Source organism: Salmo trutta, chromosome 37, assembly GCF_901001165.1.
Source record: "Salmo trutta chromosome 37, fSalTru1.1, whole genome shotgun sequence".
Classification (NCBI taxonomy): domain Eukaryota; kingdom Metazoa; phylum Chordata; class Actinopteri; order Salmoniformes; family Salmonidae; genus Salmo; species Salmo trutta.
This window is the reverse complement of record NC_042993.1, coordinates 4,827,011-4,971,189: the sequence shown is the minus strand read 5'-3', so window position 1 is coordinate 4,971,189 and position 144,179 is coordinate 4,827,011. Positions and strand designations below refer to the sequence as shown.

Genomic DNA, 144,179 nt, shown 5'->3' with positions numbered 1-144,179 from the left:
AGCTGTCAGTGTTGTAACCCCTAGGAGAGGTGTCAGTGTTGTAACCACTAGGAGAGGTGTCAGTATTGTAACCCCTAGGAGAGGCGTCAGTATTGTAACCCCTAGGAGAGGTGTCAGTATTGTAACCCCTAGGAGAGGTGTCAGTATTGTAACCCCTAGGAGAGGTGTCAGTATTGTAACCCCTAGGAGAGGTGTCAGTATTGTAACCCCTAGGAGAGCTGGCAGTATTATAACCCCTAGGAGAGGGGTCAGTATTGTAACCCCTAGTAGAGGTGTCAGTGTTGTTACCCCTAGGAGAGGTGTCAGTATTATAACTCCTAGGAGAGGTGGCACTGTTGTAACCTCTAGGAGAGGTGTCAGTATTGTAACCCCTAGGAGAGGTGTCAGTATTGTAACCCCTAGGAGAGGTGTCAGTATTATAACTCCTAGGAGAGATGTCAGTATTGTAACCCCTAGGAGAGGTGTCAGTGAGGTAACCCCTAGGAGAAGTGTCAGTATTGTAACCCCTAGGAGAGGTGTCAGTTTTGTAACCCCTAGGAGAGGTGTCAGTATTATAACCCCTAGGAGAGGTGTCAGTGTTGTAACCCCTAGGAGAGGTGTCAGTGTTGTAACCCCTAGGAGAGGCGTCAGTGTTGTAACCCCTAGGAGAGGTGTCAGTGTTGTAACCCCTAGGAGAGGTGTCAGTATTATAACCCCTAGGAGAGGTGTCAGTATTGTAACCCCTAGTAGAGGTGTCAGTTTTGTAACCAAATTAAGAAAATTTAAAAAAAATTATACAAAATTAAATAAAAAACAAAGTAACTCCGCCAGAGTGTCTCTTTTTGGTCACTTTTGGCGGTCCCAAGCCCGGATAAAGGAGGAGGGTTAGAATTGTGACATAAAAAAAAAGAATCGACAGAGGAAAGTTCATTTGTAGTTCTAAACATATTTAGGGTGTTTTTAACTCACTTTTTGTCTCTCCCACGATTTTATTCCTCTCTCCTCCAGCGTCCATCACAACTACATGCACATGGACAATTATGCAAATTAGGTGATGACGTCATTTAGCAACTTCTAGTGATTTTTAGGGCAGCCAATAGCTACTTTCCTTACTGAGGAGTTGGTAACACTGAGTGGAGGTAGTAGTGGTGGTGGTAGTGGTAGTAGAGGAGGTAGTGATGGTGGTGGTAGTGGAGGTAGTAGTGGTGGTGGTAGTGGAGGTAGTAGTGGTGGTGGTAGTGGAGGTAGTAGTGGTGGTGATAGTGGAGGTAGTAGTGGTGGTGGTAGTGATGGTGGTAGTGGAGGTAGTAGTGGTGGTGGTAGTGGTGGTGGTGGTAGTAGTGGTGGTGGTAGTGATGGTGGTGGTAGTGGAGGTAGTAGTGGTGGTGGTAGTGGTGGTGTTGGTAGTGGTGATGGTAGTGATGGTGGTTGTGGAGGTAGTAGTGGTGGTGGTAGTGGTGGTGGTGGTCGTAGTGGTGGTGGTAGTGATGGTGGTGGTAGTGGAGGTAGTAGTGGTGGTGGTAGTGGTGGTGGTGGTAGTAGTGGTGGTGGTAGTGATGGTGGTGGTAGTGGAGGTAGTAGTGGTGATGGTAGTGATGGTGGTGGTAGTGGAGGTTGTAGTGGTGGTGGTAGTGATGGTGGTGGTAGAGGAGGTAGTAGTGGTGGTGGTAGTGATGGTGGTGGTAGAGGAGGTAGTAGTGGTGGTGGTAGTGATGGTGGTGGTAGAGGAGGTGGTGATGGTGGTGGTAGTGGAGGTGGTTATGGTGGCGGTAGTGGAGGAAGTATTAGAAATAGTAGTGATGGGGGTGTTAGTGGTGGTGATGGTGGTGGTAGTAGTGGTGATGGTGGTTGTGGTTGTAGTGGTGGTAGTGGTGGTGGTAGTGGTGGTGGTAGTAGTGGGGGTGGTAGTGGTGGTAGTAGACTTGTTGTGGTAGTGGTGGTGGTTGTAGTAGTGGTGGTGGTGGTAGTAGTAGTGGTACTGGTGGTGGTGGTAGTGGTGGGGGTAGTGGAGGTAGTAGTGGTGGTGGTAGTGATGGTGGTAGTAGTGGAGGTAGTGATGGTGGTAGTAGAGGAGGTGGTGATGGTGGTGGTAGTGGAGGTGGTGATGGTGGTGGTAGTAGTGGTGATGGTGGGGATGGTGGTAGTGAGGGTGGTAGTAGTGGTGGTAGTAGTGGTGGTGGGGGTGGTGGTAGTAGTGGGGTTGGTGGTAGTGGTGATGGTGGGATGGTGGTAGTGGTGGTGGTAGTAGTGGTGGTAGTAGTAGTGGTGGTGATAGTAGTGGTGGTTGTGGTGGTGGTAGTCGTAGTGATGGTGGTGGTAGTAGTGGTAGTGGTGGTTAGCTCAGGCCTAGTTTGTCATAGGCTAAGGGATGATTTCGTGTGTGAGAGACAGGCGGTACCCTATCAATACCAGTACTTGTCACATGTGTCCCCACCAAATGACACCCTATTCCCTATATTTTGTACTACTACAGAAGGGCCCTCGTCAAAAGTAATACAGTGCATTATATAGGGAAGAGGTAATAGGCTGCCATTTAGGACACGTCCATGGTGGAACTACTAGGGCTATCAGTGATCATTGAATCAGGATTGAGTGAAGAAGCTAGAATGGGATGTTATTGAGGTGAGAATGATATGAAGTGCAATGGGTATAACAAATATCATGACAGGAATCCAACGGATATTAGTTATTATTTCATGTGCAATAAGTCATTAACCATCAACTACAGATTGATGATATCACAATAGTGCGCTAAGACAATCTCCTTTTACCAGATGATTGGATGATCACATTTGGACTTCAGTGCTCACTCACACTTATCACCACTGCTGGACACTCCTTTTACAAACAAAGCATGTGTGTTTAGTGAGTCTGTCAAATCAGAGGAACAAGGGATGACCAGGGATGTTCTCTTGATAAGTGTGTGAATTGGACCGTTTTCCTATCCTGCTAAGCATTCAAAATGTAACGAGTACTTTTGGGTGTCAGGTAAAATGTACGGAGTAAAAAGTACCTTATTTTCTTTAGGAATGTAGTGAAGTAAAACTAAAAGTAGTCAAAAATATAAATAGTAAACTACAGATACCCCAAAAACCTACTTAAGTAGTACTTTAAAGTATTTTTACTTAAGTACTTTCCTCCACTGCTTATCACAGCACACAGTAACAGAACACTATAATAGAGTTTTAAAGGTAATTCACGCTTGAGTCGGAATGCGCAGCATTAATTATGAATGCGATTTGAGAACGTTGGGGAAAATGTTTTTAAAGACACATCGTCAGCTAGCTATATAGTGCTCTGCCCTATAGCATGCCTTGGACTGAATCCCGGCCTTTCAATCTATAACCTTACTGGCCTGTGTTAATTTTCTCCTTGAGTGCTGTTAAGACAATGGTCTGGTCTAGCGGTGCACTGTCTGTTCACAGAGCCTAATTGGCCACAGCTTTGTTTGTACTGCAGTTGTTGAGAATTCATTTGGTGCATCGTGTATCCTCTCTCTCCCTGTGTGCTGACAATCTGCAGGGCTGCAGACAGTTCCACGCTCTAATCTCCTTAGAAGTACTCAGCAGAATGCAGCTAGCTAGCGCCCTAGTGCATATTCAGCTAGGGCTGTGCTGCTGTGTGGAAAGCAAGCTAGCTAGCTCACAGCCTGCCTGCTGCCAGTTTTTTAACCGCTTTGTTCCAACCTCGGGGAAACTCCAGTGGTTAGGTGACTGTAGGCAGAACTCTCATGTGGAAACATTAAACAGAGTTTAAAAAAACAGTTTCATCCTTAAATATTTGTGCTCTTCTCCTTCCTTGTTAGTGTTTCATCTTCCTTTCCAAAATTACTCTTGGACTACTTTAGAAGTGCATACATAAAATACTCATTAATCTAACACAGATGATGTTCTTTTATGTACAGATGTAGGATCATCATTTGACCTATGTCCTATATTTTTTAAACAAAATAATCCTGCAGCAACAGAACATTTTAACGATTAGTCCATAATGTTGCTTGATTGGTGCTAAGGCTATTAGCTGGACATAAGTAGGTGCAATACTGTTAATATAGAAAGTGCAATACTGTTAATATAACTGTGAGTTAGTGTGGGTTTTCAGTGAATTTATGTAAATCATAAAGCTCATCTGCATTTCCTGTGGTGCAGGAACATTCTCAGCAACAAAAGAGTGATCAAATTAAGATCCTACACCTGTACAACACTCTGATGTTTGTGACATGGTATGCGTGACCTAAGGCAATAGCTTCTTTATCTACAGTGTATACTGAATATCTCTAATGAAAGTAGTGGCTAATATGATAAGGATGTGACCGGTCATTTGATAGCAACATGCATAGCAACCAGACCCTGAAGACAAGCAAAACAAAACTGTCAAATGTATTGTATATTTTCTTCTGTAATTAGTCAGTGATGTTCATATTGTAGGAATAGCATAGGTGTCTCCACTGACATCACAATGTCAACAAATGTGTTTTTCACATATCACAGTGTTAGTGTAAATTACTTGAATTTCACAGATCACAGTGTTAGTGTAAATTACTTGAATTTCACAGATCACAGTGTTAGTGTAAATTACTTGAATTCAAGGAAAGTAGAGGAGAAGATTCTGTCCTTTCAGCAGCAGTAGTTGACCCATCCAACTTTTATGGTGGATTTTCTTGATTTTAGTTTTAAGAGAGTACCATCTGGGATGTGATTTACCCGAATCCAGGCCAAAGCCAGGCCGGGCCCGGCAGTCTAAAAGAAGCCCTGTAATTACTACAAACTGGTTAGCCACCGTCTACCACAGCTCCTCGCAGGACCACCATTTACTGGAAATCCAGCCCCAAGCCCCAAGCAACCCCAGCCCCAGCCCCGGCACCACAGCTTCTGCCCCAGCCCCAGTCCCAACCTTAGCCCTAGTAACAGGTCCACAGCTTCAGCCTCAGCTCCAGCCCCAGCTACAGCTCCCCAGCCCCAGCTACAGCTCCCCAGCCCCAGCCCCAGCTACAGCTCACCAGCCCCAGCTACAGCTCCCCAGCCCCAGCTACAGCTCCCCAGCCCCAGCCCCAGCTACAGCTCCCCAGCCTTAGCCCCAGCCCCAGCTACAGCTCCCCAGCCTTAGACCCAGCCCCAGCTACAGCTCCCCTGCCCCAGCTACAGCTCCCCAGCCCCAGCTACAGCTCCCCAGCCTTAGCCCCAGCCCCAGCCGTAGCCCCAGCCCCAGCTACAGCTCCCCAGCCTTAGACCCAGCCCCAGCTACAGCTCCCCAGCCCCAGCTCCCCAGCCCCAGCTACTGTACAGCTCCCCAGCCCCAGCTACAGGTCCCCAGCCCCAGCTACAGGTCCCCAGCCCCAGCTACAGGTCCCCAGCCCCAGCTACAGGTCCCCAGCCTTAGCCCCAGCTACAGGTCCCCAGCCCCAGCTACAGGTCCCCAGCCTTTGCCCCAGCCCCAGCTACAGGTCCCCAGCCCCAGGTCCCCAGCCCCAGCTACAGGTCCCCAGCCCCAGCTACAGGTCCCCAGCCTTAGCCCCAGCCCCAGCTACAGCTCCCCAGCCCCAGCTACAGGTCCCCAGCCTTAGCCCCAGCCCCAGCTACAGCTCCCCAGCCCCAGCTACAGGTCCCCAGCTACAGCTCCCCAGCCCCAGCTACAGCTACAGGTCCCCAGCCTTAGCCCCAGCCCCAGCTACAGCTCCCCGGCCCCAGCTACAGGTCCCCAGCTACAGCTCCCCAGCTACAGCTCCCTAGCCCTAGCTACAGCTCCCCAGCCCCAGGTTCCCAGCCCCAGCTCCCCAGCCCCAACTACAGCTCCCAGCCTTAGCCCCAGCTACAGCCCCACAGCTTCTGCCCCAGCCCCATGCAGTCCCGGCCCAGCACCAAGCCCCAGCCCAGGTTTCTTTGGTAGGCCAGACCCCTGGTGACGGCAAGGCAAGGCAAGGCAAGGCTCCAACCGTGGGTTTAACATGACCTGTAGGAGAGCCTATTGACACACTGCCTGGCCTGCTAGAATGCTAGGATAGTATCTCCTCTTCCTCCTCCTGATCCCATGGAAAAAAACATGAGCCACGCCACTGCAAGATACTGGATTCAGACATCATTGTCAGACAAAGGAAAGTGAACGACCGTTTCCAATACATATTTGCAGTAGATTCAATTACCAATAATTAGTTTCCCTCTGTCTCTGTCTTTCACAGATGGCAATGCTGTCGTGTAGGAGAGGTAGATTGTATTAGCAACAGGGAGAGATTTGACAGTGTGCACACTGACTGCTCACGCTTGATTTATCCTCCTGGATCCCAAATTCAAAACATAACCCTTCAGACTGCCAGCATATAAACCGGGAGTGGAAATTAAGGCCATGCTTAAAAAAAATCATGGGAAACCATCACTCAAGTAAACAAGAAATCTGTAAACAAGGAGAGATATAATTCCAGTTTATTATAACAACATTTAGTCACTGTCACAATCTTCGTCGTCTGAGGAGGAAGAATCATCGGACCAAAATGCAGCGGACAAAGTGCTCATCTTCGTATTTATTAAAGAACCACACTTAAACACAAACACGTAAACCAGTCCCGTAAGGTGCACTGACTATACAAGGAAACAACTTCCCACAAAACCCATGAAGAAAAACCCCTACTTAAATATGATCTCTAATCAGAGGCAACGAGGATCAGCTGCCTCCAATTAGAGATCAACCCAAACATACACAACACAGAAATAGAAGAACTAGAAAGGGAAACATAGAAATAGATAACATAGATCAAACCCAAAATCCCAAAACACACAAAACAAACACCCCCCCTGCCACGCCCTGACCATACTATAATAACAAAATAACCTCTTTACTGGTCAGGAGGTGACAGTCACATTATAATCGAGAATACTGTATAATAGGCAGTTCATCGGTATCAAGGATTTATATCTGTATGGCTATCTAACATTTTAAGAAGATTCAACTTTTAATTTCATACAGTTTTAAATGAAACATCACATTTGAGACCAAATTCATTCACCCATCATTTGATCTCAAAACCAAATGAAATGCCAGTACTGTGTATGATACAGTCAAGGGACTTCCCAGCGTAGACTATGTCCGACAAGGCCTCAGTAACAGCAGACAGAACTAACCTAAAGAGGCCATCTGTTGACCTGAGCCTAGCTACTCAGCTCATGTATAAACAAACCTGTCTTGTGCTCTGATGGAGTCCACACCAGACCTGGGTTCAAATAGCATGTATTTTCTTTCAAATACTTTGAGCGTTTGATTGAGGCTGCCTGATGTGCCAGCCAGGTGGGCGGGGTTCACAGTTTTGGGACTATTCCATTTGTTCCTTTGCACCATCCATTGAAGCTCAATTTAAATAATGCACAAGCTAAAAGAGAGACAGTGGAAACTTAGGTAGCGGCAGACAGACAGTGACCTTCAGTACAGTATAGATACCCAGGTAGCAGCAGACAGACAGTGACCTACAGTACAGTATAGATACCCAGGTAGCAGCAGACAGACAGTGACCTACAGTACAGTATAGATACCCAGGTAGCAGCAGACAGTGACCTACAGTACAGTATAGATACCCAGGTAGCAGCAGACAGACAGTGACCTACAGTACAGTATAGATACCCAGGTAGCAGCAGACAGACAGTGACCTACAGTACAGTATAGATACCCAGGGAGCAGCAGACAGACAGTGACCTACAGTACAGTATAGATACCCAGGTAGCAGCAGACAGACAGTGACCTTCAGTACAGTATAGATACCCAGGGAACAGCAGACCTCTAATCCTAACAGATGGGTCATGATGAGCCCCATACGTCTAGCTAATAGCTTCCCTCTGACGTCAACCTAACCTACAGTACCTCAGCCTGCTGCCTTTCCCCACTCCCCAGCACGTCACCTGGAAGGTTTCCATCCATCTCCAAAACAGAACCTGGGGAACCATCAACCATCTGATCCTGGGGCCCCCTATATCCCAGGTTTGGCAATGTTTGGATAGGTCAGGTCAGGTTGGGGGGAGGTGGGCATGTTGCAGAGGCACCTGGGTAGAGACGGAGGCACTGGAGCGTGGCATATTGTCAGCCTGGGTGGCGTGGTCAGGGGCGGCGCAGGGTCAGGTGTGTGCCATGCCATGCCAGCCTAAACCATGGCCCTCAGATGAAGGACCTCTTGGATAGAAAATGGAACCCCTGAGGAGTGTCTGTTCATTTTGTTTTGATGTTGCTTTACCTTGAGCAAAACTCAAATATGATGAACGCATCTTGAATGCTCAGGGAGACATGATCTCTGAAGGGATTATCATGATCACTTTTAGAGTTACAAAATAAACACATTTTCCACTGAAGTTTAGATAAATATAGTTTAAATCTATATCCTAGTCAATCATACCCTATGACAGCAATGGGGTTCACAAATCACCATTTTGTCCAGAACTGGGAGAATCTTGATATTCACCTCTCATCCTCAACAGACCAGGTTTTGGCCCAAAGGCACCCTATTCCCTATACAGTGCATTCTGAAAGTTTTCAGAACCCTTGACTTTTTCCACATTTGGTTACATTACAGCCTTATTCTAAAATGCATTAAATTGTTTTTTCCCCCCTCATCAATCTAGACTCAATACCCGATAATGACAAAGCAAAAATATGGTTTTAGAAATGTTTGCTAATGTATAAAAAAACAACAAGGGAAATATCACATTTACATAAGTATTCAGACCCTTTACTCAGTACTTTGTAGAAGCACCTTTGACAGTGATTACAGCCTCGAGTCTTCTTGGGTATGACACTACAAGCTTGGCACATCTGTATTTGGGGAGTTTCTCCGATTCTTCACGGTAGATCCTCTCAAGCTCTGTCAGGTTGGATGGGGAGTGTCACAGGCCGGCTCATAGCCTGTGGCAAAAATGAGAGGACATCGACAACTGGTATAGGCCAATTCAAAACGTTCTTTATTATAAAACAAAACTATTAACTATAAACAAAGAAAAAGGAATGAGGTGTGGAAATGTCATAATGTAAGGTGTATGTAAGGTGCATGGATGCGTGAATATGTATGTGTAAACATGACTGAGTGGAAACTAAATACATCTACAAAGGAACAAACAAAACCGGATCATACCTGGAGGAGCAGGGAGAAAGAGAGAGCAAGCTCAGCGAGGAGCCAGAAGCTCAGCGAGGAGCCAGAAGCTCAGCGAGGAGCCAGAAGCTCAGCGAGGAGCCAGAAGCTCAGCGAGGAGCCAGAAGCTCAGCGAGGAGCCAGAAGCTCAGCGAGGAGCCAGAAAAGCTCAGCGAGGAGCCTGACCAGCCAGACCAGAGAGAGGTTAGTGGAGCAGTTGGTTAAATACCCTGAGCCCAGGTGGCTCCAATCACCCCAGCTGCAATCACTAATGACCCTCCTCTGCCTGCAGGGGGAACGACCCCTGCACTACAGAGGAGGAGCCGTGACACCCCCCTCCTTAAAATGAGGGTCCCACCCTCAATTCAAATTATGACCCAACATAATAAACACATAATCCAAATTCTTAAAAACAAACAAAAAAAACAGATACCAGTCCCGGCTCCTAGTAGTAGCCCTGTGTCCCCTAGCTGACTGTCCGTCCTCAACTCAGCAGCCCTGGTACCTGGGAAGCAAATTAAGAGAAAAGAAGGCGCAGACAGCCCGCAGGGTTCAGAGAGAAAATACAAACTAGGTTAAAGGAGCACGAGACAGAGCATCAGCAATAATATTATCCTTACCCCTAATGCGTCTAATATCCAGGTTGAATGGTTGCAAGAACAAAGCCCAACGCATCAGGCGCTGGTTGGGATTTTGCAAGGACTTCAGAAAAGTAAGTGGGTTGTGGTCCGTGAACACAGTTAAAGGGGTTAAACCAGAACCGACAGACCTCGAAGTGCTGTAAAGCCCAAATGAGACCTAAAGCCTCCTTTTCAATTACAGAATAATTTTTCTGATACTTCTTAAATTTCCGGGAAAAGAAACTGACTGGACATTCAATATTGTCATAATTTTCCTGGAGAAGCACAGCCCCAGCACCGATTTGACTGGCGTCTACCTGCAATTTGAAAGGTTTCTCAAAATTTGGTGCTACCAACACGGGTGACAAACACAAAAGAGCCTTAACTGCAACAAATGCCTCTTGACACTGGGTGGACCAGAGAAATTCAGCCTTGGCCTTCAGCAGATTGGTCAGGGGGGACACTACTACCGAAAAGTTTTTACAAAAAGCACGGTAGTACCCCGCCATTCCCAGGAAGCGCATCAGTTCTTTCTTTGTGGAGGGCTGTGGGAACTGCTTCACAGCCTGAACCTTGGCTTCCACGGGACAGACAACACTCTGACCAACAACCTTGCCTAGGTATGTGACTGTGGCTTTGGCAAACTCACACTTGGCCAAATTGATAGTCAACCTGGCCCACACCAGTCTTTCGAACAAGGCTTGCACTCTACAGACATGCTTCTCCCAGGAGTCTGAGTAGACGACCACGTCGTCCAATTGAAGTCTCTTCTCCTGAGATACACGATAAAATCACTATTTGATAGGCTTAGCATCTCCGATGTCTATGTCATGCTCAATTAAGTGGGTTTTCGATAGAGTGTCAGAAAACAAAACAGAGTAGCTTCTAATAAGAGCTACCAAATCATCACATTTCTCAGAGTCTAAATGATCTACCAAAACCCCAAGGTTTTGCAAAGTCTGGGAGTTTTTCAACCGACCTTGTAAGACCTCATCCGAAACACTAACTACCTCCTCTTCTCCCCCCTCCACAAAGTTAAAGCCACAAGATTCAGTGACTGGAGCAGCAGTCAACGCTGACCTCACTGCTGGAGTGCCTTCCACTTTGCTTAGATCACGGGAGTGATAACATTTTAACAGGTTCACATGGCATAATTTAGAGGACTTCCTATGACAAACGGTTTCAATAAGATAGTTCAAATCTGACACTTTGCGCAACACAGTGAAAGGACCACAATATTTTGCCTGAAAAGGTGAACTTACAAGAGGCAAAAGAGCAAGTACACAATCACCGGGACTAAACTCACGTAGCTCAGCCTGTCCGTCATATTTCTGTTTCATTTTCTGTTGAGAACATTTTAGTTTTTCTTTCGCCAGTTCACCAGCCCTATACAACTTGAACCTAAAAACATTTACATAGTCAATAAGGTTCTGAGGTGGTTCCTCAGGCAAACAACCATCCTGCAGCACTGCTAAAGGCCCACGCACCTTATGACCAAACACTAAGTCATTTGGGCTAAACCCTGTGCTTTCCTGCACAACATCACGAGCAGCTAGTAACAACCAAGGTAACCCCTCCTCCCAATCTGCAGACAGTTCTGTACAGTATGCACGAAGCAAGGATTTTAAAGTTTGATGAAAACGTTCCAAAGCTCCCTGACTCTGAACATGGTACGCAGTAGACTTATTGTGTTTAACTTTAAGCTGTTTGAGAACCTGAGCAAATAAATGGGAGGTAAAGTTAAATCCCTGATCTGACTGGATGATTTTTGGAATCCCAAATGTTGAAATAAATTGAGTTAACGCTTTAACTACTGATTTTGAAATTATGGTACGCAAGGGAAAAGCTGCTGGATATCTAGTTGCTTGACACATAACAGTTAATAAGTAGCTATGACCTGACTTGGACCGTGGTAAAGGCCCAACACAATCGATAATAAGATGCTCAAAAGGTTGCCCTACGGCTGGTATTGGATACAAAGGCGCTGGCTTTACAACCTGGTTTGGCTTGCTTGTCCGCTGACACGTATCACAAGTTTTAATAAACTGAGATACATCCCGCTTTAAACGTGTCCAGAAAAAATATCGGAGTATACGATCATAAGTTTTACGAACACCCATATGACCTGCCACATCACCATGTGAAGTTTGCAACACTTTATTTCGCAAAGTAGTAGGTTCAACTATTTGAAAGACTGGTTCACCTAGACCCTGATCATAGTGTGGAACCCATTTCCTAACCAACAGTCCATCAAGAAGAAAGTAACACTGAGCACTATTCCTCACCACTGAATCAGGAACAACTTTCTCAAACAGATCATCCAAAGTAGTATCAGCCTTTTGCTCAGCTATCAATGAATCTCTAGAACTAGTCAACTGTTCTGTCTGGAGTTTGACTGGCAACTCAAGACTTTCTGGCTTACTCTCAACCTTATTACGAGAGGCAGCACGGGTAACAGCACAAACTGGAAATATCTCAGGAGATACACAGTTGTGATCTGGAGTTACCCTTGCTGGGGACACTGAAGGTTGCTTCGTAAAGATGTTTACTTTTCCATCTGCCCACACCTTACTACCTGCCATATCATTCCCCAAAATCATGTGGACTCCCTCTACTGGCAACTGGGGTCTAACCCCAACATCTACATCACCCTCTACCAGACCACATTTTAAGGTAACTTCATGTAAAGGAGAAGAGAATGGAACTAAACCCATACCACGTACCATTACACATCTGCCAGTATCAGACTCCTTAGAGAATGGCAAAACAGATTCCAGAATAAAATAATCTAATGCTCCAGTGTCTCTTAAGATCTTGATCGAAACATTTTGGTTGCCATCTTTCAGGGACACTACACCATCTGAAATAAAGGCTGAAAAACCACAGTGGGAAAACTGAGAATCAAAATCAACTAGTGGCTGAAAAAAACTCACCCTGGTGGTCAGAGGCTGAAACAGGAGTTGCCATCACAGCAGGTTTAACTTGACCTGACTTCTTTGATTTAAGTAGAGGACAATCTTTCTTCCAATGTCCTTCAACTAAACAGTAGCGACAGGTATTAGCATTAACTGGTGCTTTAAGTCCTCTAGACCCAAACTTCTGTTGAGGCCTTTGGAAAGAAGCTCCAAAAAAATTTGACCTACTATTCCTGGAAGTAAAGTTATTTTTATGGTACATGTCACTGTTTGACTCAAAATGGCTTTTATGTGTTAGCCTGTACTCATCTGCAAGGACTGCTGCATCACTTGGAGACTTAACTTTATGTTCATTCATGTATGTAGCAACCTGGTCAGACACAGAATTTTTGAACTGTTCTAACACAATCAAATTAGACAGATCCTCAAAAGTACTAACTTCAGAAGCTGTACACCAACAATTAAATGCAGAAGTCAAATCACGAACAAACTCAGAATAAGTTTGTGAATCTAGCTTTTTCCTGTAACAAAAATGTTGACGATATGCCTCCGGCACAAGTTCGTAAACTTTCAGAACTGCTGATTTAACTTTAGCATACACTTTACTGTCAGCTACACTCAGTGCTGCAAAAGCCTCACGTGCTTTACCTGTAAGTACACATTGCAACAACATAGTCATGTCCAAATCAGACCAAGCTCTAGCTTCCACAATACGCTCAAATAAAGTAAAGTATGTATCTGGATCTAACTCATCAAATTTAGGCAACAAACAAAGATTCCGTGAAACAACAAACTGTTGTAGTCCTTCTGGCCTATTAGCATGTCGCAATCACTCTATCTCCAACTGCATTCCCAAAAGCTCCTGCTGCTGCTCAAAAGTTAATGAAGTACTAGACTGAAAACTTGTACCTTCACTACTAGCAGATTGACCTGAAAAAAACACCAATTTCCATAAGACCCTGCTTTACTTTAGCTTTAATAGTCTCTTTAATTTTCTTATCAACAATCTCAATCTGATAATGTTCAGCAATTTCAATTAACTGCTCCTTAGTACACAACTCTAAGGCTACCTCTGAAGGAGCTTGAACAAAACCACTCAGAATGGAAGACATTTTCCTCAACCAATACAACTATTACAAATGCTATAAAAAAAAAAACACAACTCACCTGCTGTCAGTCTGGGTTCAAGAACAAGAGCCACACCCCACTATCCTCCAAAACAACTAACTAACTGTCCCTGGTCTTCGTGCAGTCACATGTGGTGGGGTTTTATGCACACAAAACCAGCGGAGTGGAAAAGACAACCAGAAACTGGCGGCCCCCCCATAACCACGGAGGTGCTCCCGAGCCGATGTAGGGGAAAGGAAAAGGGAAGCTCTACCCACGTTCACTGCCACCTAAAACAAAAACACCACGAGCCTCCTATTGACACTCGCTGATAAGCCTGAACATGAGAGGACTCCCACTTGAACAAAAACCCAGAAAAACCCAGAGTGAATTGCTAACCAAATTTAACTACCAAACTAACTGAACCAAAAGAACACATCTCCAACAATTTTGGCCAAACCAAAACATCCCTCTCAAACAAAAACTTGGCAATCTGAACTAAACTAACCCAACTATAACTACAACTAACCTTAACTTATAGATGAGCCCCCACTTGTCACAACTTATGGATGAGCCCCCACTTGTCACAACTTATGGATGAGCCCCCACTTGTCACAACTTATGGATGAGCCCCCACTTGTCACAGGCCGACTCATAGCCTGTGGCAAAAATGAGAGGACATCGACAACTGGTATAGGCCAATTCAAAACGTTCTTTATTATAAAACAAAACTATTAACTATAAACAGAAAAAGGAATGAGGTGGATGCGTGAATATGTATGTGTAAACATGACTGAGTGGAAACTAAATACATCTACAAAGGAACAAACAAAACCGGATCATACCTGGAGGAGCAGGGAGAAAGAGAGAGCAAGCTCAGTGAGCCAGAAAAGCTCAGCGAGCCAGAAAAGAAAAGCTCAGCGAGCCAGAAAAGCTCAGCGAGGAGCCAGACCAGACAGCCCAGACCAGAGAGAGGTTAGTGGAGCAGTTGGTTAAATACCCTGAGCCCAGGTGGCTCCAATCACCCCAGCTGCAATCACTATCGACCCTCCTCTGCCTGCAGGGGGAACCACCCCTGCACTGCAGAGGAGGAGCCGTGACAGGAGCGTCACTGCACAGCTATTTTTCAGTCTCTCAGTCTTTCAGATGTTCGATCGGGTTCAAGTCCGGGCTCTGGCTGGGCCACTCAAGTACATTGAGAGACTTGTTCTGAAATCACTCCTGCGTTGTCTTGGCTGTGTGCGTAGGGTCGTTGTCCTGTTGGAAGGTGAACCTTCGCACCAGTCTGAGGTCCTGAGCGTTCTGGAGAAGGCTTTCATCAAGGATCTCTCTGTACTTTGCTTCGTTCATCTTCCCCTCAATCATGACTGGTCTCCCAGTCCCTGCCGCTGAAAAATATCCCCACAGCACGCTTCACTGTAGGGATAGTGGCAGGTTTCCTCCAGACGTGACGCCTGGCATCAGACCAAAGAGTTCAAGGAAGTTGTAGAAACATCTCAAGGATGATCAATGGAAACAGGATGCATCTGATCTCAATTTTGAGTCTTATAGCAAAGGGTCTGAATACTTATGTAAATAAAGTATTTCTGTTTTTTATTTTGAATAGATTTGCAAAAATGTCTTAAAACCTGTTTTCGCTTTGTCATTATGGGGTATTGTGTGTAGATTGAGGAGGGATAAAAAAAAATCAATTTGAGAATAAGGCTGTAACGTAACAACATGGAAAAAGGGAATGGGTCTGAATACTTTCCGAATGCGCTGTATAGTGCACTACTTTTGACCAGAGTCCTATGGGCCCTGGTTCTATGGGTCCTGGTCATATGGGTCCTATGCGCCCTGGTCCTATAGGGCCTGGTCCTATGGGCCCTGATACTATGGGTCCTGGTCCTATGGGCCCTGGTCCTGGTTCTATGGGTCCTGGTTCTATGGGTCCTGGTCCTATGGGCCCTGGTACCATTGGTCCTGGTACCATGGGTCCTGGTCCTATGGGCACTGATAGTATGGGTCCTGGTCCTATGTGCCCTGGCCCTGGTCCTATGGGTCCTGGTCCTATGGGCCCTGATCTTATGGGTCCTGGTCCTATGGGCCCTGGTCTTATGGGTCCTGGTCCTATGTGCCCTGGCCCTGGTTATATGGGCACTGGTCCTATGGGCCCTGGTCAACAGTAGTGCACTATATACAGTTGAAGTCGGAAGTTTACATACACTTAGGTTGGAGTCTCGTTTTCAACCACTCCACAAATTTCTTGTTAACAAACTATACTTTTGGCAAGTAATTTAGGACATCTACCTTGTGCATGACACAAGTAATTTTTCAAACAATTGTTTACAGACAGATTATTTCACTTATAATTCATTGTATCACTATTCCAGTGGGTAAGAAGTTAACATACACTAAATTGACTTTAGAAGCTTCTGATAGGCTAATTAACATAATTTGAGTCAATTGGAGGTGTACCTGTGGATGTATTTCAAGGCCTACCTTCAAACTCAGTGGGAAAATGGGAAAATCAAAAGAAATCAGCCAAGAAATTGTAGACCACAAGTCTGGTTCATCCTTGGGAGCAATTTCCAAACACCTGAAGGTACCATGTTCATCTGTACAAACAATAGTACGCAAGTATAAACACCATGGGACCACGCAGCCGTCATACCGCTTAGGAAGGAGACGTGTTCTGTCTCCTAGAGATAAACGTACTTTGGTGCAAAAAGTTCAAATCAATCCCAGAACAACAGCAAAGGACCTTGTGAAGATGCTGGAGGAAACAGGTCCAAAAGTATCTATATCCACAGTAAAACAAGTCCTATATAGAAATAACCTGAAAGGTCGCTCAGCAAGGAAGAAGCCACTGCTCCAAACCGCCATAAAAAAGCCAGACTACGGTTTACAACTGCACATGTGGACAAAGATCGTACTTTTTGGAGAAATGTGCTCTGGTCTGATGAAACAAATATAGAACTGTTTGGTAATAATGAACATCATTATGTTTGGAGGAAAAAGGGGGAGGCTTGCAAGCCGAAGAACACCATCCCAACCATGAAGCAGCATCATGTTGTGGGGGTGCTTTGCAGGAGGGACTAGTGCACTTCCCAAAATAGATGGCTTCATGAGGAAGGAAAATTATGTGGATTTATTGAAGCAACGTCTCAAGACATCAGTCAGGAAGTTAAAGCTTGGTCGCAAATGGGTCTTCCAAATAGACAATGACCCCAAGCATACTTCCAAAGCTGTGGCAAAATGGCTTAAGACAACAAGTCAAGGTATTGGAGTGGCCATCACAAAGCCCTGACCTCAATCCTATAAAAAATTTGTGGGCAGAACTGAAAAAGCGTGTGCGAGCAAAGAGGCCTACAAACCTGACTCAGTTCACCAGCTCTGTCAGGAGGAATGGGCCAAAATTCACCCAACTTATTGTGGGAAGCTTGTGGAAGGCTACCCAAAACGTTTGACCCAAGATAAAGTGTATGTAAACTTCAGACCCACTGGGAATGTGATGAAAGAAATAAAAGCTGAAATAAATCATTCTCTCTACTATTATTCTGACATTTCACATTCTTAAAATAAAGTGCTGATCCTAACTGACCTAAGACAGGGAATTTTTACTAGGATTAAATGTCAGGAATTGTGAAAAACTGAGTTTAAATGTATTTGGCTAAGGTGTATGTAAACTTCCAACTTCAACTGTAGGAAGTAGGGTGACGTTTGAGACAGACTCATATTGTGATTCAGGGACACAGTGAGGCGGGAAGGCAGGGAAGCAGTGAGGCAGGGAGGCAGTGAGGCAGCGAGGCAGCGAGGCAGCCCTTATGGCTGCTACAGCCAGGATAACAATCAGTGCTCCTCTTCCCCTTCACTTTTGTTTGACTCCTCCGTTTGCACGCAAACCTGAAGCTCACGCCTCCCTGTTCAAGATGGGCAGGCCTGATAAGGCACCGACACAGTGGGCCTATCAGATCTGCCCTGCTCTGCACTGCACTGAGGTAATAATGTGGATAAACCATAGGGCAGATATGAGCTCCACCATCAGATGCCAATGCGTCATAAATAAGATTTTGTTCTCTGCCTGACTTCTCTGGATAAATTAAATAAATAAATAAAATCAGGGTACGTTCCTTGACGATTCAGGAGGTCGATATACAGTGAACAAATTGGACAAATAGGAAGAAAGTCTTACTCGACACTGTTTAGGCCTATTAACCACCATATGTTGTCCATACCAATACACTGTCCATACCAATACACTGTCCACACTAATACACTGTACACACCAATACACTGTCCATACCAATACACTGTCTATACCAATACACTGTCCATACCAATACACTGTCCATACCAATACAATGTCTATACCAATACACTGTCTATACCAATACACTGTCCACACCAATACACTGTCCACACCAATACACTGTGCACACCAATACACTGCCCATACCAATATACTGTCCATACCAATACACTGTCTATACCAATACACTGTCCATACCAATACACATGTCAATACTCTGTCAGGACCAACAACAATAACGGGGAAAGTCTATGGAAGATTTAGGGTGCGTCCCACATGACACCAGATTCCAATAATAGTGGATTACTTTTGACTAAAGTATTGCCCTGTAAAGGGAATAGGGTGCCATTTTGACTCAGATTTCTATGGACAGTGAGCCAAGCTGGTCAGGGCTGTCATTCGCTGATAGCAGTGGTGAGAAAGGTCATGTTCCTGATAGACATCTAACCTGAGGCAGTAGCTGATTGAGGTTGGGATGTAGCTCTAATTGGTCCACTGAAGGACAGACACTATGCTCTTAAGGACATTGTATCAACAATGAGCGCGTCCCAAATGGTACCCCATTCCATTTATAGTGCACTACTGTTGACCAGAGTAGGGCACTATAGAGGGACTAGGGTGGCTTTGGAAACGTAACTGACGTTTGACCAGGATGACTCATATCTGTTTGTGATTGGTAGCGCTAGAGTGAGATGTGTGCCATTCTGTCAGTGTTAAGCTCTTTAATCTGATTGTATTGACACTTAGTGAATGACAATACTGAATGACAATACTGAATGACAATACTGAATGACAATACTGAAGGACAATACTGAATGACAATACTGAGAGCGAGCACATCCGGAGCGGCTAAAATAAAGAAATAAAAAACAATTACATTTACGTGGGTCAATGCAACAGACGTTTTCATTTGAATTATATTATCTTATCCTTTAAAGGTTGCGGAGATAATGGAGATAAAACAATGTTTCCTGGTACATAAACACCACTTTCAGTAAAGGGGATCTAACATCTACTGTGGGTAGACTTTAAAGCATCATTGCTATTCTGGGGAGTAGTTTTTCACGATGGAATGTCTGGTGTAGCCTGGCTATAATCATTGAAACGCTGTTCACATTTCACAGCCCATAAACTGTACATGTATTCACTGCCTGTTTCCATGTTCTGCCTGCTGCTCCCTGACCTTCTACTGTCGAGACACACACACACACACACACACACACACACACACACACACACACACACACACACACACACACACACACACACACACACACACACACACACACACACACACACACACACACACACACGTCTGACACATCTGAATTCTCTCTCATACGTGGTAAGGAACTCAATGTTGATTTACTCCAGGAATGGTTCAGGAATTTTAATCAGGGTTGTTGTGGTGTGAGACTAGTACTGTGAGTAGGCTATCTTGACTATAGGGACTTGGTTCCCAGCAGTCACAGGTGCGGTGGGTCCAGTGTGGCTGCCGCCGGCGACCCCGGTCTGCCGCTCCGCTCTGGGGAGAGAGCACAGGTGGCTGGGAGCTGTGCCGGAGCGTAGGGCAGCGCTGTTGCATGTGGCAACGGGCCAACCGTTCACAGAGCATATGCCAGGCCAGGGCCTAGGAGGAGAGACACACCGCACCGGCACTCTGTGCCAGGCACAAACAAACTAGGGATGGAGAGAGAGAGAGAGAGAGAGAGAGAGAGAGAGAGAGAGAGAGAGAGAGAGAGAGAGAGAGGTTTTTCATATGTAAAAATAGCCACACAAACACAGGTCCTTTGGAAGGGAGCATATGCTGCTAGTTGTTTTAGTATTTGTTGTTGATTTTGCTTGGCAGGATATTCCATGTACAGTATGTGTGTGTGTGACCAAATTGAATGACCAAATAATTGGATATATTTGGATCTCAATCTGATTAAGATAGTGTTATACGTTTGAATAAGTGTCTTATCTGCTGAGAGTTCCAAAACAAATTAATTCAAAGATCCTGTGAGACCTCAATTATATTAAAAAAGTCAAAAAGTAATGTTATTCCAGAAGACCAAGGTTCCTTAACTGGGCTTATACAACATGGACCCAAGTCTCTAGATGACTGTGTATTTCAACCCAGAAAGTAGAGTGATCGCCAGCTTGTGTTAATATCATATTTCATCAGTTATGTAAATGATATCCTGCTGTTAGAGAAGTGGAACAGGGCTGTGTTCAGGTTCCACCCCAAAATGCATGGAAATGAGCTAGCTGCAGGGCAGTGGATGACCTCCGCCTCGCCTCGCCCGTCGATGATGGGAGCTCTGCTCCCCCGTGCCTCCTTCTACAACACTCTCTACTCTTGCCTGACAGAGCACTGCCGAGGGGGAGACATAGCTACACTGCCTCTGTTCTGTTTGGATACAAAAGACGGATTTGGCCAAGTTGTTTATCTGGAAACCTGTAAAAGAATTCCTCTTAGTGAACTTAGCACTCCTCTCATTGTGCATCAGCCCTTCAAAGCCAAGCCGCTCAAGTCCATCTGCTGTAAGTGTTTCTATCTATTTTTACAACATGGCTGCTGAGGTTTAAATAGTTCAAACCCTCCAAAATGTTTATTCAATGAGGGAGAGTGTAATAAATGTGTATTCAATGAGGGAGAGCGTAATAAATGTTTATCCAATGAGGGAGAGTGTAAAAAAGATTTATTCAATGAGGGAGAGTGTAATACATGTTTATTCAATGAGGGTGAGTATAATACATGTTTATTCAATGAGGGAGAGTGTAATAAATATTTATTCAGTGAGGGAGAGTATAATACATGTTTATTCAATGAGGGAGAGTGTAATACATGTTTATTCAATGAAGGAGAGTGTAATAAATATTTATTCAATGAGGGAGAGTGTAATAAATGTTTATTCAATGAGAGAGAGTATAATACATGTTTATTCAATAAGGGAGAGTGTAATATATGTTAATTCAATGAGGGAGAGTGTAATAAATATTTATTCAATGAGGGAGAGTCTAATAAATGTTTATTCAATGAGAGAGAGTATAATACATGTTTATTCAATAAGGGAGAGTGTAATATATGTTAATTCAATGAGGGAGAGTGTAATAAATATTTATTCAATGAGGGAGAGTGTAATAAATGTTTATTCAACAAGGGAGAGTGTAATAAATGTTTATTCAACGAGGGAGAGTGTAATAAATGCAAGTCAATAAACAAACTGGAGATGCATTGTTGTATGACTGGCGTTGAGGGGTTTGGTTTGGAGTGGGTGGGTGGGGTTGTCAGAATCCACCCCGGTGTTGTATTTTTCCAGTTTCACGCTTTTTCTCTCCATTGTATCTCACTGAGCCTGTGATGAGGCTGTGGTAGACACCACCCAAGTCCCAAAAGGTACCCTACTCCCTATTTAGTGCACTACTTTTGACCAGATCTAGTAAAAAGTAGAACACCATAGGCGATAGGGTGCAATTTGGGACACATCCACTGACAGCTCCTCTCTGAGGAAACCTAGTTGTCCAGGTGAGACACATCCACTGACAGCTCCTATCTGAGGAAACCTAGTTGTCCAGGTGAGACGCATCCACTGTCAGCTCCTATCTGAGGAAACCTAGTTGTCCAGGTGAGACACATCCACTGACAGCTCTTCTCTGAGGAAACCTAGTTGTCCAGGTGAGACACATCCACTGTCAGCTCTTCTCTGAGGAAACCTAGTTGTCCAGGTGAGACACATCCACTGACAGCTCCTGTCTGAGGAAACCTAGTTGTCCAGGTGAGACACATCCACTGACAGCTCTTCTCTGAGGAAACCTAGTTGTCCAGGTGAGACACATCCACTGTCAGCTCTTCTCTGAGGAAACCTAGTTGTCCAGGTGAGACACATCCACTGTCAGCTCTTCTCTGAGGAAACGTAGTTGTCCAGGTGAGACACATCCACTGACAGCTCCTGTCTGAGGAAACCTAGTTGTCCAGGTGAGACACATCCACTGATAGCTCCTGTCTGAGGAAACCTAGTTGTCCAGGTGAGACACATCCACTGATAGCTCCTGTCTGAGGAAACCTAGTTGTCCAGGTGAGACACATCCACTGACAGCTCCTCTCTGAGGAAACCTAGTTGTCCAGGTGAGACACATCCACTGTCAGCTCTTCTCTGAGGAAACCTAGTTGTCCAGGTGAGACACATCCACTGTCAGCTCCTGTCTGAGGAAACCTAGTTGTCCAGGTGAGACACATCCACTGACAGCTCTTCTCTGAGGAAACCTAGTTGTCCAGGTGAGACACATCCACTGACAGCTCCTCTCTGAAGGAAACCTAGTTGTCCAGGTGTGACACATCCACTGACAGCTCTTCTCTGAGGAAACCTAGTTGTCCAGGTGAGACACATCCACTGACAGCTCCTATCTGAGGAAACCTAGTTGTCCAGGTGAGACACATCCACTGTCAGCTCCTCTCTGAGGAAACCTAGTTGTCCAGGTGAGACACATCCACTGACAGCTCTTCTCTGAGGAAACCTAGTTGTCCAGGTGAGACACATCCACTGTCAGCTCTTCTCTGAGGAAACCTAGTTGTCCAGGTGAGACACATCCACTGTCAGCTCCTGTCTGAGGAAACCTAGTTGTCCAGGTGAGACACATCTACTGACAGCTCTTCTCTGAGGAAACCTAGTTGTCCAGGTGAGACACATCCACTGACAGCTCTTCTCTGAGGAAACCTAGTTGTCCAGGTGAGACACATCCACTGTCAGCTCTTCTCTGAGGAAACCTAGTTGTCCAGGTGAGACACATCCACTGACAGCTGCTGTCTGAGGAAACCTAGTTGTCCAGGTGAGACACATCCACTGACAGCTCTTCTCTGAGGAAACCTAGTTGTCCAGGTGAGACACATCCACTGACAGCTCCTCTCTGAGGAAACCTAGTTGTCCAGGTGAGACACATCCACTGACAGCTCCTCTCTGAGGAAACCTAGTTGTCCAGGTGAGACACATCCACTGACAGCTCCTGTCTGAGGAAACCTAGTTGTCCAGGTGAGACACATCCACTGACAGCTCTTCTCTGAGGAAACCTAGTTGTCCAGGTGAGACACATCCACTGTCAGCTCTTCTCTGAGGAAACCTAGTTGTCCAGGTGAGACACATCTACTGACAGCTCCTGTCTGAGGAAACCTAGTTGTCCAGGTGAGACACATCCACTGACAGCTCTTCTCTGAGGAAACCTAGTTGTCCAGGTGAGACACATCCACTGACAGCTCCTCTCTGAGGAAACCTAGTTGTCCAGGTGAGACACATCCACTGTCAGCTCTTCTCTGAGGAAACCTAGTTGTCCAGGTGAGACACATCCACTGACAGCTCCTCTCTGAGGAAACCTAGTTGTCCAGGTGAGACACATCCACTGACAGCTCCTCTCTGAGGAAACCTAGTATCCAGATAAGAGTGAGACACATTCATTATGACAGATCTCTCTAAAGGAGTGTGGCATATTTAGCATTTCAAATGTCTGTCTAATCAACACATCAGTGCTGTCTTGTTAGTTATAAATAATGTCTATGGCTTGAAACACAGTGCCTCTAGCTGACGACCAGCTGACTGGTTCCTTGCAAACAGGCTGGTTTGGCTTTAACTACAAATGCATGAAGTATATCAAAAGATTACAATTCAAGTACGATACAAAAGGATGCATCATGTGATTTCCTAATTAATCTTTAACTGTTTATCCTTCCGGCTAGTTGAAGTAAACACCACAAAAACAAGCACGATAAAGCTACACTAATTTAATCTCAGATTTATAGTCCAACAACTTTAGTTTAGTATAGTTTTTTCTCTTGCTAAACATTAGCCTTGTGGATATTGTCCATTGATGTTCCTAATGCCATAAGACAAACTACAAGGTCAATGAAAGGGAGACCGTTCTAATCACTTTAACGTCACTAGGGTAGGTGGCAGCTTTCGGAATTTTGGATGAAAAGCATGCCCAAATTAAACTGCCTGCTACTCAGGCCCAAAAGCTAGGATATGCATATAATTGGTAGAGTTGGATGGAAAACACTCTAAAGTTTCCAAAACTGTTAAAATAATGTCTGTGAGTATAACAGAACTGATATGGCAGGCGAAAAGCTGAGGAAAATCCATCCAGGAAGTACTATTATTTTGAAAGGCTGTTTTTCCATTGAAAGCCTATCCACCATATAAAGACTTAGGACCCAGTTCACGATCTCTATGGCTTCTTCTACATGTGGCCAGTCTTTAGGCATTGTTTCAGGCTTTTACTCTGAAAAATGAGGGAGATACAGCACTTTCAATGAGTGGACAGTGGAAATTTCCAGACATGAGTCCAGTGCGTGATCGGGAGTGCGTCTTTCTTGTTTCTCCTTTTCTATTGACGAAGCTTTTGTTCGGTTGAAATATTATTGATTATTTATGACAAAAACAGAGGATTGATTTTAAACATCGTTTGACATGTTTCTACGAACTTTAATTGGACTTTTTTGACTTTTCGTCTGGATGTTGAGAGCGCGCTTTGTGCCTTTGGATTACTGAACTAAACGCACCAACAAAATTGAGGTTTTTGGACATAAAGAGGGACTTTATTGAACAAAACAAACATTTATTGTATAACATGGAGTCCTGGGAGTGCCACCAGATGAAGATCATCAAAGGTTAGTGATTCATTTAATCGCTATTTCTGACTTTTGTGAGTCTGGAAAATGTCTGTATGGTTTCTTGTGGCTAGGCGCTGTCCTAACATAATTGCATGGTGTGCTTTCGCCGTAAAGCCTTTTTGAAATCGGACACTATGGGTGGATTAACAACAAGTTTATCTTTAAAATGGTGTATAATACTTGCATGTTTGAGGAATTTTAATGATGGGATTTCTGTTGTTTGAATTTGCCGCCCTGCAATTTCACTGGCTGTTGTCGAGGTGGGACGCTAGCGTCCCAATGATACCAGAGAGGTTTTAACTCCTCTACAAGGTCAATGACAGGGAGACAGTTCTAATCACTTTAACTCCTCTACAAGGTCAATGAGAGGGAGACAGTTCTAATCACTTTAACTCCTCTACAAGGTCAATGAGAGGGAGACAGTTCTAATCACTTTAACTCCTCTACAAGGTCAATGAGAGGGAGACAGTTCTATTCACTTTAACTCCTCTACAAGGTCAATGACAGGAAGACAGTTCTAATCACTTTAACTCCTCTACAAGGTCAATGAGAGGGAGACAGTTCTAATCACTTTAACTCCTCTACAAGGTCAATGACAGGGAGACAGTTCTAATCACTTTAACTCCTCTACAAGGTCAATGACAGGGAGACAGTTCTAATCACTTTAACTCCTCTACAAGGTCAATGACAGGGAGACAGTTCTAATCACTTTAACTCCTCTACAAGGTCAATGAGAGGGAGACAGTTCTAATCACTTTAACTCCTCTACAAGGTCAATGACAGGGAGACAGTTCTAATCACTTTAACTCCTCTACAAGGTCAATGAGAGGGAGACAGTTCTAATCACTTTAACTCCTCTACAAGGTCAATGACAGGGAGACAGTTCTAATCACTTTTACTCCTCTACAAGGTCAATGACAGGGAGACAGTTCTAATCACTTTAACTCCTCTACAAGGTCAATGAGAGGGAGACAGTTCTAATCACTTTAACTCCTCTACAAGGTCAATGAGAGGGAGACAGTTCTAATCACTTTAACTCCTCTACAAGGTCAATGAGAGGGAGACAGTTCTAATCACTTTAACTCCCCTACAAGGTCAATGACAGGGAGACAGTTCTAATCACTTTAACGCCTCTACAAGGTCAATGACAGGGAGACAGTTCTAATCACTTTAACTCCTCTACAAGGTCAATGACAGGAAGACAGTTCTAATCACTTTAACTCCTCTACAAGGTCAATGACAGGGAGACAGTTCTAATCACTGTTCCCTTCTCCATGTTGATGAATCAGATCACACTTCAACGACAACACAAAGGACGTGGTGTTCTTGTTTGGAATAGAAATCCCTGGAAAATGGCTTCCGGACGTCTTTTCCAACGAGCATGTGTCCCAGTCATCGAAGTCTCATTAGAGAGAGACTATGGCGTAGTTAGAGGCCCTGAAAGGAATGGAAGAGTCAGGATTTTCACTAAATGTAATCTCCCATCAGGCTCAACTGTTCCCCCTCACTCTGACTGATAGATACACATCGACGACAAGAGATAAGATTACAAATGGCGGCAGGCAGAGAGAGAAACAATGTGCCTGCCTATACGGTCGCACATCTTACAATGAAGTGGTAAAATGTGAATCATCTTTGTTTTAAAGTGGAACAAGGAAAACGTCTTCTGGTTGCATCAGCACAGTTTGACTGAGACTACGTACTGTCGAATGAGATGTCTTCCTCCATGATGATGACTGGTTCATTTTGCAATGCCCTGAGAATGTCATCAGGGCCTGCTGAATCATATTTGCTGAGGCAAAGACCTATTCATCATCATTGCTGAGAATTGATGTCAGTGTTTTTCATTTGGAGTGCTCACGAGAAGGCATTTATATGTCCTTGTTGACTGGAAGGGTTGTGAGGAAGGAGAAAACTCTCTCTCTGTCCAGAGGGAAATGTCAATGCAACACACAGTGCAAAAGGTCAACCAATATCAGCGACAGCCACACTGTTTCCACCTCTTCACACTTAACTACCTTCAGCTCCGTTATTATAACATATGTCTTTATTAAGCAATAAGGCATGGGGGGGTGTGGTATATGGCCCATATACCACGGCTAAGGGCTATTCTTAGACACGACGCATCGCTGAGTGCCAGGATACAGCCATTAGCCATTGTATATTGGCAATATACCACAAACCCCAGAGGTGCCTTATTGCTATTATAAACAGGTTACTAAGTAAATAGAGCAGTAAAATAAATGTTTTGTCATACCCGTGTTATACGGTCTGATATACCATGGCTGTCAGCCAATCAGCATTCAGGGCTGGAACTAGCCAGTTTACAATACAGTAAATATATTGAGTAAGACAGTACCGTGCAGTATCGAAGAGCCCTCACTGCTGCTCGATCATCCTATTTTTCCAACTTAATTGAGGAAAATAAGAACAATCCGAAATTTCTTTTTGATACTGTCGCAAAGCTAACTAAAAACCAGCATTCGCAAATGGAGGATGGCTTTCACTTCAGCAGTAATACTGAAGTGAACTTCTTTGAGGAAAAGATCATGATCATTAGAAAGCAAATTACGGACTCCTCTTTAAATCTGCGTATTCCTCCAAAGCTCCATTGTCCTGAGTCTGCACAACTCTGCCAGGACCTAGGATCAAGGGAGATACTAAAGTGTTTTAGTACTATATCTCTTGACACAATGATGAAAATAATCATGGCCTCTAAACCCTCAAGCTGCATACTGGACCCTATTCCAACTAAACTACTGAAAGAGCTGCTTCCTGTGCTTGGCCCTCCTATGTTGAACATAATAAACGGCTCTCTATCCACCGGATGTGTACCAAGCTCACTAAAAGTGGCAGTAATAAAGCCTCTCTTGAAAAAGCCGAATCTTGACCCAGAAATTATTAAAAACTATCGGCCTATATCGAATCTTCCATTCCTCTCAACATTTTTTGAAAAAGCTGTTGCGCAGCAACTCACTGCCTTCCTGAAGACAAACAATGTATACGAAACGCTTCAGTCTGGTTTTAGACTCCATCATAGCACTGAGACTGCACTTGTGAAGGTGGTAAATTACCTTTTAATGACGTCAGACCGAGGCTCTGCATCTGTCCTCGTGCTCCTAGATCTTAGTGCTGCTTTTGATACCATCGATCACCACATTCTTTTGGAGAGATTGGAAACCCAAATTGGTCTACATGGACAAGTTCTGGCCTGGTTTAGATCTTATCTGTCGGAAAGATATCAGTTTGTCTCTGTGAATGGTTTGTCCTCTGACAAATCAATTGTACATTTCGGTGTTCCTCAAGGTTCCGTTTTAGGACCACTATTGTTTTCACTATATATTTTAACTCTTGGGGATGTCATTCGAAAACATAATGGTGAGACTTGAGTGGGTTGAGTCACTGATGTGGTCTTCCTGTCTGGGTTGGCGCCCCCCCCCCTTGGGTTGTGCCGTGGCGGAGATCTTTGTGGGCTATACTCGGCCTTGTCTTAGGACGGTAAGTTGGTGGTTGGAGACATCCCTCTAGTGGTGTGGGGGCTGTGCTTTGGCAAAGTGGGTGGGGTTATATCCTGCCTGTTTGGCCCTGTGCGGGGGTATCATCGGATGGGGCCACAGTGTCTTCTGATCCCTCCTGTCTCAGCCTCCAGTATTTATGCTGCAGTAGTTTATGTGTCGGGGGGCTAGGGTCAGTCTGTTACATCTGGAGTATTTCTCTTGTCTTATCCGGTGTCCTGTGTGAATTTAAATATGCTCTCTCTAATTGTCTCTTTCTCTCTTTCTTTCTTTCTCTCGGAGGACCTGAGCCCTAGGACCATGCCTCAGGACTACCTGGCATGATGACTCCTTGCTGCTGCTCCAGTTTCAACTGTTCTGCCTGCGGCTATGGAACCCTGACCTGTTCACCGGACGTGCTTGTTGCACCCTCGACAACTACTATGATTATTATTATTTGACCATGCTGGTCATTTATGAACATTTTAACATCTTGACCATGTTCTGTTATAATATCCACCCGGCACAGCCAGAAGAGGACTGGCCACCCCTCATAGCCTGGTTCCTCTCTAGGTTTCTTCCTAGGTTTTTGGCCTTTCTAGGGAGTTTTTCCTAGGGAGTTTTTCCTAGCCACCGTGCTTCTTTCACATGCATTGCTTGCTGTTTGGGGTTTTAGGCTGGGTTCCTGTACAGCACTTTGAGATATCAGCTGATGTACGAAGGGCTATATAAATACATTTGATTTGATATGATTTAATACAAATAAAACACAAAATACAGGCTTATGAGAGACTTTCCAACAGCTGCCTCCAAAAGGCATTTTTTGATTGAAACAACCTCAGTAAAATCACAACAGAGAGAGAGAGAGAATAGAGCATAGCTAGTGATGACAGCTTCTTGTTGGTGTGAAGGGGAGAGGGGGGGAACCAATGGCTGTGCAGTAGCCTCAGAACACTGAACTGGAATCCCAAATGGCACCCTTTCCATGCATCGTGCACTACTATGGGCACTGGTCAAAAGTAGAGCACTATGTGGGGAATAGGGTGCCACCCAGCAGGTAGTTTGCTACACCGAACCGCCTGGATGGGAAATGACCAGAACCTGGAGGATAATGATGCCTCACAGCCAGAGAAGTATCTGCCAAATATGTGACAACCGTTTAGAAATATTCATACCAGTAATTTCAACAATTTCTTTCACATAGCCCATAAAACTGGGAAAATGTAGTAATCACACAAGATTATTTGCTTAATGAATGATGACAACCCACCCCCCGCTGGTTTACCCTAGCCGCCCCCTCCTATCCTGAGCCTCTGCCCTCTACACGACACTCAAGCCCCAAGTGGCTTATTGAAATTCCAAAACTAAAACACACACTCACACACAGTCTCCTGAGTTTGCCGCACATCGTTACACGAGCACAACAGGGCCCTCCCTCCAGCGAGAGCGGAGCGAAACGCTGCCAGCTCTGGCATGTATACGGAGCCAGGCTCACACAGGGGAATGGACCCAGGGCCAGAAAAACTTGGCAAGGAATGGCTAGGAGTACCACCTGTGTGGAACGCTTCTGGAACATTCTACTGCTCAGAGACAAGAGGAGGATCAGCTGTGGAGAGGGAGAGAGGAGACAAGAGGAGGATCAGCTGTGGAGAGAGAGAGGAGACAAGAGGAGGATCAGCTGTGGAGAGAGAGATGAGACAAGAGGAGGATCAGCTGTGGAGAGAGAGAGGAGACAAGAGGAGGATCAGCTGTGGAGAGAGAGAGGAGACAAGCAGAGGATCAGCTGTGGAGAGAGAGGAGACAAGAGGAGGATCAGCTGTGGAGAGAGAGAGGAGACAAGAGGAGGATCAGCTGTGGAGAGAGATGAGACAAGAGAAGGTTCAGCTGTGGAGAGAGAGATGAGACAAGAGGAGGATCAGCTGTGGAGAGAGAGATGAGACAAGAGGAGGATCAGCTGTGGAGAGAGAGGAGACAAGAGGAGGATCAGCTGTGGAGAGAGAGATGAGACAAGAGGAGGATCAGCTGTGGAGAGAGAGAGAGGAGACAAGAGGAGGATCAGCTGTGGAGAGAGAGAGGAGACAAGAGGAGGATCAGCTGTGGAGAGAGAGAGGAGACAAGAGGAGGATCAGCTGTGGAGAGAGTGAGGAGACAAGAGGAGGATCAGCTGTGGAGAGAGAGAGGAGACAAGAGGAGGATCAGCTGTGGAGAGAGAGAGAGGAGACAAGAGGAGGTTCAGCTGTGGAGAGGGAGAGGAGACAAGAGGAGGATCAGCTGTGGAGAGAGAGAGGAGACAAGCGGAGGATCAGCTGTGGAGAGAGATGAGACAAGAGGAGGATCAGCTGTGGAGAGAGAGATGAGACAAGAGGAGGATCAGCTGTGGAGAGAGAGAGGAGACAAGAGGAGGATCAGCTGTGGAGAGAGAGAGGAGACAATAGGAGGATCAGCTGTGGAGAGAGATGAGACAATAGGAGGATCAGCTGTGGAGAGAGAGAGGAGACAAGAGGAGGATCAGCTGTGGAGAGGGAGTGAGGAGACAAGAGGAGGATCAGCTGTGGAGAGAGAGAGGAGACAAGAGGAGGATCAGCTGTGGAGAGAGAGAGGAGACAAGAGGAGGATCAGCTGTGGAGAGAGAGAGGAGACAAGAGGAGGATCAGCTGTGGAGAGAGAGAGGAGATAAGAGGAGGATCAGCTGTGGAGAGAGAGAGGAGACAAGAGGAGGATCAGCTGTGGAGAGGGAGAGGAGACAAGAGGAGGATCAGCTGTGGAGAGAGAGAGGAGACAATAGGAGGATCAGCTGTGGAGAGAGAGAGGAGACAAGAGGAGGATCAGCTGTGGAGAGAGAGAGGAGATAAGAGGAGGATCAGCTGTGGAGAGAGAGAGGAGACAAGAGGAGGTTCAGCTGTGGAGAGGGAGAGGAGACAAGAGGTGGATCAGCTGTGGAGAGAGGTGAGACAAGTGGAGGTTCAGCTGTGGAGAGAGAGAGGAGACAAGAGGAGGTTCAGCTGTGGAGGGCGATCTCTGCCTCTAACCCTCTCTCTCTCTCTCTAGTCCTCTCTCTCTAACCCTCTCTCTTTCTCCTCCTCTAACCCTCTCTCCTCCTCTAACCCTCTTTCTCCTACTCTAACCCTCTCTCTGTCTCCTCCTCTAACCCTCTCTCTCTAACCCTCTCTTTTTCTCCTCCTCTAACCCCCTCTCTCTCTAGCCCTTTCTCTTCCTCTGCTCCTTCCCTGCTCCACTAGACTATTACAGCCTTAATTTGGACTCTCACATTGGGATTTGAATAGATCAAAACAAGACAATATTCCTCAGGTTAGTTGTTATGTAAACTTATTTTGGTGAAGAAGAGGATTGACGTTGCGGATTCTGTTGTTGCCACAGTGTTCTATTTGAAATACACTCAGCTTTGAACTTTTCATTTTGTCTGTCGCAGTCAGGAAGTAAATTACAATGGGAGAGAGAAGGATTCACAATGGAAGGTAAAAGGCTTACTTCAGAGTAATAGGGATGGAGAAATTACATTTAACACCAGTGTAGAGACAGAGAAGTTATTACCCTAGCGGTTATTTGATTTGCTGTGAGTGGACCTCTCAGACCTCTCAGTCTCTATTTTGTTAGGTCAGGGTGTGACTTGGGTGGGCATATCTATGTTTCTATTTCTTTGTTGGCCTAGTATGGTTCCCAGTCAGAGGCAGCTGTTTATCGTTGTCTCTGATTGGGGATCATACTTAGACAGCCCTTTTTCCCACCTGTGATTGTGGGATCTTGTTTGTGTGTAGTTGCTTTCTGCACTGCATATAGCTTTACGTTCATTTTTGTATTTTGTTGGTTTTTCCGGTGTCATTTTTATTAAAAGTAAAATGTACGCCTACCACGCTGCACCTTGGTCCAGTTCTCAGACGATCGTAACACTCGTACTATCCCTATGATCAGCTGGCTCCAGTTCATTACATAAAAACAACCTAGAATTACACAGTGACTTTCCATCCACTCCTCCATGGAGCTCTTCTGAGCTTAACTTATTTACCGGTCTCTCCTTTTGATTGCAATCTATTAAGAATTACCTGCCTCCCAGCTCAGTCAGAACAATTACATTGCTCTGCAGTCTGTATTGGAAATCGATAGCTGCCTGGGTTCAATCAAGCCCAGGTGATAGTCCTCTTTAACCCAGAGACGCCAGAGGAGATGTCTATTGAAGGTGACGCCGATTGTCACTCGGACTCAATCCGGCCCCCTGTCGTGAGACGGAGAGGGAACGATCTGCCCGGCAGAATGATTCCTCCACCTGAGTCGCTCCTCAGATCGATGGGAATGGTGTTGTGATTCTCCCGACTCCTCCCTAATTGCTACAGAAGGTGAATGAGGGAGACATTGATTCTGCATGTCTGCCTGGTGTGTTAAGACATCAACAACCCTGCTGTGGCTACTCCATTACCAAGGCGTTTGAACACACAATAACTAATGTTAGCTCATCATGACTGAGAACTGCATGATATTGTAAGGTCAGACAAGGCAAGACTAGTTATCCATACAGTAGAACAATGAACTTAGTATATTCTGTGTTGTAATCTACTCCTCTGGGATGGCACATGATAAAGTCCTGCGTCCCAAATGGTATCCTATTCCCTGTATATTTCACTATAGTTCACCACTTTTGACCAGAGCCCTGTAGGCCCTGGTTGAAATTAATGCAATACATAGGGAATAGGTTGCCATTTGGGACACAGACATTGAAGTTCCTTGATTGACACAAGTTGTACTTGAGAAAAGTCATTGTATGGCAACATGCAGCTGGACTCCAGATCCTAAACAAACTGGACAGGAGTATAATCCCCTGAATTAAAAACAGATATATTTATAGACTGGTAAATCAATCCAACTCAACATCACAGTGAAGTAGAACAGCTAACATGACAGCACTCAGCATGAGAGGAGAAGGAGAAGGAGAAGGAGAAGGAGAAGGAGAAGGAGAATGAGAAGGAGAAGGAGAAGGAGAAGGAGAAGGAGAGGGAGAAGGAGAAGGAGAAGGAGAAGGAGAGGGAGAAGGAGAAGGAGAGGGAGAAGGAGAGGGAGAAGGAGAAGGAGGAGGAGAATGAGAAGGAGAAGGAGAAGGAGAGGGAGAAGGAGAGGGGAGAAGGAGAGGAGGAGAGGGAGAGGGAGAAGGAGAGGGAGAAGGAGAGGGAGAGGGAGAAGGAAAGGGGAGAAGGAGAGGGAGAAGGAGAAGGAGAGGGGAGAAGGAGAAGGAGAGGGAGAAGGAAGAAGGAGAAGGAGAGGGAGAAGGAGAAGGAGAGGGAGAAGGAGAGGGAGAAGGAGAAGGAGAAGGAGAATGAGAAGGAGAAGGAGAAGGAGAGGGAGAAGGAGAGGGAGAAGGAGAGGGAGAGGGAGAAGGAGAGGGAGAAGGAGAGGGAGAAGGAGAAGGAGAGGGAGAAGGAGAGGGAGAAGGAGAAGGAGAAGGAGAGGGAGAAGGAGAGCAGCAACTTAGGTATCTAAACCAAGGGGGCCTTCCAGCTAAATGTTCACAGAGGATATTCAAATGCCTCTCCACAGCTTTCTAGTTTCAGGATCAGATTGGGTTTCTTTCTCACCGTGAGGGAAGGGGATTAAGCTGTCAGCACCACAACAACAAGCAATTACTAACAGCCTTTCAAAAGTGAATTCTGGCACTGATGACAACTCTCTGTGCCGTAGCAGTCATTGGTGGTGACAGTTCACACAAAGAGGCGCGCATGCACCACACCTGAAGTCAAGCGTGAGGGTCTCGCCTGTAAACACAATGCCATCCGTCTTCACACAGACCTCTGGGAATACTTGGCATTTAAAAAGTGGCTGTGTATATCAGGACAGGTTAATGTGCCCGCTTTTCTTTCTTAAATGCTACATGTTATTATGGAGCCTGTCTGGATGCTATTAAAACGCAGCAGTGGCAGAGGAGCAGTAATAAACTACCTCATGAATGTGGCTGATGTGTCTAGGTGTTCTTGTCAAGGAGATGGGAAGAACTAGTCTGAAAATAAAGTAGTCTGGACTACAGACTTATTTTTCGTTTAAACAATTGAGGTTGATGCATATTTGAATGCGTTTGATTTTAGTGCAGGCAGCTTGTTGAAAGGGGAAAGCATTACTGAACTCTGGCCATGGCAAATTCATTTCAGTTGACAAAAGCTTCACATCAGTGGTGAAGGAATGGGGAGGCATGCAGTTGACTTAAATAGTTGTTTTTTTCCCCAGTTCCCAGTGCCATAGTCTACTAGTGGACCGTCTGAAGGAAAATAATAAGACAAATACCTTTCTTAAAGGCCAAGTGCAGTCAGTTTTTCCTGTGTTTTATATCATATTGTACAACAGATGATGAAACTACTAACACCGTAAAAGTGATAAAATGTGTGTGATAAAATGTGATCAGTGTTATTTCCTGGTAGTTGCTGGTTGAAAATACAATCTACACAGGACCTTCTAATCAGCAGGCTCGCATGGGCGGGAGTTTTGACTTTCCATGGTGACATCACAATGCACTAAATTGGTTAATAGACCAATAACAAAGGAAGTGTTAAACTAGTTTTCACTCAGACCACTCACAACAGTTCTAGCAAAATTCTAGCTTGAGAAATAGTTTTTTGCTACAAATCAATTTTTGCCCATTTTAATGGAAATCTATTACAGTAAGGTACTTAATTGTTATTCAGAATGAATTTGATATTGATATATAAATGGCTGCATTGGCCCTTTAACAATTGTGATCACCATGGACTTTGCAGAGAAACAATGATGTTAAATCAAAAATCTTTCTCCAACTTAAGTCTTTTCACTCTTACCAAAAACAGATCACAGAGGACTAGCCTAACAAGAAAATGTTTCTCACGTAAAATAAAATGACAGAAACATTGTCAGTGAAATCAAAAGAGGAATGTCATTGATGTCTGCGGGCACAATGACATCACCAGGCCCCAGATTTATGTTAACACCAGAAGTCCTTCCCCCGTAGTAGAGGTTCGCTCTTCATGGCTCAGGTTCTGAATGGATGATAAATTCTATTGAGGGGCAGCTGAGCTGTCTCCCGCTATTGTGGCCTTTGTCAAAAACCATTACGCAGAACTGCAAACAGGTTTTCTATGTGGTGTTACGGTCAGTATCAAATAACCAGCATAGTATAATGCCAGATCAAAACTTTTAGAAACACAGGATTGGATTTAGGCTCTTTATTGTGGTGTCCAGTGCTTTCCTTGAATGTTTACAGGGAAAATAAGAATGGAAAAAGGGGCAAATCAAAACAACAAATGACACACTGTATTTGTTCCAGTAAAAATTGGGATGAAATGCAATGTCAAAGCTGAAGCTCCAGCCTGTAGCCTTTTTTTATTCATAATCATTTGGATGGAGAAAATCAATATGTTTCTTCAAAGAACTCAAATATAGAAATTGAGCCCATCAAAAACTAGTCTGGGAACTCGATTGATTCTAATCAGCGTTCACTTTACAAAGCGAGGGCGAGAGGTCAATAAAGAATTATCTCAAATATGCTATGTAAATATGAGAGAGAGAGAGAGAGAGAGAGAGAGAGAGAGAGAGAATATGCTATGTAAATATGAGAGAGAGAGAGAGAGAGAGAGAGAGAGAGAGAGAGAGTATGCTATGTAAATATGAGAGAGAGAGAGAGAGAGAGAGAGAGAGAGAGAGAGAGAGAGAGAGAGAGAGAGAGAGAGAGTATGCTATGTAAATATGAGCGAGAGAGAGAGAGAGAGAGAGAGAGAGAGAGAGAGAGAGAGAGAGAGAGAGAGTATGCTATGTAAATATGAGCGAGAGAGAGAGAGAGAGAGAGAGAGTATGCTATGTAAATATGAGCGAGAGAGAGAGAGAGAGAGAGAGAGAGAGAGAGAGAGTATGCTATGTAAATATGAGCGAGAGAGAGAGAGAGAGAGAGAGAGAGTATGCTATGTAAATATGAGCGAGAGAGAGAGAGAGAGAGAGAGAGAGAGTATGCTATGTAAATATGAGCGAGAGAGAGAGAGAGAGAGAGAGAGAGAGAGAGAGACAGAGAGAGAGAGAGAGAGAGAGAGAGAGAGAGAGAGAATCCTTACTTTTCACTTGTTAGAAACTGGAAATTGCAGTCAGGCTCCTGGCAGATTCACTCAATCTATGGGAATGATTTGGACCAATAGGTTGAATTACAATGTGCAGAAAAATGTGTTCTCAAATGACACTTACATTTGATTCATATAATGGCAACCAAATCATCCACATCAAAAAGACCAGGCTAAGAAAACCCACCATGCTCCGCCAACTGTTACAATATTTCACAACTTCATGACCTTTTATCTACCATAAAGGTCACAATTATGTCTATTATCATCAAGAGCCACTCCAGACAGGCTAGTTTACAGCCAGTTTGGGTCCCACTCTGAATAGATATGAAAAGTCCTATGTAAGAGAACAGGTCACATCATCAACATGTGTTCACTATACACATCTGCTCTGAAATTAAAGCTTTTCAACCTTTTCAAGTGGGTATTTTTCAGAACAACATTTACTGTGCATAGATAAAAAATGAGAAGCACTGACCTTTTCAAAATGGTCAAGAAAGAAGAGCCTGTCCATTAAACAAGTCTCTCTTTCAGACTCATGGCTGGGTCAGGAAGAGAAGAGTGCCTGCGGCCTCAACATGTGTTTGTGTATGCACATCCGTGCGTTGTGTGTGTGTGTGCATGCACATCCGTGTGTTTGTGTGTGTTAGTGTGTGTTCGTCTGTGGAGATCCATCATTCGACCCACTTCGCTCCGCCTCAGTCCTGTGTATCTGATGTGTGTTATCTGTCCTGGGCAGATCCTGCAGCTCCACCAGGCTGTGTGATGGAGCAGGACGAGCCATTAGTCATAAAACACTGAGGCAGCCCATTATCCACACTTTGATCCACAGCACACTGCCTGTAAATACACACTGGCCTGTCAGACAGACACCTGGCCAGAGGAAAGGAGGAGAGACGACAGCCAGAGCACAGAGCAAGGCTGTGTCCCAAATTACACCCTATTCCCCACATAGTGCACAAAGGTAGTGGGCTATTTGGGAATAGGGTGCCATTTGGGACACAGACTAGGTTTCTGGATGGACTCTACCATGCTCTGGTACGTCCACCACTTCCACGGTTCCCCCGTCACGTCACTATAACTGACTGCATTGATGGAGGCAGATTTGGGCAAGAATTTGTCTCGGAGGACAGGGAGGAGATTGTATGTATTGGCCCATTAGACGTTGATAATGAGAGATCCAGTTGGTTACTGCATCTAGAGGACTCATCTTTATCCCATACTCTCATGTTATGGACACACACACACACACACACACACACACACACACACACACACACACACACACACACACACACACACTCACCTACTCACACACGCTTGCAAGTAGTGGTGCCATATATATTGACCTTGTCAGCTATTTGTAGTTGAAAGTGACACATCTTAAGGCATCTTGCTGAAAGTCATTTCTCATCAATAGAAAAGTCAAGATTACTTTCCACCTTACACAGTTATAACTATCAGATAAATTACTTTTGACATAATCTCACTAATACACTAATAATGGGGTGGCAGGGTAGCCTAGTGGTTATAGCGTTGGACTAGTAACCGAAAGGTTGCAAGATCGAATCCCCGAGCTGACAAGGTAAAAATCTGTCGTTCTGCCCCTGAACGAGGCAGTTAACCCACTGTTCCTAGGCCGTCATTGAAAATAAGAATTTGTTCTTAACTGACTTGCCTAGTTGAAAAAAATGTATATCTGATATAAACCACAATGTCATATTCTAAATTTAACCATTGCACTGTGCACAGAGACCCAGCATCTTGTCTCTACAATCTAACCTCGTAATAACACAAGAGATGTTTCTAAAATCTAGCCTTGTAATAACACAAGAGATGTTTCTACAATCTAGCCTTGTAATAACACAAGAGATGTCTCTACAATCTAACCTTGTAATAACACAAGAGATGTCTCTACAATCTAACCTTGTAATAACACAAGAGATGTCTCTACAATCTAACCTTGTAATAACACACGCGATGTTTCTAAAATCTAGCCTTGTAATAACACAAGAGATGTTTCTAAAATCTAGCCTTGTAATAACACAAGAGATGTTTCTAAAATCTAACCTCGTAATAACACAAGAGATGTTTCTAAAATCTAGCCTTGTAATAACACAAGAGATGTTTCTAAAATCTAACCTCGTAATAACACAAGAGATGTCTCTACAATCTAGCCTTGTAATAACACAAGAGATGTTTCTAAAATCTAGCCTTGTAATAACACAAGAGATGTTTCTAAAATCTAACCTCGTAATATCACAAGAGATGTTTCTAAAATCTAACCTTGTAATAACACAAGAGATGTTTCTAAAATCTAACCTCGTAATAACACAAGAGATGTCTACATTCTAGCCTTGTAATAACACATGAGATGTCTACATTCTAGCCTTGTAATAACACATGAGTTGTTCAATGTTTTTCCTCCAAACAAACAGCAATAAAAATGCTCTATGGGTCAACTTCATTATAATAATCCTAAAACTGTCTCTCACCTAAATGGATGTCTACTCCCCGATGCCCAGGGGAGTCACTGCCTGCCTCTCTCTGAAACAAACACACACATTAACAACCCAGCCTCTCCTGATGAATTTGGTCCACTAAAGTTGTACGCAATATATCCCACTGAATAGAACCACCATAAGGGTTTATGTGATTGGGCTGTGCTGGAAAGGACAAGGAGATATTAAAAAGCATACGTTGACATTCTGCACTAACCACTTGATTTCCAGCTAGGGATGATTGTTTATCCGCAATAACAGTTACAGTCGTTGTAAATGAAATGGGATGGAATCACACTCCACACGTTTGCTTCTAGTGAAACATCAATCAACACAAAATACAATTCCAATGTACGTACAAGGTAAATGTATTTGCTGTGTAAGCTATAGTGGTATATTCTATTCTCTCCTTCTGACACCTTTCCATAAAATGGACGCCTGACTAGCAAGAGACGGTGAGTTTTCTGTGAGTCTGTCAGTCTCAGGTGGTCATTTGTAGCCATCAGTCCTGCTGACAGAAGGCCTACAGCAGGGTTCCCCAACTGGCAGCCCAAGGGCCAAATTTGGTTTTATTTGCCCCCCCCCAAGTCTAAAAAAACCCCCATATATATATATATATATGTAATTTTCATTATTGGACATAAAAGGCTGTAAAAACACCAGGAAATCAGCTCCAAGCAATTTTCATTTTGTAAATCTGTTCCCAAGTACTCCCACGCATAATAGAGAGATACGTGATCGTATACAAATGTAAGCAAGATTTTAAATGATTATGTTTTATACAAATATTATATCTGTTTGGGCTTCTTGCAGTCAATTTGCAGTCTACAAATGAATGGAGTTGATGATCCCTGGCCTACAGTATGAGGTAGAGATGACCTCGCCCTGCTAAACACGTGACCACATTTTCACTGTGGCCTGCTGCTGACACATACAAACTGTTTTCTTATTCTTTTTACTTGAATTGCTGTGTCTGTATACCAAGCAAGCAGAACTAGCTACTACGTTACCATTATCCAGAGAGGATATGTATCGTAAAACCACACATTCACAACCTTTTTTAATTGATCACTTATTCTTAGTAATACAAGGCCTGTGTTAGGTGTTAAAAGAGTCAAAAAGGGAATTGCTTCAATTTCAGTTTTATTTATTAAAATGTCATTTTTAGTGGTGTTCAAGATGTATTTTTTTGTTTGTTTTTTTATGTCTTGCAATTATTAGAAAACAATGATATGATGGTTCAACCCTGAGCTTATAATGAACTCTTCATGGACAGCCCACATTGGCTATATTTGGATCCAGTCTGCCTATATTCATTGTCTAACACGGAACATGGACTGTACCATCAAACAGAAGGAGGTGTGAATAAAAAGGCTATATACTGAAATATATTTGTTGTTGTTGTTTTTATGATTTAAATTCAGGGGCCATTTCTCCGGCAGCTCCTGGAATTCATGGGATGCACTCGGTCTAGTTCTTATTCAGCCTGAGCTCCTCGTCTGAGCAGCGTATCGACTGAACCGACAGGAAAAGAGAGAGAGAGAGGGGAAGAGAAAGGAAATAGAGAGAGAGAGGGAGCGGGCTGCTGAAAAATTCATGCCTATGCCAGCTCACTCCATTCTCAGCTCAGCAGGGGCCTGGCTTTGATACTTCACACTCAGAGAAAAAATGCAAATGATTTTTCCTCCATAACATGGAGAGAACATATCCTGTAAATTATCAAATCTCTGGCCAAGCAATTAATAATATAGCCAAAATAGATTCCAATCTGGGGGGTTCAGATTCTAGAACAATGTTTTTTATTTAAAGTTTGGACAACGTTGTTCCCACAATCTATTTTTAAGATAAAGGTGCTAGATTTATGTTTCAATAAATTGTTGAAATTGAATATCTCAAGGTCAACAAAATCTGTAAAAATAGATTATTCCAACATTGTAACAGAAACTAAATTAATTCCCAATCTAAAAACTAAAACAATACATATCTTAATAACTGTAGTAATTATTTTGGTAAAAAATCTATCAAAATCAAAATGATCATCTACCAATGTGAGACCAGAGGCAGAGCCTGAGTCCAATACGCCAATCATTCATGAATGAAAAGTAAGGAGAGGAAAGATGGCTTGTGTTAGAGTGCTAGAGGAGGAAATATAGGCTTTGACAGCTAGCACAGTAGGGGGCCCTGCGCCGCAGTAAGACTACAGATCTATTTTTTCACTCAGACGCTATTTCAAGAATGCTGATGAGATATTCTCCTATGTTTAGAGCTCAGTCCCTCACCAAAGGAAAAGGTTGATTCAACTCTTCAATTCCAACGGCCAAAATGAGCAGCGACGTATAAACACCGGTTTCTATATTGTTATTATTATAGTGTTGTGATATAAAACTGGGTCCATTCGATGGACAATCCAGATCTGTTTTTTTAGAAGTGATGTCAGTGGGTTAGGTTAGTGGTGGGAGGGGTGGAGTTTGGCTGGGGTGTTTCTGTGTGTTTGTGTTTGTGTGTGTGTGTGTGTGTGTGTGTGTGTGTGTGTGTGTGTGTGTGTGTGTGTGTGTGTGTGTGTGTGTGTGTGTGTGTGTGTGTGTAGGGTGGTTGGAGGTTGTGGAGGGTTCGTGGTTTGTGGCTGGTAGGGGTGGAGTATGGCATATGTGTGTTTGTGTGTGTATGTGTGCGTGGGCATATGTGCCTGTGTACGTGTGCACATGCATGCACTGGAGTGTGTGTGCGTATGTGTGTGTGTGTGTATAGGGGGGTTGTGGAGGCTGGGTTGGGGTGAGTTAGGGGAGCTCTGCTCGTAATAATGTCTTCTCCACAGCAGGACGCCCCAACGGCCAATTACAGCACAGCATCTGGGCTGGCAGACAAGTGACCGTCGTCGCAGGCGGAGGATCTGTGCTTTGTTCCGTGGCAGCGGGGCGGCATTTAGGGGAACAGATATGGATTCTGAATGCACAGCAGGTTTGGGCAACGAGAGGAGAAGGGGGCGAGAGGTGATGCAGGCGGTGTCACTACACATTCATACACAACAGACACATTCTAATATGGTACTGTACACATCCATACACAACAGACACATTCTTATATGGTACTGTACACATCCATACACAACAGACACATTCTAATATGGTACTGTACACATCCATACACAACAGACACATTCTAATATGGTACTGTACACATCCATACACAACAGACACATTCTAATATGGTACTGTACACATCCATACACAACAGACACATTCTAATATGGTACTGTACACATCCATACACAACAGACACATTCTAATATGGTACTGTACACATCCATACACAACAGACACATTCTATTATGGTACTGTACACATCTATACACAACAGACACATTCTAATATGGTACTGTACACATCCATACACAACAGACACATTCTAATATGTTACTGTACACATCCATACACAACAGAAACTCATTCTAATATGTTACTGTACACATCCATACACAACAGACACATTCTAATATGGTACTGTACACATCCATACACAACAGACACATTCTAATATGGTACTGTACACATCCATACACAACAGACACATTCTAATATGGTACTGTACACATCCATACAGAACAGACACTCATTCTAATATGTTACTGTACACATCCATACACAACAGACACATTCGAATATGGTACTGTACACATCCATACACAACAGACACATTCTAATATGGTACTGTACACATCCATACACAACAGACACAGTCTAATATGTTACTGTACACATCCATACACAACAGACACATTCTAATATGGTTCTGTACACATCCATACACAACAGACACATTCTAATATGCTACTGTACACATCCATACAGAACAGACACTCATTCTAATATGTTACTGTACACATCCATACACAACAGACACATTCGAATATGGTACTGTACACATCCATACACAACAGACACATTCTAATATGGTACTGTACACATCCATACACAATAGACACAGTCTAATATGCTACTGTACACATCCATACACAACAGACACATTCTAATATGTTACTGTACACATCCATACACAACAGACACATTCTAATATGGTACTGTACACATCTATACACAACAGACAAATTCTAATATGGTACTATACACATCCATACACAACAGACACATTCTAATATGGTACTGTACACATCCATACACAACAGACACATTCTAATATGTTACTGTACACAAACAGCCATAATTGTAAGGCTAAAACAGTCTAATGAGGGGTGTGGTTAGCGTAGCTGTATGACGTGGTGGGTTGATAGAAACAGAAACAGCACACCAGGAACTAACAAACCAACTGCACAAGCAGCTTCACTAGTTCCACATTTTCTGTTTGAGACAAAATGAGCCCCCCAGGACTGAAAAGAGACAGATGAAGACATATTATAATTAAGCAATAAGGCCTGAGGAGGTGTGGCACCCCGAGGTGCCTTATTGCTATTATGAACTGTTTACCAAAGTAATTAGAGCAGTAAAAATACTTTTTTTGTCATACCTGTGGTATACGGTCATATATACCACGGCTGTCAGCCAATCAGCATTCAGGGCTCGAACCACCCAGTTTATAACTGGGTCTAACACAATCATACCGCTCAGTAAAAGTCTCCACAAACAATCCATAAGGCTAGAGTACAAGGAGTCCATAAAGCAGAGCTTCAACGGGACTCTTCTCTATCTTTCTCTCACACCAAGGTATGGAGTAGCTTGAGGACATTTATCTTCGATGCCTTCTACATCTGCATTGCTTGCTGTTTGGGGTTTTAGGCTGGGTTTCTGTATAAGCACTTGTGACATTTGCTGATGTAAAAAGGGATTCATAAATATATTTGATTGATTGATGATATGTATCTAATCTTAGGGGCCAGTAAACCAAACTCTACATTAAACACTGCAATCTGTTTATAAAAGCTAATGATTTATGACTGCTTTTTAAAACGCTGTTTGACGTCAATTGGAAGACTGTTATTTGGGTACACACACACACACACACACGCACGCACACACGCACACACACACACACACACACACACACACACACACACACACACACACACACACACACACACACACACACACACACACACACACACACACACACACACACACACACACTTCCCCCCTGTGTTTGGGGCCAAATAATAATTTGCTGCAGACCCACAATTTGCTGGCAAGCTCTTCATAGACTTGTTTGCTCTTGGAGTAGTGAATGATAACACTGAGGGACAGGGTTGTGTAGGTGGCTATATGGCTGCCAGCTGACTAATTCAGGTAAGTTGAATTATCACATTAAGGTAAAAATACAAACCCACGTATAAGATATTCATGTTATATTGTTTCCTTATATTGTTTCCGATGCAGAATTTTTAAAACTATGAAACCATGTAGATTTTTTTTATGTTTCTTTTTTTGTGTTGAAATAGAGTTTCTTGAGATCAGGTCAAGGTAGCTACAGTTGAAGTCAGAAGTTTACATATACCTGTAATGGCCGTCAAAGGGAGTAGACCAAGGCACAGCGGGTTGAGTGCTCATTTTAACGTTTATTTTAATAAATTTGAACACGTAACAAAAACAAGAAAACGAATGACAGCTAAACAGTTTTGCAGGCTAACCCTAGCAGTGCAAAAACAACTTCCCACAAAACCCATTACAAAAAACACCCCTCTATATAGGACCTTCAATCAGAGGCAACGAAGAACAGCTGCCTCCAATTCAAGGTCAAACCAATAACCCTAAACATAGAACTAGAAAGACTAGACCAGAACATAGAAATATACTAACATAGAACATAACCAAAAAACCCGGAACACTCTAAACAAATACCCCCTGCCACGTCCTGACCAAACTATAATAACAAATAACCCCTTTACTGGTCAGGACGTGACAACACCTTAGCCAAATACATTTAAACTCCGTTTTTCACAATCCTGACATGTAATCCTAGTAAAAAATGTCCTGTCTTAGGTCAGTTAGGATCACCACTTCATTTTAAGAATGTGAAATGTCAGAATAATAGAGAGAATGATTGATTTTAGCTTTTATTTCTTTCATCACATTCCCAGTGGGTCAGAAGTTTACACACTCTCAATTAGTATTTGGTAGCATTGCCTTGAAATGGTTTAACTAGGGTCAAACGTTTCAAGTAGCCTTCCACAAGCTTCCCACAATAAGTTGGGTGAATTTTGGCCCATTTCTCCTGACAGAGCTGGTGTAACTGAGTCAGGTTTGTAGGCATCCTTGCTCGCACATGCTTTTTCAGTTCTGCCCACAAATATTCTATAAGATTGTGGTCAGGGCTTTGTGATGGCCACTCCAATACCTTGACTTTGTTGTCCTTAAACCATTTTGCCACAACTTTGGATGTATGCTTGGGGTCATCGTCCATTTGGAAGACCCATTTTCGACCAAGCTTTAACTTCCTGACTGATGTCGTGAGATGTTGCTTCAATATATCCACATAATTGTCTTACCTCATGATGCCATCTATTTTGTGAAGTGCACCAGTCCCTCCTGCAGCAAAGCACCCCCACAACATGATGCTGCCACCCCTATGCTTCACGGTTGGGATGGTGTTCTTCAGCTTGCAAGCTTTCCCCTTTTTCCTCCAAACATAACGATGGTCATTATGGCCAAACAGTTCTATTTTTGTTTCATCAGACCAGAGGACATTTCTTCAAAAAGTATGATCTTTGTCCCCATGTGCAGTTGCAAACCATAGTCTGTCTTTTTTATGGCAGTTTTGGAGCAGTGACTTCTTCCTTGCTGAGCGGCCTTTCGGGTTATGTCGATATAGGACTTGTTTTACTGTGGATATAGATAATTTTATACCTGTTTCCTCCAGCAACATCACAAGGTCCTTCACTGTTCTTCTGGGATTGATTTGCACTTTCTCACCAAAGTACGTTCATTTCTAGGAAACAGAACGCGTCTCCTTCCTGAGCGGTATGACGGCTGCGTGGTCTCATGGTGTTTATACTTGCGTACTAGTGTTTGTACAGATGAATGTGGTACCTTCAAGCATTTGGAAATTGCTCCCAATGATGAACCAGACTTGTGGAGGTCTACAATTGTTTGGCTGATTTCTTTTGATTTTCCCATGATGTCAAGCAAAGAGGCACTGAGTTTGAAGGTAGGTCTTGAAATACATCCACAAGTACACCTCCAATTGACTCAAATGAGGTCAAATAGCCTATCAGAAGCTTCTAAAGCCATGACATAATTTGCTGGATTTTTCCAAGCTGTTTAAAGGCAGAGTCAACTTAGTGTATGTAAACTTCTGACCCACTGGAATTGTGATACAGTGAATTATAAGTGAAATAATCTGTCTGTAAACAATTGATGGAAAAATGACTTGTGTCATGCACAAAGTAGATGTCCTAACTGACTTGCCAAAACTATAGTTTGTTATCAAGAAATTTGTGGAGTTTTTGAAAAATGAGTTTTAATAACTCCAACCTAAGTGTATGTAAACTTCCCACTTCAACTGTATATTCTTCTATAGTCCTTCATCCTATAATCGTCTGTTCCATACACTTGAAATTGACTGAAATGATTGTAAAATGTGTGCATATATTTTTATTTTACACAGGGGTGAGAGGATTTGCCAGGTCTCTGAGAATGGTTTTGAACATCCAGTTTGGTCTAAAGATATTGAGTTAATTAATTCCCTTGGTGTTGACTGCTTTTTCAGTCCTTCAATGCTTCTTCCTAATGGCTTACTTGTTCTGTTTGAGAACCGGACGTGGAGGAAGGAAGAGGAAATAAAAGTGATTCCAGACCCATCCTTTCTCTCCATCCTCCTCTCTTCTAAATCAGCCGCTCCAGAGACCATAAAAGACCTTCTCACGATAAAAAATCTAATTCTGCTAGTTTCATTTTCTTTTCCAATCATTCTCCAAAAACATAATTGTTGCCCTTAAAATACATTGCTGTTCCATGATTATAATTTCCATGGTTGAGAAGTGCAAGAGGAGCACGTACATGTACTCTGTGACGCCCCTTCCATCTGTTGATGCAAATCACACGTCACTAAAATGCAAGTTCATTGCCTCACATACAAGTATAGCCTTATACCAACACATGTAAAGTAAGATCTAATGTCAACAATGCACGCATCATGAAACATTTCACTGTTTAATTGTGGAGAAGGATAATACATATTTTACATATAGTTATATAGTGAGTGATGGATGTACTGAATAGCTAAACAATTATATTGTCAATAATTAATAACCAATAATGATCAAAACTGAAGATCTAGGGAAACAGGGAAAATGTCTGTACTATAGCGTTGCTATTGCTATAGTTTCAGTATGATTACATAAAACACTGTTATTTATCCTGGGCCTTGTACATTACATCTTATAACTAGAACCTATTCTACAATGCACCATTATAATACAGGTTTAGCACGTAATCCTGGCATCATCAAGATGTCTCTTGCTGGACACATAGGAAATCAGGATAATGCTTTAAAAATGCTTTTAAAACCTGCATGTTCCTCTGGACCTGTGTGATTCTACCAAGGCTTTATAGTATTAATCTGAAATATAGAGACTTATAACAACAGCCAGACAATGGAGGTTATACCTATTAATTATTGTGTTAAATCTAAAATTTATTCTCAGGCAGGATTAAGTATTGACTAATACAAAGCCTGTTTACTGCAGGTAATTTCTATCATTCTATTATAATCTCACTGAGATCAATGTGTCTCTGTTGAATTCACAGAATGAATCTCCGTACTATGAGTTAATTTATCAGGCTGTATCCCTGAAGCATATCTTTATACTACATCTATAAATCATAATACCTCTTAAAAGGTGAATTACTTGCAATATTGTAACTGCTTGTTTTAACTTAAATATATACCTCAAATGTGTAAGTAATTTAAGGGAAAGGGGGTAATATCAGTAATTTAAGGGAAATGGGGTAAAATCAGTAATTTAAGGGAAAGGGGGTAATATCAGTAATTTAAGGGAAAGGGGGTAATACGCCTTGATGAAGCATTGGATTGCAGACACATAAATAATTGATGGCCCATTATTTTTATTCACTACCACACTGACTGATAACATTACTCTTCCTGCTAATTGTCTAGAAACCACCATTAAAAATGTTTAAAGAGAAAATGTTTGCTCCTCAAATGAATCAGGGAATCTCATGTTGCTGTGTTTCTGAGGCAGATAGATGTATGTTCCTATCCCACCTGTCTGGAAAAGATAGGTCTACTAATAGCAACGGAATGCTGTCCAATAATAAAATGCATTATTAACGTTTTCACCTTTATTTAGTTAAGTGATAATGCCAGAGAAGCCGGTGTTTGGAGGATATATTGGCATGGGTGTTGATGGCAAACCATGGTAATATATCCTCCAAACACCGGCTTCTCTGGCATTATCACTTTTATACAACAGGTTACCAACATATTCAAATAATGATTAACATATTTACCTTTTCTTTTGATGAATTTATTCATACTATTTTATCCTTCCACAAGATATAGATATAGTCCCATTTGTATGCCTTGCTTGCTAGCTAGCCAACTACGGCTAACTTGCAGTCACGTCAAACAGTTTAAGCTGTTTTTCTCGTGACATTTATTTGGATACATCCATAACAATGCGTTAATAAGCTTCGATTTCACCTGGCATAGGAAATGTCAGGACACTGTTGTTCAGAGGAGCTAGCCAACAGCACAGCTAACACAATCACTTCAAACTGAAGTTGGAAAGGCTGCAAACTAGCTGCACTTCATTTTGTTTGACCTGCTTTCTATTGGCATTTCTTTGTATATATCCATAAATATTATGCCAGCTGATTCATGATTTTGTCTGGATGAGAAACGCTGCCTGCCTGTCTGTCTCCTCCCGACACATTCATTACTGTGGGACAGTTGGAGATCGAATTTGAATATTGAAACAATGTTGCAAATGTTGGAGAGACAGACCACAAGGTTTATACAAATCTCCGCTGTTGAAAATTAATGTTAGTCTAAAAGAAATGTGTGATAATGTCTAGATGCTTTTTATAGTGGAGATCAAGTTTATAAATTGCCTGGTTGGGCTGATGAGACAGCCAGATTGAACATGTTTTTATTTAACCTTTCTATACTATTCTACTGTATCTTAGTCTATGCTCGTCCATATATTCATATATTCTTAATTCCATTCCTTACTTAGATTTGTGTGTATTGGGTATATGTTGTGAAATTGTTAGATATTGCTGCACTGTCAGAACTAGACACACAAACTTTTTTTTAAACATTTTTTACTTAACCTTTATTTAACTAGGCAAGTCAGTTAAAAACTCATTCTTATTTACATTGATTGTCTACACAGACGGAACAGAGTAAATAGGCATTTCAACTTCATAGATTTAGCCGGTGGTATGCGGTTTTAACCAATCAGCATTCAGGATTAGACCCACCTGTTGTATAATTAAGTAATAAGGCACAAGGGGGTTTGGTATATGGCCAATATACCACGGCTAAGGGCTGTTCCCCAGTAGGCCGTCATTGTAAATAAGAATTTGTTCTTAACTGACTTGCCTAGTTAAATAAAGGTACAAAAAATATACATTTAAAATTATGGACAACGCATCGCAGGGTGCCTGGACACAGCCCTTAGCCGTGGTATATTGGCTATACACCACAAACCCCCGAGGGGCCTTATTGCCTCTATAAACTAGTAACCAACATAATTAGAGCAGTAAAAATAAATGTTTTGTCATACCGTGGTATAGGGTCTGATATACCACGGCTGTCTGCCAATAAGCATTCAGGGCTCAAACCACCCAGTTTATAATCATAAATAAACAATGCAAACAACAAAGTGGATGTGTGTTTGATGAATGGAGTGTCCCAGTGATCTTTTGGCCTCCATACCATGTGGGTGTATAGTGGACTTAAAACAAAAAAATATATAATTATGAACATTCTAAAATGACATCACAAGATGTAGCAGAGTTAAACACAAGTCACTTATGAATTAATTGATTAAGTCCTGTGTTGAATTTATTTATTCGTGATGAGGAGGGTTCCCAGATAGGAGCCTAGATTTATTAACACACAATGCCTCTCCCCACTGCTCTCTCAACCTGTCCCTGGCCGTGCAATCCCCTTCAGTTTGTTACAGGGTGAACTTAAGTGTCCATACCTACATTTCTTAGCAGTATTAACACGTGTATAATATTTTGTTTTGATGTAATTACATCGCCTGTTACGTTGGTTGTTAAGACAATACACAAGTTGTAGTTAAGCCTTGAGTTGTTTTCACATTTTCCTTTGCCTTTCCCCATGATCTTTGTCTGTCTATATGCTGCCATCTGCTGGTACAGTTTAGACACCACCACAGAACACATTTATTACTGTCACACTGAGGACATGGTGATGATGTCGAGTTTCTAACTGGAGAGAGTCGTAACTAATCAATGATTGAAAACTACATCAACAACTGTCTGATTTAGCAAAGGTACATTAGGCCAGGACAATGGTCCTTATTGGACATGCCCCAGCAGGTCCATAAAGTGATTAACTGAACACACACTGTTATGTTTGACAAAAAGGCACACTATACTGTATCTGTTTGAGCAAGGGTGCAACTACAGTTTAGTAAATTAATAATCCACAGCTAACCTGCATTATGCACTCCTTTAGAAGTGAGACTCCACCTGCTGTCATTGCCCTTACGGAAAAAGATTGCAGTCAGAGTGCAGTTTAACTTCAGTATAACTGCAGTATGCAGCAACTATTGTGTCCAAAATAACACAGCCGACTGCAATTACTGCACTTTTACTGCAGTTTCAAAACTACAATCAGCATTCTACTGGCTAGGTCTCTTCAGTCTTTGGCTGCTTGGGTCCTCTGAAATACAGCACGCACACTATGCAAAAAATTACCAACCAAAGGCAATACTTTCTGGCAGCCTGATTTACCTATCATCAAAAAAAGTTCCTCTTTATGCAACCACTCTCAACTCAGTGACATTTAGGGAATGGTGTAGGACTAACTGACCAAATTATGTTGAACATACAGTAGGCTTTGTCATACGACGACAGAATGACATTCACAGTCATAGATATTATTATCTAAAAGAAACAAAAACGAGTTGATTCACAACAAATTTAGAGTTCCGCGGAAGTCTTGTCGTCTACTCAGGAAAGACTCGTCATGGCCATCTTTCCTACCTTCCTTTTATTAGAGTAGCACGATTTTTTCCCCTTAATTCAGTGGGGCAGGATCCAAACTCGGTAGATTAATATTGAAGATGGAAGGAGCAGCGACGCGCACTGTGATAACGTCTACAAGCAGCAGCACGGATAACTTTTCCACCTCTACTCTGGCTTGTGATAGGCACTTTTTTCGCACTGCTTCGGGGCTCCTCGTTTTCGCAGAAATAGTAAGTAGTCAAGTTTCAAGGTTCAAGCTGTAGGCTAAGGGATACGCATGGTACATTGTCCAAAGACATGCTTACTTGCAGGTTCCTTATCGACAATGCAATAACAATAAGACATAATAAAGATAAGAATACGAACATAAATTAAATGGCTGAATAGAACAGAATAAACATTTTATAGTAGCATAAGTATAATTCAAGAAAGCACATTTTATAGTCCAATATTTACACGTGTACTGGAGAAGGTTGGGATGGGGGGCAGTGTTTAAACTGGGCAGTATGACAAGAGTCTGGTAGCAAATCAAAATCAAATCAAATTGTTTGGTCACATACATGTGTTTAGCTGATGTTACTGCGGGTGTAGCAAATTGGGCTCCCGAGTGGCGACGCGGTCTAAGGCACTGCATCTCAGTACAAGAGGCATTACTACAGTCCCTGATTTTAATCCAGGCTGTATCACATACGGCTGATTTTTCAAGGCGAAACTGCTCCAGCTCATTTAAGTTGGATGGGTCCTGCTGGTGTACAGTAATCTTTAAGTCATACCACAGATTCTCAATTGGATTGAGGTCTGGGCTTTGACTAGGCCATTCCAAGACATGTAAATGTTTACCCTTAATAAACCACTCGAGTGTTGCTTAACAATATGCTTAGGGTCATTGTCCTGCTGGAAGGTGAACCTCCGTCCCAGTCTCAAATCTCTGGAAGACTGAAACAGGTTTCCCTCAAGAATTTTCCTGTATTTAGCACCATCCATCATTCCATCAATTCTGACCAGTTTCCCAGTCCTTGCCGATGAAAAACATCCCCACAGCATGATGCTGCCACCACAATGCTTCACAGTGGGGATAAGGTTCTCAGGGTGATGAGAGGTGTTGGGTTTACATCAGACATAGCATTTTCCTTGATTGCCAAAAAGCTACATTTTAGTCTCATCTGACCAGAGTACCTTATTCCATATGTTTGGAGAGTCTCCACATGCCTTTTGGTGAACACCAAATGTGTTTGCTTATTTTTTTCTTTAAGCAATGGCTTTTTTCTGGCCACTCTTCCGTAAAGCCCAGCTCTGTGGAGTGTATGCCTTAAAGTGGGCCTATGGACAGATACTCCAATCTCCGCTGTGGAGGTTTGCAGCTCTTTCAGGGGTATCTTTGGTCTCTTTGTTGCCTCTCTGATTAATGCCCTCCTTGCCTGGTCCATGAGTTTTGGTGGGCGGCCTTCTCTTGGCAGGTTTGTTGTGGTGCCATATTCTTTCCATTTTTTAATCATGGATTTAATGGTGCTCCGTGGGATGTTCAAAGTTTTGGATATATTTTTATAACCCAACCCTGATCTGTACTTCTCCACAACTTTGTCTCTGACCTGTTTGGAGAGCTCCTTGGTCTTCATGGTGCTGCTTGCTTGGTGGTGCTCCTTGCTTAGTGGTGTTGCAGACTCTGGGGCCTTTCAGAACAGGTGTATATATACTGAGATTATGTGACAGATCATGTGACACTTATTTAACTAATTATGTGACTTCTGAAGGTACAGTTAAAGTCGGAAGTTTACATACACCTCAGCCAAAATACATTTAAACTCAGTTTTTCACAATTCCTGACATTTAATCCTAGTAAACATTCCCTGTCTTAGGTCAGTTAGGATCACCACTTTATTTTAAGAATGTGAAATGTCAAAATAATAGCAGAGAGAATGGTTTATTTCAGCTTTTATTTCTTTCATCACATTCCCAGTGGGTCAGACGTTTACATACACTCAATTAGTATTTGGTAGCTTTGCCTTTAAATTCTTTAACTTGGGTCAAACGTTTCGGTTAGCCTTCCACAAGCTTCCCACAATAAGTTGGGTGAACTTTGGCCCATTCCTCCTAACAGAGCTGATGTAACTGAGTCAGGTTTGTAGGCCTCCTTGCTCACACATGCTTGTTCAGTTCTGCCCACAAATTGTCCATAGGATTGAGGTCAGGGCTTTTAAGCAATTTTGCCACAACTTTGGAAGTATGCTTGGGGTCATTGTCCATTTGGAAGACCCATATTCGACCAAGCTTTAACTTCCTGACTGATGTCTTGAGATGTTGCTTCAATATATCCACATAATTGTCTTACCTCATGATGCCATCTATTTTGTGAAGTGCACCAGTCCCTCCTGCAGCAAAGCACCAACACAACATGATGCTGCCACCCCCGTGCTTCGTGGTTGGGATGGTGTTCCTTGGCTTGCAAGCCTCCCCCTTTTCCCTCCAAACATAACGATGGTAATTGTGGCCAAACAGTTCTATTTTTGTTTCATCAGACCAGAGGATATTTCTCTAAAATGTACAATCTTTGTCCCAATGTGCAGTTGCAAACTGTAGTCTGGCTTTTTTATGGCAGTTTTGGAGCTTCTTCCTTGCTGAGCGGCCTTTCAGGTTATGTCGATATAGGACTCGTTTTACTGTGGATATAGATACTTTTGTACCTGTTTCCTCCAGCATCTTCACAAGGTCCTTTGCTGTTGTTCTGGGATTGATTTGCACTTTTCACACCAAAGTACGTTCATCTCTAGGAGATAGAACACATATCCTTCCTGAGCGGTATGACGGCTGCGTGGTCCCATGGTGTTTATACTTGCGTACTATTGTTTGTACAGATGAACATGGTACCTTCAGGCATTTGGAAATTGCTCCCAAGTATGAACCAGACTTGTGGTCTCCGATTTTTTTCCTGAACTCTTGGCTGATTTCTTTTCATTTTCTGATGATGTCAATCAAAGAGGCACTGAGTTTGAAGGTAGGTCTTGAAATACATCCACAGGTACACCTCCAATTGACTCAAATCCTGTCAATTAGCATATCAGAAAAGCCATGACATAATTTGCTGGAATTTTACAAGCTGTTTAAAGGTACAGTCATTTTAGTGTATGTAAACTTCTGGCCCACTGGAATTGTGATACAGTGAATTATAAGTAAAATAATCTGTCTGTACATTTTTGGGGAAAAATTACTTGTGTCATGCACAAAGTAGATGTCCTAACCGACTTGCCAAAACTATAGTTTCTTAACAAGAAATTTGTGGAGTGGTTGAAAAACGAGTTTTAATGACTCCAACCTAAGTGTATGTAAACTTCCGACTTCAACTGTAATTGGTTGCACCAGATCTAATTTAGGGGCTTCATAGTAAAGGGAGTGAATACATATGCATGCACCACTTTTCCTATTTATTATTATTATAATTTTTTTTAATAAAGAATTTTTTTCATTTCACTTCACCAATTTGGACTATTTTGTGTATGTTCATTACATGAAATCCAAATAAAAATCAATTTAAATTACAGGTTGTAATGCAACAAAATAGGAAAAATGCCAAGGGGATGAAAACTTTTGCAAGGCACTGTACATATGAGATGAGTAATGCAAGATGTAAACATTATTAAAGTGACATTATTAAAGTGGCTTGTTTTCCATTTATTATAGTTCCCAATGATTTCAAGTCTGTGTACATAGGCAGCAGCCTCTCTGTGCTAGTGATGGCTATTTAACAGTCTGATGGCCTTGAGATAGCTGTTTTTCAGTCTCTCGGTCCCAGCTTTGATGCACCTGTACCGACATCGCATTCTGGATAATAGAGAGATGAACAGGCAGTGGATCGGGTGGTTGTTGTCCTTGATGGTCTTTTTGGCCTTCCTGTGACATTCGGTACTGTAGGTGTCCTGAAGGCAGGTAGTTTGCCCCAGGTGATGCGTTGTGCAGACCGCACCATCCTCTGGAGAGCCCTGCTGTTGTGGGCGGTGCAGTTGCCATACCAGGCGGTGATACATCCTGACAGGATGCTCTCAATTGTGCATCTGTAAAAGTTTGTAAGGGTTTTAGGTGACAAGCCAATTTTTTTCTGCCTGCTGAGGTTGAAGAGGCGCTATTGCGCCTTCTTCACCGCACTGTTTGTGTGGGTGGACCATTTCAGTTTGTCAGTGATGTGTACGCAGAGAAACTTAAAACTTTCCACCTTCTCCACTGCTGTCCCGTCGATGTGGATAGGGGGGTGCTCCCTCTGCTGTTTCCTGAAGTCCATGATCATCTCCTTTGTTTTGTTGACTTTGAGTGAGATGTTATTTTCCTGGCACCACATTCCCAGAGCCCTCACCTCCTCCCTGTAGGCTGTCTCGTTGTTGTTGGTAATCAAGTCTACTACTGTTGTGTCGTCTGCAAACTTGATGATTGAGTTGGAGGCATGCTTGGCCACGCAGTCATGAGTGAACAGGGAGTACAGGAGGGGGCTGAGTACACAACCTTGAGCGGCCCCAGTGTTGAGGATCAGCGAAGTGGAGGTGTTGTTTCCTACGTTCACCACCTGGGGGTGGCCCGTCACGATGTCCAGGACCCAATTGCACAGGGCGGGGTTCAGACCCAGGGCCTCGAGCTTAAGGATGAGCTTGGAGGGTACTATGGTGTTGAATGCTGAGCTTTAGTCAATGAACAGCATTCTTACATAGGTATTCCTCTTGTCCAGATGGGATAGGGCAGTGTGCAGTGTGATGGCGATTGCATCGTCTTTGGACCTATTGGGGCGGTAAGCAAATTGAAGTGGGTCTAGGGTGACAGGTAAGATGGAGGTGACATGATCCTTGACTAGTCTCTCAAGGCATTTCGTGATGACAGAGGTGAGTGCTACGGGGCGATAGTAATTTAGTTCAGTTACCTTTGCATTCTTGGGTACAGGAACAATGGTGGCCATCTTGAAACATGTGGGGACAGCAGACTGGGATAGGGAGCGATTGAATATGTCCGTAAACACACCAGCCAGCTGGTCTGCACATGCTCTGAGTTGTGATGTCAGTGTGTAGCATGAATGTAAATGTGTGTACGTCTATATGGGCGTGTGCATGAGTGAGTGCATGTGTGCTAAGGTGAGGAGAATCAGAGCAGGTGGTCAGTCCAGTTAAATTGTTCAGCAGTCTGATGGCTTGTAGATAGAAACTGTCTCTGAGCCTGTTGGTATCAGACCTCATGCTCTGACCATCTGCCAGATGTTAAGGGAGGGAGAGAACAGCTTGTGGCTGGGGTGTGTGGGGTCCTGGATGATGCTGCGTGACTTCCTCAGGCACTGTTTCGAGTAGATGTACTGGATGGGTGGGAGCATGGTCCCATGATGTACTGGGCCGTCTTCACCACTGGAGGGCCTTGCGGTCGTATACGGAACAATTCCCCTACCAGGCCGTGATGCAACCGGTCAGGACATTCTTGATGATGCAGGGCTAGTATTTGGAGAGAACCCCGGGGCGGCATGCTGTTGTGCCCTCTTGACAACAGTGGAGGTGGTGTTGGTCTATGACACGTCCTAGGTGATGTGGACGCCGAGGAACTTAAAACTAGTGACTCTCTCTACTGAAATCACTATGGCTTTTACCATCTTTCTCACAATAACTGCCATTCATGGAGGGAATCAATACCGCTTTGTTGATTAAACAAATTAAACACATTATGATGATCAGACATTTTATATTGTTCATACCTTGTATCACATGGCTAATTGTACCCTTATCATAGGGGCACAATTAGTTCTGATAAAGGGAAGAGTTAGTCATTTGCTGAATTCCATTACTTTTATACAGATTTGAATTCTGTTCGACCTGTTTATTTTATGTGCATTTTATACACATTTTGCATAGGCTACGTTTTTTCACAGATGGTGACGTGACATTGTATTGAACACTGCACTGAACTGAAGATTCAATTATTTCACATTTTTCAAGGAAATATAACTGGAGAAAATGACCATAATGTCAACCTACTTCCTGTAATATAGGCTACTTCCTGTAATATAGGTTATTTCCTGTAATATAGGCTACTTTCTGAAAAATAGGCTACTTTCTGAAATATAGACTACTCCCTGTAATATATACTACTTTCTGTAATATAGACTACTTTCTGTAATATATAATACTTTCTGTAATATAGAATTATTTCTGTGTAGACAGATATTGGTTCTCAGTACAGTGTTTTATTTTTCTCTGGAAAGGGAAGTTGCTTAAAAAACAAGGTCAGTTTCATTGTCCCTTTTCCTTCCAGCATCGAGGAGAATGTGACCAAAAGAGTCTCCTCTTCCACTTAGGCCAGACATTCTTTTTTCCTGTGACATGAAGCAACCAATGAAACATTCTTTTCTTTTAATAACAGGAAGGGAGGTTTGCAGTGCAACAGAGGACAAAACGTCCCATTATTTACAGTAGCACGCAGTATAACAATCTGCATCTATAGATTTATCATGATCAATGTGTTACGACATTCTTTCAAAATGCTGTCAGATCAGATGGGTGTCAGTCAGCTGCGGGGTTAATTTCGGGTTCCAGAAATACAAACTATGAAAAATCACTTGGCAATTATGTTATACTTTGAATAGCTGTTGTACTGTTTTAGATGAGAGTTTGCAGGTAAACAGATCACTCTATACTGCACTGGATCCTGTGCATAGGATTTGATTTGATTTAGGCTATATTATTTCCTTTCATTGTCATATCTTTCTATGCCTTCAAGATAAGCACAGCAAATGCATTTCAATTCATGATAAGGTAGACACCACCAGACCACAGCCATCACTGACTATAGTGTGTCCCAAATGGCATCCTATTCCCTGTATAGTGCACTACTTTCTACTGGAGCCCTATGGCCCCTGTTAAAAAGTAGTGCACTGTAAAGGGAATAGGATGCCATTTGGAATGTTGGCTATATGCTTCCCTGTCCCCTCAGGTGTTTGGTCTGCTGGTATGGATGCTGATAGCAGGGACAGAGTACTTCCGTGTGTCTGCCTTTGGGTGGGTCATGTTTGTGGCCATCTTGTACTGGGTCCTGACGGTCATCTTCCTCATCATCTACCTGACCATGGCTTACAACAGGATCCCTCAGGTCCCCTGGACAACTGTGGTACGACACATACTACGACACATAATACAACAGCACATTATATGAAACATGAGGGATTGAGGTTGTTAATTATATATCTAGTAATTGAATAATTGTGGACTATTTATGTAACATAAAACCAATGGAGTTAACTGCCTTGATGGTTTTGGGGGAGAGAGCAAATAGATTAACCAAGTATTTATGAATGTGATCAAATGAAGCCATTCTATAATGTGTACTACCTTACAGTATCTGAGCCAGCCAGCCAGGAATCCTGTTGTCATTCTACAGGGCCTGTTCTTCAACAGTAGTGCTAAAGTGATGTATGTGGTGTTGTACAGGGCCTGTTCTTCAACAGTAGTGCTACAGTGATGTATGTGGTGTTGCACAGGGCCTGTTCTTCAACAGTAGTGCTAAGGTGATGTATGTGTTGTTCAACAGGGCCTGTTCTTCAACAGTAGTGCTACAGTGATGTATGTGGTGTTCTACAGGGCCTGTTCTTCAACAGTAGTGCTACAGTGATGTATGTGGTGTTCTACAGGGCCTGTTCTTCAACAGTAGTGCTACAGTGATGTATGTGGTGTTCTACAGGGCCTGTTCTTCAACAGTAGTGCTACAGTGATGTATGTGGTGGCAGCAGCAGTGGACGCAGCCTCAATCAGCCATGCTGTTAAGGGGCGCCATAACTACACCTGCTGGGTCGCATCCACAGTAGGAAAACCACCTCAGACCTCCCAGACAGACATTTAAATCACGCCAACTGTGAATATATACCACAAATATGACTGAGTATGTATGATTACATCAATACTAAAATATACAATATTAAAATGCTAGAAATATGCCTACAAGTCAGATAAGAGAGGTATGATGCCACTGTGTACCATCCAGAATCATATCTATTTGGTCCATTTAAGCCTACTCTACTCAGACCCAGTATTGTACTGAATTTTAATATTTTCATCTGTCTGTTTTTCAGTTATTTTCCTTCCTGGTCACACTCTGCTATGCAGGAAGTACATATTAAGTATTCAGTTGTGGAGATCAAGGGATGAGGAACAATAACCAATCATAAAGGACAGCTAAAGTATATCCGTTATGGAACACATGAAGGATGCAACAACCACTCCTTCCCTTTGGAATGCATTTCTCTATTATTTTATTTCTGTTATTTTGGAGTTACGGTGTGTTTCATCTGTTGGAATGACAGAGCCTTAACCTCAGTGGTGTTTTTACTTCTTATGCACTCATGAGTTTTTTAAAAATTACATTTGGATGAAAATGACTGAAGCTAATAAAATGGCTATTCTATTTTTCTGAAGCTGGAGGTCTAAGCTTTAACTCCAATATTAAAGTGGATTGGACAGTAATGTTGTCCCACACTAGATGGTGCTACAATACAAGGCTAAGAAACAGGGCTTATGAAGAACATTACAGTCAATTCTCTTTCTGATTATGATTATGTGACCAGTTTCAGGAAACTAGGCATACTTTACGGGAGTACCGTTTCAATTAGACATTTTTTTTTCTAAAAGCGTTTTTGGCGGAAATGCCTACTCGAACATGTGAACTTTCATGCTATCTGTAAATACGAATAAAAATGTTAAATTACAAGCCTAGTTGGTTTAGCCACAGAAAAGACAGCAACCTTCTTGCTAGCCATGATTGGCTGAGATAATGAGTGGGCTTGACATGCCAAGAGATGAGTTTGGATTGGTCTGCCATTTAGCACGCGTCTGTCTATTTGAGCTGGTCAGTATGTGTTGCTAATCCTGTCTAATGCAGCTTATTCTTTGTAAGTATCGCGTAGTAAAACTGCATACGTGTTGCTCTCCACTTTCTGGAGAACTGAGTGAAATGGAATTCAAGTATGATAGCCAAGGAGATGGAGAAAACACCTGTCTCCGGATTACATCTTCAAATTTACGGCAACCACGGCATCCAACCATGTATATGGTTAAGAAAGGGGTTTAATTTCAAGTTAAAGTGTACTGTTAGCTAGCTAATGTTAGCTGGCTGGCTAGCTAGCTTACATTTCATGTATGATCTTATTATTTGAATCTCAAAGCCATTTGCTTGGCTAGCAAACATTGAACCTGGTTGGTTAGTTACCTGCAGATTCATGCAGGGAAGTAACGTCATGAGTTGGGATTATGGTTCATTGTTTAGCTAGCCTTGAGTCAGCTACACTGAACGAAAATATAAATGCAATATGCAACAATTTAGAATTTTTTACAGAGTTACAGTTCATATAAGGAATTCAGTCAATTTAAATAAATAAATTACACCCTAATCTATGGATTTCACATGACTGGGAATACAGATAGGCATCTGTTGGTCACAAATACCTAAAAAAAAGTAGGGGTGGATATCAGAAAACCAGTCAGTATCTGGTGTGACCACCATTTGCCTCATGCTGCGCGACACATCTCCTTCGCATAGAGTTGATCTGGCTGTTGATTGTTCCCTGTGGAATGTTGTCCCACTCCTCTTCAATGTCTGTGTGAAGTTGCTGGATATTGGCGGGAACTGGAACATGCTGTTGTACACACCGGTCCAGAGCATTCCAAACATGTTCAATGGGTGACATGTCTGATGAGTATGCAGACCATGGAAGAACTAGGACATTTTCAGCTTCCAGGAAATGTGTACAGATCCTTGCGACATGGGGCTGTGCGTTATCATGCTGAAACATGAGGTGAAGGCGGTGGATGAATGGCACAAAAATGGTCCTCAGGATCTCGTCACGGTATCTCTGTGCATTCACATTGCCATTGATAAAAATGGAATTGTGTTCGTTGTCCGCTTATGCCTGCCCATACCATAACCCCACTGCCACCATGCAGCACTCTTTTCACCACTCATCCACACAACGTCATACACGCTGTCTCCATCTGGCTGGTATAGTTGAAACTGAGATTAATCCGTGAAGATCACACTTCTCCGACGGGCCTGTGGCCATCGAAGGTGAGCATTTGCCCACTGAAGTCGGTTACGACGCCAAAGTGCAGTCAGGTCAAGACCCTGGTGAGAACGTCGAGCACGCAGATGAGCTTCCCTGAGACGGTTTCTGAAAGTTTGTGCAGAAATTATTCGGTTGTGCAAACCCACAGTTTAATCACCTATCTGGGTGGCTGGTCTCAGACGATCCCGCAGGTGAAGAAGCCAGATGTGGAGGTCCTGGGCTGGCGTGGTTACATGTGGTCTGCTGTTATGAGGCCGGTTGGAAGTACTGTCAAATTCTCTAAAATGGCATTGGAGGCGGTTATGGTAGAGAAATTAACTTCTCTGGCAAGAGCGCTCATGGACATTCATGCAGTCAGCATGCCAATTGCACTCTCCCTCAAAACTTGAGACATCTGTTGCATTGTGTTGTGTGACAAAACTGCACATTTTAGAGTGGCTTTTTATTGTCCCCAGTGCAAGGTGCACCTGTGTAATGATCATGCTGTTTAATCAGCTTCTTGATATGCCACACCTGTCTTGGCAAAAGAGAAATGCTCACTAACCGTTGTAAACAAAACACATTTGAGAAATAAGCTTTTTGTGTGTGTGGAAAATGTCTGGGAAACATGGGACCAACACTTTACATGTTGTGTTTTTTTTATTGTTCAGTGTATATACAATGAAAACTTCAAAAACACCTACTGTACATCATTTGAAATGCTGCCCAGGTTTTGCTTTGTGATGCCTTGCGGGTTCAATACAGGGGGATACATTTACTCAGGTTATTTAGTGATTCTGGTCTGACTATACAGTAGGGAGCAGTAGTCAAGCTAACATTTTAGGCTCATTGATTAAGCTATAATGTAGCATTGTTCATGGTTTAACAACTATATTTAATAAAATCACACATCATTTCTTTAAGATTTGCAGCCATCCCATTGCAGTATCATCCACATTACACTAAATGCAAATAGAAAAAATCTATATAATTTTTGCCCCATTTTAAATCGGTGGCTGTTCCTCAAATTAGCTCGAATTTACTGGAACTAAGACTTATTCTGTAAAACAAAGACAATAGAATGAAATTAGGAAATGTTTTTTTTATCTCACCAAAACTAGTTAAACAGCTTTGACTGTTGAACCATGCAAATACTGTATAAGCCCCATCTATCAAACTGTCTAATCTAGACTAACCCCACAGTTAAAGCTACATTCTGTGATTCGTAACAAAGTGGTGTCTCTCCCCACCACTTGTTTTGGTGTACAGCTGAACATTGAACAGCTTCCCAAATCTCAGACTGTAGCTTTAACTAAAACACTATGCAGCTTGTCATGCAATGCCAGGCTAGAAGGAGAGCAGACTTCATAGACAACATTTTTGATGTTATGAATGGGTATGGCAGATATACGTTCCAGACATTATGTTTGTGTTGGATAGTAGCGCTGGGAATTGCCAGGGACCTCACGATACGATGTTATCACAATTATAAGGTGTTGATATGATATGTATTACGATTCTCATGATTCTACATGTATTACGATTCTATACTGTGATTTTATTGTGATGCGATGTTCCAAACATATTGCTCACTATATGTCTGTGGCAGAGAGACTAGAAAGCATGAGAAAGTAATGGAAATTGCCCCCAAAAATGTGCTTCCTATTTAAAATGAAAATGGTGAACTGTCTATGAAGGAAAATAAGAGTTTTGGTGCAGGGACAGCCAACTAGCACAACAATAATAGTTTGATATTGTTGATGCGATACGACATGATATATCGTGGAAAATAATATCCCGATGTGTAACTATCGAATTTTTTTCCTTCATTACTATTGGATAGGCGTTTTAACGGTCTTGCTGTTATAAATTTAGTTCCTTATTGACACCATGGAGGTAGGGTTTGTTAAGATGACAGATTAGTTTATTGTAGCTTCTGGCCACTACTGTATGTATTTTCTTATCAAAAGGAATACAATGAAATATAATGATTAAAGATATGCTTTTTATTAAAATGTCCATAAGCAGATGTAGCAGAAAAGGAACAACAAATAACTAATACAGCGTGTATAAAATAGTGAAGGTGAAGCACCCTGAGATGCTTTTATCTCCCCATAATATTTGATTGTTCAATTAATAAAATCTATAATTAATCCTTTAAATCCCATATGATTCATTCATTTATTGTGATAAATTGTGATAACCTCTAATGATATGTAACAACGCATGTGGTCTGTGACCCACGCTGACAGGACTGTTTTAATATTCCTATCTGATGGGCGCTTCATGAGAATTTGAACTGAATGAATTTGAATGTTTAGAAGTATTTTTGTACTGCTTCATGTGAGGAATCACTTCAAAAATACTTCCAAAATACTCAAAACATTCAAATTCATTCAGTTTAAATTCTCATGAAACAGCCATCAGATAGTGATATGAAAACAGTTCTGTTAGCGTCTATGTCAATCATGCGTCCAACATATAGGGTCAGTTTCCTGGACCCAGATTAAGTTACTCCTGGACTAAAAAGCATGTTGAATGGAGAATCTCCATTGAAAGTAACTAGTCCAGGACTAGGCTTAATCTGTATCTGGGATACCATCCCAAAGAGCAAGACATACTTTTTTATTTTCTTCAAATAATAGGAGTTACTGTTTCCAGTGCTGTTTCCAGAGTACTGTTTCCAGCCCCTTCCATGTACACCAATCCCCAGTGGGCTCCGATGGAGGTGATCCCGGCACCATTGAAGCAACCGCTGAGCAGCCTCAGCTCATTGCCCACGTTGACTGGGTAGAAGTTGAAGGAGACTTGGTTGGGCAGGCCGGCTGACAGAGTGCGCCCCATGTTGGTGGTTAACACCAGGTAGCAGATGTAGTCTGCTGGGTTGTACTTCCCAGACACCTCGACGATGGCATCATCATTATTAAACAGCTCCATCTCCTGCTTTAAGCCCCCTTCGTTACCGAACACAGGAGACCAGGTGGAGCCGTATCTCAGCTGGAACCTAAAACAGAGGAAGCTTTTCACGTTGGTTGTGTTTTGATAAGGCACATTCAGACCGAGAGAGCAGGAAGCGTCAGAGAATATCAAGGAATGACATTTTCCATTGTACTCTGGGTTAGATATGATAACACTATTCTTTGGTCATGTACTGAATATGTAATAAACACAACAAATAAATAAATAAATACCGAAAGAAAGAAAGAGTGTATGTTGGGTAGTGTAATTGGACTGAGCCGTAGTGTCTGTTGGGTAATGTAGTTGGACTGAGTCAGTGGTGTCTATTGGGTAGTGTAGTTGGACTGAGTCAGTGATGTCTGTTCATGGGTCAGGGTCTGCTCACCCGCTGATGTAGGCGTTGCTGTTGTAGTTATAGTAGTAGTAGTAGTAGTAGTAGTAGTAGTTGTTGTTGGTCTCCCACACTCTGACTGCTGTGATGCGTCCCTCACCGTAGGAAGCAAATGGGGTCCCACCTCCCTGAACCACCGCAGAGGAATACGAGTACGGATCTTTGATGGCTAAAATAACATGGCCAATATGTTTACTATATTTACTATATTATATATTATATATATATTTATATATACATCATTTTAATTTTACCAACACATTTCTGAAAGATCTTTACATTATGAATAAAGTGCAGATGAATTAACTAAAGTACATTCTGCAATGATTGAATCCATCAGCTTTTGTCTCAAAGAAGAACTCCTTAGTCTAACTGAAAAGACAAGTTGGTGAAAACACAAAAGCTATTATTTAATAACTATAATTCAGAATTTAATTTTTATTACTCACGCGTTGCCAAGCAGCTAGCCAAGAACACTGTGACAACAAGGATTGAGAACATTCTGCAAAAGGGAGGCATCAATACTTAAGACCTTTAATTTCAGTCAATTTTACTCACTCTGTATTTTCGATAGAGATGCCATAGAAGGAGAACAAATTGTCAGACAGGGCACTTCCTGTATGGAATGTTCTCAGGTTTTGGACTGCCATATGAGTTCTGTTATACTCACAGACACCATTCAAACAGTTTTAAAAACTTTAGTGTTTTCTATCCACATCTACTAATTATATGCATATTCTGGGCAGGAGTAGTAACCAGATTAAATCAGGTACGTTTTTTATCCGGCCGTGAAAATACTGCCCCCTATCCCAAACAGGTTTAACTATGTTTTGGAAAAATGTCAAAAATGACTAGGGGCGCCCTCTACTGATTTCAGAATGTCATTTTGGTGATGGTCTATCACTGTTTAAACATATTGCAAATGTACAAAAGTCATCCAGCAAGTCAGCGTCCATCAGTCAATTAGATATCACTCTGACACCAAACTGATACCATCTGACACCAAACCCACTTTTTCCAACTCGTTTAGAAGCCAACTATCACATATATCAGAGCAGGCCCATAATTCACAGCACCTTCAGATTCAACCATAATAAAAATGTAAAACATGTAGTTGCGTTCTAGCTCTGGATCCAGCTCTGACTTTATGTGTAGGCCTAGCTGAGGTGACCCCGAATCCCAAGTTTCGGTTCGATAGGTCATTTGGAGCCCGAGCAGCGACCTTAATTGATGCTGAAAATCCACTTTTTCAGGGCATTGCTACGGGGTCCTTGAATGAGCTATCGGACAGAAACGTTGGGGTCTGTCTCTACGGGCCGAGGCGGTTTCAATGCACCTAGCATTGCGACTCTGGGACATTGCTAAATGTCACCATTTTCGTGATGGTCAAAATGAATTGAAGTTATTGCAAATATACGAGGCTGTTTCTCGGTCTGAGAACCTTCTAGAGCCACATAGCTCACCCTGCACTATCGACTTGAGCTCTAGAACAGGTTTCTATGGTTTCAGAGCTCTAGGTCTGACGGTTGTTTTATAGTTCGAACAAAGGTAACTATTGCGGGCTCTGTGTGTCTCTAAGCCCCACAGTATGTCACTCCATCCTAGCTGTGTGTGTGTGTGAGTTTTTCTTGGAAATATGATGGGATAAATGACTGATTTACAGTTCATGAGGGTTACCTAGTCACACATATGAAGTTTTGTAAAGATGTGACTTTTTTAACCCTTCGAAACAGCCACTGTGACCCCAATTTAAGGCACTTCCGGTTGGCACAGGAAGCTTAAAGTAAACACATATCCTCATTGGGGAAGGCTTTTATAGAATCCTGAGTTTTAAGTCTTTACGTTAAGAATTGACTGATTTACATAGGGTTGAATGCAGTGATTTTGACAATCTGCAGGTTGGTTATATCAAAACACCTTTAGGGTGTTTTTAACAACTTCCGGTTGCTCCAGGAAACTTAGAATCGACACAGGTAGACCTCACAGTATCCTGATGGATTGTCATCGAAGACAGGTTTATAAGGCATTCATAACCCACATAGGCTTCAGGTTGAATTAAGGGGAATAGGCAATGTATTCCTATGGGGAGAGAAGTCATTGAAAACTGTTTGAAGTGAACACCTTCTTTTCACCGTTAAGGGTTAATGCCACATGGTCAAGGTTAGGCTTGCACAGATCGGGAGGACCTCAGGATTGTTCCTGCGGTCGAATTGTGCTTCTAACCCCTCACTGTCACCCAAAAGCACTTAAAATTTAGGTCCAGGCTTCATTTTGGGCCTACTTTTTTTTTCACGGTCGCTACGGTCGAGCTACGGTCAAGCGGGGCATCTCCTTGAACACAGCACAGCCTAATGGTAATGCCATTGCACGCTCTGTGTGTCTTTAAGCACCGCACTTTGTCACTCCATCCTTGCTGTGTGTGTGTGTGTGTGTCTGTGTGTGTGTGTGTGTCAAGTCCTCCTCTTGTTCACCATCCAAAGGACACAGGGACAACTCAATTTTCCAACTCAATCTTTTTTATTTTTAGTTTGCCTTCAGTTGGTTGGTCTGTCCAGTAATTTAGCCAGTAAATTAGCCAGTAAATTAGCCAGTGAATTAGCCAGTGAATTAGGTTGTAAACCTTTAAAAGACAGAACAAAAAGTTACCATCTTAATTAAACATTTTAATGAACTTAAATTAGTTTAAACATTTAAATAACATTCTAAATAACTAAGATGAATTAACCACGTAAGCCTTTTACCATTGGCGTCTTTGGACTGAACCTGTGAGTGAACTTGGAGTTTTCCCTCTGAAGTTTGTTATTCTGAATGACTGACGCCCTCCATGCCTTCACAGGGGCTCCAAATAAGTGAAAATGATTGATCAGGTGACAAGCAGCCGGTTTGCTGCTGTTGGTGCACTCTGGGAAGTGTAGTTCTTTGACTCACTCCTGATATTCAGCTCAACAGTGTGTGTGTGTGTGTGTGTGTGTGTGTGTGTGTGTGTGTGTGTGTGTGTGTGTGTGTGTGTGTGTGTGTGTGTGTGTGTGTGTGTGTGTGTGTGTGTGTGTGTGTGTGTGAGAGAGAGAGAGCTTTTCTTTGACATCTGATGGGATAAATGACTGATTTACAGTTCACGAGGTTTGCCTAATCACACATATGAAGTTGTGGAATGATCTGACCTTTTTAACCCTTTGAAACAGCCCCTATGACACCTGTTTAAGGCACTTCTGGTTGACACAGGAAGGTGAAAGTGAACACATATCCTCCTTGGGTTAGGCTCTTATAGAATATTGAGTTTTAAGTCTTTACGTTAAGAACTGACTTATTTACAGAGGGTTGAATGATTGTGTGTTATTTCAGAAAATCACAGAAATCTCGCAGAGCTCCGAAACTCACCTTAATGGATTCATCTGAACACGCTGCAACTGGATCTGTAACTTTTTTGAAAAAAAAACCTCCTTTTTTTTAACATCACCAATTGTACATTGTACGATTTCTCTTAAATGACGATAGATAAATGTCTGGTTCTTTTTTTCCTGACACCGTAGGCTCATTGTCACGGTCGTCGTCGGTTATGGAGGACCAAAACGCAGCAGGTATGTGTATGCTCATCTTGAGATTTATTAACTTTCAAAAAATGAACGTACAAAAAAACAAAACGAATGAACAACTACAAACAGTCTGGCCAAGCAAAGCTCAACACAGAACAATCACCCACCAATACCAAACAAACACCCCCTACTATATGGGACTCTCAATCAAAGGCAGATAGACAACACCTGCCTTCAACTGAGAGTCCCAACCCCAATTAACCAAACATAGACATACACTCACTAGACTCCACATAGAAATACCTAAACATAAACCAACACCTGGAATTACTAACTCAAACACCCTTTTAACAAAACACACCACCCTGAACCACATAAAACAAATACCCTCTGCCACGTCCTGACCAAACTACAAAACAATTAACCTTATACTGGCCAGGACGTGACAGTACCCCCCCCCCTTGGCTGTCTGGCAGCTCGGGACAGTCTGGGCAGTCTAGCAGCTCGGGACAGTCTGGGCAGTCTAGCAGCTCGGGACAGTCTGGGCAGTCTGGCAGCTCGGGACAGTTAAGGCAGTCTGGCAGCTCGGGACAGTCTGGCAGTCTGGCAACTCGGGACAGTCTGGGCAGTCTGGCAACTCGGGACAGTCTGGGCAGTCTGGCAACTCGGGACAGTCTGGGCAGTCTGGCCACTCCGGCAGAGTTTTCCCTCTGAAGTTTGTTCTTCTGAATGACTGACGCCCTCCATGCCTTCACAGGGGCTCCAAATAAGTGAAAATGATTGATCAGGTGACAAGCAGCCGGTTTGCTGCTGCTGGTGCACTCTGGGAAGTGTAGTTCTTTGACTCACTCCTGATATTCAGCTCAACACCTCCCACTTGAGCTCCTGGTTTGTTTCAAATCCAGAGAGGTCACAAGCCCTTCACACCTCTGTTTGTTCTTCAATGGGTAGTAGAATGACAAGGCGTCTGACATCTCTATGAAGAATTGTACCTGGGATTTTGGTTTGAAGCCTCTTCGTTCTTTCACCGTTTGCTCTTGTGGGTCCTTTTTTGCTGTTTGACTTTGTGATGTGAACAGGATAGCTGGGAAAAGTCTTCACAAGCACAACTCTAACGATGCCTTTGCTGTCAGCATTGACACCGACCACTCTAGCCAGCTTGTACTGTCCTCTTAGCGCGTTTTGGTCAGCCAACCAGACCACATCTCCAACAGCAACATTTCACTTTTTGGTGTGCCATTCGTTCCTTATGAACAGATTAGGTCCAGCCAATTGGCTCCACTTATTCCAGAAATGGCTTACCTCTGCTTGAATATGTTTAAGTCTTTTGTAAGGGTAGCCATCAAACTGGAAATCTCCAGGGTCTCCCTTTGGATTGGTACGTCCTAAAAGCAGAGAATTCGGGGTGATGTACTCTACACAGTCTTCTCTGCTTTGAGTTCTTGCATCGATGGGTCTCTCATTAGCAAGGTTGGCTGCCATGAAGAGAAAAGTTTGGAATTCTCCCCACGTAAAACCACCATCTCCACCAAGGTTGCTCAACACCCGCTTCACTACTTTGACAGCTGCCTCTGCGGCACCATTCCTATGGGGAGAGTCTGCAGGGTGGATCTTCCATGACCATTCTGTACCATGCTTGGCAAGTCTACGGCATTTTATTACCCAGGCTTTCTTCCTCATCCGGAGAATGGTTCCTGCCACTCCCTCGTGGTTTGCTTTGTGGGATTCTTGTGCCAGCAGTGTAGACACCCATGCTTCAAAGGGTAAAACTGGCACTGCTGTCTTATCTTCATTGAATGTCTGAATTCTGCCTCCACAAACTAGCAGCCCAGACTTCACATCTTTGTACACTGTCAGTCTGCTTAGAGTTGTGTCTGAAAAATGTGTACCTTCTTGAGCTGCGAGAAAAAGGTCTTTGAGTGCATCTTCATGTTCTTTGACAGTCGGCACAGCTTGCTTGGGTGATCTTACCTCCCTCTTTGCCTGTTTAGGGGCCCGGCCCTTCCTCTTCAGCCACTGCTTGGCTGCTAGACAAACCCAGGCAACGACTCTCACCAGTTTGGACAGGCTACTGAATCTTCTTACTTCCACAAGATCTTTAACCCAACCAGTGGGCTTCCTTCTAAGAAGAGTTGGGTTCACCACAGGTATTCCCTCTTGAGTTTCACTCTTTGGACTTTCCTGAGTGCCTTGTAGGTCTTCTTTCTGCTGACTACTTCTCGCTTCAGCTCTTGTCAATGCACCTGAGAATGCCTTCCTCTGGAGCTTGTTTACACTCTCCCTGGCATGAGCTGCAACATCTCCAGCTGATTTTATATGCCACTCCTCCACTGGCCACTTTAGGAACTCTGGTCCCTATTGCCACGTGGAATTCTCCTTCAAATCTTCAGGAGCACCCCCTCTTGCTATGATGTCAGCTATGTTTAGATCCCCACGGATCCACCACCAGTCTTGCACTTGTCCAGCCTTCTGGATTTCACCCACTCTGTTTGCAAAGAAGGTTTTGTACCCATAACTGACTCTTTGAATGGCTCCCAAGACCGTTTGACTGTCAAGTAGATGGAACCATCTCTCGATCTTCATTCGAGCATGCTTTTCCACATACTTCCTGATCCTGGCTGCGAAGACAGCACCACAGATCTCAGCTTTTACAGCGTCTCCCTTCTGATCCAGGGCTGTCAGCCTGGCTTTTGATTCAACAAATCGAACTTTAGTGCCTTGACTTGTCTCCCATCTTAAGTGCATCACAGCTCCATAGGTTTTATCACTTCCATCAGAGAATGTGATGCCCCACGGTTTCCCTTCCCAGCCAGCTGGTGTGAGGCTCCTGTGGAATTTCACCTCTCCAAGTTGCACATATTCTTCAAAAAGCTGGATGGCTTCTTCCCGGAGGCTTTCTGAGAGAGGTTGGTCCCAGGTTTCTTGGGTTAGTTTTCCACCCCCTCCCTCTTGGAATGCTTTTCGAACAAGAATTGCTCCCTTCTGTTTGGCAGGTGTAACTAAGCCAATTGGGTCGTACAGTCCAGCCACTTGGCTTAAGAGGGCCCTCCTAGTCAGTGGGTTAGGTGTCTCAGTTCTCACCTCCTCCTTGAGAAGATTTTTCCCAACTCTCATCTTCTTTTTCCTTTTTGAAAAGTTAACTGAGGTTAACATGTAGAGCTTGTCTTCATCCATTCGGTAGCCGATACCCAAGGCTTTGTTGTCCTCGTCCCTCATTTGATTTGGAAGAATTAAGGTTTTACTTTGTGCCTTTGATAGACCCTCCACCTCCATTCCTTGCCTCCCACTTTGCCCTGACCGGACCCATGGTTTGAGGAAGAACCCTCTAGCTTTCAAGATCTCTTCTACATTTGCTGTGATTTTGTCAAGTTTATCCAGGTCATTTTGGGAGGTTAAGAGGTCATCCACATAACTGTCCTCTTCAATGACTCTGCGCTCATCCTCCAAGTGAAGAAAGTTGGGCAGGCGTGCTGTTTCCCTCATAGCCAACTGAGCAATGCAACCAGCAGGTCTGTCCCCAATGTTGACTCTGGTTATTGCATATTCACTTATTTCTTCAACTGGGCTGTCCCTCCAGAGGAACCTGTGAAGGTGCATCTCACGCTCCTTCAGCCATACAGAGTTGTACATCTTTTTGATGTCTCCTAGAGATGCATACGTTCCCTCTCTGAACCTCAGCAAGACAGCTCTTATAGGGTTGAGAACGTCTGGTCCCTTCAGAAGAAGATCATTCATACTCGCGCCTTTGTATTTCTGGCTACTATTCCAAACAATACGAACCGGTGTTGTTACCGAATGAGGGTTTGGTGCCACCAGGTGGCTTACGTACCACACTGGTCCATTCCACTCGTCCATGATTTTGTTGGTGAGTTTTATGGCTGCGCCTCGCTCGACCATTTCATGGATTTGGGTAGCATATGCAACTTTCCAGTCTGGCTCTCTGCTTAGTTGTTTTTCCATCCTTAAGAAACAAGCCTGGACTGCACTTTTGTTATTCGGGAGAGAGGCTGGATCTACCGTCCAAGGATACTTTGCATCCCAATGTGGAGCCGGTGTGTGAGCATCCCCCTTCTCGTAGGTGAGGCCTCCTTTAATGATCTCCAGTTCCCTCTCCTCTGCCAGGGTCATTTCTTTTCCTCCCGGTGGACAGTTTCCACATCGGCATCCTCCACATCTTGGCTCACATGCAGCTCCGATGCTGTCCCAGTGCCACCACTCAAGGAACTCACGGTTACTGGCAGCTGTAAATTTGGTCAGTCACATCCTCCTGCTGTAGCTGGGCTGTGTCAGTTGTTGGACTTGTGATTTCTTGATATTTGACAGCTGCTGTCCTCATGGAGCGAGCAAAGTGTGTTTTGGACTCATATAGTGCAACCTCCACTTCTTCAAATAAGTTGGGATGTGCTCCACCCACTGTTTTCCCCAATGGACCCTCCCACAAGACGAGGTCTCCCATGATTTTTACCCTCTGGGGAGCGAGTCTTCCCTCTCGGTGGCTAATGAGAAGTTCGACCTCTTCTGGCCTTTCCAATTCTGTAAGTTTGACTTCTGGGAAGAATTTTTTCAACTTCTCAGGTTCAATTACTTGATGCACTCTGGCGATTTCATCCAAGCCGTACCAGACCATTTCATGAGCTCTCTCTGTCCCTTTAGGTGTCTTGACTCTGACTTTGAGGAGATACCTTAGTGTGTTCACTTTCATGGTCATACCACCAACCCCATGAACAACTAAAGTTATCTTCTCATGTCTTAACCTCAGTCTTTCAGCAGCCTTATGGGTAATGTAGTTTGTGTCTGAAGCAAGGTCAATTAAAGTCCCAATCTTCTGCCCTGTGTTTGCCGTGACTTGCATCAACATCATGATGACAGGAAGTTCAGTGAGCCCATTTCTCTGCAGTAGCTCAGACTGGCCTGAAGCATCGAGTGTCATTGCGGTTTTGTTGGTGTTGGTGAAAGCCTTTCTGCATCGATCTGCCATTTCCTGGGAAAGTTCAGACAAGATCTTCTCTTGTTCCTATGTTAGCTTGCTTTCACCTTTGCCGTTTCTTCCACTCTTTCTCTCTTCCCCTCTTTTGACTTCTCCTTTTGGGCAGAGGAAAAAATGGTGTTCTGGGGCACCACCTTCCCGTTTACAGTCTTTGTTTCTTCATAGGAAAGTGTCTCTGCAGTATCCATCTTCATCATGGCATCCGATACATTTTCTGCATGCTCCCAGCTTTCTTAATACAGTTTTCTTTTCAGGTAGCTTAAGTCTTTTGAACTTTCTACAGAAGAAGATCTTGTTGTTGTGCCCACTATCACCACATACCTCATCAAGCTCTTCTTTCCTTGTGGTTTTTGTTGAGGCAATCTTTCTGTCATACTTCTTGTCCAAACGATCCGATTTTTCCACCTTCTCCTGAGTTCTGAGCTGTTCGAGTCTCTCCAGTATTCCTTCTTGACTTTTCAGGAACTTCAAGAGCATGACAAAGTGGTTGTCTGATGTGACATTGTTTCTGGGTTCAACCATGAACATAACCCAGTCTCTTTTAATGAAGTCAGGCAACTTGTTTTCAATGGATCTAATTACCAGTGGGTTATTTATGGCTCCAGAGTTTCCTAACTCTGTGAGATCTGCTAGAGCCTTCTCCACTGACTGTATGAGATCAATGACCTTTCTTGGTTGGTTCCCTTTCACATGTGGCATCTTCTCCAGCTCTTCCAGGATTTCCACTATGATGGTTGACTTGTTGCCATACCTGTTCTCCAAGACTCTGAACATGTCATCGGCAGTGGTGTAGGTTGAAAGTCTGAGGTCTTTTGAGATTTTGTCATCCACACTCTCCAGGAGTTGAATTTTCTTAACTTCAGTTGATCCGGATGGCTCTCCCTGCTTCTGCAGGCTTTCCCAGTCTTTCCTCCATCTGTGATATTCTCTCCTGCTTCCATTGAAGATAGGTAGAGAGATTGGCTTGATTCTCACTATTGGTGTGGATGTTGCCGGTTGGGGTAGTAGTTTCACTCCTGTGCCTCGCTCATTGGTCGTCCGTGCAGTGGCAAATTCAGGTCTCCTTAACTCAAGCCTGTAGTAGAATGCTCTTACGTCTTTGACTCTTCCATCCAATTCGTCGTTTAATTCTACAGGGATCCATCGCTCCCATGATGACATTGCTGAGATGGCCTCTTTTATCCTCTTGTCCAAGAGAGCGAGGTGCACTTCATAGCCCTCTAAATTGGCACTTTCCACTGGTACATAAGCCGCTTTATCATTGGCTTTTTCTGCTTCCAGGATTGCCACAAGAAGTTCACTCCTTCCATACCTCGACCACAGGTTTGTTTGAACAATGTCTCTTATTTCCGCCAACTTTGTTTCACCTTCATTTACAGATCTATCAATGTCAGCCTCTTGCTGTTCATTAACTTCTTGAGGCTACCTGGGACGTTAGCGTGCCCCCCGTGGCGCACCCTATCAACAGCAGGTGCATTTCAAGAGCGGCAAATTTGAAACCAAATAAATGTACAAATTCAAATTTCTCAAACATACAACTAACTTACAGCCTTTGAAAGATAAACATCTTCTTAATCTAACCACGTTTACCGATTTCAAAAAGGTTTTACGGGGAAAGCATAAAGTTAGGTTATGTTAGGAGAGTACATTGACAATAGCGGTGTGCAATGCATTGTTGATTCAAAGACAGGCTTCACCAAAACCATACAATCAGCTAAAATTATGCACTAACCTTTTACAATCTCCATCAGATGACACTCCTAGGACATTATGTTAGACAATGCATGCATTTTTAGTTCTATCAAGTTCATATTTATATCTAAAAACAGTGTTTTACTATGGCGTTGATGTTCAGGAAATCGTTTCCCTCCAATACCGGCAGTCAAGTCATGACAACAAAATAATTAATTAATATTAGAAAACATTGCTAAAATATTATATTGTCATTCAAAGAATTATAGATTTACATCTCTTGAACGCAATGGACTTGCCAGATTTAAAATTAACCTTACTGGGGAATCACACTTTGCAATAATCTGAGCACTGCGCCAGAAAAATACGCATCGCGATACAGACTAACCGCCATGTTGGAGGAATCTAAAATCGAAAATACTATATAAATAATCCATTACCTTTGATTCTCTTCATCAGATGTCACTTCCAAAGAGTCCCAGGTCCATAACGAATGTAGTTTTGTTCAAAAAAGCTCAAAATTTATGTCGAAAAACCTCCGTGTTGTAGCGCATGATCTAAGCCAGCCGGACTTCACTTCACTTCAAGAACGGAAAAAATATATTTCCGTTCGTTCAAACATGTCAAACGTTGTATCGCATAAATCATTAGGGCCTTTTTTAACCAGAGCATGAATAAAATTCAAGGCGGACCATTGGGTTTTCTTTTAAAACGTTTCGGAATGAGAGTACCCACCATCAAATCGCACGCCAGGTGTCTAATGGACCATCACGTTCCATGGCTCTTATTCGGTCAGATCTCACTGTAGAACACTCAAAACACTTTGTAAAGCCTGGGGACATCTTGTGGAAGCAATAGGAAGTGCCAGAATATTCCTCACCCCCTTTGTTTTTCAATGGCATAGGCTCAAAGTCAATTCAACACATCAGGTATCCACTTCCTGTCAGAATCTGTCTCAGGGTTTTGCCTGCCAAATGAGTTCTGTTATACTCACAGACACCATTCAAACAGTTTTTGAAACTTTAGGGTGTTTTCTATCCATATATAATAAGTATATGCATATTGTAGTTACTGGGTAGGTGTAGGAGGCAGTTAAAAATGGGCACATATTTTTTCAAAAAATTCTCAATACTGCCCCCTATACCCTGGTTCCTCATCCTCAGTCATGTCAGCCTCCAGTCCAATCCTGTAGTCATCGTTGGCATCGAGCATCTTTCTGAAACAATCTGAAAGCTTAGCGAATTCCTCCTTTAACTCCACTTGAAGCATGCTGCTTGCTCCTCTTGAAATGAAGTTGGCTTGTCTGGTGAAGATGCTTTTTGCAGTGGTCCTCTCCTTTTTGAGCTGCTGGACCGACTTCCCCAGGACATCTTCCGCCATCTTGACTTCCTCTGCGTCAACAGCTTATTTCTGGATCTGAAGCCGTTTATCCTCAGGGCCAGGCCGCTCCGCGTGGTTTACAACTGTCAAGTCCTCCTCTTGTTCACCATCCAAAGAACACAGGGACAACTCAATTTTCCAACTCAATCTTTTTTATTTTTAGTTTGCCTTCAGTTGGTTGGTCTGTCCAGTAATTTAGCCAGTAAATTAGCCAGTAAATTAGCCAGTGAATTAGCCAGTGAATTAGCCAGTGAATTAGGTTGTAAACCTTTAAAGACAGAACAAAAAGTTACCATCTTAATTAAACATTTTAATGAACTTAAATTAGTTTAAACATTTAAATAACATTCTAAATAACTAAGATGAATTAACCACGTAAGCCTTTTACCATTGGCGTCTTTGGACTGAACCTGTGAGTGAACTTGGAGTTTTCCCTCTGAAGTTTGTTATTCTGAATGACTGACGCCCTCCATGCCTTCACAGGGGCTCCAAATAAGTGAAAATGATTGATCAGGTGACAAGCAGCCGGTTTGCTGCTGCTGGTGCACTCTGGGAAGTGTAGTTCTTTGACTCACTCCTGATATTCAGCTCAACTGTGTGTGTGTGTGTGTGTGTGTGTGTGTGTGTGTGTGTGTGTGTGAGAGAGAGAGCTTTTCTTTGACATCTGATGGGATAAATTACTGATTTACAGTTCACGAGGTTTGCCTAATCACACATATGAAGTTGTGGAAAGATCTGACCTTTTTAACCCTTTGAAACAGCCCCTATGACACCTGTTTAAGGCACTTCTGGTTGACACAGGAAGGTGAAAGTGAACACATATCCTCCTTGGGTTAGGCTCTTATAGAATATAGAGTTTTAAGTCTTTACGTTAAGAACTGACTTATTTACAGAGGGTTGAATGATTGTGTGTTATTTCAGAAAATCACAGAAATCTCGCAGAGCTCCGAAACTCACCTTAATGGATTCATCTGAACACGCTGCAACTGGATCTGTAACTTTTTTGAAAAAAAAACTCCTTTTTTTTAACATCACCAATTGTACATTGTACGATTTCTCTTAAATGACGATAGATAAATGTCTGGTTCTTTTTTTCCTGACACCGTAGGCTCATTGTCACGGTCGTCGTCGGTTATGGAGGACCAAAACGCAGCAGGTATGTGTATGCTCATCTTGAGATTTATTAACTTTCAAAAAATGAACGTACAAAAAAACAAAACAAAAAAACGAACGAACAACTACAAACAGTCTGGCCAAGCAAAGCTCAACACAGAACAATCACCCACCAATACCAAACAAACACCCCCTACTATATGGGACTCTCAATCAAAGGCAGATAGACAACACCTGCTTTCAACTGAGAGTCCCAACCCCAATTAACCAAACATAGACATACACTCACTAGACTCCACATAGAAATACCTAAACATAAACCAACACCCAGAATTACTAACTCAAACACCCTTTTAACAAAACACACCACCCTGAACCACATAAAACAAATACCCTCTGCCACGTCCTGACCAAACTACAAAACAATTAACCTTATACTGGCCAGGACGTGACAGTACCCCCCCCTTAAAGGTGCTACCCCGGAAGCACCTTAACAAAAAATAACCCCAAGCAACACCAAAAGAAAAATTCCCCTTTACTATAGGGCGGGAAGGGAGGGTGGCTGCCGTCAACGACGGTACTGTGCTACACCCCCCCTCCCCAACCCAACTATTTCTGGAGGTGGCTCCGGCTCAGGCCGTTCCAGGCTGTCTGGGCAGTCTGGCAGCTCGGGACAGTCTGGGCAGTCTGGCAGCTCGGGACAGTCTGGGCAGTCTGGCAGATCCGGACAGTCTGGGCAGTCTGGCAGCTCGGGACAGTCTGGGCAGTCTGGCAGCTCGGGACAGTCTGGGCAGTCTGGCAGCTCGGGACAGTTAAGGCAGTCTGGCAGCTCGGGACAGTCTGGGCAGTCTGGCAACTCGGGACAGTCTGGGCAGTCTGGCAACTCGGGACAGTCTGGGCAGTCTGGCAACTCGGGACAGTCTGGGCAGTCTGGCCACTCCGGCAGTTCAGGGCAGTCTGGCCACTCCGGCAGTTCAGGGCAGTCTGGCCACTCCGGCAGTTCAGGGCAGTCTGGCCACTCCGGCAGTTCAGGGCAGTCTGGCCACTCCGGCAGTTCAGCGCAGTCTGACCACTCCGGCAGTTCAGCGCAGTCTGGCCACTCCGGCAGTTCAGCGCAGTCTGGCCACTCCGGCAGTTCAGCGAAGTCTGGCCACTCCGGCAGTTCTGCGCAGTCTGGCCACTCCGGCAGTTCAGCGCAGTCTGGCCACTCCGGCGACTGTTGACTGGCGGGCAGCTCCGACGACTGTTGACTGGCGGGCAGCTCCGACGACTGTTGACTGGCGGGCAGCTCCGATGACTGTTGACTGGCGGGCAGCTCCGACGACTGTTGACTGGCGGCAGCTCCGACGACTGTTGACTGGCGGGCAGCCCCGACGACTGTTGACTGGCGGGCAGCCCCGACGACTGTTGACTGGCGGGCAGCTCCGACGACTGTTGACTGGCGTGCAGCTCCGACGACTGTTGACTGGCATGCAGCTCCGACGACTGTTGACTGGCGGGCAGCTCTGACGACTGTTGACTGGCGGTGCTGGGTTTACGCACTTGAAGGCTAGTGCGGGGAGCGGGAACAGGACGAGTCGGACTGGGTTGACGCACTTCCGGGTCCGCACGAGAGACAGGAGCTGGAAACCCAGGGCTATGGAGGCGCACAGCCGGTCTTGATCTTACCTCTTGCACAACCCGCCTTGGCTGGATGGAACTAGTAGCCCTGTACGAGCGGGGTGCTCGAACAGGGCAGACTGGGCTGTGCAGGGGCCTGATGGTAGCAGTGCGTAGAGCGGGAGTTGGGTAGCCTGGTCCTCGGAGGCGTACCGGCGACCAGATGCGCTGCGCAGGCATCCTCCTACCAGGCTGGATACCCGCTCTAGCACGGCACCTGCGAGGGGCTGGAATAACTCGCACCGGACTGTGCGTGCGTATGGGTGAGATAGTGCGCTTCTCAGCGAAACATAGCGCACTCCACCCCATACGCTCCTCCATATAACCACAGGTAGCTGGCTTCCGGCTCTTCCTACGCCTAGCCAAACTACCCGTGTGCCCCCCAAAAAAAATTTCTTGGGGTGCCTCTCGTGCTTCTCCCTCAGCGCGTCTATGGCCTCGTACCACCGCCTCTCTGCCTTGGCTGCCTCAATTTCCCACTGCGGGCGGCGATAATCCCCAGCCTGATGCCAAGGTCCGGCCCCGTCCAGAATTTCCTCCCAAGTCCACTTCTCCCGCCAGTCCAACTCGAAATCCGTCTGCTCCTTCCTCTGCTGCTTGGTCCAATTTTGGTGGGTGATTCTGTCACACTTGTCGTCGGTTATGGAGGACCAAAACGCAGCAGGTATGTGTATGCTCATCTTGAGATTTATTAACTTTCAAAAAATGAACGTACAAAAAAACAAAACAAAAAAACGAACGAACAACTACAAACAGTCTGGCCAAGCAAAGCTCAACACAGAACAATCACCCACCAATACCAAACAAACACCCCCTACTATATGGGACTCTCAATCAAAGGCAGATAGACAACACCTGCCTTCAACTGAGAGTCCCAACCCCAATTAACCAAACATAGACATACACTCACTAGACTCCACATAGAAATACCTAAACATAAACCAACACCCGGAATTACTAACTCAAACACCCTTTTAACAAAACACACCACCCTGAACCACATAAAACAAATACCCTCTGCCACGTCCTGACCAAACTACAAAACAATTAACCTTATACTGGCCAGGACGTGACAGTACCCCCTCCTTAAAGGTGCTACCCCGGAAGCACCTTAACAAAAAATAACCCCACGTAACACCAAAAGAAAAATTCCCCTTTACTATAGGGCGGGAAGGGAGGGTGGCTGCCGTCAACGACGGTACTGTGCTACACCCCCCCTCCCCAACCCACCTATTTCTGGAGGTGGCTCCGGCTCAGGCCGTTCCAGGCTCGGGACAGTCTGGGCAGTCTGGCAGCTCGGGACAGTCTGGGCAGTCTGACAGCTCCGGACAGTCTGGGCAGTCTGGCAGCTCGGGACAGTCTGGGCAGTCTGGCAGCTCGGGACAGTCTGGGCAGTCTGGCAGCTCGGGACAGTTAAGGCAGTCTGGCAGCTCGGGACAGTCTGGGCAGTCTGGCAACTCGGGACAGTCTGGGCAGTCTGGCAACTCGGGACAGTCTGGGCAGTCTGGCAACTCGGGACAGTCTGAGCAGTCTAGCAACTCGGGACAGTCTGGGCAGTCTGGCCACTCCGGCAGTTCAGGGCAGTCTGGCCACTCTGGCAGTTCAGGGCAGTCTGGCCACTCCGGCAGTTCAGGGCAGTCTGGCCACTCTGGCAGTTCAGGGCAGTCTGGCCACTCCGGCAGTTCAGCGCATTCTGACCACTCCGGCAGTTCAGCGCAGTCTGGCCACTCCGGCAGTTCAGCGCAGTCTGGCCACTCCGGCAGTTCAGCGCAGTCTGGCCACTCCGGCAGTTCAGCGAAGTCTGGCCACTCCGGCAGTTCAGCGCAGTCTGGCCACTCCGGCGACTGTTGACTGGCGGGCAGCTCCGATGACTGTTGACTGGCGGGCAGCTCCGACGACTGTTGACTGGCGGGCAGCTCCGACGACTGTTGACTGGCGGGCAGCTCCGACGACTGTTGACTGGTGTGCAGCTCCGACGACTGTTGACTGGCATGCAGCTCCGACGACTGTTGACTGGCGGGCAGCTCCGACGACTGTTGACTGGCGGGCAGCTCCGACGACTGTTGACTGGCGGGCAGCTCCGACGACTGTTGACTGGCGGGCAGCCCCGACGACTGTTGACTGGCGGGCAGCCCCGACGACTGTTGACTGGCGGGCAGCTCCGACGACTGTTGACTGGCGTGCAGCTCCGACGACTGTTGTCTGGCATGCAGCTCCGACGACTGTTGACCGGCGGGCAGCTCCGACGACTGTTGACTGGCGGGCAGCTCTGACGACTGTTGACCGGCGGGCAGCTCCGACGACTGTTGACTGGCGGGCAGCTCTGACGACTGTTGACTGGCGGTGCTGGGTTTACGCACTTGAAGGCTAGTGCGGGGAGCGGGAACAGGACGAGTCGGACTGGGTTGACGCACTTCCGGGTCCGCACGAGAGACAGAAGCTGGAAACCCAGGGCTATGGAGGCGCACAGCCGGTCTAGATCTTATCTCCTGCACATCCCGCCTTGGCTGGATGGAACTAGTAGCCCTGTACGAGCGGGGTGCTCGAACAGGGCAGACTGGGCTGTGCAGGGGCCTGATGGTAGCAGTGCGTAGAGCGGGAGTTGGGTAGCCTGGTCCTCGGAGGCGTACCGGCGACCAGATGCGCTGCGCAGGCATCCTCCTACCAGGCTGGATGCCCGCTCTAGCACGGCACCTGCGAGGGGCTGGAATAACTCGCACCGGACTGTGCGTGCGTATGGGTGAGATAGTGCGCTTCTCAGCGAAACATAGCGCTCTCCACCCCATACGCTCCTCCATATAACCACAGGTAGCTGGCTTCCGGCTCTTCCTACGCCTAGCCAAACTACCCGTGTGCCCCCCCAAAAAAAATTATTGGGGTGCCTCTCGTGCTTCTCCCTCAGCGCGTCTATGGCCTCGTACCACCACCTCTCTGCCTTGGCTGCCTCAATTTCCCACTGCGGGCAGCGATAATCCCCAGCCTGATGCCAAGGTCCGGCCCCATCCAGAATTTCCTCCCAAGTCCACTTCTCCCGCCAGTCCAACTCGAAATCCGTCTGCTCCTTCCTCTGCTGCTTGGTCCAATTTTGGTGGGTGATTCTGTCACACTTGTCGTCGGTTATGGAGGACCAAAACGCAGCAGGTATGTGTATGCTCATCTTGAGATTTATTAACTTTCAAAAAATGAACGTACAAAAAAACAAAACAAAAAAACGAACGAACAACTACAAACAGTCTGGCCAAGCAAAGCTCAACACAGAACAATCACCCACCAATACCAAACAAACACCCCCTACTATATGGGACTCTCAATCAAAGGCAGATAGACAACACCTGCCTTCAACTGAGAGTCCCAACCCCAATTAACCAAACATAGACATACACTCACTAGACTCCACATAGAAATACCTAAACATAAACCAACACCCGGAATTACTAACTCAAACACCCTTTTAAGAAAACACACCACCCTGAACCACATAAAACAAATACCCTCTGCCACGTCCTGACCAAACTACAAAACAATTAACCTTATACTGGCCAGGACGTGACACTCATGTACTTTGACGTGAAGCAGTCAAATTAGCTCTCTATTTTCATTTTTGACCTTTAATCCCAGAAAAATTGCCTTAACTCAAAAAGCCTTGAGGCCTTGACTTCATCTTGTTCGGGGCCAACTGCCCATTATGCCAAACCTATGCTCACCAAGTTTCGTCTTCAAAGTCTTTTCCGTTTAGGAGAAAAGGCCACGTTGTGAATCGTGATGTTTGTACATTTGCAATATGATCCATTTGCTCTCTGCTGGTATTTTTCGGGACAGGTGAAAAATGACCAAAATTTGAACATTTTATAAAATGGAAACCGAATGTCCGAGAGACTTTGTTCGATAACTTCCCGGAAGATCCAGCCCCGGTGCACGGCCCGTTTGCGGACGTCTAGTAAGGGACCGTACATTTGCAATATGGTGTTTCTCATCAATCATACTGCAAATGCCGAAATGTTCGCTTAAGGTATGTTAGGACAACGCCTAAAAAAGAAAAACCACACAGCCATTTTCCAAGCGAGGAGAGGCGTCACAAAAAACAGAAATACAGCTAAAATGAATCACTAACCTTTGATGATCTTCATCAGATGGCACTCATAGGACTTCATGTTACACAATACATGTATGTTTTGCTCGATAAAGTTCATATTTATATCCAAAAACCCAATTTTACATTGGCATGTAATGTTCAGAAATGTTTTGCCTCGAAAACTTCCTGTGAATGAGCACAACAATTTACAGAAATACTCATCATAAACATTGATAAAATTTACAACAGTTATTGAAAGAATTATAGATACACTTCTCCTTAATGCAACTGCTGTGTCAGATTTCAAAACAGCTTTACGGAGAAAGTACATTGTTCTACAGAGTACAGAGCTCAGCCATCAAAGCAAGCCATACAGTTACCCGCCAAGTTCTGGAGTCAACAAAACTCAGAAATAGTATTATAAATCTTCACTTACCTATGCTGATCTTCGTCGGAATGCACTCCCAGGACTCCCACATCCACAAGAAATGTTCGTTTTGTTCGATAAAGTCCATAATTTATGACCAAATACCTCAGTTTTGTTCGTGCGTTCAGGTCACTATCCTAAGGCATAACGCGCGAGCGCTAGACGAAAAGTCAAAAAGTTCCATTACCGTTCGTAGAAACATGTCAAACGATGTTTACAATCAATCCTTAGGGTCTTTTTTATCATAAATCTTCGATAATATTCGAACAGGACAATAGTGTATTCATTACAGAGGAAAAAGAAGGAACGGCGCGCCCGCATGACTGCGCAGTAAACAACTGATTGGCCTCAGGCAGTCCACTTGTTGAGTCAACTCTTATTCTCTCCCCATTCACAGTAGAAAAATGAAACAAGGTTCTAAAGACTGTTGACATCTAGTGGAAGCCTTAGGAAGTGCAAAATGACCCCACAGACACTGCAGTTTGGATAGGCCATCACTTAAAAACTACAACCCTCAAAATCTCACACTTCCTGGTTGGACTTTTCTCAGGTTTTTGCCTGCCATATGAGTTCTGTTATACTCACAGACATCATTCAAACAGTTTTAGAAACTTCAGAGTGTTTTATATCTAAATCTACAATATGCAAATATAATATGCAAATATTTGACTCTGGGCCCGAGTAGCAGGCAGTTTACTCTGGGCACGCTTTCATCTGAACGTGAAAATACTGCCCCCTATCCCAAACAGGTTATTAACCTCTCTGGGGTATGTGGGACGGTAGCGTCCCGCTCGACAACAGCCAGTGAAATTGCAGGGCGACAAATTCAAAACAACAGAAATCTCAGAATTAAAATTCCTCAAACATACATGTATTATACACCATTTTAAAGATAAACATCTTATTAATCCAACCACAGTGCCCGATTTGAAAAGGCTTTATGGCGAAAGCATACCATATGATTATGTTAGGTCAGCACCTAGTCACAAAAAAACATACAGCCATTTTCCAGCCAAAGAGAGGAGTCACAAAAAGCAGAAATAGAGATAAAATTACTAACCATAGATCACTAACCTTTGATAATCTTCATCAGATGGCACTCATTGGACTTAATGTTACACAATACATGTATGTTTTGTTCGATAAAGTTCATATTTATATCCAAAAATCTCAGTTTACATTGGCGCGTTAAGTTCAGCCTCTAAAAAACATCTGGTGATTTTGCAGAGAGCCACATCAATTTACAGAAATACTCATCATAAACATTGATAAAAGATACAAGTGTTATGCATAGAATTATAAATACACTTCTCCTTAATGCAACCGCTGTGTCAGATTTCCAAAAAGATTTACGGTGAAAGCACACCATGCGATAATCTGAGTACAGCGCTCAGACACCAAAACAAGCCATACTGATACCCGCCATGTTGTGGAGTCAACAAAGTCAGAAATAGCATTATAAATATTCACTTACCTTTGATGATCTTCATCGGAATGCACTCCCAGGAATCCCAGTTCCACAATAAATGTTTGTTTAGTTCGATAAAGTTAATCTTTATGTCCAAATACCTCCATTTTGTTCGCGAGTTAGGTTCACTTTTCCAAATGCAGAAGGCGCGCACACTAGGTCCAGACGAAAAGTCCAAAAAGTTCTGTTACAGTTTATAGAAACATGTCAAACGATGTATAGAATCAATCTTTAGGATGTTTTTGTCATAAATCTTCAATAATATTCCAACCGGACAATTCCTTTGTCTTCATAAAGGAAAGAGAAGGGAGCTCATGCTCACGCCCGCGCGCGTGACTGAGATGGCATTTTGCCAGACACCTGATACCATCAGCTCTCATTCTCTTCCCATTCACAGTAGAAGCCTGAAACAACGTTCTAAAGACTGTTGACATCTAGTGCAATATGACCCCATAGACACTGTATATTGGATAGGCAATCACTTGGAAAACTACAAACCTCAGATTTCCCCACTTCCTGGTTGGATTTTTTTCTCAGGTTTTTGCCTGCCATATGAGTTCTGTTATACTCACAGACATCATTCAAACAGTTTTAGAAACGTCAGAGTGTTTTCTATCCAACTGCGTCGTCAGATTTCAAAAAGACTTTATGGCGAAAGCATAGCATTCGATTGTCTGAGGACAGAGCCCCAGAACAACATCCTTTTCAAACCAGCACAGGCGATACAAAATCACAAAATAGGGAAAAAATAAATCCCTTACTTTTGAAGATCTTCCTCTGTTTGCAATCCCAAGGGTGCCAGCTACACAACGAATGGTCGTTTTGTTCGATCAAGTCCTTCTTTATATCCCCAAAATGCAGTTTAGTTGGCGCCATTGAATTCAATAATCCAGTCCTTCAACATGCATACAAAGGATTCCAAAAAGTTACCAGCAAAATTTGTCCAAATGAGTCAAACAATGTTTTTTTTTATTAATCCTCAGGTTGTCTAATATCTAAATAAATGATAATATTTCAGATGGAGATTACTATGTTCAATAGCAAAGGAAAAGAACGAAGAGCGCGCCCACGTTCACGCGTGCAAAAAGACTACTTTTGCCCTGGCGCTCAACTTGGAACGACTACAAATTGAGGCTACAACGACTACAAGATTTTTCCACAAATAGACAGGTATTTTCCTTTCCATGGTAGCAAGATCTTATCTGTTTTTGCTAACTTTATATAATAATTTATTGGAGTGAGATCATTTCTTTCTTTTGGGATTTGTATACCGAGTATGTCCACATCTCCGTCAGGCCTTTTAATTGGTAAACTACATGGTAATGTAAATGCATTTTTTTGTGATCCAATACATAATATCACTTATCATAATTTGGTTTTAATCCAGAGAGGATAGCAAAAGTATCTAGATCCTCTAGGAGGCTGTGGAGAGATTCCAATTGTGGTTTTAAAAGAAAACATGAATCATCAGCGTACAATGACACCTTAGTTTTTAAGCCACGGATTTCTAATCCATTAATATTATTGTTTGATCAAGTTTTAACAGCTAACATTTCGATGCCAAAAATAAATAGATATGCTCATAGTGGACAACCTTGTTTTACTCCTCTAGATAGTTTAAAACTTTCTGAGATGTAGCCATTATTTACTATTTTACACCTAGAGTTACTATACATCATTTTAACCCATTTTATAAGAGATTCCCCAAAATTAAAATATTCTAGGCATTTATATATAAACTCCAGTCGTACTTTATCAAAAGCCTTTTCAATATCAGCTATGAAAACCAGGCCTGGTGTCCCCGATATTTCATAGCATTCTATTGCTTCCAGTACTTATCTTATATTATCTCCAATGTATTGTCCATGTAAAAAACCTGTTTGATTAGGATGAATAATAACTGACGATACTTTTTTAATACTATGCGCCAAGCATTTTGCGAGGATTTTTGCATCACAACACTGAAGTGTAAGAGGTCTCCAATTTTTTTTAATGGACTGGATCTTTATATATACCATTTGGGTCCTGTTTCAGTAATAATGATGTCAGACCTTCTTGTTGCGTGTCTGATAATCTACCATTTATATAGGAGTGGTTAAAACATGGTAATAATTGTCTGAGTATATCAAAAAAGGTTGTGTATACATCCACTGGTATGCCATCCAGCCTGAAGTTTTCCCATCCTTAAAGGCCCCAATTGCATCAAGAAGTTCCTCCTCTGTAATTTGGCTTTCTGTACAGATGTTAATTTTACATTATTATTAGGAAATAATCCATACAATTACTTTCAGTTAGTGGAGATGGAGGAGACTGAAACTAAAACATATCTTAAAGTCTTTTACTTCCTCTTTCAAAATATCATTCGGTGAATCATGCGTGACTCAATCATTGGTAACAAGTTTTAATACATTTTTTGGTAGCATTTCTATAATGAAGATTGAAAAATAATTTGGTGCATTTTTCCCATATAACATCCAGTTCGCTTTATTTTCATAATATATTACACAGGATCTTTCTTGAATAAGTTCCTCCATTTCTTTTTGTTTTTCCTCTAACTTATTCTGTGCCTCTATGGTACAGTTTTTATTGCTATCTAACTGTACTGTTAGTCCTTCAATTTCCTTTGTTAATATGGACTCTTTTGATCTAAATTGCTTTTGTTCTATAGATCAGTACTGAATTTCATGGCCTCTAAAGACACTCTTAAAAGTGTCCCACACAATAAGGGGATCTGCTGTACCTGTGGAAGTACAGTATGAAGGGAGTTTTTTGCCTACTCAGAAAATGGGTTAAATCTGTGTATTTATTTATTTCCTGAGATTTTTTATTTCTCTTAGATTTAGGACAGACACTTCAAAACCTTTATTCTTATCATTTATTTTTGGACTGTCCTTTTTGCCATTTATGAATGTGTTATTCAATGCATTTCTATGGGCTTTAGCAGCCAAAATCAATATTTTATCAAATCATTGTTTTACAACATGTGGGGATACCTATAGGGGTCCTAAAATTCTAAAACAAATAGCTAAATGATCCATAGTATGACCATCTTGAAACAATTTAGACTCTAAATAAATAAACATTTTGTCCCTATTGTCTTTAAATGTAAATTATATGATCGGATATCTATTTGGCAGTAGCTTAGCACTGCAGGAGTGACTGTAGGAAACAAGGGTAGGTTCAACTTTTTAAAGCTGTTTTATAACATTTCACGTCCAAGAATGGTTTGTAGTTTGTAAAGTCACATTTTGTCACGTCCTGTTATTGTAGTTTGGTCAGGACGTGGCAGGGGTGTGTTTATTTTGTATTGTCGGGGTTTTTGGGTTGTGTTCTATGTTTTGTATTTCTATGTTCTATTTTCTATTTTTTCTATTTCTATGTCTAGTTTATTGTTTTGACCTTCAATTGGAGGCAGCTGTCCCTCGTTGCCTCTAATTGAAGGTCCTATTTCGTAGGGGTGTTTTTCATGGGGTTTTTGTGGGTAGTTGTTCTTTGTATAGCCTAGTAGCCTTACAGGACTGTTTCGTCGTTGTTTTTGTATACGTGTTTATTTTTGTTTCCTTCTTCAATAAAAAAGAAGATGAGTATACATATTCCCGCTACGTTTTGGTCCAGTCCTTACGACGCCCGTGACACATTTCACAATTCAAACCTTTTTTTTTATTTTATTCCTCCAATGAAACGTGGTTGACAGATAAAATGCCTTAAAATACCTGACAGATAAAATGCCTTAGTTGTTTTTGTGAAATGCTATAAACACCAGATACATTAATTCAAGTTTAACCATTGGAAGTGAAATGGTGTGAGAGCTGAATTGAGTGAAATGAAATATCTTCGAGGTCTTAAGTATTGATGCCTCCCGTCAGCAGAATGTTCTGAATGCTGTTTATCACTGTGTTCTTCGCCAGCTGTTTGGCAATGAGTGAGTAATAAAAATACTATTCTGAATTATAATAATGAATTAATCCATTCTGTGTTTTCTCTTGATCTCAAAGTTGGGGTGTTGTGAACTTATAATTGGTTTCAGGTTATTAATCAACCTACCAGGGTGTTTACAAACACTACAGGAACAAGATCATCCACATGTATTGATCACATTTTTACTAATACTGTCGAACTTTGTTCTAAAGATGTATACGTACCCATTGGATGCAGTGATCACAATATAGTGGCTATATCCAGGAAAGCCATAGTTCCAAAAGCCGGGCCTAAAATAGTGTATAAGAGATCATACAAAAGATTTTGCTGTGACTCTTATATATGGATAATGTTAAAAATATTTTTTGGTCTGATGTGATTAATAAAGAGCATCCAGATGCTGCACTTGGTAACTTTATGAAATTCCTTCTTCCAATAATTGATTATCACACTTTTCTTTAACCATTTATGTTCTTTAATACAGGGCCGACATACAAGTTCCTTACTTTTGTCCCCTTCTACTTGCCTCTTCCATTTTTGCGGTAATGGTGCAATTAATTGGTTGGAATTGTGGGTACATTTACATTTACATTTAATTCATTTAGCAGACGCTCTTATCCAGAGCGACTTACAAATTGATGCATTCACCTTATGATATCCAGTGGAACAACCACTTTAAAATAGTGCATCTAAATCTTTTAAGGGGGGGGGGGGTTAGAAGGATTACTTTATCCTATCCCAGGTATTCCTTAAAGAGGTGGGGTTTCAGATGTCTCTGGAAGGTGGTGATTGACTCCGCTGTCCTGGCGTCGTGAGGGAGCTTGTTCCACCATTGGGGTGCCAGAGCAGCGAACAGTTTTGACTGGGCTGAGCGGGAACTGTGCTTCCTCAGAGGTAGGGAGGCGAGCAGGCCAGAGGTGGATGAACGCAGTGCCCTTGTTTGGGTGTAGGGCCTGATCAGAGCCTGAAGGTACGGAGGTGCCGTTCCCCTCACAGCTCCGTAGGCAAGCACCATGGTCTTGTAGCGGATGCGAGCTTCAACTGGAAGCCAGTGGAGAGAGCGGAGGAGCGTGGTGACGTGAGAGAACTTGGGAAGGTTGAACACCAGACGGGCTGCGGCGTTCTGGATGAGTTGTAGGGGTTTAATGGCACAGGCAGGGAGCCCAGCCAACAGCGAGTTGCAGTAGTCCAGACGGGAGATGACAAGTGCCTGGATTAGGACCTGCACCGCTTCCTGTGTGAGGCAGGGTCGTACTCTGCGAATGTTGTAGAGCATGAACCTACAGGACCGGTTCACCTCCTTAATGTTAGTGGAGAACGACAGGGTGTTGTCCAGGATCACGCCAAAGTTCTTAGCACTCTGGGAGGAGGACACAAGGGAGTTGTCAACCGTGATGGCGAGATCATGGAACGGGCAGTCCTTCCCCGGGAGGAAGAGCAGCTCCGTCTTGGCGAGGTTCAGCTTGAGGTGGTGATCCGTCATCCACACTGATATGTCTGCCAGACATGCAGAGATGCGATTCGCCGCCTGGTTATCAGAAGGGGGAAAGGAGAAGATTAATTGTGTGTCGTCTGCATAGCAATGATAGGAGAGACCATGTGAGGATATGACAGAGCCAAGTGACTTGGTGTATAGCGAGAATAGGAGAGGGCCTAGAACAGAGCCCTGGGGGACACCAGTGGTGAGAGCGCGTGGTGCGGAGACAGATTCTCGCCACGCCCCCTGGTAGGAGCGACCTGTCAGGTAGGACGCAATCCAAGCGTGGGCCGCGCCGGAGATGCCCAACTCGGAGAGGGTGGAGAGGAGGATCTGATGGTTCACAGTATCAAAGGCAGCAGATAGGTCTAGAAGGATGAGAGCAGAGGAGAGAGAGTTAGCTTTAGCAGTGCGGAGAGCCTCCGTGACACAGAGAAGAGCAGTCTCAGTTGAATGCCCAGTCTTGAAACCTGACTGATTAGGATCAAGAAGGTCATTCTGAGAGAGATAGCAGGAGAGCTGGCCAAGGACGGCACGTTCAAGAGTTTTGGAGAGAAAAGAAAGAAGGGATACTGGTCTGTAGTTGTTAACATCGGAGGGATCGAGTGTAGGTTTTTTCAGAAGAGGTGCAACTCTCGCTCTCTTGAAGACGGAAGGGACGTAGCCAGCGGTCAAGGATGAGTTGATGAGCGAGTTGAGGTAGGGGAGAAGGTCTCCGGAAATGGTCTGGAGAAGAGAGGAGGGGATAGGGTCAAGTGGGCAGGTTGTTGGGCGGCCGGCCATCACAAGACGCGAGATTTCATCTGGAGAGAGAGGGGAGAACGAGGTCAAAGCACAGGGTAGGGCAGTGTGAGCAGGACCAGCGGTGTTGTTTGACTTAGCAAAAGAGGATCGGATATCGTCAACCTTCTTTTCAAAATGGGTGAGGAAGTCATCCGCAGAGAGGGAGGAGGGGGGGGAGGGGGAGGAGGATTCAGGAGGGAGGAGAAGGTAGCAAAGAGCTTCCTAGGGTTAGAGGCAGATGCTTGGAATTTAGAGTGGTAGAAAGTGCTTTTAGCAGCAGAGACAGAAGAGGAGAATGTAGAGAGGAGGGAGTGAAAGGATGCCAGGTCCGCAGGGAGGCGAGTTTTCCTCCATTTCCGCTCGGCTGCCCGGAGCCCTGTTCTGTGAGCTCGCAGTGAGTCGTCGAGCCACGGAGCAGGAGGGGAGGACCGAGCCGGCCTGGAGGATAGGGGACAGAGAAAATCAAAGGATGCAGAAAGGGAGGAGAGGAGGGTTGAGGAGGCAGAATCAGGAGATAGGTTGGAGAAGGTTTGAGCAGAGGGAAGAGATGATAGGATGGAAGAGGACAGAGTAGCGGGAGAGAGAGAGCGAAGGTTGGGACGGCGCAATACCATCCGAGTAGGGGCAGAGTGAGAAGTGTTGGATGAGAGCGAGAGGGAAAAGGATACAAGGTAGTGGTCGGAGACTTGGAGGGGAGTTGCAATGAGATTAGTGGAAGAACAGCATCTAGTAAAGATGAGGTCAAGCATATTGCCTGCCTTGTGAGTAGGGGGGGAAGGTGAGAGGGTGAGGTCAAAAGAGGAGAATAGTGGAAAGAAGGAGGCAGAGAGGAATGAGTCAAAGGTAGACGTGGGGAGGTTAAAGTCACCCAGAACTGTGAGAGGTGAGCCATCCTCAGGAAAGGAACTTATCAAGGCGTCAAGCTCATTGATGAACTCTCCAAGGGAACCTGGAGGGCGATAAATGATAAGGATGTTAAGCTTGAAAGGGCTGGTAACTGTGACAGCATGGAATTCAAATGAGGAGATAGACAGATGGGTCAGGGGAGAAAGAGAGAATGTCCACTTGGGAGAGATGAGGATTCCAGTGCCACCACCCCGCTGGCTCGATGCTCTAGGGGTATGCGAGAACACGTGGGCAGACGAGGAGAGAGCAGTAGGAGTAGCAGTGTTATCTGTGGTAATCCATGTTTCCGTCAGCGCCAGGAAGTCTAGGGACTGGAGGGTAGCATAGGCTGAGATGAACTCAGCCTTGTTGGCCGCAGACCGGCAGTTCCAGAGGCTGCCGGAGACCTGGAACTCCACGTGGGTCGTGCGCGCTGGGACCACCAGGTTAGAGTGGCAGCGGCCACGCGGTGTGAAGCGTTTGTATGGCCTGTGCAGAGGGGAGAGAACAGGGATAGACAGACACATAGTTGACAAGCTACAGAAGAGGCTACGCTAATGCAAAGGAGATTGGAATGACAAGTGGACTACACGTCTCGAATGTTCAGAAAGTTAAGCTTACGTTGCAAAAATCTTATTGACTAAGAGTAGGCTAGCTAGCAGTGGCTGCGTTGTTGCCTTTGTTTGAACGTGTAGCTGGCTAGGTAACCTCGATAGTTTCAGTACTACACCTTGTCATGATACAAAAGCAACTTTGTAGCTAGCTAACATAACACTAATCAAGACGTTCCTTTGTAATGTATTTAGTTTCTACAGTGCTGCTCGTCGGTAATAGTTGGCTACTTTTGGAAAAATGGCGTCGCGGGGGACGGAAATAGCTGGCTAGCTAACCTCGATAATTACTAAACTACACAATTATCAAGCTATGACAAAGACAACTATGTAGCTAGCTAGCTAACACCGCACTAGTCAAATCGTTCCATTGTAATGTATTAGTATCTACAGCACTGCTAGTCGGTAGCGGTTGGCTAGCTAGCAGTGGGTTTGATGATGACTAAGTCTGGAGTCTGGACAACGGCGTCGCGGCTGGCTAGCTAACCTCGATAATTACTCTAAACTGCACAATTATCTTTTTTATTATTATGTTACTTAGATGGATGCACCGGTGCGTCAATCGACTCTAGGGGGATATTATACGGCCAAGTACCTAGAGATGATGAGTATCAACATGTTATAATGTCTTACTGTCAACATTATAAGTGATATATTTCCGTGCTTTGTGACATACAACTACAATGTCACTATTTTGTCATATTCTAATGCAGGGCTCCCAGACCAGTATCACGTGTTACAGTTGCACATTTTCTACTTAGTTAGTTGTGTACCTAGCCTGAAAACCTGTGAGAGCTTCTCATCTCTCTGTCTCTGACAGTTCCTTCTAGTGTACTGCTTCCTCTTAAAACTCCTGCATTTATACATGCTGAACATATCATTCGTTTTTTTTCTAATTAGTCGAGGCTACTTAGGAAGGGGGTGTCAAGGAAATAAGTTAGAGGATGTTCTTTCCCCTTATTTGTTACAATATAATTATTTGAAATAGGAATTAAAAAAAGATACACTCTAAACAAAATAAAATGTACATAAATATACCAATATCAGATGAATTTGAAATATATTGTTTGAATATTATTTTTTAAGACAACTGGAACACTTTTTTTTATCCAGCTCTGTTTAATGCCCAGATCTGTTTTAATACCCAGATCTGTTTAATACCCAGATCTGTTTTTATCCAGCTCTGTTTAATACCCAGATCTGTTTAATACCCAGATCTGTTTAATACCCAGATCTGTTTTTTATCCAGCTCTGTTTAATACCCAGATCTGTTTTTTATCCAGTTCTGTTTTATACCCAGATCTGTTTTTTTATCCAGCTCTGTTTAATACCCATATCTGTTTTTTATCCAGTTCTGTTTAATACCCAGATCTGTTTTTTATCCAGCTCTGTTTAATACCCAGATCTGTTTTTTATCCAGCTCTGTTTAATACCCAGATCTGTTTTTTATCCAGTTCTGTTTTATACCCAGATCTGTTTTTTTATCCAGCTCTGTTTAATACCCATATCTGTTTTTTATCCAGTTCTGTTTAATACCCAGATCTGTTTTTTATCCAGCTCTGTTTAATACCCAGATCTGTTTTTTATCCAGCTCTGTTTAATACCCAGATCTGTTTTTTATCCAGCTCTGTTTAATACCCAGATCTGTTTTTTTATCCAGCTCTGTTTAATACCCAGATCTGTTTTTTATCCAGCTCTGTTTAATACCCAGATCTGTTTTTTATCCAGTTCTGTTTAATACCCAGATCTGTTTTTTATCCAGCTCTGTTTAATACCCAGATCTGTTTTTTATCCAGCTCTGTTTAATACCCAGATCTGTTTTTTATCCAGTTCTGTTTAATACCCAGATCTGTTTTTTATCCAGCTCTGTTTAATACCCAGATCTGTTTTTTATCCAGCTCTGTTTAATACCCAGATCTGTTTTTTATCCAGCTCTGTTTAATACCCAGATCTGTTTTTTATCCAGCTCTGTTTAATACCCAGATCTGTTTTTTATCCAGTTCTGTTTAATACCCAGATCTGTTTTTTATCCAGCTCTGTTTTTACCCAGCTCTATTTTTTTTATCCAGCTCTGTTTTTACCCAGCTCTATTTGTTTTTACCCAGCTCTGTTTTTTATCCAGCTCTGTTTTTTACCCAGCTCTGTTTTAATCGCAGCTCTGCTTTTTATCCAGCTCTGTTTTTTTACACAGTTCGTTTTTTTTATCCAGCTTTGTTTTTTACCCTGCTCTGTTTTGTATCCAGCTCTTTTTTTTTACCCAATTCTGTTTTATTATACCCAGCTTTGTTTTTTATCCAGCTCTGTTTTTTTTACCCAGCTCTGTAGAGACATTAGGCACAGACAGCAAGATACTGTCATGTGATTGTACACGATAGTTGTCATTTGTCTGTTGGATCATGTAGGTACACAGGAAAAATGTAAATCTAAATCTTATTAGAATGTTTGTTATTATATTTTAGAATCAGTCAGTCTTGCCATCTTTAGTTGTGACTACATATGGATTGGGTCATTAATAAGGTGGTTAGTTCATTGGCTCAAATACATATTTTATTGTAGAATATTTGATTCAGTACATGTATTTCAGATTATTTCTAGCGGGCCAGATTAGATATTAAATTTTCTGTTTCTATTATTGTCTGAAGTTTGCTGCAGTCTGTTACAACACTCACATAGTCTTATCCAGAGCGACCAACAGTTAGTGCATTCATCTTAAGGAAGCTAGGTGGGACAACCAAATATCACACAGTCATAGTAAGTACAACTGAGGAGGAGGACCAGGTGGAGTAGGCGGGGGAGGAGGAAGTAGAAGAGGAGGAGGAGGAGGAGGAAGGAGGAGGATGAAGAGGAGCAAAAGGAATATGTTTCTTTCTAAACATCTTTGTAAGACCCATTGTAACATGTATCTACTGTCTGGCATGTTTGTGATGAACACTGATAGTCATTACCGGTGATGTCACTGATCTACAGTATAACATGTTGTGATGAACACTGAATATCATTACCCAGTGATGTCACTGATCTACAGTAGGGCATGTTTGTGATGAGCCCTGATACTCATTACCAGTTATGTCACTGATCTATAGTATGGTATGTTGTGATGAACACTGATAATCATTACCAGTGATGTCACTGATCTATAGTATGGTATGTTGTGATGAACACTGATAATCATTACCAGTGATGTCACTGATCTACAGTATGGCATGTTTGTGATGAACACTGATAATTATTTCTCTTTCCATCAGACCAGTAAGGGTTTCTATTCTCCTGTCCCATAGCAGTTGATTAGGAGTAGCAATACGCCCCTGTCCCTCAGACCAGTAAGGGTTTCTACTCTCCCGGTCCCATAGCAGCTGATTAGGAATAGCAATACGCCCCTGTCCCTCAGACCAGTAAGGGTTTCTACTCTCCTCGTCCATAGCAGCTGATTAGGTGTAGCAATACGCCCCTGTCCCTCAGACCAGTAAGGTTTTCTGCTCTCCTGGTCCATAGCAGCCGATTAGGAGTTATACTGACTTTGGAATGTGAAGACAATACAAACATGTTATAATTTCTTACTATCATCATTATAAGTGATACATTCCCGTAAGTGCTTTGTGACATGCAGCTACAATGGTCAAATGTCACTATTTTGACATATTCTAATCCAGGGCTATCCAACCCTGTTCCTGTAGAGCTACCCTCCTGTAGTTTTACACCAGGGCTCTCCATCCCTGTTCCTGGAGAGCTACCCTCCTGTAGGTTTTCACTTCAACTTTGTTCCTGGAGAGATACCCTCCTGTAGGTTTTCAATCCAACCCCAGTTGTAACTAACCTGATTTATCTTATAAACCAGTGAATTATTAGAATCAGGTGTGCTAGATTAGGGTTGGAATGAAAAGCTACAGGATGGCAGCTCTCTAGGAACAGGGTTGGAGAGCCCTCTTCTAATGAGGCTATGGTGCATTGTTTTATGGAGAATAGCTGTGTGTTGATAGGTTTGATGAATCAGCTCTGTTAGCAGGACTAATTGAGCCCATAATGTGGCCAAATGCATGCTGTCACTGGATGCTTTACTCTGGAAAAGAAAGTGAAACAAGCTAAGGTGTATTATTAACTAATTATAAACTCATTGGCCAGTTTATTAGGCACCCCATCTAGTCCAGGGTTGGATCCCCCCTTTGCCCCACAACAGACTGAATTCTTCAGGGCATGTATTCTACAAGTCGGAAATATTCCACAGGGATGTTGGTCCATGCTGACGCAATGGCATCATGCAGTTGCTGCAGATTTGACAGCGGTACACCACCGCCACCGGCCTGTACCGTTGACACCAGGCAGGATGGGTCCATGGACTCACTGGCAAGAGAAACAGATTCTGACGATTAGAACAGTTTCCTGCAACCTGCCTGCCTAATGAATAGAATGGAATGGGGATATATCTGTCTGTCACTGAACTTTATCATCATAACAACAGGAAAGTCCAACCCAGAGCCAGAAAGTGTCACCACACTGCAGGGTCGAGGCTGTTTGACTACTTTATGGAGCAGAAAAATGCTTGGCGTTGCTTTTAGGGGGAATATTTAGATCAGACCAAAAAAACTGTACTTTTGTCATTGACACAAAGTTCAACAAATGCCCCAATAGATGCTGCATATTGGTCCAAATCCAGGAGGGGTATACGAGATAAACTCAGCAAAAAAGAAATGTCCCTTTTTCAGGACCCTGTATTTCAAAGATAATTTGTAAAATCCAATTAACTTCACAGATCTTCGTTGTAAAGTGTTTAAACACTGCTTCCCATGCTTGTTCCATGAACCATAAACAATTAATAAACATGCACCTGTGGAATGGTTGCTAAGACACCAACAGCTTACAGGTGGTAGGCAATTAAGGTCACAGTTAGGACACTAAAGTGGCCTTTCTACTGACTCTGAAAAACACCAAACGTAAGATGCCCAGGGTCCCTGCTCATCTGCGTGAATGTGCCTTAGGAATGCTGCAAGGAGGCATGAGGACTGCAGATGTGGACAGGGCAAAAAATTGCAATAACCAAACTGTAGACCCCTAAGACAACGCTACAGGGGAGACGGGACGGACAGCTGATCGTCCTCACAGTGGCAGACCACATGTAGCAACACCTGCACAGGATCGGTACATCCGAACATTACACCTGTGGGACAGGTACAGGATGGTAACAACAACTGCCCGAGTTACAATAAGAAAGCACAATCCCTCCATCAGTGTTCAGACTGTCCGCAATAGAGTGAGAGAGGCTGGACTGAGGGCTTGTAGGCCTGTTGTAAGGTCATTCCTCACCAGCCATCACCGGCAACAGTGTTGCCTATGGGCACAAATCCACCGTCGCTGGACCAGACAGGACTGGCAAAAAGTGGTTTTGTCTCACAAGGGGTGATCATCCAATAATTTTTTGAGTTTGTGCTACAGGATGCAAATTTCTGTTTGAAAAAGCTAGCCTTAGCTTTCCTAACTGCTTGTGTATATTGGTTCCTAACTTCCCTGAAAAGTTGCACATCACGGCTGCTATTTGATGCTAATGTAGTACGCCACAGGATGTTTTTGTGCTGGTCAAGGGCAGTCAGGTCTGGAGTGAACCAAGGGCTATATCTGTTCCTGGTTCTACATTTTTTGAATGGGGCATGCTTATTTAAGATGGCGAGAAAGGCACATTTAAAGAATAACCAGGCATGCTCTACTGACGGGACGAGGTCAATATCCTTCCAGGATACCCGGGCCAGGTTGATAAGAAAGGCCTGCTTGCTGAAGTGTTTTAGGGAGCGTTTGACAGTGATGAGGGGTGGTTGTTTGACCGCAGACCCATTACGGATGCAGGCAATGAGGCAGTGATCGCTGGTCCTCTTCCTAAGCCAGGAATCAGACACAGCTAGGACATCCGGTTTGGCAGACTGTGCAAAGGCAGTGAATAAGGTAGTGAATAAAACAATCTTGGGGAGGAGGCCTCTAATGTTAACATGCATGAAACCAAGGCTTTTATGGTTACAGAAGTCAACAAATGAGAGGCACTGCTGGGCCTGGATTAACCTCTACATCACCAGAGGAACAGAGCAGGAGTAGGATAAGGGTACGGCTAAAGGCTATAAGAGCTGGTCGTCTAGTACGTTCGGAACAGAGAGTAAAAGGAGCAGGTTTCTGGGCGCAATAGAAAAGATTCAAGGCATAATGTACAGACAAGGGTATGGTAGGATGTGAATACAGTGGAGGTAAACCTGGGCATAGAGTGACGATGAGAGAGATATTGTCTCTAAAAATATCATTTAAACCAGGTGATGTCACTGCCTGTGTGGGAGGTGGAACGGAAGCGTTAGCTAAGGCATATTGAGCAGGGCTAGAGGCTCTACATTAGTAGGTTTTCGTGTAATAAAGGAGCCTGGTCCAATTGGCAAAATAGGTATAGTGGCCCAAGAAATTTGCCGATGGACCTATTCAGCTAACAGTCCGATATGCTCTAGACAGCTAGCGGGCCACCTACTGTACATCGTTTGAAATGCTGCCCAGGTTTTGCTTTGTGATGCCTTGAGGGTTCAATACAGGGGGATACATTTACTCAGATTATTTAGTGATTCTGGTCAGAACATACAGTAGGGAAGCAGTAGTCAAGCTAACATTTTAGGCTCTATAATAAGCTATAATGTAGCATTGTTCATGGTTTAACAACTATATTTGAAAAGATCAAACATAATTTCTTTAAGATTTGCAACCATCCCATTTCAGTATCATCCACATTACACTAAATGCAAATAGAAAAATCCATATAATTTTTGCCCCATTTAAATCGATGTCTGTTCCTCAAATTAGCTCGGATTTACTGGGACTTAGACAATGTTTCAAGGAACCACAGACTTATTATGTAAAACAAAGAAAATAAAAAAACATATCCTAATTTCATTCTATCTCACCAAAACCAGTTAAGCAGCTTTGACTGTTGAACCATGCAAATACTGTATAAGCCCCATCTATCATACTGTCTAATCTAGACCATCCCCACAGTTAAAGCTACAGTCTGTGATTAGCAACAAAGTGGTGTCCCTCCCCACCACTTGTTTTAGTATACAGCTGAACATTGAACAGCTTCCCAAATCTCAGACTGTAGCTTTAACTAAAACACGATGCCGCTTGACATCCAATGCCAGGCTAGAAGGAGAGCAGACTTCATTGACAAAGTGTTTGATGTTATGAATGGATATGGCAGATATACGATGTTATCACAATTATAAGGTGTTGATATGATATGTATTACGATTCTCATGATTCTACATGTATTGCTATTCTATACTGTGATTTTATTGTGATTCAATGTTCCAAACATATTGCTCACTATATGTCTGTGGCAGAGAGACTAGAAAGCATGAGAAAGTAATGGAAATAAAATTGCCCCAAAATGTGCTCCTATTTAAAATGAAAATGGTGAACTGTCTATGAAGGAAAATAAGAGTTTCAGTGCAGGGACAGCCAACTAGCACAAAAATAATAGTTTGATATTGTTGATGCGATACGACATGATATATCGTGGAAAATAATATCCCGATGTGTAACTATCGATTTTTTTCCCTTCATTACTGTTGGATAGGCGTTTTAACGGTCTTGCTGTTATAAATTTAGTTCCTTATTGACACCATGGAGGTAGGGTTTGTTAAGATGACAGATTAGCTTATTGTAGCTTCTGGTCACTACTGTATGTATTTTCTTATCAAAAGGAATACAATGAAATATAATGATTAAAGATATGCTTTTTATTAAAATGTCCATAAGCAGATGTAGCAGAAAAGGAACAACAAATAACTAATACAGCGTGTATAAAATAGTGAAGGTGAAGCACCCTGAGACGCTTTTATCTCCCCATAATATTTGATTGTTCAATTAATAAAATCTATAATTAATCCTTTAAATCCCATATGATTCATTCATTTATTGTGATAAATTGTGATAACCTCTAATGATGTGTAACAACGCATGTGGTCTGTGACCCACGCTGACAGGACTGTTTTAATATTCCTATCTGATGGGCGCTTCATGAGAATTTACACTGAATGAATTTGAATGTTTAGAAGTATTTTTGTACTGCTTCAAGTGAGGAATCACTTCAAAAATACTTCCAAGTACTCAAAACATTCAAATTCATTCAGTTTAAATTCTCATGAAGCACCCATCAGATAGTGATATGAAAAACAGTTCTGTCAGCGTCTATGTCAATCATCCGTCCAACATATAGGGTCAGTTTCCTGGACCCAGATTAAGTTACTCCTGGACTAAAAAGCATGTTGAATGGAGAATCTCCATTGAAAGTTACTAGTCCAGGACAAAGCTTAATCTGTATCCGGGATACCATCCCAAAGAGCAAGACATACTTTTTTTTCTCAAAAAACAGGAGTTACTGTTTCCAGTGCTGTTTCCTGAGTACTGTTTCCAGCCCCTTCCATGTACACCAATCCCCAGTGGGCTCCGATGGAGGTGATCCCGGCACCGTTGAAGCGACCGCTGAGCAGCCTCAGCTCATTGCCCACGTTGACTGGGTAGAAGTTGAAGGAGACTTGGTTGGGCAGGCCGGCTGACAGAGTGCGCCCCATGTTGGTGGTTAACACGAGGTAGCAGATGTAGTCTGCTGGGTTGTACTTCCCAGACACCTCAACGATGGCCTCGTCATTAAACAGCTCTATCTCCTGCTTTAAGCCCCCTTTGCTACCTAACACAGGAGACCAGGTGTAGCCGTATCTCAGCTGGATCCTAAAACAGAGGAAGCTTTCACGTTGGTTGTGTTTTGATAAGGCACATTCAGACAAAGAGAGCAGGTAGCGTCAGAGAATATCAAGGAATGACATTTTACATTGTACTCTGGGTTAGATACAATAACAACATTGTTTGGTCATGTACTGAATATGTAATAAACACAACAAATAAATAAATACAAAAAGAAAGAGTTTCTGTTGGGTAGTGAAGTTGGACTGAGTCAGTGGTGTGTGTTGGGCAGTGTAGTTGTACTGAGTCAGTGGTGTGAAGGGTAGTGTAGTTGTACTGAGTCAGTGGTGTGAAGGGTAGTGTAGTTGGACTGAGTCAGTGGTGTGTGTTGGGCAGTGTAGTTGGACTGAGTCAGTGGTGTGTGTTGGGTAGTGTAGTTGGACTGAGTCAGTGATGTCTGTTCATGGGTCAGGGTCTGCTCACCCGCTGATGTAGGCGTTGCTGTTGTAGTTATAGTAGTAGTAGTAGTAGTAGTTGTTGTTGATCTCTCACACTCTGACTGCTGTGATGCGTCCCTCACCGTAGGAAGCAAATGGGGTGCCACCTCCCTGACCCACCGCAGAGGAATACGAGTACGGGTCTTTGATGGCTAAAATAACATGGACAATACGTTTACTATATTTACTATATTAATAATACATATTTCTATATACATTTTAATTTTACCAACACATTTCTGAAAGATCTTTACATTATGAATAAAGTGCAGATGAATTAACTAAAGTACATTCTGCAATGATTTAATCCATCAGCTTTTGTCTCGAAGAAGGACTCCTAAGTCTAACTGAAAAAGACAAGTTGGTGAAAGCACAAAAGTTATTATTTTAGCATTATAATTCAGAATTGTCTTTTTATTACTCACGCATTGCCAAGCAGCTAGCCAAGAACACTGTGACAACCAGGATTGAGAACATTCTGCAAAAGGGAGGCATCAATACTTAAGACCTTTAATTTCTGTCAATTTTACTCTCACTCCATTTCACTTTAAATGGTCAAACTTGAAAAATGTAGTTAATAATGTTTTTCATAGTAGTTTGTAAAACCACTAACTCCTTTTACCTGTCAGGTCAACCAGTGTTTCCTAGGAGGTAAAAGAAGATAACCTTTTGAATTGTGACGTAACAAACAACAAACCATTCTTGAATGTTAAATGTTATAAAACGTCTGTAAAAAGTTGAACCTACTCTTGTTTCCTACAATCACTCTTGTAGTGCTAAGCTCCTGTCAAATTCAAAATAATGTCAGATCATTGATTTTAAATTTAGAGGCAAAAGGGCCAAAATGTTTTTGCCCAAGTACCAAGAGATAATGAGTATTAACTTCCTGACATTTCCCACATCAGTATCATGCATTAAAAACAAGTTTTCTATTTAGTTAGTTGTGTAGTTACCCACAGTGATATCTTGAGATGTGTGTGAAAATCTGTGTGTGTGAAAATCTCTGTCTCTGCCAGGTCCTTCTAGTCTACTGCTTCCTCTTAGAACTGCATTTATACCTGCTGAACATTCCATCAGCTGGAAGGCGCATGACAAAGAACAGCTTTAGTCAGTCACTATAGAGAAGTCAGACATTGTTTTCTAATTAGTCAAGGCTACTTTGGGAGGGAGTATCAAGGAAATGCTATAAGGAAACAAGCATCTTTCTGGTAAGAAGAAGGGCGGGGGTGTATGCCTTATGATTAACGAGACATGGTGTGATCATAACAACATACAGGAACTCAAGTCCTTCTGTTCACCCGACATAGAATTCCTCACAATCAATTGCCGACCGCATTATCTACCTAGAGAATTCTCTTAGATTATAATCACAGCCGCATATATCACCCCCAAGCAGATACATTGATGGCCCTGAACAAACTTCATTTGACTCTATGTAAACTGGAAACCACATATCCTCAGGCTGCATTTATTGTAGCTGGGGATTTTAACAAGGCTAATCTGAAAACAAGGCTCACTAAATTCTATCAGCATATCGATTGCGCTACCAGGGCTGGCAAAACCCTAGATCGGGGGTCGGCAACCCGCGGCTCTAGAGCCGCATGTGGCTCTTTAGCGCCGCCCTAGTGGCTCCCTGGAGCTTTTTCAAAAATATGAAAATGGAAAAAGATGGTGTGAATATATTTTTTCTTTAATATAATTTATTATCCAATGCTGTAAAAAAATGTATACTAAATATTTAATTTCAACATTTCTGTCAACAAAGATTTACGTCATAGCCTGCGACACACGTTTCTTTCAGCTCAGCGTAGTGCCAGACAGGTGGCTGTTGCAAACAAACCGGCGGGTGTGTCATGGGCCATGGATCCCAAAGGGAAAAAGAGAAAGATGGCTGAGGAGAACAGAAGATTCCACAGTTCGTGGACCGAATCATTTGCTTTCATTGCCAATGCGGAAGGATTGCCTGCATGTTTGCTTTGTAATGAGAAGTTGTCAAATAACAAAAAGAGTAACGTGGAAAGACATTTCCATTCTTCCTGACAGTTATAGGAACATGAAGAAATATGCATTTGGAGTATTATCCATCTTTGGATCAACATACCTGTGCGAGCAGATATTCTCAAACATGAACTACATAAAATCCAAATACCGCACCCGCCTCACAGATGAGAGCTTGCAGTCCTGCGTGAAGATTAAAGTTACATCTTACATGCCCGATGTTGAGAAGCTGTCCAGTGATGTCTGAAAACAGAAGTCACATTAAACGGGTAAGAACACAATCCTGTCATAGGCACATATTTAGTAACAAAGTGGCTGTTTTCATAAAGTGATTTCTGATTTTTGTCAGTATATATTTGCAATGACACATAGGGATATTGTGTTTTGTTGCTCAGGTCCGAGGATGGCTGCATTGTATTGTGCGTGTCAAAAGATAAGAGGGTGCTGCTGCACATTTGCAGAAAACTAAAGAGAAGAGGATAATGCACAGAAATCGAACTTAAACTATTATTTTAATTTTATATACTTTACCTTTTCAAAAGGCTGCTGTTTTATTGCACTCTGTCTGTTGCCCAGATACGGGGGAAAAGAGAAGAGAATTGTATCGTATTATTGAGGATTGAAAAGGACTGCATTTTATTTCCATGGGGAGGTCTGAAATTACAGGAGGCCTATTATGCACGTTGCACATTGTTTTTTTTTACGAATCCTAAAATAAAAATGACATCAAAAATCTGATTTCTGTATTGTATTTCTATAATTTCATCAATGCAACGAAAAATAATACATTAATATTATAATGGAAGTTAAACTTAAAGCACCATCGTACAGCAGAGTAGTCACGTGGTGTGTCATTCTCTCCAGCGCTGCAGGTAAAATAAACGTTTAATCATGAATGCTCATTATGTATTTGTAGCCTACTTATCATTTTGATAGTAGGCTAATATAGCTAATATAGACACTTACAGCATGTGTTGCCTTCATTATAAGGCTTATATAAGGGTTTAAATTTTTTGCGGCTACAGACAGATTTGTTTTTTGTTATTTTGGTCCAATATGGCTCTTTCAACATTTTGGGTTGCCGACCCCTGCCCTAGATCATTGCTATTCTAACTTCCGCGAAACATATAAGGCCCTCCCCCGCCCTCCGTTCAGAAAAGCTGACCACGACTCCATTTTGTTGCTTCCAGTCTATAGACACAAACTAAAACAGGAAGCTCAGTCGCGCTCAGGTCTTTTCAACGCTGGTCCGACCAATCGGATTCCACTCTTCAAGATTGCTTCGATCACGTGGACTGGGATATGTTCCGCATTGCGACAAACAACAACATTGACGAATATGCTGAGTCGGTGAGCGGGTTTATTAGCAAGTGCATCGGCGATGTCGTACCCACAGCGTCTATTAAAACATTCCCAAACCAGAAACCGTGGATTGATGGCAGCATTCGCGCAAAACTGAACACTCGAACCACTGCTTTTAATCAGGGCAAGGTGACCGGAAACATGACCGAATACAAACAGTGTAGCTATTCCCTCCACAAGGCAATCAAACAAGCTAAGTGTCAGTATAGAGACAAAGTAGAGTCGCAATTCAATGGCTCAGACACAAGAGGTATGTGGCAAGGTCTACAGTCAATCACGGACTATAAAAGGAAAACCAGCCCCATCGTGGACCAGGATGTCTTGCTCCCAGACAGCCTAAACAACTTCATTGCTCGCTTTGAGGACAATACAGTGCCACTGACAAGGCCCACTACCAAAACCTGCGGGCTCTCCTTCACTGCAGCCGACGTGAGCAAAACATTTGAATGTGTCAACCCTTGCAAGGCAGCAGGCCCAGACGGCATCCCCAGTCGCATCCTCAGAGCATGCGCAGACCAACTGGCTGGTGTGTTTATGGACATATTCAATCAGTCTGCTGTCCGCACATGCTTCAAGAGGGCCACCATTGTTCCTGTTCCCAAGAAAGCTAAGGTAACTGAGCTAAAGGACTACCGCCCCGTAGCACTCACTTCCCTCATCATGAAGTGCTTTGAGAGACTAGTCAAGGACCATATCACCCCCACCCTACCTGACACCCTAGACCCACTCCAATTGTCTTACCACCCCAATAGGTCCACAGACGACGCAATCACAATCACACTGCACACTGCCCTAACCCATCTGGACAAGAGGAATACCTGTGTGAGAATGCTGTTCATCGACTACAGCTCAGCATTTAACACCATAGTACCCTCCAAACTCGCCATCAAGCTTGAGACCCTGGGTCTCGACCCCGCCCTGTGCAACTGGGTCCTGGACTTCCTGATGGGCCGCCCCCAGGTGGTGAGGGTAGGTAACAACATCTCCACCCCGCTGATCCTCAACACTGGGGCCCCACAAGGGTGCGTTCTCAGCCCTCTCCTGTACTCCCTGTTCACCCACGACTGCGTGGCCATGCACACCTCCAACTCAATCATCAAGTTTGCAGACGACACTACAGTGGTAGGCTTGATTACCAACAACGACGAGATAGCCTACAGGGAGGAGGTGAGGGCCCTCGGAGTGTGGTGTCAAGAAAATAACCTCACACTCAACGTCAACAAAACAAAGGAGATGATCGTGGACTTCAGGAAACAGCAGAGGGAGCACCCCCCTATCCACATCGATTGGACAGTAGTGGAGAGGGTAGAAAGTTTTAAGTTCCTCGGCGTACACATCACGGACAAACTGAAATGGTCCAACCACACAGACAGCGTAGTGAAGAAGGCGCAGTAGCTTCTCTTCAACCTCAGGAGGCTGAAGAAATTCGGCTTGTCACCAAAAACACTCACAAACTTTTACAGATGCACAATCGAGAGCAACCTGTCAGGCTGTATCACCGCCTGGTACGGCAACTGCTCCGCCCATAACCGTAAGGCTCTCCAGAGGGTAGTGAGGCCTGCACAACGCATCACCGGGGGCAAATTACCTGCCCTCCAGGACACCTACACCACCCGGCTGTTGACTGTGGAATGTTGTCGCACTTCTTTTCAATGGCTGTGCGGAGATGCAGGATTTTGACGGGAACTGGAACACGCTGTCATGCGTGTTGATCCGGGGCATTCCAAACATGCTCTGGGGGTGACATATCTGGTGAGTATGCAGGCCATGGAAGAACTGGGACACCAGGATTTGGCTACAGATCCTTGCGACATGGGGTCGTGCATTATCATGCTGGAACATGAGGTGAAGTTTGCGGATGAATGGCACGATAATGGGCCTCAGAATCTCGTCACGATATCTCTGTGCATTCAAATTGTCTTCGACAAAATGCAATTGTGTTCGTTGCCCATAGCTTATGCCTGCCTGCCCATACCATAACCCCATATACACCATGGGGCACTCTGTTCACAAAATGTACATCAGCAAACCACTCGCCCACACGACGTTATACATGTGGTCTGTGGTTGTGAGTCCGGTTGGACGCACTGCCAAATGATCTAAAAACAACATTGGAGGCGGCTTATGGTAGAGAAATTAACATTACCTTATCTGGAAACAGCTCTGGTGGACATTCCTGCATTTAGCATGCAAATTGCATGGTCCCTCATAACTTGAGACTTCAGTGACATTGTGTTGTGGGACAAAACTGCACATCTTAGAGTGGCATTTTATTGTCCCCAGCACAAGTTGTATCTGTATAATGAACATGCTGTTTAATCAGCTTCTTGATATGACATAGCTGTCACATGGATGGATTATCTTGGCAAAGAAGAAATGCTCACTAACAGGGATGGAAACAAATTTGTGCACAACGTTTTAGAGAAGTAAGGAACATTCTGGGATCTTTTATTTCAGCTCATGAAACATAAAACCAACATTTTACATGTTGCATTTATATTTTTTGTTGAGTGTAACATAGTTAGTTCACATAAAGATGTATGTAATTCATATGAATGAAATCATCAACATGTATTGATCACATCTTTACTAATGCTGTAGAAATGAACTTTAAAGCAGTATCCAAATCCATATGATGTAGTGATCACAATATAATAGGCATATCTAGGAAAAGCAAAGTTCTAAAGGCTGGGCCTAATATAGTGTATAAGAGGTCATACAATACATTTTGTAGTTATTCATATGTTGATGATGTAAATATTTGCTGGTCTGTGGTGTGTAATGAGGAGCAACCAGATGCTGCACTTGACACATTTATGAAGTTGCTTATTCCAGTTACTACTAAGCACGCACCCATTAAGAAAATGACTGTAAAAACTGTTAAATCCCCTTGGATTGATTAGGAATTGAAAAATTGTATGGTTGAGAGGGATGAGGCAAACAATATGGCAAATAAGTCTGTCAGCCCAACTGAATGGCAAACGTACTGTAAAAAGATTTGGAGCACCTTAAATAACATTTTGGGGAAAAAAAGCCAACTCGGCTCCATCATTCATTGAATCAGATGGCTCATTTATCACAAAACCCACTGATATTGCAAACTACTTTAATGACTTTTTCAGATACACAAACTTAGGGATGACATGCCAGCAACAAATGCTGACACTACACATCCAAGTATATCTAACCAAATTATGAAAGACAAGAATTGTACTTTTGAATTCCGTAAAGTCAGTGTGGAAGAGGTAAAAAAAATATTGTTGTCTATCAACAATGACAAGCCACCAGGGTCTGACAATCTGGATGGAAAATTACTGAGGATAATAGTGGATGATATTGTCACTCCTTCAATTTAAGCCTACTAGAAAGTGTGTGCCCTCAGGCCTGTAGGCAAGCTATAGTCATTCCACTACCCAAGAATAGTAAAGCCCCCTTTACTGGCTCAAATAGCTGACCAATCAGTTTGCTACCAACTTTTAGTTAACTTCTGGAAAAAAATTTGTTTGACCAGATGCCGGGGCGGTAGGTGGCCTTGTTTTTAGAGTGTTGGGACAGTAACTGAAAGGTTGCTGGATCGAATCCCCGAGTAAAAATCTGTCGTTCTGCCCCTGAACAAGGCACTTAACCCATTGTTCCCCGGTAGGCCGTCATTGTAAATAAGAATTTGTTCTTAACTGACTTGCCTAGTTAAATATTTGTATTTCATTTTTTAAATACAATGATATTTCACAGTAAACAAATTGACAACAGACTTTCAGCACGCATATAGGGAAGGACATTCAACAAGCATGGCACTTACACAAATGACTGATGATTGGCTCAGAGAAATTGATGGTAAAATGATTGTGGGGGCTGTCTTGTTAGACTTCAGTGCAGTTTTTGACATTATTGATCATAGTCTGCTGCTGGAAAAACATATGTGTTATGGCTTTACACCCCCTGCTATAACGTGGATAAAGAGTTACTGTCTAACAGAACACAGAGGGTGTTCTTTATTGGAAGCCTCTCAAACATAGAACTAGGTAGAAGCAGGAATTCCCCAGGGGAGCTGGTTAGGCCCCTTGCTTTTTTCAATCTTTACTAATGACATGCCACTGGCTTTGAGTAAGGCCAGTGTGTCTATGTATGCAGATGACTCAACACTATACACGTCAGCTACTACAGCAACTGAAATGACTGAAACAAATCATTCACTAAACGCTAAACCTCAACTAAATCTCATAATGAATAACGTGGAAATTGAGCAAGTTGACAACTGTCATTGTCAAAACATATTGATACAACGGTAACTAAGATGGGGAGAAGTCTGTCTATAATAAAGTGCTGCTCTGCCTTCTTAACAACACTATCAACAAGACAGGTCCTACAGGCCCTGGTTTTGTCGCACCTGGACTACTGTTCAGTCGTGTGGTCAGGTGCCACAAAGAGGGACTTGGGAAAATTGCAGTTGGCTCAGAACAAGGCAGCCCGGCTGACCCTTAATAAGTGAACGGAGAGCTAACATTAATGACATGCATGTCCATCTCTCATGGCTCAATGTGGAAGAGAGATTGACTTCCTCGTTACTTGTTTCTGTAAGAGGTGTTGACAAGCTGAAGGTACCGAGCTGTCTGTTTAAAATACTAGCACCCATGCATACCCCACAAGACATGCCACCATAGGTCTCTTCACACTCCCCAAGTCCAGAACAAACTATGGGAGGCACACAGTACTACATAGAGCCATGAATACATGGAACTCTATTCCACATCCGGTAACTGATGCAAGCACTAGAATCAGATTTTAAAAGCAGGTAAAAATACACCTTATGGAACAGCATGGACTGTGAAGTAACACAAACACAGGGACAGGCACATGCCTACAAACACATGATAACATATGCACTATGCACACGTATACATGGATTTTGCATTGTAGATATGTGGATGTGGAGTATGGGCCTGAGGGCACACACTTAGTGTGTTGTGAAGTCTGTAATGAATGTATTGTAATGTTTTTAAAATTGTATAACTTTGTTAAAGCAAGGCCTCTGAACTATCGTGTCTGATCTGCACTATGCAATGATATGGGCAGCGACCATGTAATGCTTTTACAACATACAGAAGTGTGCTGGTTATCAGCGGGCAAAGTATTGACACGTTTTTTTGAATTGAGAGACGAGCCTAAAGTTTTCATTACAGACCATAGTTTTTCCTTGTCTGATCGCTTGCATGATGACGTGTTTCTCACATGACTGGCCTATCTGGGTTATGTTTTTTCTTGCCTGAATGATCTGAATCTAGGATTAGAGGGACACTCCGCAACTATATTCAATGTGTGGGACAAAATTGAGGCTGTGATTAAGAAGTTGGAGTTCTTCTCTGTCTGCTTTAACAAGGACAACATACCGGTCTTCCCATCATTGTATGATTTTTCTGTGCAAATGAACTCAAGCTTACGGACAATGTCAAATGTGATATAGCGAAGCAGCTGAGTGAGTTGGGTGAGCAGTTACACAGGTACTTTCCCGCAATGGATGACACAAACAACTGGATTCATTATCCCTTTCATGCCCTGCCTCCAGTCCACTTACCAATATCTGAACAAGAGAGCCTCATCAAAATTGCAACAAGCGATCAGAAGCTTTTGCCAGATTTCTGGATTGGGCTGCGCTCAGAGTATCCTGCTTTGGCAAATCACACTGTTAAGAAACTGATGCCCTTTGCAACCACGTACGTACAGTATGTGAGGGTGGATTCTCGGCCCTCACTAGCATGAAAACTAAATACAGGCACAGACTTTGTGTGGAAAATTATTTAAGACTGAGACTCTCTCCAATACAACCCAACATTGCAGAGTTATGTGCATCATTTCAAGCACACTTTCCTCATTAACCTGTGATGAGTTATTCAAATAAGGTTTTATATGTATGATAGTTAATTGTCATGAACCGGCTCAAAGTTCATAACAAAAGGGAGACAACGTGGAGTCAAGGAATACCAAAATATATACTGCTCAAAAAAATAAAGGGAACACTTAAACAACACATCCTAGATCTGAATGAAAGAAATAATCTTATTAAATACTTTTTTCTTTACATAATTGAATGTGCTGACAACAAAATCACACAAAAACAATCAATGGAAATCCAATTTATCAACCCATGGAGGTCTGGATTTGGAATCACACTCATAATTAAAGTGGAAAACCACACTACAGGCGGATCCAACTTTGATGTAATGTCCTCAAAACAAGTCAAAATGAGGCTCAGTAGTGTGTATGGCCTCCACGTGCCTGTATGACCTCCCTACGACGCCTGGGCATGCTCCTGATGAGGTGGCGGATGGTCTCCTGAGGGATCTCCTCCCAGACCTGGACCAAAGCATCCGCCAACTCCTGGACAGTCTGTGGTGCAACGTGGCGTTGGTGGATGGAGCGAGACATGATGTCCCAGATGTGCTCAATTGGATTCAGGTCTAGGGAACGGGCGGGCCAGTCCATAGCATCAATGCCTTCCTCTTGCAGGAACTGCTGACACACACCAGCCACATGAGGTCTAGCATTGTCTTGCATTAGGAGGAACCCAGGGCCAACCGCACCAGCATATGGTCTCACAAGGGGTCTGAGGATCTCATCTCGGTACGTAATGGCAGTCAGGCAACCTCTGGCGAGCACATGGAGGGCTGTGCGGCCCCCCAAAGAAATGCCACCCCACACCATGACTGACCCACCGCCAAACCGGTCATGCTGGAGGATGTTGCAGGCAGCAGAACGTTCTCCACGGCGTCTCCAGACTCTGTCACGTCTGTCACGTGCTCAGTGTGAACCTGCTTCATCTGTGAAGAGTACAGGGAGCTAGTGGCGAATTTGCCATATTGGTGTTGTCTGGCAAATGCCAAACATCCTGCACGGTGTTGGGCTGTAAGCACAACCCCCACCTGTGGACGTCGGGCCCTCATACCACCCTCATGGAGTCTGTTTCTGACCGTTTGAGCAGACATACATGCACATTTGTGGCCTGCTGGAGGTCATTTTGCAGGGCTCTGGCAGTGCTTCTCCTGCTTCTCCTTGCACAAAGGCGGAGGTAGCGGTCCTGCTGCTGGGTTGTTGCCCTCCTACGGCCTCCTCCACGTCTCCTGATGTACTGGCCTGTCTCTTGGTAGCGCCTCCATGCTCTGGACACTACGCTGACAGACACAGCAAACCTTCTTGCCACAGCTCGCATTGATGTACCATCCTGGATGAGCTGCACTACCTTTGCCACTTGTGTGGGTTGTAGACTCCGTCTCATGCTACCACTAAAGTGAAAGCACCACCAGCATTCAAAAGTGACCAAAACATCAGCCAGGAAGCATTGGAACTGAGAAGTGGTCTGTGGTCCCCACCTCCAGAACCACTCCTTTATTGGGGGTGTCTTGCTAATTGCCTATAATTTCCACCTGTTGTCTATTCCATTTGCACAACAGCATGTGAAATTTATTGTCAGTGTTGCTTCCTAAGTGGACAGTTTGATTTCACAGAAGTGTGATTGACTTGGAGTTACATTGTGTTGTTTAAGTGTTCCCTTTCTTTTTTTGAGCAGTGTATATTTATTAAATAAAGCAAACTATGTACAATTAACAATAGTGTGTGTAATCAGTAATCAGTAGTGTGAGTGTTTTGCATGCATAAATGTGATAATGCAGGGTGTTGAAAGGTGCCAATGCAAACAACCAAAAGGCCACAAAAATACCACAACAAAATCTATAAAGGAGTCTGTATGGAGAGAGTCTCCCCAATGAATGGGGAAGAGGTGCATTTATCCTGGGACACAACCGGGCTCAGGTGTTTCCCATGTCGCTGACGACCCTCCCAACTCCGCCCACCGGCATCGTAATAAGGAAACAAGAACAAAGAGAGAATACGGCAGACATAGTGGGAGGGTCGTCACATAATAAAGAGCAAAATGATTGATTATTATTATTATATTATTATTTGTACCCTGGTCCTATAAGAGCTCTTTGTCACTTCCCAAGAGCCGGATTGTGACAAAAACTCACACTCATGTGTGGCATGCTTACAATGATGGCAAAGAACAACATTAGAGAGTGCTCTGACCCTGGTGCTAGAGGGGGTATGCAGCTGGAGGTTGAATGTTTGAAGGGGTACGGGACTATAAAACGTTTGGGAACCACTACAGTAGACAAAGGGCTGTGAGACTTGGCCTTTAAACTTCCTATGGGGCAGCATCCTGAATTTCCACCTGTCTGACGTACCCAAAGTAAACTGCCTATTACTCAGGCCCAGAAGCCAGTATAGGCATATAATTGATAGCATTGGATAGGAAACACTCTGAAGTGTCTAAAACTGTTAAAATAATGTCTGTGGCTATAACAGAACTGATATGGCAGGCAACAATCCAAAGACAATCCGGGCAGAATTGTTTTTTTGGCTCCCAGGCTCTTATTTTGTAAACCTGTTGGAAACCCCTATGTCCGTCACCCAAATTGCAATTCCTATGGCATCCACTAAATGTCAACAGGCTTTGTTCAAGGTTTCACACTTCTTTTTTGAAAAACGAACAAGTATTTGGAGTTCCTGTTGGGAGAGCAAATGGACCAAATCAGTGGCGCGCGAGGGAGAAGGCGCTCACTTACGAATTTTCCTTTCCTATTGAACATAGTATTTTCCGTGTGAATTAATATTGTTTATTTACATTTTAGACTACCTGAGGATTAAATATAAACGTTGTTTGACTTGTTTGGACAAAGTTTACCGGTAGCTTTTTGGACTTCTTTGTCTACATGTTGGACAAGTGGATTACTGAAATCAATGGTGCCAACTAAACAGACTTTTTGGGATATAAAGAAGGATTTTATTGAACAAAACAACCACTCATGTTGTAGCTGGGACCCTTGGGATTGCGAACAGAGGAAGATCTTCAAAGGTAAGTGATTTATTTAAATGCTTTTTGTGATTTTGTGAAGCCTGTGCTGGTTGAAAAATATGTTGATGTGGGGCGCTGTCCTCAGATAATCACATGGTATGCTTTTGCCGTAAAGCCTTTTTGAAATCTGATAACGCAGTTGGATTAACAAGAAGTTAAGCTTTTCAATTAAATAAGACACATGTATGTTCATGAATGTCTAATTTTACGAATATTTATTTGAATTGCGCGCCCTCCAATTTCACTGGATGTTGTCAGCTTCTATCCCGCTAGCGGGACACCGAGCCCCAAGAGGTTTTTAACTCTGGACACATGGAAGGTGTGTTGTATACGGAAGGTATGGGGCAACAGAAGACAAGCAGCAGAATGGCTAATGACCTTGGAGATGGGAAAAGGGCCGATAAACCGGGGGGAGAGATTGTGGGATTCCAACAGGAGGGGCACATCCTGGGTGGACAGCCATACCTTCTGCCCGAGATGATACCTGGGAGCTGGAGTCCAGTGGTGATCCGCTTGTCTTTGATACCCGGAGGTGGTCTTGAGGAGGGCCGACGGGGCTCTCCTCCAGGTACGACGACAGCGGCAGACAAACATCTGGACAGAAGGTATGCCGACCTCTTCTTCCTGCTCAGGGAAGAGCGGGGGCTGATACCCCAGGGAACACTCAAAAGGAGATAGGCCTGTGGCATAGCATGGAAGGATGTTGCGGGCGTATTCGACCTGCACCAGCTGCTGGCTCCAGGTGGTGGGGTTGGCAGAGACCAGGCAGCGCAGAGTAGCCCCAAGGTCTTGGTTGGCTCGCTCCGACTGGCCATTGGACTGGGGGTGGATCCTAGAGGACAGACTGGCCGACGACCCAATGAGGGTGCAGAATTCTTTCCAGAACCGGGACGAGAACTGAGGGCCCCGGTCAGAGACCATGTCGATTGGTAGTTGTCAAAATAATTTTCTATCCTAAGGATAATATTTAACAATCAATAAGCCTTGACTAATTCCCAAGGTTTGTAAGACAATGGGTTAATAATTAGGCAAGGACTCAGCTTTCTGCAAAAGGTTCGTACAGTTTATTCAGAGAATGTTCTGCTCAACATAAACAAAGAAGTTCCTTTTATCCTCTCTCTCCGCTTATGCCCACACCTAATTTTTTTTAAAACTTTTTTTTGTCATTTAGCAGACGCTCTTATCCATCCAGAGCAACTTACAGTAGTGCATGCATACCTTTCACACATTTAATTTCATGCATTTTTTAATGTTTTTTTTGTACTGTCAGCCCGTTGGAATCGAACCCACAACCCTGGCGTTGCACACATCATGCTGGCGTTGCAAACACCATGCTCTACCAACTCAGCCACAGGGAATGCCGAGCCACAGGCCACCTCCACACCAAAAGTAGATAACCTACGCACACACATACACACACAAACAGTAGGTGAACAGTATCTCTCCCTTGACTTCCCACCACTGTTAATCACTATCTAGCGCTGTCTGTGCTTTCCCCCGAGATTAGGAAACCTTGAGGGTCACTCCCTTTCTCCTCTAAGTTACTCCAAGTTCCTCAGCTACCGGGTCAAGCACAGTCCACTTGTTGTTATCTTAGGCCCACTAAAACACACACACACACATTTTGTCCCGGGCCTCTACTAGACATTATGGGACTAACATTCAGTACATTAATTATTCATTATCCATGCTACATAACTACTAATTAATAATGGATTATTGATTCATTTACCTTTATTAGATTATTCTCTTATCAGTAGTCTATGGATCTGTAAGACGTGCTGCACCATGAGCTGGGCCGTCTCTTTGGCAGATGGTAGTTTAGGGAGAGGAATGAAGAGGGTGGGTTTGGAAAACCGATCCACCACAGTCAGGATGGCTGTGTTGCCATCAGATGGGGGATGACCCTTGACAAAGTCCATGGAGATGTGAGACCAGGGACAGTGAGGGACAGGCAGAGGTCGGAGGAGACCAGCCAGAGCTTGTTGAGGAGTCATGTTTTGTGCACAAACCGTGCAAGCGGCGACGAATGCAGAGACGTCAGGGACCATGGTAGGCCACCAAAAGCGTTGTTGCACAAACGCCAGGGTCCGATGGGAGCCTGGGTGGCAGGCCAGTCTGGAGGTGTGGGCCCACTCCAGGACCGCAGAGCGGTCAGGCATGTACATCCGGTTATCTGGACCCCCGGGGTTCGGCTGGGAACGCTGCGCCCCCTGGACTTGCTTCCCTATACCTCAGCTGACTGCCGTCGCAAGGAACGACGTGGGAAGGATGATTTCGGGCTCCGGGGTAATAGCCGTGGGACTATAGCTGCGAGACAGTGTATCCAGCTTGACCTTCATGGATCCCGGCCAATATGAGAGGGAGAAGTTGAACTGTGTGAACAGCAGGGTTTATCTGGCTTGCCTAGAGTTGCGGCGTTTGGCGGTGCGGAGATATTCCAGGTTTTTGTGGTCGGTCCATACAATGAACGGATGTTCCGCCCCTTCCACCCAGTGCCTCCATTCCTCCAACGCCATCTTCACTGCGAGAAGCTCACGATTCCCCACATCGTAGTTTTTCTCCATGGCATTGAGAAGATGGGAGAAGAAGGTGCAGGGATGTAGCTTCAGGTCCAAGGCAGTCATCCCAGGGGCGGAGTGGTGCTAGGGAGAAGGTCAGATCCTGGATCATGTACAGTTGAAGTCAAAACTTTAACTTCTCTTAGGTTGGAGTCATTAAAAGTCGTTTTCAACCACTCCACACATTTCTTGTTAGCAAACTATAGTTTTGGAAAGTTGGTTAGGACATCTACATTGTGCATGACACAAGTACATTTTCCAACAATTGTTTACAGACAGATTATTTCACTTATAATTCACTATATCACAATTCCAGTGGGTCAGAAGTTTACATACACTAAGTTGACTCTGCCTTTAAATAGCTGGGACAATTCTAGAAAATTATGTGATGGCTTTAGAAGCTTCTGATAGGCTAATTGACATAATTTGAGTCAATTGGAGGTGTACCTGTGGATGTGTTTCAAGGCCTACCTTCAAACTCAGTGCCTCTTTGCTTGACATCATGGGAAAATCAAAAGAAATCAGCCAAGACCTCAGAAAAGTATTGTAGACCTCCACAAGTCTGGTTCATCCTTGGGAGCAATTTCCAAACGCCTGAAGGTAACACGTTCATCTGTACAAACAATAGTACGCAAGTATAAACACCATGGGACCACATACAGCTCAGGATGGAGACGCGTTCTGTCTCCTAGAGATGAACGTACTTTGGTGCGAAAAGTGCAAATCAATCCCAGAACAACAGTAAAGGACCTTGTGAAGATGCTGGAGGAAACAGGTACAAAAGTATCTATATCCACAGTAAAACGTGTCCTATATAGACAGAACCTGAAATGCCGCTCAGCAAGGAAGAAGCCACTGCTCCAAAACCGGCATAAAAATCCAGACTACGGTTTGCAACTGCACATGGGGACAAAGATCGTACTTTTTGAAGAAATGTCCTCTGGTCTGATGAAACAAAAATAGAACTGTTTGGCCATAATGACCATCGTTATGTTTAGAGGGAAAAGGGGGAGGCTTGCAAGCTGAAGAACACCATCTCAACCGTGAAGCACTGGGGTGACAGCATCATGTTGTGGGGTGCTTTGCTGCAAGAGGGACTGGTGCACTTCTGTTACGTGAATTAAGTTATCAATGTTCTTAAACCGAACTTCAATTAAACTACTCAGTCTACCCCACCAGAATGTGTAAGATTCTGGTTGAATGAAGCAGACGGATAGCCAGCCTTAAAGGGTCAAAACGTTTATTTATGAGAGCTCTGAAAATCCTTACAATGTACAAAGCCTTTTATATTAACACACACGCACACACACGCACACGCACACACACACACACACACCCACACACACACACACACACACACACACACACACACACACACACACACACACACACACACACCAGTAGAGAACTCCACCCAGCTTTAGGCGGCTGTATTTTTCCACAGTATCCAGACCACCTGTCTCCTTATCTTTTGCCAGCCTAACTGTTCCCAGGCCGTTGTTTCTCTCCCTAACTTAAGGAGGCCTCTTCTCCTGTTCCTTTCCCAAGGTTGTCTTATCAACTCTGCCCTGCTCATTTTTTGAAGTGGTTACAGTGTCTTTCTCACACAGTATTGGAATATAGTTTTTAACCCATTATTATAGCCTTATTTCGAATACATTTCAACAGGTTATAATGTTCCTGAGTGAAATAATTTAGTCAAACCTTTAATCATATAATTTCCATTACAACTTCACAAAACAGATGGCATCATGAGGAAGAGAAATTATGTGGATAAATTGAAGCAACATCTCAAGACATCAGTCAGGAAGTTAAAGCTTGGTCGCAAATGGATCTTCCAAATGGACATTGACCGCAAGCATACTACCAAAGTTGTTGTAAAATGGCTTAAGGACAACGAAGTCAAAGTGTTGGAGTGGCTATCACAAAGCAGTGACCTCAATCCCATAGAAAAGTTGTGGGCAGAACTGAAAAATTGTGTGCGAGCAAGGGGGCCTACAAACCTGACTCAGTTACACCAGCTCTGCCTGGAGGAATTGGCCAAAATTTACCCAACGTATTGTAGGAAGCTTGTGGAAGGCTACCCGAAACGTTTGACCCAAGTTAAACAATTTAAAGGCAATGCTACCAAATACTAATTGAGTGTATGTAAACTTCTGACCCACTGGGAATGAAAAGAAATAAAAGCTGAAATAAATCATTCTCTCTACTATTATTCTGACAATTCACATTCTTAAAATAAAGTGGTGATCCTAACTGACCTAAGACAGGGTGGTTTACTAGGATTAAATGTCAGCAATTGTGGAAAAACTGAGTTTAAATGTATTTGGCTAAGGTGTATGTAAACCTCCGACTTCAACTGTGCGTACACAAGAAAAATGTCAATTCTAAATCTTATTAGTATGTTTATTATTATATTTTAGAATCAGTCAGTCTTGCCATCTTTAGTTGTGACTACATATGGATTGGGTCATTAATAGGGTGCTTAGTTCATTGGCTCAAATGCCTATTTTATTGTTTAAGAGTTGATTCAGTACATGTATTTCAGTTTATTTCTAGCGGGCCAGATTAGATATTACATTTTCTGTTTCTATTGTTGTCTGAAGTTTGCTGCAGTCTGTTACAACACTCACATAGTCTTATCCAGAGCGACCAACAGCTAGTGCATTCATCTTAAGGAAGCTAGGTGGGACAACCAAATATCACACAGTCATAGTAAGTACAACTGCTCCTCAGTAAAGCAGCTATCAGCTATTTATTCACAGGGATACAAGCTAATTGGAGGTTTTAGCCCAACCCATCTACTGTACCAATGAAGTTTTCTCTAAAAAAACAGACATTGACGTGAAGTCGGTTTTCACTCTAACCCTGTTCCTGGAGAGCTACACTCCTGTCGGTTTTCACTCTAACCCTGTTCCTGGAGAGCTACCCTCCTGTAGGTTTTCACTCCATCCCTTTTCTTGGAGAGCTACCCTCCTGTCGGTTTTCACTCTAACCCTGTTCCTGGAGAGCTACCTTCCTGTAGGTTTTCAATCCATCCCTGTACGTAGAGAGCTAACCTCCTGTAGGTTTTCACTCCAACCCCAGTTGTAACTCCCACTAATTACAAACAGACACAGGTGCGCACAAAACAGACATAATTAACCGACACATGAAACATGGATCGGTGGCAGCTAGTAGGCCGGCGACGACGACTGCCGAGTGCCGCCCGCCCGGGGAGTGGCGCCACCTTCTGTGGACGTTGTGACAGTACCCCCCCCCCGATGTGCGGCTCCCGCAGTGCGCCGACACCGGCCTCGAGGACGACCCGGAGGACGAGGAGCAGGGCGATCCGGGCGGAGTCTGTGAAATCTCTGCAACAGGGCTGGGTCCAGAATATCCCTCACCGTTACCCAGCAACTCTCCTCCGGACCGTACCCCTCCCAGTCCACGAGGTACTGCAGGCCCCTTACCCAACGTCGGGAGTCCAAGATGGATCGGACTGTGTACGCCGGGCCCCCCCCGATGTCCAGGGGGGGCGGAGGGACCTCCCGCACCTCAGCGTCCTGTAGCGGATCAGCTACCACCGGCCTGAGGAGAGACACATGAAACGAGGGGTTAATACGGTAATATGACGGAAGTTGTAACCTATAACACACCTCGTTTATTCTCCTCAGGACTTTGAACGGCCCCACAAATCGCGGACCCAGCTTCCGGCAGGGCAGGCGGAGGGACAGGTTCCGGGTCGAGAGCCAGACTCTGTCCCCCGGTTTGTACACGGGGGCCTCACTGCGGCGGCTGTCAGCGCTCTCCTTGTGTCGTCCTACAGCTCGTTTAAAGCATTCCTGGATGGCACTCCATGTCTCCTTCGAGCGCTGAACCCAGTCCTCCACCGCAGGAGCTTCTATCTGGCTTCTATCTGATGCCAAGGCACCAGGACCGGCTGGTAACCTAATACCACCTGGAAGGGAGACAGGTTAGTGGAGGAATGATGCAGAGAGTTCTGCGCCATCTCCGCCCATGGCAAAAACTTCGCCCACTCCCCTTGCCGGTCCTGGCAATAGGACCGCAGGAACCTGCCCACATCCTGGTAAATGCGTTCCACCTGCCCATTACTCTCGGGGTGAAAACCCGAAGTCAAACTGACCGAGACCCCCAGCCTCTCCATAAACGCCCTCCACACCCTGGACGTGAACTGGGGACCCCGATCAGAGACGATGTCCTCGAGCACCCCGTAGTGCCGGAAGACATGCGTAAACAGGGCCTCCGCGGTCTGTAGGGCCGTAGGAAGACTGGGCAAAGGGATCAGACGGCAGGACTTAGAGAAACGATCCACAACGACCAGGATCGTGGTGTTCCCCTGAGAAGACGGGAGATCAGTAAGGAAATCCACCGACAGGTGGGACCACAGTCGCTGTGGAACAGGAAGGGGCTGTAATTTCCCTCGCGGTAAGTGCCTAGGAGCCTTACACTGGGCACACACCGAACAGGAGGAGACATAGTGCCTGACATCCTTAACCAAGGTGGGCCACCAGTACTTCCCTCTCAAGGCCTGCACTGTCCGTTCCACACCAGGATGACCCGAGGACGGTAGATTACGCGACTACCAGATCAGACGATCGCGAACACTAAGCGGGACGTACTTCCAGCCAGCGGGACACTGAGGTGGAATAGGTTCCGACTGCACCGCCCGCTCGATGTCCGCATCCACCTCCCAAACCACAGGTGCCACCAGACAGGAGGCAGGGAGGATGGGAGTAGTGTCGATGGTCCGCTCCTCGGTGTCGTGGAGACGCGACAGTGCATCGGCCTTCCAGTTCCGGGAACCTGGAATGTACGACAAGGTAAAGTGGAACCTCGTAAAAAACATGGCCCACCTGGCTTGATGAGGGTTAAGTCTCCAAGCTGCTCGGATGTACTCCAGGTTACGGTGATCAGTCCAGATGAGGAAATGGTGACCTGCCCCCTCAAGCCAATGTCTCCACACTTTCAGAGCTTCGACCACAGCCAACAACTCCCGGTCCCCCACATCATAGTTGCGCTCCGCCGGACTCAGCTTCTTAGAATAGAACACACAGGGGCGAAGCTTCGGAGGTGCGCCCAAGCGCTGCGACAGCACTGCTCCTAACCCAGCCTCGGATGCGTCCACCTCCACTATGAATGGCAAAGAGGGGTCCGGAAGAGCCCCTCGGTAAACAAAGCGTTGGTAAACAAAGCCTTCAGATGGCGAAAGTCTCCGTCCTGTCACGTCCTGGCCAGTATAAGGGTTAATTAGTATTGTAGTTTGGTCAGGACGTGGCAGAGGGTATTTGTTTTATGTGGTTCTGGGTGTTGTATGAGTTAGGAGGGCATTTGATTTAGTATTCCGGGGTTTTGGGCACTGGGTGAGTTTCATGAATTCTATGTTGAGGCTAGTGTGTCTGTTTCTATGTTTGGATTCATTGGGGTTGGGACTCTCAATTGAAGGCAGGTGGTGTCTATTTGCCTTTGATTGAGAGTCCCATATATGTGGGTGTGTTTGTGTTTGTCTTTTGTGGGAGATTGTTCTGTGTGTAAGCCTTATGCTTAGCCAGACTGTTGGTTGTTCGTTCATTCTCGTGTTTTGTTATTTTGGTATTCATTTTGGAAAGTTAAATAAACGTCAAGATGAGCCTACACGTACCTGCTGCGTTTTGGTCCTCCTTCACCGACGACAACCGTGACAGGATCTCCCACCAACTATGGACCAAGCAGCAGAGGAAGGAGCAGAGGGACTTCGAGTTGGACTGGCGGGAGAAGTGGACCTGGGAGGAAGTTCTGGACGGGGCCGGACCTTGGCACCAGGCTGGGGATTATCGCCGCCCGCAGTGGGAAATTGAGGCAGCCAAGGCAGAGAGGCGGAGGTACGAGGCCATGGACGCGCTGAGGGAGAAGCACGAGAGGCACCCCCAAGATATTTTTTTGGGGGGGCACACGGGTAGTTTGGCTAGGCGTAGGAAGAGCCGGAAGCCAGCTACCCGTGGTTATATGGAGGAGCGTATGGGGTGGAGAGCGCTATGTTTCGCTGAGGAGCGCACTATCTCACCCATACGCACGCACAGTCCGGTGCGAGTTATTCCAGCCCCTCGCAGGTGCCGTGCTAGAGCGGGCATCCAGCCTGGTAGGAGGATGCCTGCGCAGCGCATCTGGTCGCCGGTACGCCTCCGAGGACCAGGCTACCCAACTCCCGCTCTACGCACGGCTACCATCAGGCCCCTGCACAGCCCAGTCTGCCCTGTACGAGCACCCCGCTCGTACAGGGCTACTAGTTCCATCCAGCCAAGGCGGGTTGTGCAGGAGGTAAGATCTAGACCGACTGTGCGCCTCCATAGCCCTGGGTTTCCAGCTCCTGTCTCTCGTGCGGACCCGGAAGTGCGTCAACCCAGTCCGACTCGTCCTGTTCCCGCTCCCCGCACTAGCCTTCAAGTGCGTAAACCCAGCCTCGCCAGTCAACAGTCGTCGGAGCTACCCGCCAGTCAACAGTCGTCGGAGCTGCCCGCCAGTCAACAGTCGTCGGAGCTGCCCGCCAGTCAACAGTCGTCAGAGCTGCCCGCCAGTCAACAGTCGTCGGAGCTGCCCGCCAGTCAACAGTCGTCGGAGCTGCCCGCCAGTCAACAGTCGCCGGAGTGGCCAGACTGCGCTGAACTGCCGGAGTGGCCAGACTGCCCTGAACTGCCGGAGTGGCCAGACTGCCCTGAACTGCCGGAGTGGCCAGACTGCCCTGAACTGCCGGAGTGGCCAGACTGCCCTGAACTGCCGGAGTGGCCAGACTGCCCTGAACTGCCGGAGTGGCCAGACTGCCCTGAACTGCCGGAGTGGCCAGACTGCCCAGACTGTCCCGAGTTGCCAGAGTGCCCAGACTGTCCCGAGTTGCCAGACTGCCCAGACTGTCCCGAGTTGCCAGACTGCCCAGACTGTCCCGAGTTGCCAGACCGCCCAGACTGTCCCGAGCTGCCAGACTGTCCCGAGCTGCCAGATTGCCCAGACTGTCCCAAGCTGCCAGACTGCCCAGACTGTCCCGAGCTGCCAGACTGCCCAGACTGCCCCGAGCTGCCAGACTGCACCGAGCTGCCAGACTGTCCCGAGCGGTCAGACTGGCCAGACTGCCCCGAACTGCCAGAGTGGCCCGACTGCCTGGAACGGCCAGAACCGGAGCCACCTCCTGATATAGGTGGGTTGGGGAGGGGGGGTGTAGCACAGTGCCGTCATTGACGGCAGCCACCCTCCCTTCCCTCCCTTTAGTAAGGGGGATTTTTTTTTTTTTTGTTGTTTGGGGTTGTTGTTTTTTTGTTTTTTGTTTTTAAGGTACTTCCAGGGTTAGCACCTTTAAGGGGGGGGTACTGTCACGTCCTGGCCAGTATAAGGGTTAATTAGTATTGTAGTTTGGTCAGGATGTGGCAGAGGGTATTTGTTTTATGTGGTTCTGGGTGTTGTATGAGTTAGGAGGGCATTTGATTTAGTATTCCGGGGTTTTGGGCACTGGGTGAGTTTCATGAATTCTATGTTGAGTCTAGTGTGTCTGTTTCTATGTTTGGATTCATTGGGGTTGGGACTCTCAATTGAAGGCAGGTGTTGTCTATTTGCCTTTGATTGAGAGTCCCATATATGTGGGTGTGTTTGTGTTTGTCTTTTGTGGGAGATTGTTCTGTGTGTAAGCCTTATGCTTAGCCAGACTGTTGGTTGTTCGTTCATTCTCGTGTTTTGTTATTTTGGTATTCATTTTGGAAAGTTAAATAAACGTCAAGATGAGCCTACACGTACCTGCTGCGTTTTGGTCCTCCTTCACCGACGACAACCGTGACACGTCCGCCTTCAGCAGTGAGGTAATGGGAGCCGCTACCTGACCAAAGCCCCGGATAAACCTCCGGTAGTAATTAGCAAACCCCAAGAACCGCTGCACCTCCTTCACTGTGGTTTGAGTCGGCCAATTACGCACGGCTGTAACGCGTTCACATTCCACCTCTACCCCATTGGTAGAAATGCGATACCCCAGGAAAGAGACGGCTCGTTGAAAGAACTCACATTTCTCAGCCTTAACATATAGGTCATGCTCCAGCAGCCGCAAAAGCACTTTACGCACCAGAGACACATGCTCGGCGCGTGTGGCGGAGTAAATCAAAATGTCATCGATATACACCACCACACCCTGACTGAGCAGGTCTCGAAGAACCTCGTCTACAAAGGATTGGAAGACAGCGGGAGCATTCTTTAACCCATACGGCATGACGAGGTACTCATAATGGCCAGATGTGGTACTAAATGCGGTTTTCCACTCATCTCCATCTCAGTTACGCACCAAGTTATACGTGCTCCTGACATCTAATTTTGTGAAGAAGCTCACCCCGTGAAACGACTCCACTGCCGTGGCAATGAGAGGTAGCGGGTAACTGAACCCCACTGTGATGGAATTTAGACCTCTATAATCAATGCACGGGCGCAGACCTCCCCCCTTTTTCCTCACAAAATAAGATGCTCGGCGTGAGGAGAGGGGTGAGAGGGGTGACTCGAGGAGCTCGAGGAGAGGGGTGACTTAGATGGCCGAATGTATCCCTGTCTCAAGGACTCACCGACGTATGTCTCCATAGCCGCTGTGTCCTCCTGAGACAGAGGATACACGTGACTCCTAGGAAAGGCCGCGTCAGCCTGGAGGTTTATCGCACAATCCCCTTGACGATGGGGGGGTAATTGAGTCGCCTTCTTTTTACTGAAGGCGATAGCCAAATCGGCATATTCAGAGGGAATGTGCACGATGGAGCCTTCCCTGTAGCTCAGTTGGTAGAGCATGGTGTTTGCAACACCAGGGTTGTGGGTTCGATTCCCACGGGGGGCCAGCACAGAAAAAGAAATGTATGAAATTGTATGAAATGTATGCATTCACTACTGTAAGTCGCTCTGGATAAGAGCGTCTGCTAAATGACTAAAATGTAAATGTAAAATGTAAATGGTTCTGGACTCTCCACCGTGGTCGCACCGATGGACACTCCTATACACCTGCCTGAGCACTCCCTCGACCACCCCTTAAGAGCCCTCTGCCTCCATGAAATATTAGGGTTATGAGTAGCCAGCCAGGGAATTCCCAGTACCACCGGAAACGCAGGGGAATCAATGAGGTACAGGCTGATACGCTCCTTATGACCCCCCCACGTCACCATGAGTAGAGGCACTGTGACTTCCCTCACTTGGCCGGATCCTAGTGGTCGACTATCTAGGGTGTGTACAGAAAAGGGTTGTTCCAACTGAACCAGGGGAATACCTAACTTTGCGGCAACCCCACGGTCCATAAAAACTCCCAGCGCGCCTGAATCGACTAGTGCCTTATACTGGAAGTGCAGGGAAAAATCAGGGAAACAAACAGAGGTGTACATATGATCGACAGGGGGCTCTGGGTGTGACTGGTGCTGACTCACCTGGGGGGTCGATGTGGTGCTCTGCCTGCCATCCGAACTCCCGGGTGGACCTCTCCAGCACCGGTCCGCAATGTGCCTTCTATGACCACAATGGGCGCAGGAGAAGCCCCCCCCCCTCCGGTCCTCCTAGCTGCCGCCCCCCCCTATCTCCATGGGCGTTGGAGCAGGAGGGCCGGGAGGTGGAACAAACAGACCCCGAATAGAACGCCCCTGGGCAGCTAGCAGGTTGTCCAGCCTGATGGACAAATCAAAAAGCTGGTCCAGAGTGGTCGTATTGTCCCGGCAAGCCAGCTCCCGGTGGACGTCCTTCAGAAGACTGCATCTGTAGTGGTCAATCAGGGCCCGCTCATTCCACCCCGATCCAGCGGCGAGAGTCCGGAAGTCCAGGGCAAAGTCCTGAGTGCTCCTCGTCTCCTGCTCACCCGCCGCCTTGCCCTCCGGGGGATGATCGAATACCGCCCGGAAGCGACGGGCGAAGTCCGGGTAGTCGCTCTTAGCTGAGTCTGTGCCATCCCAGACTGCGTTGGCCCATTCTAGGGCTCTACCCGTGAGGCATGAGATGAGAACGCTCACCCTCTCTTCGTCTGAGGGAAGGGGCCGAACAGTCACCAGGTACAAATCTAATTGTAACAAAAACCCCTGGCACCCGGCGGCCGTACCATCGAACTCCCTGGGAGCCATGATCCGAATCCCACTCGTGTTGGGTTCGGTGGGTACTGGTAGGGGCGCAGTTAGGTGAGTAGGTACTGGAGGTGGTGATGGAGCGGCTCTCTCCCAGCTCTCCAAACGGACCAGCACCTGATCCATGGCCGTGCCCAGTCGTTGAAGGAGGCTGGCATGTTGTGATACCTGATCTGCCATGGACGGTGCTTCGGCTCCTGCTGACTCCATCTTGTGGTGCGTGATTCTGTCACGTCTTCCAATGAGCAGGAAACGGGTGAGTCAGGCGCAGGAGACAAAAAGGTCAGTAGAAAAAGATTTAATTAAGTCCAGAGTGAGTACAACGATAGGCAGGGTGCAAAACATAAGCAGGAGGTAGAACAGCTCCAAAACTCAAAATACACGGGACGCAGCCCGGCAACCGTAATACCTAATATCAGTGTCGTGTAATGAAACCCATAAGAAAATACTCCAACCCTAAATCCAAAAACATAACACGAAACTGACAAACTAAATACCCTCCCACTAATTACAAACAAGACACAGGTGTGCACAAAACAGACATAACTAACAGACACATGAAACATGCATCGGTGGCAGCTAGTAGGCCGGCGACAACGACCGCCTGACCGGGGAGTGGCGCCACCTTCTGTGGACGTTGTGACAGTGTGTTGATAGGTTTGATGAATCAGCTCTGTTAGCTAATTGAGCACATAAAGTGGCCAACTGCATGCTGTCACTGGATGCTTTACTCCGGAAAAGAAAGTGAAACAAGTTAATGTGTTCAGATATATATTCTGCATTCCAATATAGGAGATATGTTGCCATAACAAGAAAAAATTATCTTTGCATACCATTATGCGTATTATTAACTAATTATAAACTCTTGGCCAGTTTATTAGGCACCCCCATCTAGTCCCGGATTGGATCCCATCTTTGCCTCCACAACAGCCTGAATTATTTGGGGCATGGATTCTACAAGTCGGAAACATTCCACAGGGATGTTGGTCCATGCTGACGCAATGGCATCACACAGTTGCTGCAGATTGGACAGCGGTACTCCACTGCCACCAGCCTGTACCGTTGACACCACTCAGGATGGGCACATGGACTCATGCTGCTTACGATAGTGTAATGTGAGTCAACTCTGATGATGAGCCTGTAGCCGCTCTTCCATTTTAGATGAGAGAGAGTTATCTACAAGATTCCCAAAACAATATTTTTAACTGTCTTACATGAACCATGTACTGGTTTGACATCTTTTGGCAGGATTATCTTAGCCAACCTCAGTTAAACTTATTGGCCAACTAGTCTCAAGAAAAACATGACCTTCAGCATCTGACAACACATTATCTAGTCATCAATCAAAGAAGAAGACAGATGATTGTAACTTTCAATTTCACCTGGTTGTTTGCTTTAAAAACACTTGTACCAGGAACTGCCATTACTTCCCCAATCCTTTCCTGATGAGCAAATGATGTCACGCAGTGTAGAAGAGGCAGACAGAAACAGTCAGACACTGTTATAAATGACCATAGGTCCACAAGTGACTTGGTTGCAATACTGGTTGAATGATGGTTAACTGACAGATGGCAGCAATTTTCTGCTATCTCTAACATTTGATGTGAATGTTTCACTACTCTAAGACACACCTGTGTGTGGAGATATATCTCTCTCTTGTCTGGCAAGAGAAACAGATTCTGACGATTAGAACAGTTTCCCACAACCTGCCTGCCTAATGAATAGAATGGAATGGGGATATATCTGTCTGTCATTGAACTTAATCATCATAACAGGAAAGTCCAACCCAGAGCCAGAAATTGTCACCTAAGTTCATGATCTCACTGCAGTGTCTAGCCTGTTTGACTACTTTATGGAGCAGAAAAATGCTTGGCATTGCTTTTAGGGGGAATATTTTGATCGGACCAACAAAAAAAACGGTACTTTGTCATTGACACAAAGTTCAAAAAAGGCCCCAATAGATGCTGCATATTATTCCAAATCTAGGAGGGGTAATAGACATACATGATTTATCTCTATTAAATATTACAGTGTGGTGAGACACACTTAGAAACACTGCCTAAAATAGGACACACAACAAACACACACGCACGCACGCACACACACACACACTGGAATGATGATATGCTAAAAACTCTGTCACGCAAAACTTTGAACAACAATCCACTTTATAGGCCAATAATATGCGTAACATTGTCTACATGGTGTTTCAAAGTTGTACAGGAAGAAAACAACAAGTGTTCTGAAGTGTATCCAGACTAGGCATCAGGCTTCTCTGCCCACTGTGCAGACTAAGAGAGCAGTAGACTGATTCACAACGTGTTAACAGATTGCAAAGCAATACCTTACCCATACAAGAACAATACACAACCGAGACAAATGAAAAGAGAGAAATGAAAAGAGAATAATGAAAGAGACAAATTAAAGTATTTCAAAAGCACCACGTCTTCCCTTCAAAGAAAATAGTTTTTAGGCTTGATGATGAAACACTATCATCGAATCTATTAAAATTATGAAACATTGAGAAACGAAAGACACATTATTTTACATCTTTCTTTCTTGGATTTTTTGGGGGGGAAGCCTGGTTGCCCTTGGCATCCATGAATATGAATTTTAAAAAGATTTACACTAAACAAAATACCAATTACATGAATATGCCAAAATCCAGATGAATTCGAAATTCCCATTTGTTCATATTTTTTATTTGACCAAATTAGTCTTATTGAAATAAAAAAATAATAATATTAAGAGAAAAACCTGGCCAAAATAGCAGCACATAAAGTTTTATACAAAGAAAACATTGACAACATAAAAACACCAATCACAACAATACAAAAACATCAATATACACATTGAGCAGACAAGATGCTTTGGGAGGGGTGTAGTGTATCTACAGGTAGGGCCGGGACAACACAGCCTCCCCACATCATTGTTCAGGTTGAGTTCATTTGTGCATGTAGGTAGGGGTGAAGTGACATGCATAGATAATAAACAATGAGTAGCGGCAGTGTATTAAAGGAAGGGGGGTTCAATGTAAATCGACGATGTTAAATGGGGGCCTGTTCGGCCCGCCTTTTCCTGTAGTCCACGATCAGCTCCTTTGTCTTGCTCAAATTGAGGTAGCGGTTGTTGTCCTGGCACCACACTGCCCATTCTATGACCTCCTCTCTATAGCCCGTCTCATTGTTGTCGGTGATCAGGTCTACCACTGTTGTATCGTCAGCAAACTTAATGATGGTGTTGGAGTCATGTTTGACCACACAGTCGTGGGTGAACAGGGAGTACAGAAGGGGACTAAGTACACACCCCTGAGGGGACCCAGTGTTAAGGATCAGCGTGGCAGACGTGTTGTTGCCTACTCTTACCACCTGGGGGCGGCCCTTTGGGAAGTCCAAGATCCAGATGCAGAGGGAGGTTTTTAGTTGCAGAGTCCTTAGCTTAGTGATGAGCTTTGTGGGCACTATGGTGTTGAACGCTGAGCTGTAGTCAATGAACAGCATTCTCACATAACTGTTTATTTTGTCCAGGTGGGAAAGGGCAGTGTGGAGTGCGATTGAGATTGCGTCATCTGTGGATCTGTTGGGGCGGAATGCGAATTGGAGTTGGTCTAGGGTGTCCGAGAGGATGCTGTTGATGTGAGCCATGACCAGTCTTTCAATGCACTTCATGGCTACCGACGTGAGTGCTATGGGGCAGTAATCATTTAGGCAGGTTACCTTCACTTCCTTGGGCACAGGGACTATGGTGGCCGGCTTGAAACGTAGGTATTACAGACTCGGTCAGGGAGAGGTTGAAAATATCAGTGAAGACACTAGACAGTTGGTCTGCGCATGCTTTGAATACACGTCCTGGTAATCCGTCTGGCGCAGCGGATTTGTGAATGTTGACCTGTTTAAAGGTTTTGTTCACATCGGCTACCGAGAGCGTTATCACACAGTCATCCAGAGTAGCTGGTGCTCTCGTGCATGCTTCAGTGTTGCTTGCCTTGAAGCGTGCATAAAAGGCTTTTAGCTCGTCTGGTAGGCTCGCGTCACTGGGCAGCTCGCGTCTGAGTTTCCCTTTTGTAGTCCATAATAGTGTTCAAGCCCTGCCACATCCGAAGAGCCGGTGTAGTAGGATTCAATCTTATTCCTGGATTGACGTTTTGGCTGTTTGATGGTTCATCTGAGGGTATAACGGGATTTCTTATAAGCATCTGGATTTGTGTCCCGCTCCTTGAAAGCAGAAGCTCTAGCATTTAGCTCGGTGAGGATGTTGCCTGTAATCCATGGCTTCTGGTTATGGGATATATACGTACGGTCACTGTGGGGATGATGTCGTCGATGAACTTATTGATGAAGCCGATGACTGAGGTGGTGTACTCCTCAATGCCATTGGATGAATCCCGGAACATATTCCAGTATGTGCTAGCAAAACAGTCCTGTAGTGTAGCATCTGCGTCATCTGACCACTTCTGTATTAAGCGAGTCACTGGTACTTCCTGCTTTAGTTTTTGCTTGTAAGCAGGAATCAGGAGGATATAATTATGGTCAGATTTGACAAATGAAGGGTGGGCGAGAGCTTTGTATGTATCTCTGTGTGTGGAGTAAAGGTGGTCTAGGATTTTCTTTCCTCTGGTTGCACGTGACATTCTGGTAAAAATTTGGTAAAACTGACATAAGTTTGCCTGCATTAAAGTCCCCGAACAGTAGGAGTGCCGCTTCTGGGTGAGCATTTTCTTCTTTACTTATGGCCTTATAGAGTTGGTTGAGAGCTGTCTTAGTGCCAGCTTCGTTCTGTGTTGGTAAATAGACGGCTACGAACAATATAGATGAGAACTCTCTTGGTAGATAGTGTGGTCTACAGCTTATCAAAAGGTATCATAAGACCAGCTTCTCTTTTCTGCCGGTGCATGGAAAATCCCTCCAGCTCTATATTATCCGTATCATTGTTCTGCCATGTCTCGGTGAAACATAAGATATTACAGTTTTTAATGTCCCGTTGGTAGGATAACCTTAATCATAGGTCATCAAATTTATTTTCCAATGATTCCACGTTAGGAAGAACAACGGATGGCAGTGGAGGTTTTATCATTCGCCTACGGATTCTCAGAAGGCAGCCCAATCTGCGGCCACTTTTCCAGCCTCTTTTCTTCAAGCAAATTACGGGGATCTGGGCCTGTTCCAGAGAAAGAGGAAATAACAGCGATTCCAGACCCATCCTTCTCTCTATCCTCCTCTCTTCTAAATCAGCCGCTCCAGAGACCATAAAAGACCTTATAAAATATATAATTCTGCTAGTTTAATTTTCAAATCACACATTACTAAAATGCAAGTTCACTGCCTTACATACTATGCTGCTTTATATGTTTTCATACCCTACAATACTCATCTCATATGTATATACTGTACTCCATACCATCTATTACATCTTGCCTATGCCGTTCGGCCATCACTCATTTATATATTTTTATGTACATGTTCGTATTCATTCCTTTACACTTGTGTGTACAAGGTAGTTGTTGTGGAATTGGTAGATTACTTGTTAGATATTACTGCATGGTTGGAACTAGAAGCACAAGCATTTCGCTACACTTGCATTAACACCTGGTAACCATGTGTATGTAAAAAATACATTTGATTTGATTTGATTTGAAGTATAGCCTTATACCATCATATGTAAAGTAAGATCTAATGTCAACAATGCATGCATCTAAAAGAAACTTGAGGTAATATCTAGATGCTTTTTATAGTGGAGATCAAGTTAATAAATTGCCTGGCTGGGCTGATGAAACAGTGGATTGTGCAGGCAAATGGAACAGAGTAAATAGGCATTTTAACGTTATAGATTTAGCCGGTGGTAACTTGTGGAATAGACACCGGCTGGAATGCGGTTTTAAGGCTGGAATGCGGTTTTAACCAATCAGCATTCAGAATTAGACCCACCCATTGTATAATCATAAATTAACAATGCAAACAACAAAGTGGATGTGTGTTTGATGAAGGTTACTATGGAGTGTCCCAGTGATATTTTGGCCTCCATACCATTTGGGTGTATAGCGAACTTAAAACAAAAAAATATCATTATGAATATTCTAAACAACAAGGTCACAAGATGTAGCGTAGTCAAACACAAGTCACTTATGAATTAATTGATTAAGTCCTGTTTTGCATTTATTTATTCGTGATGAGGAGGGTTCCCAGATAGGAGCCTAGATTTATATTAACACACAATGCCTCTCCCCACTGCTCTCTCAACCTGTCCCTGGCCGTGCAATCCCCTTCAGTTTGTTACAGGGTGAACTTAAGTGTCCATACCTACATTTCTTAGCAGTATTAACACGTGTATAATATTTTGTTTTGATGTAATTACATCGCCTGTTACGTTGGTTGTTAAGACAATACACAAGTTGTAGTTAAGCCTTGAGTTGTTTTCACATTTTCCTTTGCCTTTCCCCATGATCTTTGTCTGTCTATATGCTGCCATCTGCTGGTACAGTTTAGACACCACCACAGAACACATTTATTACTGTCACACTGAGGACATGGTGATGATATCGAGTTTCCAACTGGAGAGAGTAGTAACTAATCAATGATTGAAAACTACATTAACAACTGTCTGATTTAGCAAAGGTACATTAGGCCAGGACTATGGTCCTTATTGGACATGCCCCAGCAGGTCCAGAAAGTGGTTAACTGAACACACACTGTTATGTTTGACAAAAAGGCACACTATACTGTATCTGTTTGAGCAAGGGTGCAACTACAGTTTAGTAAATTAATAATCCACAGCTAACCTGCATTATGCACTCCTTTAGAAGTGAGACTCCACCTGCTGTCATTGCCCTTAAGGAAAAAGATTGCAGTCAGAGTGCAGTTTAACTTCAGTATAACTGCAGTATGCAGCAACTATTGTGTCCAAAATAACACAGCCGACTGCAGTTACTGCACTTTTACTGCACTTTTACTGCAGTTTCAAAACTACAGTCAGCATTCTACTGTCTAGGTCTCCCTTCAGTCTTTGGCTGTAGATTACTCCTGCTCGGGTCCTCTGAAAAACAGCACCCTATGCAAATCATTACCAACCATACGAGCATGAAAAGCCAATACTTTCTGGCAGGCCGATTTACCTACCATCAAAAATAGGTCTTTATGCAACCACTCTCAACTCAGTGACTTTGCCTACATACAGTAGGCTTTGTTATACGATGACAGACTAACATTCAGACAGGTCCTAGACATTATTATCTAAAATAAACAAAAATTAGTTGTTTCACAAATTCACAGAGTTCCGCAGAAGTCTTGTTGCCTACTCAGGAAAGACCATGGCTATCTTTTCCACCTTGCATTGATTAGAGTTTTCCACCTTCCATTGATTAGAGTTGCACATTGATTAGAGTTTTTCTTAATTCAGTGGGCCAGGATCCAAAAGCAGTAGTTCGATATTGAAGATGGAAGGAGCAGCGACGTGCACTGTGATAACGTCTACAACAGTGGTGGTGGTGTTGGTCCATGTCACATCCTCGGTGATGTGGATGCCGAGGAACTTAAAACTAGTGACTCTCTCTACTGCAGTCCGGTTGATGTGGATTGGGGCATGTTCCCACCTCTGCTTCCTGAAGTTAGCAATCAACTACTGTGTTTTGCTGACTTTTAGGGAGAGGTTGTTGTCATGACACCACAATGCCAGTTCATTTACCTCCTCCCTATAGGCTGACTCGTTGTTGTTGGTTATCAGGCCTACAACCGTGTTGTCGTTAGCAACGTTCATGGGGGAGTTGGTGTTGTGCAAAGCCACGCAGTTGTGGGTGAACAGGGAGTACAGCAGAGGACTGAGGACACCCCTAGGGGGCCCCTGAGTTAAGAGTCAGTGTAGAGGAGGTGTTGTTGCCAATCCTCACAGCCTGTGGTCTACGCGTCAGGAAGTCCAGGATCCAGTTGCAGAGAGTGATGTCCTAACTGCAACACAAACATATTTGTGTCCAAGTTCGATATAATCATTTATTGAAATCACTATCTTTTACCATCACTGTCTTTTACCATCTTTCTCACAATAGCTGCCATCAGAATTCATGGAGGGAATCAATACTGCATTGTTGATTAAACAAATTAAACACATTATGATGATCAGACATTTTATATTGTTCATACCTTGTATCACATGGCTAATTGTACCCTTATCATAGGGGCACAATTAGTTCTGATAAAGGGAAGAGTTAGCCATTTGCTGAATTCCATTACTTTTATACAGATTTACATTCTGTTCAACCTGTATATTATATGTGCATTTTATACACATTTTGCATAGGCTAATGATGTATGATGTTTTTTTCACATATGGTGAGGTGACATTGTATTGAACCCTGCACTGAATGAAGTTTCAATTATTTAACATTGTTCAAGGAAATGTAAATGGAGAAAATGAACATAATTTTAATATACTTCCTGTAATATAGGCTACTTTTTGTAATATAGGCTATTTCCTGTAACTCAGGCTACTTTCTGAAATATAGACTATTTTCTGTAAAAAATGACACTTCCTGTAAAATAGGACACTTCCTGTAATATTGACTACTTCCTGTAGTATAGACTACGTTCTGTAATATGGGCTACTTCCTGTAAAATAGACTACTTTCTGTAATATAGACTACTTCCTGTAATTGTCACTACTTTCTGTTTTATAGACTACTTTCTGTAATATATACTACTTTCTGTAATATATGCTACTTCCTGAAATATAGACTACTTTCTGTTATATAGACTACTTTCTGTAATATATCCGCCTTTCTGTAACATTGGCTACTTCTTGTAATATAGACTACCTTCTGTAATATAGACTACTGCCTGTAATATCGGATACTTCCTGTAATATAGACTACTTTCTGTAATATATACTACTTTCTGTAATATAGAATACTTTCTGTTTGGACAGATATTGGTTCTCAGTACAGTGTTTTATTTTTCTCTGGAAAGGGAAGTTGCTTAAAAACAAGGTCAGTTGTATTGTCCCTTTTCTTCCAGCATCAGAGGAGAATGTGACCATAAGAGTCTCCTCTTCCACTTAGGCCAGACATTATTTTTTCCTGTGATACGAAGCAACCAATGAAACATAATTTTATTTTAATACCAGGAAGGGAGGTTTGCAGTGCGTCAGAGGACAAAACGTCCCATTATTTACAGTAGCACGCAGTATAACAATCTGCATCTATAGATTTATCATGATCAATGTGCTACAACATTCTTTCAGAATGCTGTCAGATCAGATAGGTGTCAGTCAGCGGTGGGGTCAATTTCTGTTCCAGAAAAAAATCTATGAAAAATCATATAGCTGTTGTACTGTTTTCACTCTACACTGCACTGGATCCTGTGCATATGCCAATAAACTTTGATTTGATTTAGGCTACATTATTTCCTTTCTTTGTAATGTCTTTCAACAGTATGCCATCAAGATAAGCACAGCAAATGCATTTAAATACACGATAAAGTAGACACCACCAGAGCACAGCCATCACTGACTATGTCTTTGTCCCAAATGGCATCCTATTCCCTGTATAGTGCACTACATTTAACTTGAGCCCTATGGGCCCCGTTAAAATGTAGTGCACTATAAATGGAATAGGATACCATTTGGAATGCTGGCTATATGCTTCCCTGTCCCCTCAGGTGTTTGGTCTGCTGGTATGGATGCTGATAGCAGGGACTGAGTACTTCCGTGTGTCTGCCATGTTTGTGGCCATCTTGTACTGGATCCTGACGGTCATCTTCCTCATCATCTACCTGACCATGGCTTACAACAGGATCCCTCAGGTCCCCTGGACAACTGTGGTACGACACATACTACGACACATAATACAACAGCACATTATATGAAACATGAGGGATTGAGGTTGTTAATTATATATCTAGTAATTGAAAACTTGTGGACTATTTATGTAACATAAAACCAATGGAATTAACTGCCTTGATGGTTTTGGGGGAGAGAGCAAATAGATTAACCAAGTCTTTATGAATGTGATCAAATGAAGCCATTCTATAATGTGTACTACCCTACAGTATCTGAGCCAGCCAGCCAGGAAACCTGTTGTCATTCTACAGGGTCTGTTCTTCAACAGTAGTGTTACAGTGATGTATGTGTTGTTCTACATGGTCTGTTCTTCAACAGTAGTGCTACAGTGATGTATGTGGTGTTGTACAGGGCCTGTTCTTCAACAGTAGTGCTACAGTGATGTATGTGGTGTTGTACAGGGCCTGTTCTTCAACAGTAGTGCTACAGTGATGTATATGGTGTTGTACAGGGTCTGGTCTTCAACAGTAGTGCTACAGTGGTGTATGTGGTGTTGTACAGGGCCTGTTCTTCAACAGTAGTGCTACAGTGATGTATGTGGTGTTGTACAGGGCCTGTTCTTCAACAGTAGTGCTACAGTGATGTATGTGTTGTTCTACAGGGCCTGTTCTTCAACAGTAGTGCTACAGTGATGTATGTGGTGTTGTACAGGGCCTGTTCTTCAACAGTAGTGCTACAGTGATGTATGTGGTGTTCTACAGGGCCTGTTCTTCAACAGTAGTGCTAAATTGATGTATGTGGTGTTCTACAGGGCCTGTTCTTCAACAGTAGTGCTACAGTGATGTATGTGGTGGCAGCAGCAGTGGAGGCAGCTTCAATCAGCCATGCTCTTAAGGGGCGCCATAACTACACCTGCTGGGTCGCATCCACAGTAAGAAAACCACCTCAGACCACTCTGACAGACATTTAAATCACGCCAACTGTGAAAATATGCCACAAATATGACTGAGTATGTATGATTACATCAATAGTAAAATATACAATATTAAAATGCTAAATATATGCCTACAAGTCAGATAAGAGAGGTATGATGCCACTGTGTACGATCCAGAATCATAACTATTTGGTCCATTTAAGCCTACTCTACTCTACTCAGACCCTGTTTTTCAGGTCTTTTCCTTCCTGGTCACTCTCTGCTATGCAGGAAATACATATTTAAGTTTTAAATCGTGGAGATCAAGGGATGAGGAACAATAACCAATCATAAAGGACAGCTAAAGTATATCCGTTATGGAACACATGAAGAATATAACAACCACTCCTTCCCTTTGGAATGCATTTCTCTATTATTTTATTTCTGTTATTTTGGAGTTACGGTGTGTTTCATCTGTTGGAATGTGCCATGACGTTGGCTTGTGGGTAAGGTTTATGACCCCCCATAAATACCTTTCTCCCTTCCCCTCTCTTTCTGACCCTACTGAAGGACTGGTGAATAGCCTTTGTTAAATATAGAGAGTCTGGGAACATCAAACAAATGGGGAAAGGAACCATATTTTGGTAATAAAACCAGTTGGAAATATGCTTTGGAACGTAATGTGTATGGATGTCAGTTCGGTTGTCATCTGAGACATTATGACTGATGACAGGACGACATAAACTGTACCTGGGAAAGTATACACCCTCTAGTTATCAGAGTCACATGGAATTGTTATGCAATTGACATGTTTGATATTGAAATTGTTTGTTAGGAGATTAAATGTAATTTTAGCTTCCAAATGAGAGAATTGGGTTTTCATAAGGAAAGTGCCCTGCTTGATCAGTGGCCCACCCCTGTGAAGAGACAGGGGTTATAAACGATGAAACACATCCTTCCCCCTCTCCGCTATATAAGCCTTTGACGAAAAGATAACCACATGTTCCAGTACGTGAGGTCTGCAGCCTCTACGTTAGAAGGACACACGTCAAGTACAGAACTAAGCCAACCTCGGCGTGAGCTTTGGTGGCGAATGGTATGAACTTTGAGCTTATTCACCACGAAGTGATACTTCCTAGCCGTTGAGTTAGCAGCGGCCGCTGTAGACGTGTGCTAGGAAAGGATGGACGGATCCAGTCTAACAAAAAGACGAAGATACCACCACGTATCCAATTTACCACCAGAGACATTTTTCCGAGGACAGGAAGATCTGTTGGCCAACCCGGCCAGCATCTACGACCAATCTACCGAAGCGCAGCGGTAATTTAGAATGCATAAGATAATGTATTTACGATAGCATAGCTGCGGTTTCTTTGTTCCTATGTCTTCCCGCTCTTTCATTCAAGCCCAACCCCCTTTCCTTTGTGTAACCAGCTTTCATACAGGTTCCGTACACCAGGGACGTTTTCTGTATGACGTCATTTGCATTCTGTGTATTTGTAATTCTGTGTGATTGGTTTAGGTATTTAGTAAATAAATAGTTAAACCCAATTTTGTATTGCTGATTCAACTTGTTAGCCAGGGTTCGTGAAGATAACCAAGAATTTACAACTTTCATTATGAGACTGAAAATAAGATGATTAAGATGACGGCTATCGATGTAAAAGACTACTAAGTATTTTAAGAGTTTATTCGGAAGATAACGGCTCTATAAACGTTCTTCCGTGGTGCCCCAACTTTCTAGTTAATTACATTTACATGATTAGCTTAATCAGGTAATATTAATTACAGAGAAAGGATTTTATAGAATAGCATGAAATATAACTTAATCTGGCATAGCCAAAGACACGACAAATGACAGAGCTTTAACCTCAGTGGTGTTTTTACTTCTTATGCACTCATGAGTTTTTTTAAAATTACATTTGGATGAAAATGACTGAAGCTAATAAAGCGACTATTCTATTTTTCTGAAGCTGGAGGTCTAAGCTTTAACTCCAATATTAAAATGAATTGGACAGTAATGTTGTCCCACACTAGATGGTGCTACAATACAAGGCTAAGAAACAGGGCTTATGAAGAACATTACAGTCAATTCTCTTTTTGATTATGATTATGTGACCAGTTTCAGGAAACTAGGCGTACTTTACAGGAGTACCGTTTCAATTAGACATTTTTTTTTCTAAAAGTGTTTTTGGTGGAAATGCCTACTCGAACATGTGAACTTTCATGCCATCTGTAAATACGAATAAAAATGTTAAATTACAAGCCTAGTTGGTTTAGCCACAGAAAAGACAGCAACCTTCTTGCTAGCCATGATTGGCTGAGATAATGAGATGAGTTTGGATTGGTCTGTCATTTAGCACGCGCCTGTCTATTTGAGCTGGTCAGTATGTGTTGCTAATCCTGTCTAATGCAGCTTATTCTTTTTAAGTATCGCGTAGTAAAACTGCATACGTGTTGCTCTCCACTTTCTGGAGAACTGAGTTAAGTGGAATTCAAGTATGATAGCCAAGGAGATGGAGAAAACACCTGTCTCCGGATTACATCTTCAAACTTAGGGCAACCACTGTATCCAACCATGTATATGGTTAAGAAAGTGGTTTCATTTCAAGTTAAAGTGTACTGTTAGCTAGCTAATGTTATCTGGCTGGCTAGCTAGCTTACATTACATGTATGATCTTATTATTTGAATCTCAGAGCCATTTGCTTGGCTAGCAAACATTGAACCTGGTTGGATAGCTACCTGCAGATTCATGCAGGGTAGTAACGTCATGAGTTGGGATTATGGTTCATTGTTTAGCTAGCTTTGAGTCAGCTACACTGAACAAAAATATAAATGCAATATGCAACAATTTAGAATTTTTAACAGAGTTACAGATCATATAAGGAATTCAGTCAATTTAAATAAATAAATCAGACCCTAATCTATGGATTTCACATGACTGGGAATACAGATATGCATCTGTTGGTCACAAATACCAAAAAAAGTAGGGGTGGATATCAGAAAACCAGTCATTATCTGGTGTGACCACCATTTGCCTCATGCTGCGCGACACATCTCCTTCGCATAGAGTTGATCTGGCTGTTGGTTGTGCCCTGTGGAATGTTGTCCCACTCCTCTTCAATGTCTGTGTGAAGTTTCTGGATATTGGTGGGAACTGGAACACGCTGTTGTACACACCGGTCCAGAGCATTCCAAACATGCTCAATGGGTGACATGTCTGATGAGTATGCAGACCATGGAAGAACTAGGACATTTTCAGCTTCCAGGAAATGTGTACAGATCCTTGTGACATGGGGCTGTGCGTTATCATGCTGAAACATGAGGTGAAGGCGGTGGATGAATGGCACAAAAATGGTCCTCAGGATCTCGTCACGGTATCTCTGTGCATTCACATTGCCATTGATAAAAATGGAATTGTGTTCGTTGTCCGCTTATGCCTGCCCATACCATAACCCCACTGCCACCATGCAGCACTCTGTTCACCACTCATCCACACAACGTCATACACGCTGTCTCCATCTGGCTGGTATAGATGAAACTGAGATTAATCCGTGAAGATCACACTTCTCCAACGGGCCTGTGGCCATCGAAGGTGAGCATTTGCCCACTGAAGTTGGTTACGACGCCAAAGTGCAGTCAGGTCAAGACCCTGGTGAGAACGTCGAGCACGCAGAGGAGCTTGCCTGAGACGGTTTCTGAAAGTTTGTACAGAAATGATTCGGTTGTGCAAACCCACAGTTCCATCACCTGTCTGGGTGGCTGGTCTCAGATGATCCCGCAGGTGAAGAAGCCAGATGTGGAGGTCCTGGGCTGGCGTGGTTACATGTGGCCTGCTGTTATGAGGCCGGATGGAAGTACTGCCAAATTCTCTAAAATGACATTGGAGGCGGCTATGGTAGAGAAATTAACTTCTCTGGCAACAGCGCTCATGGACATTCATGCAGTCAGCATGCCAATTGCACTCTCCCTCAAAACTTGAGACATCTGTTGCATTGTGTTGTGTGACAACTGCACATTTTAGAGTGGCCTTTTATTGTCCCCAGTGCAAGGTGCACCTGTGTAATGATCATGCTGTTTAATCAGCTTCTTGATATGCCACACCTGTCTTGGCAAAGGAGAAATGCTCACTAACCATTGTAAACAAAACAAATTTGAGAAATAAGCTTTTTGTGTGTGTGGAAAATGTCTGGGAAACATGGGACCAACACTTTACATGTTGTGTTTTTTTTGTTGTTCAGTGTATATACAATGAAAACTTCAAAAACACCTACTGTACATCATTTGAAATGCTGCCCAGGTTTTGCTTTGTGATGCCTTGAGGGTTCAATACAGGGGGATACATTTACTCAGATTATTTAGTGATTTTGGTCTGAACATACAGTAAGGAAGCAGTAGTCAAGCTAACATTTTAGGCTCTATTGTCACGTCCTGACCAGCAGATGGAGCTGTTGTAGTAGTTTTGAGGTCAGGACGTGGCAGTCTTGTGTGTGTGAATGTTCTGTGTTGGTCTTGTGACTCCTGATCAGCAACAGCTGGGGATCGTTGTTCCTGATTGGGAGTCATATATGTAGGAGTATGTTTGTCACTTGGTTTTGTGGGTAGTTGTTCTTGCACTGCGTTTTTGTATGCCTGTGAGACTGTGCCTGTCATGAGTATCATTTAGTGTATTGTTTTTCCAGTGGATGCCTTACTCCTCTCTTTTTTTTAATTAAAAGAAAATGAGTATCCACAACTTTGCTGCATTTTGGTCCTCTCTACAACACCACGACATAATCTGTGACAGAACTACCCACCAAACTTGGACCAAGCAGCAGAGGAACGAGGAGGAAGGATGGACATGGACAGAAATAAGGTTGCGTGTTTCCAGGGCCATGGAGGAGTTTAGGAAACTCGAGAGGCAGCCCCAATAATTTTTTGGGGGGGGCACAAGGGCAGTTTTACGGGGCAAGAATGGAGCCCCAGGCCAGCTCCCCGCACTAGCCCGAAGGTGTGTGTCTCCAGGCTGGCATGTCCAGTACGAGCCCCACGCACAAGGCGTCTAGTGCGTCAGCCCAGCCTCGCCAGTCAACAGTCACCAGAGCTGCCCACCAGTCAACAGTCACCAGAGCTGCCCGCCAGTCGAAGGTCACCAGAGCTGCCCGCCAGTCGAAGGTCACCAGAGCTGCCCGCCAGTCGAAGGTCACCAGAGCTGCCCGCCAGTCGAAGGTCACCAGAGCTGCCCGCCAGTTGCAGGTCACCAGAGCTGCCCGCCAGTCGAAAGTCACCAGAGCTGCCTGCCAGTCAGGAGCCGCCAGAGCCGCCCGCTAGTCAGGAGCCGCTAGAGCCGCCCTCTAGTCAGGAGATGCCAGAGCGGCCCGTCTGCCCGGAGATGCCAGAGTGGCCCGACTGCCCGGAGCTGCCAGAGTGGCCAGACTGCCCGGAGCTGCCAGAGTGGCCAGACTGCCCGGAGCTGCCAGAGTGGCCCGTCTGCCCGGAGCTGCCAGAGTGGCCAGACTGCCCGGAGCTGCCAGAGTGGCCAGACTGCCCGGAGCTGCCAGAGTGGCCAGACTGCCCGGAGCTGCCAGAGTGGCCAGACTGCCAGGAGCTGCCAGAGTGGCCAGACTGCCCGGAGCTGCCAGAGTGGCCAGACTGCCCGGAGCTGCCATAGTGGCCAGACTGCCCGGAGCTGCCAGAGTGGCCAGACTGCCCTCCGGCACAGCCCGAGTGGCCCTCCTGTCCTCCGGCCCAGCCCGAGGGGCCCTCCTGTCCTCCGGCCCAGCCCGAGGGGCCCTCCTGTCCTCCGGCCCAGCCCGAGGGGCCCTCCTGTCCTCCGGCCCAGCCCGAGGGGCCCTCCTGTCCTCCGGCCCAGCCCGAGGGGCCCTCCTGTCCTCCGGCCCAGCCCGAGTGACCCTCCTGTCCTCCGGCCCAGCCCGAGTGGCCCTCCTGTCCTCCGGCCCAGCCCGAGGGGCCCTCCTGTCCTCCGGCCCAGCCCGAGGGGCCCTCCTGTCCTCCGGCCCAGCCCGAGGGGCCCTCCTGTCCTCCGGTCCAGCCCGAGTGGCCCGTCTGCCTGGCGCAGCTATCGGCGCCACCGAAGTGGGCGACGCCGAGGGTGGAGCAAGGTCCACGTCCTGCACCTGAGCCACCTCCAGGATAGGTGCTTTGGGGAGGGAGGGTGTAGCACAGTGCCGTCGTTGACGGCAGCCACCCTCCCTTCCCTCCCTTATTGTTTAGGGTTTATTGTTTATGGGTTTTGTTGGGGATTTTTGTTTGTTGGTGTTTTCTGTTGTTAGGTGCATTCCGGGGTCTGCACCTTGAGGGGGGGGGGGGGTAATGTCACGTCCTGACCAGCAGATGGAGCTGTTCTAGTAGTTGTGGGGTCAGGACGTGGCAGTCTTGTGTGTGTGAATGTTCTGTGTTGGTCTTGTGACTCCTGATCAGGAACAGCTGGGGATTGTTGTTCCTGATTGGGAGTCATATGTAGGAGTATGTTTGTCACTTGGTTTTGTGGGTAGTTGTTCTTGCACTGCGTTTTTGTATGCCTGTGAGACTGTTCCTGTCGTGAGTAGCATTTAGTGTATTGTTTTTCCAGTGGATGCCTTACTCCTCTTTTTTTGAATTAAAAGAAAATGAGTATCCACAACTCTGCTGCATTTTGGTCCTCTCTACAACACCACGACATAATCTGTGACATCTATAATAAGCAATAATGTAGCATTGTTCATGGTTTAACAACTATATTTTCAAAAATCACACGTAATTTCTTTAAGATTTGCAGCCATCCCATTGCAGTATCATCCACATTACACTAAATGCAAATAGAAAAAATCTATATAATTTTTGCCCTATTTTAAATCGGTGGCTGTTCCTCAAATTAGCTCGAATTTACTGGAACTAAGACTTATTCTGTAAAACAAAGACAATAGAATGAAATTAGGAAATGTTTTTTTTTTATCTCCCCAAAACTAGTTAAACAGCTTTGACTGTTGAACCATGCATATACTGTATAAGCCCCATATATCAAACTGTCTAATCTAGACCATCCACACAGTTAAAGCTACATTCTGTGATTCGCAACAAAGTGGTGTCCCTCCCCACCACTTGTTTTGGTAT

General features: G+C 44.0%; 2 protein-coding genes and 1 long non-coding RNA gene across 4 annotated transcripts; 2 read left to right on the top strand and 1 right to left on the bottom strand.

The window, feature by feature from the left end:
- The first annotated feature begins 50,600 nt into the window (after positions 1–50,600).
- Positions 50,601–59,625, top strand: LOC115176919 (CKLF-like MARVEL transmembrane domain-containing protein 8). 2 transcript variants are annotated; one of them, XM_029737317.1, is made up of 4 exons: positions 50,601–51,143; positions 57,859–58,032; positions 58,603–58,800; positions 58,991–59,625. In XM_029737317.1, the coding sequence occupies exons 1-3, from the start codon at positions 51,012–51,014 to the stop codon at positions 58,759–58,761; spliced, it is 465 nt and encodes a 154-aa protein (XP_029593177.1). In that variant the 5' UTR covers positions 50,601–51,011; the 3' UTR covers positions 58,762–58,800; positions 58,991–59,625. The 2 variants fall into 2 exon arrangements, with proteins under 2 accessions (XP_029593177.1, XP_029593176.1); XM_029737316.1 differs by having other exon boundaries at positions 58,603–59,625.
- A 3,951-nt stretch (positions 59,626–63,576) lies between these two features.
- Positions 63,577–102,284, bottom strand: LOC115176918 (zymogen granule membrane protein 16-like). The gene is made up of 5 exons (XM_029737314.1): positions 102,248–102,284; positions 102,123–102,144; positions 101,926–101,978; positions 64,299–64,473; positions 63,577–63,959 (listed from the first exon to the last, which is right to left on the bottom strand). The coding sequence occupies exons 3-5, from the start codon at positions 101,975–101,977 to the stop codon at positions 63,590–63,592; spliced, it is 597 nt and encodes a 198-aa protein (XP_029593174.1). The 5' UTR covers position 101,978; positions 102,123–102,144; positions 102,248–102,284; the 3' UTR covers positions 63,577–63,589.
- Positions 102,285–103,255: 971 nt separating this feature from the next.
- On the top strand, positions 103,256–104,186 carry LOC115176920 (uncharacterized). Its single transcript, XR_003872304.1, has 2 exons — positions 103,256–103,767; positions 103,894–104,186. It is a non-coding gene; the product is annotated as an uncharacterized LOC115176920 (long non-coding RNA).
- The last annotated feature ends 39,993 nt before the right edge of the window (positions 104,187–144,179 follow it).

Bases quoted from the DNA above. Each gene is read 5' to 3' on its own strand.
- LOC115176919 (XM_029737317.1), top strand. From the start codon at position 51,012: ATGGAAGGAGCAGCGACGCGCACTGTGATAACGTCTACAAGCAGCAGC. The intron at 51,144-57,858 runs GTAAGTAGTCAA...CTGTCCCCTCAG, and splicing joins TCCTCGTTTTCGCAGAAATA to GTGTTTGGTCTGCTGGTATG. The intron at 58,033-58,602 runs GTACGACACATA...GGTGTTCTACAG, and splicing joins AGGTCCCCTGGACAACTGTG to GGCCTGTTCTTCAACAGTAG.
- LOC115176918 (XM_029737314.1), bottom strand. From the start codon at position 101,977: ATGTTCTCAATCCTGGTTGTCACAGTGTTCTTGGCTAGCTGCTTGGCA. The intron at 64,474-101,925 runs GTGAGTAATAAA...ATGTTATTTTAG, and splicing joins GGCTAGCTGCTTGGCAATGC to CCATCAAAGATCCGTACTCG. The intron at 63,960-64,298 runs GTGAGCAGACCC...CCTCTGTTTTAG, and splicing joins AGCAACGCCTACATCAGCGG to GTTCCAGCTGAGATACGGCT.